This window comes from Papio anubis, chromosome 3, assembly GCF_008728515.1.
Source record: "Papio anubis isolate 15944 chromosome 3, Panubis1.0, whole genome shotgun sequence".
Classification (NCBI taxonomy): Eukaryota; Metazoa; Chordata; class Mammalia; order Primates; family Cercopithecidae; genus Papio; species Papio anubis.
In genome coordinates, this window is record NC_044978.1 from 121,478,757 (window position 1) to 121,600,652 (window position 121,896).

Genomic DNA, 121,896 nt, shown 5'->3' on the forward strand with positions numbered 1-121,896 from the left:
AGTTTATCCTCTAGTCAATGGAAAATGTCTAAAAAGTTTCCACCACAGGGAGTGACAAGATCCCATTTATGCCTTTAGGAAGATTGCTCTGACACCTGCAAGGGAGAGATTGGCAAGGACAAAGACTAGAAGCAAGATCAGCTGGTTTAGCTCAGCAGGTGTCATCTGTGTTCCTGCAAAAAGTAAAATTCTTAAGGAAAGAGTAAAAGGGAGAAGAAGAGATTTTTTCGAGGTAGAATTAAGAGGATTTGGTGACAGATAGTTAATGGGATTAATCAAAAAGCAAATGTAAATCACTTAGCTTAGGTGATGTAAATCACCAGCCCATAGTAGACATCCAATAAATATTCATTTCCCTGCCTCTTAAAAGTGCATATACTTTACAATGAGTGTGTTTTTCTGTTCTTTGGTTGCTGGAATAACTATGGTCCATATTCTTTTTTTAACTAAATAATATATTTTCATCTGGGGAACAAAAAAACTTAAATGCAATGAAAATTGGAACAACCACTTTGGAGAATTTTTGGTAATATTTGGCAAAAAGTGGCAGTTTGAGTAAAGTCAACGATACTCATACTTCAAGACCCTGCAAGTCCACTTGTGGCTATAACCCATACTGAAACTCTTACACGTATGAGAGTCTTATGCATAAGGATGCTCATTGCAGCATAATTCATAATTACAGAAAACTGGAACCAATGAAAACATCTATGAAAATGAAAATGAATAAATGAGCTGCAGAATATTCATATGTCATACTATACCACATTTACCAGCATGGATAAATCTCAATAACATATTAAGCAACACACACACGCACAAAAAAAGCTGCAGAGGGATATAGTATGATACCATTTAAATTAAGTTTAAAAACCTGTTAAAATACTATCTAATAAGGGAAAAGTGTATACAAGAGGGGTACATAGGAGGTCTTAATTGTATGTGACATTTAATTTCTATTTTTCCTTATTGAAACATTTTTATTGTGTTCTCTTGTTGGAAGGGGAAGATAGGAACAGGAAAGACGAATAGGATATGACATTGACATTTAATTTCTTTGAAGAAAAGTATGGAGTAATGTTAGGATTAATAGGGGTGCATTTTCTAGTGTTCATTACAAGATTATTCTTATTCATACATAAAACTTTTTACAATAAAATAAAAAGAATAATGCAGTAGAATAGTCAGATGTCTAGTCTCCTCTATGCTTCAGAATAATACTGTGCCCAGTATTTGCTAAAGGCTTCAGGGATAGACATTGGGTCACATCTTTAACCTTGAATTATCTCCATAGAAACAGCAACCACCTTGGTGCACTAGACAGAGAGTTCTGAGAAACGGGTGTGGGTGCTCTTTTTGGCTCTAACCTTGAGCAATTCAATAATTGTTTTTGTAACCTTGTGCAACTCGTTTCACTCTTGCCCTCAACTCCCTCAAATCCAGAAATCCAATCAATACAGCTAAGGTGACAGCCTGAATCTTACAGCAAATCTTAAAAATAATACTACGGGTAGCAACCATGTATCACTGCCCCAGAGACTCATGTAAGCATTTTCACTAGGAGGATTAAATGAGACAGTGTATTCATGTTCTGTTGTTCCTCATCTATACATCAGGAAACAGGCTTAAAGAAGTTAACTAACTTGCCAATGACACACAGATAGAGCAGGGATTTTAACCCAGATGTCACTTTCTGATTCCAAAGCCCATGCACGGTCTTAACCAGACCAGAGGACTCTTGCTAGGTCAGATCCTTACCGTTAGTGAGTATCCCTTTTAATGTTCTGAGTAGGATGGCCATGTAACTTATCCTGAAAACTGAGATACTTTGAGTGTAAAAGAGGGATCTAATAATTACTCCGGGACCACAGGCATAAACCAGGACTGTCCCAGGCTAACTAGAATACGTAGTCACCATAGTAATGAGACTCTGGCAAACACATTCCAGCAGTCTTTTCAGATATATCACACCAGCACAATGGTTTTCTAGCAGTAAACAAGCCGATTGATTTAGATTCCCAATCTAAGGTTCTGTTAGCAACAGAAGTCCTCTTAACCCAACTGGCAGAAATAGTCAGCCAAAGGAGTGCCTTCCAATGGCATCTGCACATAGCTGTTGCCTGCAGACGAACACAGCAGCTGCTCCAAAGTCTTTCCAGGGCTTAGCCCTTATCGCCCTATTCACATTCAGGAGCATGGAGCTTCTATTTCCTCCCTTGCTGAAGCATTTTTAAAAATCTGTCTGCAAAGAAGCATTCACTTCTGAAAAACTTTGATATAAGAATGGGACGATGTTGCCCTCTGGTGTTACCAAGAAGTGGCAAGCAGCTACACAGACTCGGTCAGGGCAAGGGTGAAGGCAAGGGAAAGCAGAACACTAGCCCTTACCAAGCAAGTGTATGAACACGTCTTCCTCCTTAATCCTTACAACAGCTTTGCAAAGTCCATTCTTATATTCCTCATTTTTATAGATAAGGAAACTGCTCAGAGAATGAGTACTGCATTCAAGTTCACACAGCGAGAAAATGTACTGAAATTTGAACCCATATCTATCAAGCATTAAAGTCCATGGTCTTTCCTTGTATCATTCTATAGGCCAATATAAAAACTGGGGGTCTTCAAATATTCAAAATATATTTATTGAACACCCATTAATGCCAGAAATTGAATATGAGGAAAGACTGATTTATTCCATAAAGAAATTTCAGGGTAGGCCAGGTGCGGTGGCTCACGCCTGTAATCCCAGCTCTTTGGGAGGCCGAGGCAGGCGGATCACCTGAGGTCGGGAGTTCGAGACCAGCCCAGCCAACATGGCAAAACGCTGTCTCTACTAAAAATACAAAAATTAGCCAGGCATGGTGGCACACACTTGTAATCCCAGCTTCCTGGGAGGCTGAGACATGAGAATCGCTTGAACCCTGGAGGCAGAGGTTGCACTGAGCAGAGATCATGCCACTGTACTCCAGCCTGGGCGACTCTGTCAAAAAAAAAAAAAAAAAAAAAAAGAAACCTCAGAGTATTTTAACATGAACGTGTATGAGGGATAGACTAGTCACTCAGTGCTTGTGATTATGTGATCACTTTCACTTGTAATGCCCTCCTACATCTTTGTAATATTTTCCTACATCCTTTGGAAACATTCACTGTTTTCTTCACCAGTCCTGGTCTCTCTCTTGTTTTTGATTCTCCTGTCACTTTCTCGGTAGCAGTTTTCTTAGTCACCTTGTATTAGAGTCATGGGTTTATCTAATTCCTCTGTTCATCACCCTTGTATTATATAATAAACTACCTGAGAGCTGAGACTGTGTCTCATGTTTTTAAATTTCAAACCTCCATAATACCCTCTCACAGTACTTCACTGAGAATAGACCCTCAAGGTGTTCGCAGAATTTGGACTGTATTAGATATCAGCCACTTGATATTTTAATTCCAAGAGGTTAATGATTTTTTTTTTTCCAACTTGGTAACATCCCATTGTGTCCTCTCATAGGGCCAATTAGCCATGTTAAACGTCTAATAGCCTGGCAGGATCAGAGCTCTCCCAGCTCACATCCCTATACTGGTGAAAGCATAAGACAACAAGCCCTGGAGCTGGGAAATGGGCTAGTGGTACAGTCTTTCTCTGCATCTCCAGAGTGGGGGCTGGAGGGGCAGTGTTCTGCTATGCTTGTTTCTGTCTCCTTTCATTCCCCTATTCCCCTCTATATTTGGTAGTTATTCTGTTCTACCCTAGCACTTTCTACCCTCTCATTCAACTGCTCCCTTAAATAGAACCTTTCTGCATTTTTCCTTTCCCTAAATGGCTTTCACTGATCCTGACTCTGGCGAGTCCTCTGTTTTCAGGGAAATGTGGCTAACCTCCTGACCTCTAATTCTGCTACAGAACAGCTGTCTTCCCACAGGCCATATATTAACCCTGTTTAAGCAACTCTTTAAATTCCTGACATGCTCAGTCAGCAGCAGCATTAGCAGCAGCACCATCTGCTAGGAGTTTAACCCTCTGGTTCCCTGGACTTGAATGGCGGAGGTAGATTAGAAACTCAAGCTTCCACATGTAGCTTGGCTTAAGTCACATGATACCTAAATGCTCCTCTATAATTCCACTAATTCCAAACATTAGCAAAGTAAGTTTTTATATTAAAAAGGAAAAATTCTAATACATTTATGTTTCAGTGATATATAACAGGAAAATATTAGAAACAAATATCCAATAAATACAAAATTAAGCCATGTAATAGCACAACCAAATCATTTTGAATGGCTTCATAATATTCTGTGATTTTGACATATATGTGTTAACCTGGAAAAATACTTAAGTGAGAAAAAACAGAATATAAGAATGAATTTACAAGTAGTAACCATCTTGATGTACTTTTATCCAACCATTTTTTTCCTACATATATATATTTTTTAAATGTAGGAAAACAACTGCTATTAGTTTAGAAAGCATTTTCAGATATTCATAGTAGTAACAAGTCAATGCCAATATAATACTCTGCTCCAGGTACAGAATGTTAACAACATAAACCCACAGCCAACGGGTAGCATAAACCATTTTATTGCTTCCACCAGCTCCTGTAACTCTTTCTTCTATTAGCAATTCTTCAACACCACCCCCACAAAAAATAAACCCTTTTATTTCCCTCTCTTCTGCCCTTTCTTCCCAAAGTCATCTCAGACTCTCTTCTTGGCACCTGTTTAAGTCACAAATAAGGGGAATAGAACAGCAGAATAGAGTAAATACTTCTCCAATTTTATCTTTTTACCAGGACTCTCCTCCTTATGTCCCTGAAAGGACACAGGTCACTGTCACTAAAGAAAAACTGGTGGCCCATGAGTACGCAATTCCATTGGGAGGTGACAGTCCCACCACTGTAGTTTCAGACAGGCAAGATCATAACTTTGTATAATAATTGCCTAATTCCAGAAAGTGGGCACAAAAATATTGTTTGCTTCCCAAAACCATAATGGAAGGTACTCTCAGGCCTTTGCCATATATGCTAAAAAATTTTCTTATTTCTTTTTCTGGCATTTATTTTCAGGATATGGTGATAGTTGCTGAGAGCCCATGTGACCTAACACTTGTCCCACCAGACAGCTGAGTATTTTTACTGATAGACAGTGGCATCTACTTGGAGGAGCCTCTTTAATATGTATTTAGGCAGCAGTTGTTCAAAACACAGTTCAGTCCTGTTATACAAAGAGCCATTTCCAGTCATTCCATTTGTATTCAGAATGCAATCAGATCAAGGAATAACTCTAGTTAATATTAGAGAAAACGGGAGGACAATTATAGGTTCATAACTCAGCCCATCCACTGTAGCTTGGAATTTGGGGAGGAAGAGTACAGAGGAGAGGTACAGATTCAATTAATTCCTTGATAAGTTTTCCATTTTTATGAGTTCCCACACTTGATTATATAGCAATACCCTATTCCCTTATAGCACAAAGACACATGTATACCACCATCTCACCATGGATTAAGTTCCTGAATATCTACAAGATGAAAGCAGTTGAATTTGGGAACCTTAACAGCCTAACACATAAACAGGAATGAGAGACTGAGTTTAGTGGTGAACTTAGGTAAGTTCTATAAAATTAATAAAACTATAAAAGAGCACAGTAAATAGACTGTTGATAGCCTTTTGTACAACTTAAATTAGTAATAATGGGTCTGTACTGAATAAAATGGAGAGTAGAAAGATAGGAGTTCTCAAGTCCTAGTGGTCTTGACTGATCTTTCGTTTCCTGGCTCCTCAAACTTTAAACTAGTCTTGACCGGAATCTGTTACTCACCCTACCTAAGAAACACAAGAGGAGGAACAAGACTAATGATGAACGATTCATTGAGTTTCAAAGATAGTGAAATTAGGTGTGCCCAAGAATTTCCCAAGAGGCAGTTAGAAATAGATAACTAAAAGAGATTAGGAGTGAAGACAGACATTAGGGAGTCATCTAAATAGGAATAATGGATGGAAAAAATGAAAAGGAAAGAAAGCAAGTAGGGCTGATGCTTGAAATAATTCAAGACCAGTGGACAGAGAAAATGAACAAGAAATAAATTATTTTTCCTTCATTATCTTCAAAGCTTCTGAAGTTTCACAGAAGCCAAGAGAACAGAGACTTTTCAAAAGAAATGGATGCTCATCATGGCTGAGTACTAAAGAAAGGTAGAGGAAAATAAGGACCAAGATCATTAATTTGATATCTGGGAATTGACAGTCCATCTCTGGTTTCTGGATTCATTACCCCACTAAAATGCTTCTCTCCAGGTAAAGAGGGTTTAAAGACTAAGTGTATGATGAGGGAAACAAAGGACAAGGGTAGACTCCTCCCTTTCCTTCACTATCAAACCATTTTGCTTATTTCAAGGTGAGAGGGTAATGGAATCAAACTTTCTGCAGAATAAAAGAGGCTAAATTACGTTAAGAGTTGAGCTGTTGTTCAGTTATGCCAAATAAGTAAATTGGTCCAGATAAGAAAATTAGAAGTTACATTCCTTCTAGTCCCAGTTTATTTATACATATCCTAGACATATTTGATAAAAACATTTTTTAAACATTAAAGCTTCAAAATAGAATTTCACAAACCTTCTGTCCATTACTTTTAAACCATCACTGGTCTAACTTTTTATTTTCCTTAATGCTATATTATGACCATTTTTCTTTGTCCATAAACACACATTATGCCTGCTTAGGTTTTCCAACATACAGGTGTGCCTTAACTTACTAAAACAGCCCTGGAGACAGGTCTGTCTCCAAATACCTTGAGTTATATTTTAACTCTTTGATACTCTGAAAACATTTTTGATTAATGAATACGAACATAAATATCTGGATGAAAATGAAAACTGAAGATTCTATAATTCTAAATGGCAGAGTTGGGAGGCCAATTAGTGGTCATCTAGCCTGATCATCGACAAAAAGCATATTTTCTTCTATGGTTGTCCAGAAGTAATAGCAAAAAAAATCTCTATATGGTCAATTTTTAAACAATTCCAATAATTTAGAAACTCTCCCATTTATTATTCTGTGTGACTTTAAGGGAATAAAAGTAAGAACAAAAAGTGGCTATTACAGAAAGACTTATTAATGCCTCTCCCATATAACAATTTTAAGTATTTGAAGGGCTGTCGTATTTGTCTCCTTTAATTAATTTAATAAACTTCTATTGAGCATTCTGTGCAAAGATGAACCAAAAAACTGCTCCACCCTCCAAAAATGGGTAGTTGCAAAAATCTTAAGTATCCTCTCACCTCCCTAACTTACCCGGTGAATTTCCCAATAGCTCTGTCTTTTTTTTTTTTGTACCCCCTTCTCCCCCAACAAAAAGTATGCCTAGAGACTGGCCTGCATTAGGATAGTAGATGAAAAATTCATCTTTTGCCTTATTCACATTTAATCTAGTATTCAGTGTCATATAGTTTGTAAGGGGTGAGTTTGCAGACTCCCATGTTTGCAGTAATTAACCGAAGACATCCCCTTAGTACCAATGGAAGACATCATCATGTAAGATGGAGAAACTGGTCATGTGGATATCATTCAAGACTCTTCAAAAACAACTGCTTGGTCACTTATGTTGGGGAGAAACCCAATCTGGAAGGTTAAAAGTAGCAGCACATTCTCATGCTGTCAGCCCCTCTAGCAAATCTTTCTTCCTTCCACTGGGAAAACAGTGGAAGATGTTCCAGGGATCATTGGATCAATGCCTGAATCTAACTTCCTGACCACAGGGTAGAGAATTCACATATTCAAAATATGAAGTCCTTTTTTTCCCCTTTAGGTGTGGTTATAGGATGTAAAATATCTAAACTCAAGCTTTCTGAATTTACCTGACTTTCCATAGGCACAGTTCAAAACTATTAAGGGGATAAATAAAAAGTTGGGCAAGTGCATTTTTGGTTTAAAATGGGACTCTTAAAGCAGAAGGGAGTTTCCTTCCCCCTCCCCCACAAAGAATATTTTATAGATGTGAAATACTAAGAGATTAAAGTTTCAGCAGAAATAAATATCTCAAAGGAGGCGCCATACTATTTCCTTTCCATATGTTTAGTACCTCATTTTCACACATCGTTTGTAGTCTCCTAAGTTTAGACAAATCATCTTGGCTATGTAGCTGCAAATCACTAAAGAGAGCCAAGCTCATAGAAGAGAAAATGTATGTTGTTCTTTGGGTTTCTGAATAAGGAAGGTACTTAGGTAGAATCTTATGTAAAAGCTTGCCGTTTTAAGTAATTTCATGCCTCTCATAAGATGGTACGTATAATAATTTCACCTATATACTGTGTAAAAAAATAGGTACTAGCCCTAATCAGAACTAATGCTAGAATTACACAAGATTTATCTGGCATTCATGCTGTTACAACATACATAATATATATGATATAGCCATATATTTGCAAGCTTCTCTGAAGCACCATATCATCTCTAGGACTCTATCCACAGCACATAGTGTGTACATAACTGAGAATGAGATGTGCTTCTTGTGCTGGTCATTTGCCTGCTTGTTCTCAGATTCATTCTCATCCTTGCCTAGTTCTCCTGTAGCTCAAGGTCTACATTTCTCAGGCTCCTTTGACAAGTGGCTTCTGATAGGTTTGGCAAATGGGAAGCTTTACTAGATTACTTGAAGACATACCCTGGAGGAGAGAAGCAGCCAGGGTATTTCTCCCTTTCTCTCTCTGCTTAGTGGCATCTCTGGCTGTAAGTGGTGGTGGTGGTGGTTGTTGTTGTTGTTTTGTTTTGTTTTTTGAGACAGAGTCTCACTCTGTCGCCCAGGCTGGAGTGCAGTGGTGTGATCTCGGCTCACTGCAAGCTTTGCCTCCCGGGTTCATGCCATTCGCCTGCCTCAGCCTCCCAAATAGCCGGGACTACAGGTGCCTACCACCAAGCCCGGCTAATTTTTTGCATTTTTAGTAAAGACGGGGTTTCACCGTGTTAGCCAGGATGGTCTCAATCTTCTGACCTCGTGATCTGCCTGCCTCGGCCTCCCAAAGTGCTGGGATTACAGGCGTGAGCCACTGTGCCCGGCCTAGTGACTTTTTCCCGTTAACACCAACTCCTTTAGGATAATTCTATGTATTTCCAGATCTCACAAGACAGCCACTGAGAAGTTCTGGCGCCTACTAGATGGTTCAGTTTCTGAGCTCTGAGAACACTATGTCCTCCCTTCTACCCCATCAGCCAAAATGGTGGTAGCACTTTCCTGCTTTTCCTAATTTCAGGATTCCTCAGTATCTTCTCATTTGGCTTCACAACTCTTCTATTACCTGTGCAACAAGTCCCCTGTACTAAAAGTCTTCTGTCTGCTATACGCAGAGTGATTTCTGGTTTTCTGAGGGGCTTTTTACTGATACTCCACATAGAAGTCTAACATTGTGTTGTCATTTTTGATCATGAATGCAGTGATGACCTCCTTATAGGCAAGAAATGGGACACTAGTAATTTGTGGTATGCGGTGATATCATACTTAAACTATAAGCTGTGGTTTCTCGAGGCATAGAACAAGTTGAAGGCAAGACTTTGGTCAAGTAACTATTGCATTTAACCATTATGATAGTAATAATAATTAACAAGAATTATTACATAGGATGGATGTTTCTGACTGCCCTGAAGAGTGTGCACAAAGAAAAAAGACAGGCCTAAGGCCTTAAATTTTTAACCCAAAAATCAAACTATATAGCCACATTCCATACCTCCATTACCATAAGGCAGAAGACTGAGTATCAGGCCCAACACTTGATAATGCATCATCAGTTACATGTATAGTCCTATCAGGTATTTTATGCTGAGGTAAAGGACCTGGTTGGGAAGGAGTGGTACCTGAGACTCAATGGGCAGACAGGGATGAGGTTCTGAATGCTGAATTGCCCTGAGCCTTCCTCTCCAGCAAAAGCAGCTCTCCTTTTGTCAGTTTTTCAATTTAACACCCAAACTGAGGCAAATAATCTTCACTTGCATAAAACCACTGCATGACTTCACTAGTGGCAGATGCCCTAGAAGAGGATTCTTATTCTCCCAGAGCCCATTCAAACCACCTATCATTATTTCTAATCTCATAACAAGAGTTTGATCCAACATAGCCCAGATGAAAGTATATGATCTGCTGCCATATGAAATAGCAAATACACCAAAGGAACTGCAAATGTTAATTTATGTTAAAAGAAATGTAGGGGACATGTATGAAAATATATTCTAAAGGACTATTCAAAAGGATGAAACAAAGGTTGGATCAGGGTGCATTTATTGAGATAGACACATATACCTGGATTCAGGATTTCCTGTGGTGGCTCAAGCATCAGCGGTGGTATCAATCACCTGCTAGTTTAGTAGAATAAGGCCAGTAAGATATGAAGTAGAGATGGCAGAACTTGCTTGACATACTGAAGAACAATGCTTTCAGACAAATAAAACACAAACCAGAAATGTAATTTTAAATTTTCTAGTACCCACATTTTAATGTTTTTAACAAATTATCTCAAGTGCTCAATAGCCATTAACCATGAGACTAGTGGCTATAATATTAGATAGCACAGTACAGGCAAAGGAGTTTGGAGAATCAGAAATTTGGAATGGACTCACAGCGTGCAAACTGCTTAACCACTGCCAACCGTACCCTTGCTTTGAAGGATCCATAGGACTCTCCTTTAACCAAGTTGTTAAGAAATGCATTGGTGAGGGAAGCATGCTCATATAGAGGACAGTTGCATCCCGTTATATAGCAGCATTAGCTTGTGGTTGTATCACAGTTTAAAATGGCTACAAGTGTGAGAATGGATGCTGAGTAGTAAAAACAGTGTATGTACTAATCATTTGCTTGCTTTGTCTTGCATGCATTCCCCACTGTTCCTCTCTTCTGAATGTGTGAAAGAAACAACATTTTCCAGGCTTCTTTACCCATCACTTACGGTTAAGTTCAGCCAGTGGGAGACCTGGTGGGAAACTGGAGGAAAGAGTGGAGGGAAAGCCAGGGAATTTCTTCTTCCCTTACTTCAGGTAGCATTTCCAGCAGAGCCTGAGCCTCCTCCGATCCCAGCCCTCAAAAGCCAGCCCCTCCTTCTGTGATACCACCTCCTATGGACAGCCCTTGCCATGATTCTAACTCCTGACAGGCAAACCACTTTTTTGTGTCTGTTAGTTTATTCAACCAAACTCTGTTTAATGCAATCTGTTATTATAGACACCTCTAATCCAGGGGAAGAGATCACAAATCCCCACAAATGGATCTACATTGATCTCTTAAATAAAGCCTATCTGTTTTCCCCTGATATGTTTTACAGTTTTAAGTATTCATTATATCCTTATGATACACACACAAACACACAACGTATATGCCAAGTATTACAGTTTTCCATGGCAAGATTTTCTATAATCTGGGAGCACTAATATTACCTGCCATGTCAAACCTGTTACTCCTTGCCACAGGATAGACGCTCCAGGAAACAGATTTTGAAGTAGAAACTAGCATTCAAGAAGTTCTTATGACAGTTGTCAGGATCAAACTTGGGAAGTGGAAAAAGCAATGTAGTCACAACAAAGGCCTTACACATGTGCATAAGGAGTTCTGGAGCTGCCATGTCCCTACAGAATAGCCAAATATTGATGTAAAGGGGCTAAGCTTTAAGAACCCCACCTTCACCAGTCATTGGCTGCAGACAGGAACCCTCCTCCCTGATGGGGCATGACCTTGGGCAAGACAGGGCTCCCTCCTCAGGAAAGACCTCAGCAGAAAGCCCCCACCTTCCTATATTGTTGAAAAAATATGAATATTTGAGTCCTGAAGATGGCAATCAGAGCAGTCACCATAGCTTCACCTTGGGCCACTCAGAGCCACTTGTTTTGTATAATACATTTCTTTCTTTTCTTTTCCTTCCTTCTTTCTCTTTTCTTTTCTCTTTTCTTTTCTTTTCTTTTCTTTTCTTTTCTTCTTTTCTTTTCTTCTCTTTCTCTTTCTCTTTCTCTTTCTCTTTCTTTCTTTCTGAGATGGAGTCTCACTCTTGCTGCCCAGGCTGGAGTGCAATGGTGTGATCTCGGCTCGCTGCAACCTCTGCCTCCTGGGTTCAAGCGAGTCTCCTCCTACCTCAGCCTCCCAAGTAGCTAGGATTGCAGGCCCCCGCCATTATGCCTGGCTAATTTTTGTGTTTTTGCAGAGATGGGGTTTCACCATCTTGGCCAGGCTGGTCATGAACTCCTGACCTCAAGTGATCTGCCTGCCTCGGGTTCCCAAAGTGCTAGGATTACAGGTGTGAGCCACCACACCCAGCCTGTATAATTTCTGAAAGCACCTCTTCCCTCTTCCTGTGCCCCTACATCCCCTAGGGATATGTAGAAGGGAAAGACTAGTGAGGTAACCTACAGCCTCTTCTGTTGTAGCTCTTCTGGGGCTAAAACTGATATTCATCATCTCCTTCTTCCATGACCGATTCACCTACGGCTTCTCTTCATCAATTAGCATCTCTGCTGGTCTTTTTGGTTGACCTAGTGGGCTAACCCAGAACCCAGTTACTGTGTTCTTTTCAAGCCATGATTCTTATCCTTGTCAATTTAACAACAAAATGGGACAAAAGAGTACCAAGAGTTGCCCACGCATACTCCTGGGTGCCAGATTTATTCCTCCCTGTCCCTGCTGTATAACAGCAGCTCAACCTCTAACGCCACAGGTCTGTAAGGTTCCATGGCCCAGTGGGAAGGGCTACTTTTCACTATAGTCTGGACATGCTGCAGAGCCCTTTCCCGTACCAACTCATGCCCAAGATTACATAGCTATTGAGTTACCAATCTTTCTGGGCCTCAGCTTCATCTGGAAAATTAAGAGAATTACAGTATATATTTTATTATGTTGTTGTGAGGACTAAATGAGTTTATATGAAGCGTATAAATGGTGCCCGACACATAAAAAACCTCACAACAGTAAATTCTACGTTTTATATTAATTTGCCATGGTCTACAAATAAGGAATACAAGTATATACAATATGCTTAGAAAACACAGAACTATGCATACATTTTTCTTCTGCTCTGTCACCCAGGCTGGAGTGCAATGGTGCGATCTTGACTCACTGCAACCTCCACCTCCCACGTTCAAAAAATTTTCCTGCCTCAGCCTCCCAGTTAGCTGGAACTACAGGCATGCACCACCACGCCTGGCTCATTTTTGTATTTTTAGTAGATGGGGTTTCGCCATGTTGGCCAGGCTAGTCTCGAACTCCTGACCTCAGGTGATCCATGCTCCTTGGCCTCCCAAAGTACTGGGATTATAGGTGTGAGCCATCATGCCCAGGCATTTAAATTTATTTCAATAAGAACTGTATCATTTGCAGTTAATTTTATGTCTATTCCCTGGATTTGCTTCAAATGAAGTTCAGAATCCTTCACCATTGTCATAAGAAAAGCTAACCTTGGATATGGGAGAGAGTTAACACCTAGGTAAGTGAACTTTGGCCAGTGGGGTATAGGAGCCACTGGATATTCTCCTCTTTTACTCCTCCAGTGGATATTCTGAGGTGCATTTTACATAGCTCCTCAGAAGGATCCTGCTAGGATCAAGCCTCAGTTGCCCACAGAGGTGATCAGCTCAATAACTCACTACTAAATTGGCCTTCCTTTCCTATTTGCCTCCTTGCAATCCATATTCTTGTTTCTGAAGATCACATCCCAAAATAAATTACCTACAGGGAAGATCTCTCAGGCTGTCCTCCAGAGGAACTTAGTCTAGAACAATTAGTACCAGAAGTAGCCCAAAGAAGCAAAGGCTGTAGATGAATTCTGGACCTGCATCACTCTCTAGTCATTGCTGGTTGGTGAAGTGACTAGAGAGTACACTAGTAAACTTTCCTTAGTAGTGGGTTTGAAGTGCACGTGGAAAGGCAACTGGCACTTAAGCTGTTGCGGGCAATAGTAAGTCTAAGGACTGTAAGGTTAACTGGTTTTCAAAATGGACTTTTAGACACCTTGAAAAAAAGGAAAATGACAGGCTCAAATTAGCTAACTATAACTCAAGGCACACTGTGAAAGTCAGAATGCATCCACGGCCGTGTTTATAGACTATCATTTCAGCAGCCATGGGGCAAACAGTGCCAAAGATCAGGCTCAGGATTTGCACAGTAGCAGAGCCACAAAGAATACATGCATCATCTTTGAGGTTGTGCATTCAAAGTGAGCCCTAAACCCTGGGCTGGGGACATTTGGGTAGAAAAGCTAGAGATTGAATCCCCAGATATTCTTAGCCCTCAGACCCCCCTTTCTTGCTAGAGGAAAGAAACCTCCCTTTGCCTGCATAACTAACAAAGTTCTCACATGTAGCAGGTGTCTCACAAGATGATGCTCAACCTCCATTAGATCCATTCCTGCCTCCTCTCCTTGATTGTGACCAGTAACTATCATCACATTACAGTCTGAGCAAGGAATACACCAGAAGAATATAGTGTACACACCCAAAGAATTCTAAGGTCTGGGCTAACATGACTAGGAACTGAAGAAACATGTAAAAGTAGATATTCAAAGTGCAAACCAGGGCACCAGAATAAGATTGCATTTTATTGACATGGTGGCACTCTTCAGTGGATCAAGCAAGGAGTCCTGGAGGCAGTCCTAATATACTGCTGGCATGCCTCCTTGGAGCTCAGTGTTGCAGGTGGACTTCTCTGGGAAGAGACTCAGATGGAGATTAGCATGCAGGAAACTTATCAGTGAGTGCTCTCAGAATCAAACCCTGTAAAACGGAAGGAAAGGAATTACGATTTGACTGAGAAGAGCTCAGGGGAACCATGCAGAAAGGAGCCTTGGGAACTTTGAAGATGGGAAGGCCCTTCAGAGTTGCTGAGGTGGGCTAAGACCCAGACTTTATATCCACCCACACCCAGGCACGGGAAATATATTGGCTGCCCCCAGAAAGGGGTCATTTTGGGCTCACAGTGCTGGCATACACAGACTCATATTGACGAGAAGGTGGGGTTGCTCCCACAATGGGAGGCAGAAAGAACCATGTCTGAAACCCAAGATTCACTGGGCATCTCTTGGTTCCTTTATGTCTATGAAAGCAACTGTCACCCAGCAAGTGTAACTATATCTTGTTGGGATGAAGGTCTGGGCACACCACCTCAGAGAAGCAACCTAGATCCACTAACAGGCTGCTGCAAAGCTGTGTAAAATCTGAAATGTGTAATAGAAGAGGGAAGATAAATATTAATCACAACCTCAGAACCAGCTGCAGCAGGGGACTATATTCTTTGTCCCACTACTCCTCATCTATTTCTTTTTATTGAGATTACAGCCTGCCACAATGTAGGCTATGATGAAATGGACTTGACCCTGGGCCCAAACAGATCTCAGTGATACAGTAACACTGTAGTGGATCCCTCTTATGCTTCACCTCACACCTCTCAGCTCACTTCCTTATTCTATTACCTTGGCAACCAGATGCACACCAGTGTAACTTGATACACTTTGCTGAGCCACACCAATTATTTCTCGCTTTCTGCACCCACCCTCCTCATCCCATTTCTCCATTATCACTATATGGGACACCTGCAGGAACTTGCTAAGTGAATTTGATACATGCACAAACATGGATGGGAAAAGGAATTAACACCCACGGAGTAATCTTTGCCTCATCCCATTCCTCATGAAGATAATTTTCAGGTGCCTTCTATTCAGCTCCACAGAGGGTCCTTGGCATGTTTATGCCCCAGTTGCCCAGAGAAGTAATCAATCAGCTCTCTGACGCATCCTTGACTTTCCAAATTCCTTCCCTATTTCATTCTTCCTTGTCTCCCATTCATTCTTGAGATCAATTACCCAAAGAAACTACCTCCATGCAAACCCTCGTCTTGGTTTCTGCTTTTGGGACAGCCACTTCATGAGATTTAGTTCATCTCCCCTTTACCATTGAGCCTACATTTTACCCAAGGTCACATGGTGAAATGAAAGGACACTTGGTGAATGTCTTCAATGCCTCATCACAAAGGTATCTTAACAAGGCACTTATCTTGAAAATCTGGACAACTTCAAGATTCACTTCATGTGAGAGTGATTCCACTTTTGGAGGACTTCCTAAAGGCTGGTGAACACAAAGGCTTCTGTGAAGACAAGGTCCTCAGGGTCAGTGACAGCCTCACATTGGATCCTTGGTAAAAACAAGTCAACAGGCCCTGAGCTGTCAATGTTGACAATCTGTTCCAAAATAATCTACCATTATCTTTTCCAAGTACTTACTAAGCTGCACAGCAGGTTTCTGTTTCACTAAAAATAACATTCTCCATTACACCTTAAAGTCATTTTTCAGCTGAATGGCTGTAAACATAGTTTGCAGAATTCCTATTTCACTATGTGCCTTCTCTTTTTCCCCAATATTCTACGATTTAAGATATCTTTCCTTTGACTAAAACACTGGAATATCTTCTGTGTCATAAAGAGTATTTGGAATATGAATTCTCGGAGGACAGGCATTCTAAAGATGTCTTTCATCTTAATATACCCACAGCACCTTGTTAATAGAAGACACCTGAATATTTGTTGAATGAAATTTATTTGAGATCTTAGCAGGTCCAGCTGTTGAGTTTCTTCAATATTGATAACTCAGCAATATCTGTCTGGTGGTTGTCAGTCAGGATGGACTAAATTAAGCCCTAATAACACAACTTTATTGTATTAACACACTGAGATTTAGCAGTTTTTTCTTACATTACATGTCCAAAGGACAGCAGGGGAGTTCTGTTCATCAAAGTCACTTAAGGATCTGGAATGAGAGATTTCATCTCAACATATGCTTCTATGATCACACAGGCAAGAAAAGGAAATATGGCTAATTAAAGACTGGCTCTTAAAGTTCCACTCCGAAGTGACATATACCCCTTTACTCTGGTTTCTTCAGGCAAAGCAAGTCATATAACTAGCTTCAGATTTTATTTTAAACAATGTACTTAGTAGTTTTCACTAGAAAAAAAAAATGTAGCATGAATTAGTAATTACGTATTTTGCCCTGAATTATCTCGGCTCTCTACTTCACTTTAGAAGAGACGTATCAACCTAAAAGCAGAGGTTTATACTGCACAAATAAAGAGTCAAAAACCAAGACAAAGGTATGCAGTTGCAAAATGGCCATTTATTGCCTACAGGGGAAGGAAAGGGAGGGAGAGAAGGGAAGTACACAGGTGCAAGGAAACAAGCATATATTTAGCCCTATACATCATGTGTGAGCAGTAACCAATCTCCAAAATGGAAAAAAATATTTTGTTATCTGACATAGTAGTTAAGGTTCTTAAGCACCTCCCTTCTGAGCTGCCACAAGATTTAAAAGGCAGGACTGCTTTTTTTTAAGTCAATGTTCACATTAATGAAAAAATACTACCAACCGTGTCCTTTTGCACGCACACTTTGTACAGTGTCTATTGTGAAAAACATCTCAGCTGAGCAGTTTTGGTCAAGATTCAGACCTCATCAACTGTTTAACTGTAATAAATAGAAAAATAAAGCAGCTGGTGATTTTGTCAAAGAGAATGTGTTCAGTAAGAGTAGAACCACTTTCTCCAGGGATGGCAGAGAGTGTTAAATGGTTAAAACACCTACAGAACCAGTCTATTAAACATGAAACACTAGCAAGCTACAATTACATGGCACTTCATTAAATATTCTAATTTTTAAAAAATCTTAGATTTTTAAACTGATTACTGAAACACAATAACAAGTTGATTTAGTCCTTGGCTTTTTCTTAGAACAAAAGCAAAGTAAATATACAACCTAGAACAGCAGAATTTGTTTTGGAATAGTATCAGTGGAAACTACCAAGTATTCAGGGAAAAAGTTACTAAAACACCTTGCTTGGTTTTATAGTCATGTGCTTTGCTTTCCAACCATTAGAATTAGATAGTTACAAAAACACTTTATAGGCCACAGAATGACTCAAATGTATGCAAAATAATGAATTCTTTAACTTAATGCCAGGTAATGAAAATAAGTGAACCTTTCCCTACTCAAACGATAAATTGAGTGGAAAAGTAGATTGTCCCATGGACAATTAGTTGGCACTTGTTATATAGTTGAAAAAAATCACAACAGAAGACATAAATTAATCCATGCTGAATTTGACCAACACACCCTGGCCCTTATAGAGAGAAAAAGTACATACACACTCTCTTTAAAAAAAAAAAAGTCCTCCATACTTCCCCACTCCAGAGACAACAAAGCCAAAGATGAAACATTCAACCTTCTCAAAATATTCTAAGTATTTCTATTGAACTCTGTATCTCAGCTTCTCCAAGATGAAAAAGTTGTTTGCATTTGGACAACTGTACGAATGCCCATAGTGCACATCTCAGTGCTGCTGGTGTTTAAGAAATGTGTCACCCATAACCCTGAACAATTCCAGATCCAGTGTGCAGTAACACAGCCATCCAAATCCCTCCCCCTGAAAAGTTGGCAGAGCACCGCTCAGGAATTTCACAGGTAAGGGAATATATTTTTAGCAAGTTAAGCACAGAGAAAGGACAGTACAGTTTCTAAGTAAATACAAACCCAGATACTGCATCACTTACTGCCTCAAGATTGAAACAAGCAGCAGGATACTAAGTCTGTTTGGTAAGAAGCAAAGCCATTGTTTGATATCAATGCTGAACCAATTTTGTGACTTCAGATAACTACAAACTAAATAAAATGTGGTACATATAACAATTGATAGCTTGAAAGAAAATATATCAGTAATTTGAAATTAATACGGAACTGAAATGAGCAAGAAAGGACCACTTCTGAGAGGGTTGCCATGATTCTTATGCCTTAGAGTTAAAAGTGACAGACATACAACTGGAAAATTATCTAAATTTTGAGATTGTCCTAACAAAAATAACTAGTAATAGGCACCAAACTAGAGCCTCCAAAAGATTCTGAAAGCTGAATGGACCATGCTACCACCATGCCAAAAGAGTCATATCACTTGGCATTTGTATATCATTTTCATAATGTGATTTGTTTCTGATGACATACTTCTAAATGCAGTTCAATGCTACCCAGTTTATACAATGTACCATAAAAATTAACATTTAATAAGCACAAATGTCCTTATTTCATATGCTTTGAAAGTGAAAGCTATTTTGCTTAAAAAATATTCCATTACTTCAATGTTCATGTCTGTTGAAAGAAGAACTCAACATGTTTATTTTCCTTTGGTTCCAAGAATAACCCAAGTCTAACCAAACGTATGCCACAAGACATTGCCAACTGGGTTCATAAAGCTTGGTTATTTTCCTGGTATCACCCTATTTCCTGGTGTAGGACCTGTGGTTTAACAGAGACATTTACATAAAAAAGGTATTTGGTTAAAACAAGAAATATGCATGCTCTTCCTTACCACCTTCCTGGAAAGAACTGCTTAGTTTCTTTCTGTGAATCTTGTTCAAGACATCATGTAGTATAGATATAAGGGCTGCTTCTTTTTTACCCTCAAGCTTTAAGGTGACACTTATAAAATAAAGGTGAGCATATCACTCTATAAAATGAAAGACGGTCTTGGCATCCTGTTCTTAAACAGATTAGAACTTTGGTAAATAAGACAGGTTAAAGATGTACTAAAATGTTTGAATTTAATTTTGGTGATTACGATGCTATTACAAAATTAGAATCGCCCAAAGCAACCATAGTATAAAAGTTCTCATCTGTCTACAAATTCAAAACTTTAGTTCAAGTTTCTGGCTTCCCTAGTTAATCTGTCTACCTATAATTCACACAGTTCTCCAAACATGATATGACTCAAAGGGAAAGGCGTAAATGAATCTGCTACATATTACAAAAGTGACCTTTTTTAAAGGGTAGGGCAGGTGCCAAAAAGAATATCTTACCAATGTGAGAATTCACATTTCTGTCAAAATGTAAGTATGTATGAGTGCTATTTTGAAAATGTGCCGTAAAGTCTTTGCTTGCTATAAAAACCATTATTTTCCAAAAACTGGTCAGCATATTTTGCAAAGCTATTAAAATACCTCAGAAACAGAATTTAAAAGGTTAGAATCAAATAAGCATTGGGACACAGTTTTATCATTAGAAAATCTAGCCATGTATTATGAATGACATAATGATATGGTTATATGCCTCTGGTTCTTCAAAGAACATATTTAGCCTATTCTTCCCTGTGCTTTCTATACTCTGCTGTTTCATACTAAAAGTATAGATGGCATTAGTGATTTTTAGAAACGCTTGGAAATGCAAATACAAACTTAAATTTTCACCCATTTAACAATATAAACTTAGAATTTTAAAATGGAACACTATATTTGCCCATGTTCCAGTTTTAATGTGCCACATCCTCAATGCTAATATAATCTACCATAGAATCAAGTGATATGAGCCTTAGATATCTTTCAACTTTCTCCCTTGCTTCTCTGTGATTTAATATATAACTTTAAGACACCAAAAAATACGGGCAAATAAGAAACGGAGCTTTTATATTTTTGCCAACTACACTAAAACACAGTGGCTTCTTTAATACATTCACACAGGATGCTAATTAGTAAAATTAAATATCTGCCTATGAATATCAGAAAAGTAATTTGAAAAGAAAGAGCTTGGAACAAGGCAAATGGGAGGGGAGGAAAAGCTGGTCTCAGAACCCATTGTGCCATACCTGACTTCAACATGTGATATTCAAACGAATGTTCACACGCCTTACATCAAAGAAATGAAACAAAAATATTCAGCTATGTTATTATACAAAATTTTTTTTTTTACATAAAACATCATAAATCTGGAACAGATTTACTATATCTGAATTCTAAAAAGTTGCCTATAGAATGGTGCTGGGATTCTGTTCTCTGCTTGCTTTTAGGCAGTGCTGTTGCTTAAAAGTTGACACCAGGCACAATATTTTAAAACAAAATCAACAAGCAAGGAGCAGTAGGTGGATCTGAGCCTTTCCCAGATGTCAGGCCTGAGGATGCTGCAATATTCCCCATCAAAATGTGTAAAGCTATGAGGCGGATACTGATGCCTGAGAGAGTGGGTGACTTGACATGCACTTGTATGACTGTAATAATGGCAAACAGTACAGTTTTCTCTTCCTCAAACAATACTGTTTTAGTAAATTTAAAGAACATTCCAGTTCCTAGACAAATATCGAAATATTTAAGTTTTAGAAAAACATGTATCACATTCTGAAAATGCCCAGATTTTTTTATCTTCTGATTAAAATATGCAGCAGCCCAATGGCATAACGCTTAACTCATTCTGATAACTAGAAAGTATATGAGAATATATATTTTACTTTCATTGAATATATATATGTCATTCACCTCTTCCTTTTGGCTTCTCACTGCCAAAGTTCCAAATGGCATGCGTTTTAACAAGACAATGCTGAGGAAAGCAGCATTTCTGATCATCTGAATTGGCAGCTCAAAACAGATACCACTCCTTTTACAAAGGGAACAGAGGGTGAAGGGTATGTGAAATTTGGGCAGTGGGCTAAAGGGAAACCGTGCACATGAAATTTGGGTTACCATGCCCCAAGTGTGTACCACCCAAAACATAACACAATTACCTACTTCAACAGAGCTACTACCAACATTTACTAAAACCACATTAAAAATACACAGGATAATGAATGGTTTGAAAGAGCGCATTTGAAGCAGAGAGAACCCAATTACACACCTTCCTGCAACAGAGTGCCTCGATCATACACAAAATAAACTTAAGCTGTTTACAACGTTTCCCATTTTTTTTATTTTTTCCCTCTACATTTAACTATTAAAAAAGTTTTTTATTAATAAATGGGCTCCTCTGTGGTTCATATACAATCATAAGTGAACTTTAAATTCCATTTTATACAAACATCTCAAAAAATATTGGGAGTGAAGTATGGTAGGAAATATTGCTCACATTGCTAATTAACATGCGTATATGAAAGGAGGAAAATGTTTTGTTAGTGCATATACCTCCAGAGCAGAAAACCCACCCAAAACAAAAGATCTAAAATAAAACATACAGTAGCTGATTACAAAAAAAGGTAATGTCCACAAAATTAAGTTTTTCATGCTATTCTACTTTCCAGTACTATGCTTCAGGTAATCAATTTGCATGGCTAGATGTTGGATACTTGAGGTATATAAGAAGGGAAACCTGCATGTTGAGGAAAATCTGTCATCTTAAGGGTTGTTTCTTTTTGTTTATTCTGGTACTTTAACATTTTTAAAAGAATATTTTATTTACATCAAAATTCACTGAACTACAATGACATTCCAATTATAACAGATGACAAACAACGCCTCTATCACTAGGCACTTTTAAAAGGGAGTTTAGGCTTTACAGAACCCTTCTGATGCAATCCCATGTATGATATGACATCATCCCACCACCCTCGTCCCACTAAAATTACCCTTCTGGGGAAATATTATCTTATATAGCCTGATTAATTTACTATGGAAGAAATTAGCATAAAATGACCAAAGTAAATGTATCATTTAAGACCAATAAAACAGTCTAAGATGTCAGGTTTGAAAGAGGAGACAAATTGTGTACATTTAAAACTAATTAAATAATTTAAATTTGACCTGTACTTTATATATTAGTGAGACACAAATATAGGCTATTGTCTTTTAAAATTTCATTCGCATAATGGAAAATTTCTTGTTTAATAAAAATATCACATTTTGAGACTAGAAACAGTAAAGTGCATGAAAAGTTTAAAATATAAATTTCAGAAAACTCTTATAGCAGCAAAAAAGCAGAATAAAGAAAAACTTAAAAACACAGACACAACCTTTTCCTGTTACTGTGCCATAATTAACATCAAGTAGCCAACCAATTATTCCCCAGAAAACAGTATTCTGTTCACTGCCTCTTGAGTCACAGATTTTCAACTGGCCCCTCCTAGGCAAAAAAAAAGATTCCAACATACCTAAAGGCATCAACAATTGGGAATAAACCAGTAGCTTCTTAATTCAACCCTGACAGACAAAGGAAACAAAGATTAAAAGCATATGATGGCCATTTGGCAGCTAGAGTCAGGACAATGGCCCAAGGTTTTCAACTACTGCCCCAAATGTGTTCCCTCTCTCCCAAATCCTTTGCACTGTCATCTCAAAAAAACCAACAGCCCCATAATCTATGTTGGAAACACATAAAGTATCTGTATGATTTTCCCTATCTGAAACTTTGATCAAGGTCCTTTTATTCAGATTTTAACGTTTGACTATAATGGCAAAAATGATATAGGTCATATAACATCTGTTTTCCTGGCACAACCGAACAGAAAGAAGGTTGGATTGGAATAAGGAAAAATTCATTCTGTGGGCATCCTAAATGTACCGCATTCTATTTTCAAGGTATGTGGCAATATAGATTACTTACTCTTTCTCTATAAATAAACTTGAGAGACAGGCTTAGAATTAATACTTCCAACAAGGTTATATAGAGAGGACAAAAAAACCCCAAACTAGCATTTGGCCAACAAATTGTCCTGTGGTGTTACATGCTTGATTATGAAAGCATATTGTACAACCATCTTTAATTTTTCAAATTCTCTTACAACGTGTAGAGGCTATCTTAGTTTATGTATAGAACGAGCAAATTTAAGTACTCTGTTAATGTGCAAATGACTTGGGAATCCAAAAATCAGTTATAATGGAAAAATTCAAGGTTTTCCCTGGAAGGCATATCATCATTCAGTTTAAAATACTGTATTTATAGTTTTTAAAAATTGCCTTTTATAAAACGGTTGGCTCACTGAAACCACTCAAAAGAAAGTATTTGTTTTGGAAAAACAAATACACTGTTGTTGGGCCTCAAATTGGTAATTTATCAATTTTGAATGCTGGCTCTTAATACAATATAAAGAAGGAGGTCCAATTTAAAAACATGTTAAATTAAAATTTTGGAAAGAGAGTAATACTTTGGTTCCAGCCCTACTGCCAAATGATACCAATATGCACAAAAATGTACAAAGTCTTACAGCAAACACATAATGAAAGAAACCTGAAGAAGCAGCTTAAGGATGGCCATACTTCACTCCTACATACTTTGATTTACAACTGTACAGGTCCATAGCAACAGATCCCCGTCTTGGCGGGGCAGTACTCCACTACCTCCGATTAGGCAAGTGAACACCATTGACAAGAGGCAGGAGTGGAGGGTGGAGTTCAAGTTGTGTTAACAGTGAGAAGTGGTCTGAAGGGATGTGAGGGTGTGGACACCCAGTGATGTTGTTCTCAACCAGCCATTGAGGATCTAAAGGCCCCAGGACACCAAGCACGTTCATATGAGTCTTGGAATAGAAAATGTAGTCAATCACGCCCTGGAAAGAGATTGGGGATAGGAAGAAAAGAAAAATTCAGGATATATAAAGAACAATCCATAACTTATAAAAAACAAAAAACTGAGTATCTTTTCTTTTGGTACCTGTTGTCTTGATAGTGGGTCAAGTAAGACTCAAATCTTCAATGGGTATTACATGAAATAAAGGTGGCTCAATAGGGAAACACAGCATGCTACTGGAATTATAAATCCTTCCATTTGTGTGTAAGTGATAATTTGAGAAGCTAAACACATTAAATTATGTCCAGTTATCTTTAGAATTGGCCTGCTTGGTTTAGTGAAATCTAACATATCAGTATAAATATAATGGAACCTGTACTAATCCTATTGGCTATAATAAGTAGAAAATAAGAATATTTATATAAGCACATACATAGTTAATGGTATTATTTTCAATTATTTGCATATCGAGATATCCAAACACACCTGGCTGAAGGTGTAGTAAACCATGTTTATGAATTTGCTAATCCTAGTTTAGCTTTCCCAGATTTGCTACATACATACAAAACACTACACAGTTAACTGTCCTATTCTTAATTTAAAATACTCATTTTCACAAATACTAGAATATGTGTAAATTCTGGATTTCCTTCCTGCATAAGGATAACTCAGCAAAAATCATTCAGCAGGAAGCCATACATAGCAATTTTATCTCTCAGAGCTAAATGACTTGATTAGTCTGATCAGTAAGTCTCAAAACCAGGGGGCTTTTATTATCCCAGGTTGTGTATGCAAGAGAGCAAAATCAAATTTCTTCCTATCTAGTTCCTATTCATATCAGGACAGCCTGAGCCCAAGGAGGGAGAAATATTTCTACACCTGTAAAAACCTATTTACAAATACATGAGTTCCAGCCAATACTTTAAAAAGTATTATAATGAAACGGGCTACTTAAAACACAAGAACTTTTAATGAAAACTAATTTTTATATTGTGAGATTTTGGACACAATCATTTCAGTTTGTTGATTTTCATTTGACCAATATCAAAACACCAAAACTGCTCCTCTCCTAAGAGAAGATTCAGGTGCAGTGTCTCATGCCTATAATCCAACCCTTTGGGAGGCGGGGGCAAGAGGATGACTTAAGCCCAGGACTTCAAGACCAGCCTGGTTAAACATAATGAGACCCGGGTTTTTACGAAAAATTCAAACATTAGCCAGGTGTGGCGGCATGCACCTATAGTCCCAGCTACTTGGGAGGCTGAGGCAGGAGGCTCACTTGAGTCCAGGAGTTGGAGGCTACTTATAATTGTCCCACCGCTTTCCAACCTGGCTGACAACAAGACTCTGTCTCTTAAAAAATAAAAAGAAAAGAAGCCCTTATCCAACCCTACTTTACCACAAATTAAGGAACTTACATGAGTCCAGGGGACTCCAAGTTTAAATGGTCAAAAAATGATAGGATCATAAGGTATTATCCCTTCATTTTGGTTATATGCCTAGTTTTACAGTTTTACAGTGATATTTCAGAAAATGAGTTAACAAGGATCAGGGTAATTTTATTTCTCCTTATGAGACAACTTTTTGCTTCAATTCTAAAATAAAACACATGAAATAATCTCAATTACTTATGTGGAATAAAACCTCCTATAAGGCCGGGCACAGTGGCTCATGCCTGATTCCTGTAATCCCAGCACTTTCAGAGGCCGAGGCGGGCAGCTCACTTGAGGCCAGGAGTTCATTACCAGCCTGGCCAACATGGTGAAACCCCATCTCTACTAAAAATACAAAAAAAATAGCTGGGTCTGGGGGCATGCACCTGTAGTCCCAGCTCCTAGGGAGGTCAAGGCAAAAGAATTGCTTGAACCTGGGAGGCAGAGGTTGCAGTTAACTGAGAATACACCACTGCACTCCAGCCTGGGCAACAAACCCTCCTATATCTTACAACCTTATTAGAGTGCCATCATGCACATCAACTGCTAGAATTCTTTGCAAAGGTAGGCCCCAAGAAAAAAATGTTAAACACTCCAGGAAGTAAGATGTTTTTAATTGAACGCATCACTTGTAACCATTCTCTTGGTTTGAAATATCCGGAGTAAAAACTCTTACCAAAACCCTTAGCCAGGTTATGTCTGAATTCACCCAACGTATTTGTACATATACACCTATGAGGAGGATCCCTAACTTTGATCATAGGCACAAAGGAGGTTACAGACTAATGATTTTTAACCCTTTTGAGTCAGTTTCTTTTTTAAAAGATATAATACTAATAATGTGGGAAAATGCACTCTTTATATTAGTAAGGACTATTGTATAAGTCTATAGAACTGTATTTGGAAAAAAGTCAAAACACAACGAAAATATTAATAGTCTGAGTTACCATTATGCTAAGCTTTGTTTTTTAAAAGAATGCCAGAAAATTACAATACCAATTTCATAATGTAACAGAAAAGTTTACTATTTGCTATAAAATAAAAGCTGCCCTTCCTTTTATTAAATGATTCAGGCACACCCTCAGATTAGAGGATAAGCGTGGGGTGAGGATCCGCAGCAGGTTTGAATTAAGCTGTTTATTAAACTTACCTGGTCTGAAAGTAATGTTGAAAAAGGAGTAATTCTTCTAATTGTTTACTCTTCAGTTCATTCCAAATCAGTTTGCAATTAAATGAATCTGAGCTCTAAATACCTCTTTTCTACATTTCTATTTTGTTCAAGGACCAAGAAAGTAAACAAATACTAAGCCAAGAAACAAAATTTAACACCTCTCTGATACAATGGCTCCTCACTAATACAAATGGATCTGTATTCGATGCTGATCACAAGGTATTTTACATTTGATGTTACCTATCTTCTTTTACTGATAGATTTCAATATTGGGATAGCATTACAAAATATATGTATAAAACTGAAAAGTTTATTTTCTGTTGGACTAAGAGCTCAATTCTCTCTACTCATGTGTGCCCTTAGTTTAGTCTCTAGCCATCTTTCCTTCAAATACTATTCTATCCTCTCATCCCATCTATCTATCCAGCCAGCCTATTTATCTTCCCATATACTACTCTCTCCCACCAACTTATACCTTTATCCTTCTCTCTGATTCTATCTTATACATCCAAACATCAAACACTCTCTGAGCCAGACATTTCTAGTTCTTTAGCTGTACTTATTTGAACAACGTAAATGGCTCAATAGGATTTTTTATTCAATTATTAACACAAGATCTTTTGAAGGACTGTCAATAAATAATTTAAACCAATTCAGATGACTAAGGAAGGTAGATTAATGTCCCAAATTGTGTTTCTCTGATTTTTTTATTTACAAACAAGGAAGAAATAAGCTTTTCAAAAGTCTAGGCTGGGCACAGTGGCTCACACCTGTAATCCCAGTACTTTGGGAAGCTGAGGTGGACAGACTGCTTGAGCCCAGGAGTTCAAGACCAGCCTGGGCAACATGGTGAAACCCTGTCTCTACCAAAACCAAAAAACCCTCAAATTACAAAAATTACCCCAAGACCAGCCTGGGCAACATGGCGAAACCCTGTCTCTACCAAAATAAAAAGCCCTCAAAAATACAAAACTTAGCCAGGCATGGTGGCACATACCTGTAGTCCTAGCTACTCAAGAGGCTGAGGTGGGAGGATTGCCTAAGCCCAGGAGGGTGAAGCTGCAGTGAGTCATGATTGTGCCACTCCAGGTGACAGAGCGAGATCCTGTCTCAAAAAAAAAAAAAGTCTAGGCTGGGTGCGGTGGCTCACACCTGTAATCCCAGCACTTTGGGAGGCTGAGGTAGGCAGATGGCTTGAACCCAAGAGTTTGAGACCAGCATGGGCAACATTGCAAAACTTTGTCTCTACTAAAAATACAAAAAATTAGCCGGGCGTGGTGGTGTGTACCTGTAGTCCCAGCTACCTGGGAGGCAGAGGTAGGAGGATGTCTTGAGCACAGAAGTTTGAGGCTGCAGTGAGCAAAGATCCTGCCACTGCACTCCAGCCTGGGCGACAAACTGAGACCCTATCTCAAAAAAAAAAAAAGTCTATGTGAAAAAGAAAAAAAATTTTTTCTTTTTACCTACACACATACCTAAATAATAATGATAGTTGCAGAATTACTAAACACTTATTTTCAGGAACTTTATCACAGGTTTTCTGGGTTACGCTGGCAGATATATATCACTATAGTTACAAGGATAGGATTTAAGCTGCGGTAAACTGTGTACCATTAAAAGGTGTTCCTTTAAGCTTACATAAAAGCAATGATGTGCTAGAGTCAGCTAGTACTAGCTTTTCTAGCACCTCTTCCCAACTCTGTGTTCAATGGTATCGTGTTGGGAGACTGGATTCTGCTACAGTACAAGTACTTAAACCACAGAAATCGGCAAACACCACAAATCAGAGCTTTTTCCCAAAAAGCTCATTATTAAATATTTACCAGCACATAACTACATATGAGTGGCTGGACCAAAATGAACTATCGCTGGATTGAATTATCTTTTCTAATAGCAAAAATACTAAATTAGATTCAATTTCTAAGCACTTTTTTTTCCACTTCATGATTATGAAAGCTGATTAGTAACAACACATGAATTCCTTTTCTTCCTCCTCCTATTTGTTTCTTGGAAAGGAGCTAACCCACACAAAAACAGAAAAAGGTTATTGGAGATGTAAGGGAGGCCATTTGTAAATTTCCTTTGGCATTTTATTAAATTCCTGCTAGGCTTCTTATACCAAACTGCTTTCTAACACTTGGATTTTTCCAGATAGTGTAAGATTCTACTATAGATGCCTGAAATGCCAGAAAGTCAAAGAGAGGTACAATAGCAGAGTTACAGGTACACAGAGTGATCAGAAAACTAGCACTGGAAAAGAGATTACATAAAGCCACCACAATCTGTCTTTCTAAAGAAGAGCTGGTCCTGTACAATCGGCCTTTCCTTTTTTTTTTTGTATTTGTCAAAAAATGTCTTTTTCTTCAGAGTGTTCCACTGCCTAGGAATATATTAGTACAAATACATGGATATAAAATAGAACCAAAGTACAATCTTTTCTAACCCCATTCCCAAAAGAAACCTGAAAAATTTAAAGATACTAAGACATCAATGGAAGGTAGAAAGAAAATCTTGAGAAAATACTACATAAATTCATTCAAAGTGAGTTTTGCTATATTCAGTGCTTTTCTGTCAGGGGCAGGAGGGAGGTTACTGCTGAAAGTTAGGGATGGTTTGAGCAGGTGAGGGTTAACTATATTGATATATACAAAGTGTTTTGACAAGTGCCTCGTACCTAGTGAGCATTTCAAAGTTTTTGTTATTATATTATTTAAAATCTAAACAAACGAGAGAGCAAAAAGAATTTAAGACAATAGCCACAAAACCCAATGAACCTACTTATATCTAGGTGCATACTTAGCCTAGACATTTTAAGAATCTAAAAATTCCTGAAGATTATACAATTAATCATAAAGAATTTACACCTTTCTTGTTACATGCTTGTATCTGAAATAATTTCTACACCTGCCCAAAGGCTGCCACTCACTTTGAAATCAAAGGTGTAATTGGTGTAAGGCATCAAGTTATTTTCATAGGCGCTCTTAAGTTGGAAGCCATGTGTGATTCTCCCTTCTGAGCTTCCATTCTTTCCATTGCAGCTGAAGTTCATAAGACACTCATTGTACCTTAGTTCCTTGAAGTCTTTATGGTTGTCAGCTACTCCTCCATTGCTTAAGTATTCCACAACACCTGGTAGAATAAAGAAGAAAGAGACACTCCCATTTAGCATTTAGACCTTACACAAGGCTTCACAGCCAAGACTTGTTACCAGGTTAATCCACCAGGCTCAGAATGGTTTTCTTAGATTGAACCACATAAAACTGCCTTATGTCATTATTTAAAAATAAAAAATCAAATACCAGCCATTTCATACGATTCAATCAATTGAATCAAAGGATGTTTGCCTATTTCAGAACAAAATATATCAGGAACACTCAAAGATATCCTTAGTTTTCTTGGTGGTTCTTCAGGCCAAAAATTTCCAGGACCTAGGATGGCATTCACCAAGAAGGCATTAACCCTAAATGTTTTCGGAAAATTATTCCAAACCACTATCTCTTTAGCATTTTCCCATTCTAAGCAACAACTCTGCAAATATATAAGTAGAACATATTAATAAAAAACGTTTACAACAAAAACAGATTTTGCATCTTTAACATTTCAATGTCTAGTGTCAGCTAGACAATATCATTCTTTATTTTGAGCTACAGTGAGTTTTCTCAGTCTGACACTATAAAGAATATTATATGCCAGAAATATACCACTTGGCTAAAAATACAAGGCTGAAGAGAAGAATAGCATTCAGAAAAGTGCACTGCTTCCACTGAATTAGCAAACATGAAAACAGTATCAAAACCCTTATGATGACTAGTGCATTATTAGAGTCATCTTTCTATTTGTAATAAGGATTGATAGTAAGATATAATGAATGTGTGATAAGCACAATTATCAGTATTGTAAATAGCTCAGAAGGCACTATTATTTACCTAGTATTTGCTACATGCCAGGCACTGTTCTAAGTGCTTTATTCATGTAAATCTCACAAACAATTCTATGAAGTAGATAACATGATTCCCCCCTTGTTAAAAATGAAGAACTAGGCCGGGTGCGGTGGCTCACGCCTGTAAACTCCCAACACTTTCAGAGGCCGAGGTGGGCGGATCATCTGAGGTCAGGAGTTCGAGACCAGCCTGGCCAACATGGTTAAAGCCTATCTCTACTAAAAATACAAAAATTAGCTGGGCGTGGTGGCATGCATCAGTAATCCCAGCTACTGGGAGGCTGAGGCAGGAGAATCGCTTGAACCCGGGAGGCAGAGGTCGCCGTGAGTCGAGACTGCACCATTGCACTCCAACCTAGGCAACAAGAGCGCAACTCTGTCTCAAAACAAAAAAATAAAAGGAAAAATGAGGAACTTAGTCACAGATTGCATAGTTCATAAGTAGCAGAATCAGGATCCAACCATGATAGTCTGGCACCAAAGACATTTCACTGCGTTGTGTTGCCAAATGCCAGCTAACTGGCTTTAACAAATCAAATACAATGGGAGAAAAACTTGCACTTGAGAGTAATTCAACTTAAGAAAGGATTAAGAAAGGAGCATGTGGTTAAAGTGCCAATCAGGCTAGGGGTTAAAGACAGATATTTATTAACAATGATTTCAGCATTATTTGCTAAGAAGAAAAAGATGTTTTCACGTTCAGTGACTTTTTTAATATTCCAAGTGGAGGCATTTAGGTTATCTTATAGTAACCTTATTGTTACTTACTTAAATAACTTAAAATAGCCTAGTAGTGATAATATACAAAATTTAACACATGCTTTGGTATTAGCAAAAGAGTAATAGTTTAATGTTTTCTATTTGCAGAAATTATTTTTATAAAAAGTAAAATGATATAAGTTCAGACATAAAGTAGTTTAGAGGAGCTCAAGAAGTAATATGAAGTCCTACGATAATTTTAATCATTCTTCTGTACCTACTAACAGTATCCAAATATCACTTAATGAATTCACTTAAAAGTTGCTAACATTATTAAACTAGATAGCTACCTGTAATGAATATTTTCTGGCTGCCCCTTCAGATCACCCTTCTGCAGTACACTCTATGCCTCAGGAAGCTGATCTTTACTGCATCAACTGCAAATCCCTCCCCCCTCTAGCTTCTGGTTGGATTTGATCAATGGGCAGCCTGGCAGGAGATCAGAGGACAGAAGCAGAGTGAGGTAAGAATATATATTCCCCTGGTACCCTTCTTGTTGGTTTGCCAGGGATTGACTACTTCATGCAATTCAAAGCCATCACTCCTATTATGTGGCCCTTTCCTACAACTATTTTTTCCAAGTTCTGATGACAGACAGCTCCCACTACTTTCCCTTTTAGGCACAGGAGTGGTAAAGAGATCTATTACTAAATCCCCTAGTGGCAGAGTACTGCATCATTTATTGCTTTGTTTCCCTTAAACCAGCCAACACCTTTGGAAATAGCTTCTTTATTAAACTCTTTTCTATTACCCTGTGTCCCATCCATGGGATTCTTACTGATACATTCCCTAATTTAGAAGAGAAATTATCTATTCAAAATTTAGGAGCTAGCTGGCCTCTGAACCCAAGAGTAAAAGTGAAATTGAAAGCAGTGAGGAAATGATGTTATAAATACCTGAATCTGGCAATGAGTTAAGATCTGCACATAGCACCAGCGGGATGGAATTAGGATCTGCAGTTGGGCTGCCAGGCCTACTAGAGGCTTTCTCCAGAATGTTTTTAACCTCTGAGACAAACATCATGGTCTGGATAAGCTTCACATCAGAATACTCTGGGTCCCAATGCATGTGGGCATTTGCCACTATAAGCAGCTGTTTGTCTGCAGCATGAATAGGCTTCATACCTAAATTTACACATTACAAAAAGAAGACACAGTTATGCTTTATGTCTGAAGAAATGTGGCATCCTCAGGTTTTCTCAGTATGATCCACAGCTACTTCTTTACTCTTTTCCATGAATTTATAATTTCTCTTTTATCTGATAAAGTAATTCTTAGAAGCTAAAGGGCTGAGATTCTGGTAATCCTACTATGGGAGTTACTCTCCTAGATCAAGTTGGCAAACTGTAGTCCATGGGCTAAATCTGGCCCACAAATTTGGTACAGCCCTTTAAATATCTGTCATTTAAATAGCACAATAATGTAGTAAGGCAGGTTTTCAGTTGAGTTACCTAAACCTCAATCTAAATTCTTACTACTGTCTAGTACTCATTCACCTTGCATTTCCCAAGCACAACACAGCACAACTGTGATAGGTCAGTAGTAAAAGGCAGTAAATTATATTAACCTATATAAGATAAAACAAGCAAGTGATTTGCTACCTGAACAAATTCACACCATATACCCAAATAACATTATTTTAAAAACCAGAATTATAGAGTAGTGTGCTATAAAAGTCTGGACACCTGGGTTTTAGACTTGGCTTTCTTACTAATTGTTTTATGTAGTCTTGGGTCAGTAATTTAACCAGATTCTTTCAGGAAATGAAATATTCCACTAGAATATCTCTAAGGTTTTTTCTTTTATTCCTATAATTTTATGTTTTTTAATTCTGTTAAAATAAACATTAACATCGCACTTTCCAAAATGGTGGATGGAATACATTAAGATTTTTGAAAATTAAACATAGTTAACATTTACTGACAGATGTCCATAAAATATTCAAGATATAAAACTATTAATATACATACTCACATTCTGTATGTTAGTACCTCTATAGAGAAATCAACAAGAGCTATTTCTAGAGTATGAATGACAGGAGGGATCTCTCACTTTTTACTTTACATACCTTTAAACCATTGGACTATCCGTAAACATACACATTTAATTTTTCTTTTATAATTTCTATAAAAGTATCTCAAATTTTTCTATTGGAATATAAGCTTTGGGGAAAAAGACCTAATTTTCTAAGTCTACTAGTTTGGTAAAGTTTCTTTCCAGTCTTACCAAGCTATAATTATCTTCAGTGTTGAGAAAACAAGGAATTGAAGTATCTGTTATATCTGACATAGTCACATTTAAAGCAATTTGATCATAAGATAAATACCTGTAGCCAAATCTTCTAAGCTATCTTCTTTTCCTAGAAGTTTTATAATGTCACTTTTAGCTATAGATTAAGTATTCACAATATTAAAAATTTTCCCCTTCAAGGGAGCCATAAGCACTATATTACTAAATTCCCCTTCTAGGAGCACAACAGGTATGTATTTCAGAACGTGAAAGTGTCTACTATTTAAAATTACTCATCTGCAAATTAAAAGGGGAGTAAAACTACAAAAGAAATTCTCCACAATATCAGAAAAAAAAAGTACCAAACTTTGGGAAGAATAAGATTGCAAAGGACATAAAAGTAGATGAAAACGGAGGGGCTAAGAAAAGTTAAAAGTTCAAAATTTCACGATCAAAGATTATCTTTGATAATGAATAAATTGAAGTATGGTGAGAAAAGAAGGTCTGACATATATGCATGGTCTGAACAATTCAAATCAATACTCAAGGCAGAAATAATCTTTTCCTCTACAAAAAGTACAAGGGAAAAAAATCCCTGACGTGGTCTCACTCCTTTCTTGCTTAAAATGTACTAGTAAAACAATGAAATGCTCAAAGGCAGGCAGTAGGAAGGATAAAAAAGGTCTGTTGTGTGTAAAGTACATAATGAGATTCTGACTCTGAAGGAAGCTATAAATAATCTAAAATGCTAAAGAAAGTACCATGTAGATAAAAGATCCTGCTCTTACCCTGAAAATGACTGAGATATAGCAAAGAAATTAGAGAAAATGTGCCAAGTCCTTAACCTTAAAGACAAAAGAATCACACTCAAGAAGCTAAAAACATGAATCAAAAAGAGGACTAAGTCATCATAATTTCTAAATTCAGCCTAATCAAAATACTCCCTGTTTCAAAGAACTGCTTGGGATTAATGGCATATTTAAAAAGATTTTATTACATATATTATCTGGTAAGTAAAAAAGACTGTGATAGAGAGCACAATATCCCAACAAATATAAGATGCTTTACACAATGGTGCTATTTTCCTGCCCATCTCCCTTAACTTTCCTCAAAAGAAAATAACTTTGCAATAAATAACAGCAAAATTCTATTCACTTGTTTTGAGATGGAAAAACTTGGGATGGTGTTTATTTTTAGTAAGAATATTTTACATTGTACTCACCTGCTCCAAATAGTTCTTTGTGGACCTCTAATACCACAGCAACACCAATATTATCTTTTGTCATCACTCTGTTCAGCATAGCTTCGGATCCATCTGAATTAGCCATCGCCACTTGGTTAAATTCCACTGTATGCTTCTGCACCAATGTAAATCTAAAAGGTACATTATTATAATAATTTTAGGTACTCAGACTATCATGCTGAAAGACATTAAATGAAAGAAACATGACATTATGCATTGTCTCCCTTGTCATTTTCTAGCTGCAAGTGGCCATGTGATACAGTTCTGGCCACTAAGACACAAGAAGTCTGACTATTGTGAAAAGTTTCTCAGAGGCCCCACCTAACAAAGATGGCATATATATCCCTTCATGCTTTTATATCTTGCCCCTTACAGCTAGTGCTCGGAGAAATAATAACCATCTTGTGACCATGAAGTAAGAAGCAGGAAGGCAAAAGCCAACCTTCTAAAAATGGGGAAGCAGCTGAACCAGTTCTGGACTGCCTATTTCTGGAGTTCTTGTGTTAGAAAACCACCCTTCCCTCATTTAAGCCACTGCTAGAATTTTCTGGTATTTAAAAGTGCACACAATCTCAACTAAGTTAATGATAAAAACATAAAAAGAATACAATCCACCTACCCTGTTTGTAGTTTTATTTCTACCACATCAAGGTATCTGTCAACAAAATGCAGGGGCACACCTTTATCTCAGCTAAGGAGTAACTGATTTTTCCATCTGGCTTTTACTAGAAAACTGCAATGGGGTATAAGTATTCTGAGAAACAGATTCTGCAAGATGAAGAAATGACCCTCTCTGTGATTACAGCTTCTACACTAATAATATTTTCTTTCCTTCATTAATGTCAAGTTATTAAGTATTGTAGAGTTGTAGGATTTAATATAATTAGTTTAGTGCTGCCATTTAATCGCAGTGGGATCTTGGTCAAGTCCTTTAACCGTTTTTAGCCTAATCGTATTAATTTGTGAAATATTTATGAGTAATCAAACCCTACTAAATACATTACTTGCACTAGGTGTTCAGTGGTGAGAAGACATACTTAGTCTCATAACAGATCCCCTCCCCACTTTCAAGCTTTGAAAACAGAAACTAGTTTCTGTTTCTTCAAAAATATTGACTTACTATGCCACAGGATGCTGTACTAAATGAAGCAATATTCCCTTCCCTGCTCCAATTCTGAATGCGTCAGATGGGCTGACAAGTGTAAAGGGTCAGTTTATGTGCCTATTTCTAACCCACAGTGCTTAAAGTGACTATAGTTTCTACCCTCTAAAGAGGTAATCTATAAGCTTAAATATGAAAGATGAAAGTTACTAAGGTGAGGAATGGGGTTAAGAGCATCCCAGGTAGAAGATGTGAAAGGTCCTGAGACAGCAAAAAGCTTTGCAAGTTCATGTGTTAGAAAAGAATGGAAGGGTATGAAATGGTGCTGAAGAGGAGAGATAAAAGTTCTAAGCCAGGACATGATATCATTTGATTTACATTTTTTAAGATCACTTTAGCTGCTCAATTAAAGAACTGTTAACTAGGAGGCAGATTAGAAAGTTTGTAAGGTTATCTGAAAGAGAAATGATGGTGGCTTGAACAAAGGCAAGAGAAATCAAGAGGAGTGAGCAGATCCAAAATGTGTCCTATAGACAGGATTGACCATTGTCCATATCAGATTTCTTCAAACAATTTTAAGCTGTGAAATACCTTTTACAGTTTCTGGTGAGATTCCCACAGATAAAACAGATAAAAGCAGCATTATGTTAGAATAAATCAACCACTGGAAACAAGCAACCTATTTTGATGAATACAAAAATTTGAAATCAGAGGACAGAGATGATACAGTTTTACATTAGTCTCAGTGTCCAATTAATTTTTGTATTTTGTTTTGATTACAGAGTATTATTAAAAATCCTGATTCACACAGCTACAAATGGTAAATAACTGGCCCTATTACTCAGAAAAAAGAAGCAGGCATGAAGAAATTTGATTCAGAGGTCTGCATCAAAAACAAGTTAACTAAGCAGCACTTTATGAACATGTTAATGATTTCCAAAATGTTAAAACTTGTATTTGAAACATGTGAGTGAACATGTTATTGTCAAATTACGGTTCAATTATTCATATTTAATTTTTGAGATACCTTCTAAATATTCACAGAACTTCTATAGTATACTTACAGGAACCTAGGATTCTGTATAAAAGTCTTAAAATTCTGTTAATTATAATATTTTTAGAACTGGAATAATTTTACTTCTACCAAAGCCAGGTCATTCTTTGCGGGGTGGGGGTAGGGGAACACAGGACTCTAATTAAAAGAACTATCTTAGCTAAAATTTGCTTTCCTGTATTCTTCTCCCATTTTTTCCATTAAACCTAGATCTAGATCTTTTCTTTAAAAGAATATACATTAAATCTAATTTATCTTCCAAATGACACCACTTTAAATATCTGACAATAGATGTCAATGCTCTCCCACCCTCCATGTCTTCTCCGGAAAAGAAATGATCAGTTATTTATAAGATATGTGATGTTGTTCATCTGAACAATTTGTTTAAATTTGCTCAACAAATTTAAATTGAACTGACAACTAGGTCTGTCTTTTTGAAAAGTTCATTTGAACAACTCAAGTTTACCCAAAGGTGCAGTACCTATAACTGGGCATAAATGAACTACAGCCTTCTTCATTTTTTAACTGTATTTTTGTTAATAAAGACTAAAACTTCACTTTGGGGACAGCCATATTAATTATAAGCCAAACAGGAACTGATACATATCTGAAACGTTCTGATCTTTTTGTTTTTAAAACAGGTCTTGTCAGTCCCTGCATTTATAGGTGTTTCAAAACAAAAACGTGGAAAAAATGATTACATTAAATATGTTTATTGTAGAGATATGAGAACGAAGAAAACTAAGTCACTTATAACTCAATACCTCCATTTAAAAGTTAATATACTTCCCCAGACTTTTCTCTACACACATACACACACACACATATTTTTACGCAATTAGAACAATACTATTCTATCAGGGACATTTCCTATAACATTTAACATTCTTCCAAATCAATTTTGATGACTGAATTATAGTCCACTATACAGATTCGCCATAATTTATTTAACCTGTGTTGGACATTTAAGTTAACTTCTCACATATTTTAACTAATGCCGTAATGAACATTGCTACATATATTTTTCTGCAGTCTCAGCTGATTCTTGTCCCTCCCTCTTTTTATTCCTTCCATTAATAATCTAAGAGCAGCAATCATTACCTCAGTTAAGTATGACTTCATGAACTTCCGCTCATTAGTTCACCTATTTGGATATTAAGTGCTCTGAAACTTCATCCTATTTAATTTTAAATTTTTTACAGATATATAAGATAGTTGTACAAATTTATGGCACATAATTCTATTTTTCTATTGGACGTAATTCTATTTTTCTAACAGATTAAATATCCCTGCCAGCTTTTGAACATTTAGAAATGTTATGAGCATGTATTCTCTTCTCTCAAAATAATTAAATTTCTCAATAGGACATTATAATAAAAATAACAATAAAAAAGCTACCATTATTGAGGATCTATCCAGTCTCAATATTTGTGTTAAGCACCTCATATATGTTAGTCCTAAAATTTGCACATGGAGATATACTGCTCAGATTCCTCATCAGTCCTTCAGGGATTGCTTCAGTTGCAGAAAGCTGCCTACTCATGGTCACATACTTCTAGGAGCATCACCATCCAATTAGAAATCAAAAGCAAAAGGTCCAGGGATTTGGGCCCCTGGTGATTTAACTCTCACAGGCCATATAAGCTCTAAAACTCCCTGCTGAGTCACCTGAGGCAGTCAGGCCTGCAACACTTCACTTTTCTCCGTATGTCCAATTCTGCTTCCTCCCCTTTCTTTCCACAAGTGTTGATTTCTAACAACCTCCTGAACACTGAACTATCTCCGAGTCTTCTTTCTGGAGAACCCAAATTGCAGTAGGAGGTATTACTACTGCCATTACAAAGATGAAGAAAACTGAGGCTGGGCAAGTCTGTCTTTTTGAAAAGTTTGATAGTTCATCCATCCCCCAAATCCTAGAATTTCTCTACTCCAATATTTGTAACAGATTACCTTTGTCAGTTCTCTAACCACACTTCTGTAAGATCTTTAATACCATAAGATATAATTATCTTCATTTGAAAACCTAACTAGTTAGTGCAGTTTAGTGACTCTCCTGGCTTACCAATCTCACCTTCGTGGTTTGCCATTCTCCTTTTTACCTGGTCTTAAGTGTTTCTAGTTTGAGGAAAATTCTTCTCAATAGAAATCATGAAAGCAAAACATAAACTGTATATAGCTGTTTTTTGTTGATCATCAATTACTGATTATACAGTCTGCAGTGGGTCCATTCCTTCCTTGTTATTTACAGTGCATAATATTAGTTAAAATATCCTCCTCATTGCCTTAGCACTTTCACCCAGCCTTTTCTTTTCCTTAAGTTTCTTGGTAATGATCATAGGTTCATAAAACTTTTTAAAAAATACATGACTGATTTTTTTCATTTAAATAACAATTCTTTAAACATAAATCTTGAGCAACTGCTGGGTTATTAGACGCTTGCAACTACCCTTCCAACCTTCTTTCTCATTGGTATATACTGTCATACTTTTGACTTTTAAAACTTCTCAACCTTTTAAAGGTATCTTCTTTTTAGTGTCTTTGCTTTCAAAAGTCGAGAAAAGCAAAACTAGTCTTCCTAAACAGGATGCATCTGTCATTATAATACTCCCGTCCACTGACACTGAGAAACTTCAGCGCACACATTCTCACTCAAGTTTTATCACTACAGCTTCACCAAGGGTTGAAAAACCAGAGAGAGAGTTGAAAACTAGTTGAAGCAAATAAAGTTCCTTCTTTCTAGTAAATAAAGAGTATTGATATGTTTCTTGAACTTTAAGACTTTCTCAGGTATTCTGCTTTTAAAAGAATGAGATTTCTAGCATTAGTGCTGATGGCTGTAATCGTCTACAATTTAGCTTGTTTACTTGTTTATAATTGTAACAAATTTATAATATAGTAAGATATAATTACCCATATTCTATCCCTACTACCTTAACAATGCTACTTCTGACATTCCCTTCCCATACAAACCAAATGTACTCTACTCTGCATGTACTGTCTGTCTCACAGATTTCCACACAGGTAACATTTTGAAATATAGAGGTTTTCTGCCATTCTTTCTATTATTAGATGTTTCTTTTTAATTAGACATATTGGTTTACAGTTACTTTCCAGTCATTGTTCCAAGTCATACAGCCTTGGTAATACGGAAAAACTTAAATTTGTCCCTCTTGATACATTAGTTTACTACTCATACTCTGTGACTGGTACACAGATGCTAAAAGCATTACTCCTGGTGATATTTTATTCTAAGAATTCTTCTGTATATTCACATTTTTGGAAAAAAAAAACTAGACAAAAGGTCAAATGGAAAAAGAAAGAACATATATTAATTTAATAAAGACTACTATGACCAAAAAAATCCCCTTATATGATTTGAGAAGTATTATTAGGTTGGATGTTTCATGTGCAAAAAGAACACGTCCAGAGCAGTCCTTCAAATAAAGACATAACTCAATTTCTTACCAACTTGTAGTCTAAAAATAACTTTGTGGGCTGTGATGTAATTAATTAATGCTAGAGAGAGGACAGTGACTGCCAACTATAAGAAACTAAAGCAATCTATAGGATTTAAGTAACATTCCCTCCCTGAATTCAATTACAGGTAAAAAGGGACAATGTAATACACAGTCAAGACAATAGTATAATCACAAAAAGTTAACTCTGACCCCTTCTGGATCACATCCCAACACTGTTAAAACCAAACCAAATAGAAGTTCTTACTATAATCAGTATAAAATGCTATAAGATGTGTTCTTGGTCCCTTTAAGTAATCATGGGAGTGTCGGAAGGTAACTAACTGGAAAAGGTAAGCTGAGAGACTAGGTTAAATAAGGAAGTAGATAAACAACATCCTATATTTGTACAGCCTTTTTTTTTTTTTTTTTTTTGAGATGGAGTCTTGCTCTGTCACCCAGGCTGGAGTGCAATGGCACGATCTTGGCTTACTGCAACCTCTGCCTCCCGGGTTCAAGCAATTCTCTGCTAATTTTTCTATTTTTCAGTTGCTTTTTCAGGAATGTTTCTAATACAAAGGGTAAGTCCACTGGATTCAATAGTAAATTATTCGCCTGGCGTGGTTGCTCACCCCTGTAATCCCAGCGCTTTGGGTGGCTGAGGTGGGTGGATAACCTGAGGTCGGGAGTTCGAGACCAGCCTGACCAACATGGAGAAACCCTGCCTCTACTAAAAATACAAAATTAGCCGGGCGTGGTGACGCATGCCTGTAATCCCAGCTACTCAGGAGGCTGAGGCAGGAGAATTGCTTGAACCCGGGAGGCGGACGTTGCAGTAAGCCAAGATCATGCCATTGCACTCCAGCCTGGGCAACAAGAGCGAAACTCCGTCTCAAAAAAAAAAAAAAAAATGTATTTACAACTCAGTTTCTACATATACATTATATACATATAAAAAACATATGCATATGTATGAATGTATTTTATAAAATGCTTTGGAATGTAAATAATATTTGTTAAAAGACAAAGCAAAAGCTGAGATCTGGCATTTTATAACTCAAAGTTCTATTTTCTAGTATCTTTATGCATGTAACTCCCAAAAAATATTCGTAATGATGACCAAACAGGTGCTGCCAAATCCAGAAGTAGATTCTGAATCCCCCAAAACTAAACTAGAATAATATGATTTAAAGAATATTGTATTACATTCTAATTATCTGAATATTGGTAACTTGTGTCCTAGCCTTTACTAAACAATACTCTATCCTTTCATCATGATGGATTAGAGATTTTTATTATAGTATTTTGCTATAAATGGTAATTATGATAGTTTCCATTTATTGTTGTGTATTCTGTAACAGTTTTTCATGTACGATTAAACAGTCATCAATGAAGATGAGGAATTATCAGATAATCTGATTACAGAAGAAAGAGACTGAGAATAAGTACAGTGTCGAACTACTCTCCCCGCAGTTATCCTTGTTAGTTTTGTAACCTCTACAAAAATGATCTTACAAGAATACACAAATGAAGAAACAGGTCCAGACATGGTAAGTCTTTCAAAATTATATAGCTAAATAAATAGAAGAAGCACCTGACTTCAAAACTCAGTCTTTTTTTGCTCTATGTTATATTTCCAATCTGAAGAAAGAATACAGGCAGGGTAGAATACTTTAAATTCCAAATAGTTGGCACTGAATAGATAGCTAATAAGACATGGATAAATATTTGGTACTGGGACAGAAGGTGGTTTTGTTCTACTATAGGAGGTATATAGTCCTGTCATTCCAGGAAAGAAGTTGAAAAGAGGTACAATGCACTGATGTATCACACTCAAAGTCTTAATCTGTTGCCAGATCCATGTTACCATTCAGGAAAAAAGAGTTGAGGAAGAAAAGAAAAACAGGTGATGCATGCATCTAAGTATTTCCTGTGTGCTCATTACTTAACTAGTTCACAGCATTTTTAATAATTCAAGAACCGATTTGTAAATACCCAGATAACAGTTCTAATTGTTATTTCAAAGCCTTAACTACCTCTAGTAAATTGTTAAGGAATTTTAGATTTTTCCTCTCAAAACTGTGAGAGTAACAAGAAAAACCTTCCATATTATCTTGAAAGAAACTATAGCAAATAGAAAAATAGCCTGATGTTAGATGTCTCAAGTTTACTGGTGCATTTTTTTTAAGTTACGGTGTTTCAAGGAAATTTGTGTATGAACATAGGTAACAAATACTGTCAAGCACGGTGGCTTACGCCTGTAATCCCAGCACTGTAGGAGGCTGAGGCAGGTGGATTGCTTGGGCCCAGGAGTTCAAGACCAGCCTAGGGCAACACAGCAAGACCCCATCGCTACAAAAAATACAAAAATTAGTCAGCCGTGGTGGCATGCACATGTAGTCTGAGCTACTCAGGGTGCTGAGGTGACAGAATCACCCGAGCTTGGGGAGGTTGAGGCTGCAGTGAGCCATGACTGCCACTGCACTCCAGCCTGGGTGACAAAGTAAGACCCTGAGACCCTGTCTAAAAAACAAAAACAAATGTCAAATTCAGGGCAATTTTTCTAAATGAGTTAATCTTATAAGAGATATTACTGATATCAAAAGCTCAAACAAGAAGCCTCAAGATTACAGTAGTTGTAAGTATGGACTATGAAATCAGACTACTGTGTAACTTGAGCAAGTTATTGAACTTGTTTGTACCTTGGTCTCCTCATCTATAAAAACAAGGAAATAGCTGTATAGCTGCCTGTAAGGGCTGCTTTAAAATTTGAACAAGACAATTAATATAAACAATTAGAAAAGGCCTGACAGATGGCAAACACTCTGAAGTATGGTCATATAACATATAACAAGATTTCAGTCTGCGAGGGACTACATGCCGACGGTAGTCCCATAAGACTATAATGGAGCTGAAAAATTCCTATTACCTAGTGATGCTGTAGCTGTCTTAACATCACAGCACATTACCTTTTTTATGTCTAGATATGTTTAGACTCAAATGTCATTGTGTTACAATTGTCTATTTACTACAGTAACATGCTGTACAGGTTTCTAGCCTGGGAACAACAGGCTATACCTTATAGCCTAGGTGTAAAGTAGGCTGTACCATCTAGGTTTGTGTAAGTACACTCTACGATGTTCCCACAACAAAAAAATCAGCTAATGATGCATTTCTCAGAACATATTCCCGTAGTTAAGATACGTAATTTTAATAGAATTATTCTAAAATGCAAAAAAAATTACCAAACCATTAGAAGAATTTAGTATATTCTGACCTCAAATACTACAAGGTTTTTTACTAGTCATTAACCAAAATAAGAATATCTCTACTACAAATTCATGGAAAAGACAGGAAAGTAGGCATAGATAATGGGAAGTGAACCAAATATCTTTCAAATTCACTGAGTTTGTTTACTTAAAATAGCATGTCATGCTGATAATGTGCCTGAATCAATAAAAATAGATTGGCTTTGATAAAATAGATGTAAAACGGGGAAATACTGGAAAATAGCTGTAAGCATGTATATGCTTATCCTGTAAGTAGATGATTCCCTAACGTATCAAATCCAAATTATTAACCATGGGATTCAACCTCTACAGATGTCACGTTTCATTTTCAATTGCCCTGACTCAGTCAACCCTTTTAACTCTCTACCTCCATACGCTCTGTGCCTGCCTCTCTTATCTATCCATGCATATCTCTATCTTATATATACACCATATGATATTGTAATTGTCTTACATGCCTAGCTTTCCCTACTGGATTTGAGCTTTCAGTGAGATTAGGAACTATGTCTTGACTATCTTTGTGTCTGTTGTGTCTAGCACAGGACTTATCACAAAGCAAATGTTCAGTACACATTTAGTGAATAAATGATTAAACAATTGTATGAAATGTTAATTGTAAAAGATAAAAGATTGGTAAAATGAATGATTCTCAAAAATCAACTATTAAAAAAATCACAGAAAAGAATCCCAGACCACTTAGGGCTAACCTTAAAAGGTACCACTTTCTTTTTTTTACAAAAAAACTAATATTTTACTTCATGAAAATATGTTCTGAAATATGAGACCATTCGAGTCTGTATCTCTTAAAATGTTTAGTGTTATTTGATAATAAAAGCATAAGAAGTAATACAATAAATATCCTTATTCCAAATATACAGCCTGAGAAATGAAACATTAACAACACTTTTAAGTTGTGTAATACTTTTTTCTAGCTTTCTGTTTATTTTACAGGGCCAAACTAAAGACAATTTTAAAGTGTAAGAATTTAAATAAATAAAAGTACACCATTGTGCTTTGTTCCCTTAACTTACTTTTCTGTTTTGAAGAATATTGCACAACCATCTACATGCTTTCTCTCCTGCTCAGACATGATTTTGGCACGTGACTTTGGAGAAAAAAATCCATCATATCCACGCTCCTTCAATGCTGGCAGAAAGAGAGTGAAGTATTGCTCTGTTTCCACTTCCTGAGATGAAAGAAAAGTTATCATCTATATGACAGAGGGAAAATGCTGATTAAGATATAAAAATGTTCAGCATTATAAGTAAGATGTAACTTAATAAAAATAATTCACATAGCAAATATTATCTTACTATCTTACCTGATTGCTAGCAGCTGCTACTTGACAATGGTAGCTTTTTAAACATGAAAGAACCAGAAAGGTGACATGATTTTCTCATGCTCACACAGATAGTAACAGGAGTAGGACTACATCCCAAGGTCTCTTGATGCCCAATTTACAGTTCATTCCATTATACTTTACTTCCTCAAGACTGGCAACTAAACAAAGCAAGTTGGGTATATGATAGATTCTGTGATAGGGAATAGTATATTTTATATATAAAAAGGTAATTTAAAAAATTGCTTATCCTTCTGAACTATGGTGGAAAGAAATGATACCCAAGAGTGAGAAACATAAAATCTATTCACAAAAAATTCTACCTTAAGAAATTTTTAAGTACCTAAAATCACAATCATCCAATGGCCTCTATTAATTTGATAATTATTAGCCTATTTTATTCTTTGACTCACAAAATATTTTAACAGGTCTTTCTAAATGAAATAAATATGAAGATAATTTATGTATGCAGATGTTGCTAACAGCATGAGTTTACGACAGCAAAAATCCATAAACAACTAAATGTACAATGGTAGGGGAAAAGCTTAATCAATATACGTTCATATAACTAATTAGTTTTGAAGAATTTTAGTAACATGGAAAATCTATTAAGTATAATAAATAAGAAACAAAATGTATCTGTAAATATATTTTATTTAATGTGTAGAAGAAAAATACTCCAGAAGTTTTAACACAACAACTATCTTATGACATTAAATTAGGTATTTCCCTCCATCATGCTTTGCATTTTTTCAAAATTTCCAACTTCTTTAGAATGATCTCTTTTTAATACAGTATAGTATTATAGCATCACTTTTATAAGACAATTTTCTTGAATTATGATGTTTTATCCTTCAAACTGCTACATTTAAGAGGGTGTGAGGCTGTTATCACTACAAATACTAAACCAAGAGGTAGACAAGAAACTAAAATAGCCAATTTTGTTTACCTCCTCCTCTCCCCAATTCTCTGTTAGTCTCAGGGTTTAGAAGAAATTTTATTTTAATTTTAAAAGATTTTTATATTTTCCCAAGCAACATAAAAATAAATTATCAAGCTACTCTGTTACATAAAAAATTTTTAAATAATTTTCCCTCTCAGGCTATAATGAAAAGAATGTGTGAAATTATAACACACTTTTTTTTTCTTTTTGAGACAGAGTCTCGCTCTGCCGTCCAGACTGGAGTGCAGTGGTGTGATCTCTGCTTACTGCAACCTCTGCCTCCTGGGTTCAAGAGATTCTCATGCCTCAGCCTCCCAAGTAGTTGGGATTACAGGTGCACGCCACCTCGCCTGGCTAATTTTTGCATTTTTAGTAGATACGGGGTTTCACCACGTTGGCCAGGCTGGTCTCAAACTCCTGACCTCAAGTGATCCACCTGCATTGGCCTCCCAAAGTGCTGGGATTATAGGCGTGAGCCACCACGCCTGGCCTGTAACACATTTTTAAACACCTTTAAGAAATAGTAAGCTTTTGAGTTGATGAACATGTTAATTAGCCTCATTTGATCATTTTAAAAAAATATATGTATCAAAACATCACAGTGTACCCCATAAACATATACATTTGTCAATTAAAAATGTTTAAACCTTTAAGCACTTAATATGTTTTGAAAGTTGCTAAGAAAAAAGTTACTAAAAAATATTCAAACATCTTTTTGGCTAATCATTAGCTAAATTTTGAAGCAATAAAACACATTTCATGAAAAGATTCTGCTTCTTCAGTAAAGTTCAATTAATAAAGTGCTATAAAACAGAAGAATCTAAATTTCAGAGATGGTTTATAAAGTAAGGTAAGGCAAATAACGCATGATTTATAGTATAATATTTTAAAATATGTCTGTTTAAGGAATAACTGTGGGCAAGCTTTTTTTTTTTTAAAACAGACCCCAATATAAGTTAAATTTATATTCCTAAAAGACTGGCAATCTTCTGTGGTTTTCTCTTTCAGCAATACCAATGATCATGAGGTGAATATTAACATGAATAATGGGTAAGATTATTTCCACTTAAGTGAATAGTAAATAAATGTAAGTAGATGGTTGTATTCAGTCAGCAAAATAGTTTCACTATGGAAATGTCTTAAATGCTTATTTAAATTGTCCATTTTTTTTAAGAGGAGGAGAGAAAACAATTCTTTTTGAGCTTTGGCTCTAAACACAGGATCTCTCCCAATGGTCAGATCTTCTCTTATGTTTAAGTTCACCTTTTAAGTTAAAGACAGTTTAATTTCTATGGTGTTACCTGAAGACTAATGATATCTGCGTCACAGTTAACAATTTCTTCCATAATTCCCTTTTTCCTGTATTCCCAGTTTAATGCCCAGGATGGGCAATAGCCATATAGCTGCCGGGTAGCGTATTTATCACATAACACATTGTAACACATAACCGTGAATGATGCTAAGAAGTGGGAGAAAAAACAACAGACAAACGGGAGAAAATTAGGCAACTTTTTCTAAAGCAATATCATGTGTACACCTGCACAAGCACACAGCACACACACATACGCCACATATCATCATTGTAAAATGCCTAGGCAAGATTAAGATTGCTAATCTGCTAAAACATCACTGGAGTCCATCATACAAAATTTATTTTACTAAATCTAGAATTAGACTAACAGCTCATATTTGAGAGTTTTGAGGAAATTTAATAAAAATTTAAAATTTTAAATCTGCTAATTTTTTGCTTATAACGTGCTGAAGAAAGCTTCTTTAAATGAGTGGGACAAAATTAAACTGTAGTTGCATTTTAATTAAAGAGCTCTAATCTCATTACTTCTTATTAACAAAATATCTATAGTTAGCATTTTTTTGGGGCCTCCTACTGCTATCATTACTTTGAGGCAGAAGAGTATGGACTAACAAAATTTAGTTGTAAGAGAATCCTTTTTGTCAATCAAAGGTGCGTTTCTGAAATAAAATGCTCATTTTTAAATGTCCTTTAACTATAAAAAGACTGTGAGCAAACTAATAGGAGAAGATGGTTTGCATCCTTGCTACTTGTGTGCATACTTGCTAAGTGTGCTGTGAAGACCAGCAGCATCAGTAATCAATCACCTGGGAATTTAGAAATACAGCATCTGTGGCCCCATAAACACCTCTTTTGGACAGGATGTGCAGTTCAACAAAATCCTCAGGTAATTCATATGCAATTGCATGTTAAAGTCTCAAAAGCCCTGATTTTTATCAGTAATTCTCCATCTTGGCTGCCTAGTAGAATCACTTTGTAGATCTTTAAAAGAAAAATGCTGAAGTAAGGATCTGACTCCAGACTAATTAAGTTGGAATATTAAGAGTCTAGCTATTCGTATTTTTAAAAAGCATCCCAGCATCCCAGGTGATTATAATGAACAGACATGGGTGAGAATCACTTATTTAAATAAGACATGAGGAATTCAAAGTGAAGTGACACTTGATTGAAGTTGGTTCTGTTTCAGATGATGGAAAAAGTATTAAGAGAAACTCAGTTCAGTCCCCTGAGGGTCTGACTGGTGACCATTTTGTGTACTGGGAGCAAAATTTCAATTTGAGTTGACTTGTATTTTCTGAGTATTTATCTTGGAAATGACCCAGCATCATTTCCAAACCACTACACTGTGAAGTAAGCACCCTGAATTTACCTTACTATGCTTCTCAGGATTTGAAATGTCATTTGGAAGTAAGGTGAAAGAGGTAGACTGCCATTTGCTTCATTCAGTTTTTTCCTAAGACTTTGTAAAATGAGATTTCATTAAAAAGATCAGAGATTGCAATTTTTATAATATAGCCAAAACTCTTTATATCCCTGCCAGTGCCTGAGAATGAACCAGCAATTTTTAAACAGAAGTAAAAACTACCTAAGTGTTATTATCACTCATCTCTCATACTCTGTTTCTATTTGGGACCTTTTTCATTATCTAGGCTTGATTCCCATATAGTTTATCATTATTATTATTTTTTTTTAGCAATAAATCACCCTTAGCCACCACAAGGTATTATATACATCCCTCTATGCATCAGAAGTAAAATGCATTTTTAACAGTAACTTTTTTTTAGCACTCAGCTCCTACTCAGGGAAGCACCATACCTCAAAAGAAAAGTCCACACTACTTTTTCAATGAAGAAAACTCAAGAACAGATTACTTTGAGAATTCAGCAATTAATGAAAATTTGTTTCTATTGTTCCTTTTCTTAATGGAAATGTAGCTATGCAATATTAGAAAATCTTTTCTTCAAGATTATGTTCACTTATATTCAAAAGAATTAGAAAATGGTGTTTTTAACATCAGAAGGGAATAATTAATTATACACCAGGAAAGGCCAACTATAAAATAAATCTATCTAGCTTTAAGTTTTGTAGAAAACATTAGGTACTCCTTTCACTTAAACCACCAATATGCAACCTTATAGTAAAAATGTTATTCATAACATTGACACAGTGCCTCTTAAAACAAGCTGATATTGCAGCTCTAGAGTGTGGTGGTTTTAAAATTATTACCTCTGAAAGACACAAAAATGTACTGCATATTATAATATTTTGTAGTGTTATTAAAATGCAAATAGAACCATGAAGAGGCTATATATCCCACATTTCCAAATACTTAAAAAAAGACTTGTTCTGAATTCTCTTAACTTAAAAAAGCCCAAAACTCACCAACAAAAGGCCTTTACATTGCTCAAAAAATATATAAAGTCTAATTGTGATTTACCCTTTAACAATTAATTATCTTGTTTTTTTGAGACAGGGTCTTGCTCTGTCTCCTAGGCTAGAGTGCGATGGCACAATCTTGGCTCACTGTATGTGAACTCAGCATCCCAGGTTCAAGCGATTCTCATGCCTCAGCCTCCTGAGAAACTGGGATTACAGGAGTGCACTACCACGACCTGGCTAATTTTTGCGTTTTTAGTAGAGACAGGGTTTCACCATGTTGGCCAAACTAATCTTGAACTCCTGGCCTCAAGTGATCTGCCCGCCTTGGCCTCCCATTGTGCTGGGATTACAGGCATGAGCCACAGTGCCCAGCCAAAATTTATTAATGTAGTACTATTCTGTAACTGGTTTAATCTTCATACTGAAACGCTTGCAATTTTCATTTAATTTTAAAATGAAATTAGATATCATGAAAATTATTACTTTTGTGATTAAAAAAAAAAGACATTTGGAAAAACAGTAATTCATAACTTATTTTAAGTAGAATTCCCAAGCCTAAAATACCAAATATGAAGAAGAATTTATAAACGTCAAACCATTATCGGTCCCTGCAAAAAGATAAATGCTTATGTTTTCTACATTACTTCAGTTCTAGAAATGCTAGATTATATACCTATATTGCTCAAATACCATGTATTATTTCTACACCCCTGGGCTGGTATTATACTTTGTTGCCAATACAGTAAATATATGCCCAGTCTACGTTATTCTTCCATAAATGTTATCTACCTCTCAAGAAAGATCAAGTACTTCTCAGTAGTTTAAAATTTTTCACAAGAAAAACCATTGTTATTCATTTTTCTTACATCACCCAATACTCTCTGTGAAGATGCCATGTGGAAAGCTGTATTATAGAAATAATTTTAAAACCAAGGGCTGCATTACTGTGAAACATATAAGACACTTATTGACAGGTCTATCTTAATGTGGACTTTTTAAAAGTTTATTCATCAGTATTTTTAAACGCATCTACCCATGAGAGGTAAAAATGAAGTCTTATTTATTACAGATCATGAAGCCCAAATAACATTTTAAGTATTTCTGGGAAAAAAGGAAGAATGAGAAAAACTATTTACCTGATGGCAGAATTTGGTCTCGTTCTTTTAATGTAATCCATGGCCTCGGAGGAAGCTGCTCTGGATGAACTGGAAAAAAAATTTTTGTAAATATAGGTTAATTTCACGTGTTTCTGAATTCTGACGTGTTTATAATGTCAAAACCACCTCTGTTTTCCATTCTGCTGTAACGGCCTGCAAACTGGCTTAATCTAATGCTGAAATTTAATGAAGATTTAGTAGCCAAAGGAAATTTAAGAAAAGCTATGCAGAGAACACAGAACTAATACAAGAAAATAACATTAGGAAACTCATTAATGGCATTTTCACTTACATGGTATTTACGAAAAGTGCCTATTTAAAACCCTACATAAAATCTTAGGTCTTTAATTATATATGTAAAGTGTATTGACTTAGCCTTGTGGGAAATCAAAGCCATCTGAAATTCCAACCCTGATGAATTAAAAGAGTCAAACATCTTTAAAATAGAAAAAAGTACCTATGAATGTATTAAAGTTAGTGAATTTTCTAGTGCGGCCTTCATTTCCTGATTATACTCTCTCTCTTTTATAATGTCAACACAAAACAAGAGATAAGGATAGAACTACATTATGCAGAAAAAAGGAAGGCACTTGTTAAACACTAATTGCTCAGATATGGTTATCAATACTATGGAACCAAATGCTACCTAACTACCAGATGAGTTAAGATTTAACTACCCCCTTTTCTTTTCCTTTCAAAATCTTTCAAATTACAGGACAACTTGATTCAAGTTTGCAGATTTGCCCATGGTAGTAATGGCTGAGAAATGTATTGCTTTAAAACAAAAAACTCTCCATCTTTATCTAGCCACTTTGGTCAAAACCAAAGTAGCCCAGATATTTAAAACTGTCACTTTACTAACAGTTTTGGTGTTCTGAAAGTCTACCTATATAGTACTGTGTTTTAGCAGCCATACTCTTCACAGAGTAGAATGAACACCATTTCATATATTCCATATCTTCCTAGGAAAGAAAAGAAGGTTATAAGGTAATAGACAAATCATCCAGCTTGTTCAACATACTGAATCCCAGAAAACAATCTTCTGGCTATGTGAGTGCCATAGAATCACAGCAAGTGTCTCAAAAATGAAAAATCTAATATAGAAACAGAAAAAGTAAACAAAAAAATTTCTAGCTATTGGGATCCTTATCAGCAAAATCTACCTAAGTTGGCTTGCTTAAAAATTCAGAAATCCAGAAACTTCTAGAATAAAACAGGTAATATAATATCAACATTCTAGTGCTTCCAAATCTTAACTAGTGTATGACTATGTAGCAGTTTAAGTATAATGCACAGTAATCAGCAATATCCAAAGAGCCAAAAACATAATATGAGCGAATACTCTATCTCACTACTAACCAGGAAAATTAAAAAGATGAGATAGCATATTTGTTACCCAAGTTCATGCAAAATTTTTAAGTGCAATAACATCCAGGACTGGTGATGGCGACAAACAGCATGTACAGCTGGTAGGAATATAAATTAGTACAGCTATCTTGAGAATAAACTGGCATCTTTTAAAATTTAAAACATCCATGTCCCTATGACAGAGCAAAATTCTATGTCCTGGGATCAGCCCTATCTTCTTTAAGCAGCATTCAAAAAGATATCCATTACACCATTGTTTATATTAACAAAAACAATAGTAAATGGCTAAATAATATCCTAAATTTTAAGAAAGACTATGCTATAGTTTAAAAAGAAAAAAGATAAATATGTGTTCAAGTGGAAACATACCCATGGAATACTGTTGAGTAAAAAGAAGTAGGAAAAAAAAACCAGAATAATAAAATGTGATATATTTTATTTAAAAATGTTTAAACCACACATTAAAAGTAATAGTATAAAATTTCTGCTGGTATAATTTTTGTATGTAAATGCTCACCAGAAAGTAAAAGGATATACACCCAACTTACAAGTGTGATTACCTGCATGGAAGGGACTGTGATTAAAAGTAATGATTAAAAGAAATTTTAATCATAACAGGAATTTTAACTTTTTTTACAAAAGGATAATATATTCATATGAGACAAGCATTTAAAATCAGGTTTTTTTAAAGATGAAACTACATGGCCAATGATATGACAAAACAAAGAAATAAAGAGTTATATGGGCTACTATCACATAAAATAAATAAATATATTGGTGACTCAATCTTCAACAGAGCTCAAGAGAGCCATCCTTCCTCCCCACACCTAACATTGACTGGCAGCACTAGGCCTGATCTGCCGGCAGTGCAGGTGTCAGCTGAACCTGAAGAGACAACCAAATCTACATGCTAAACCTAAACAGGGTAACTGCCTGCTGAAATCAGAGATTTAAAAAGCATCAGAAGTCTCCTAACATAATATCCAAAATATTCAGGGTACAAATAAAAATCACTGGTCACACCAAGAACCAGGAAAATCACAACTTAAGTGTTAAAAGACCAACAGACACCAACACTGAGCTCAATCAGATGTTGAAATTACCTGACAGATTTTAGAAGAGCCATCATAAAACTGCTTGAACAAGTAATTACAAATATTCTTGAAAAGAATAGAAAAATCCAGCAAATAGAGAAATTATTATTTTAAAAGTATCAAATAGATATAATCCAACTGAAAAATACAATAACCAAAATTTTAAAACTCATTGGAAAGGCACAATAACAGATGCCAAAAGATAAAAATCAGTGAACTTGAGAATGAATCAGGACAACTTAGTCTGAAAAACAAAAAGAAAACTGACTGAAACAAATGAACAGGGCCTGAAAAAACCTGTGGAACCATAATTTTTTAAAAATCTAGATTTGTATTACCAGAGTTACAGAAGGACAGGAGAAAGGATGTGAAGCTAAAAAAGTATTCTCAGAGAGAACAGGTGAAAATTTCCAAATTTATGTGAAATACTTACACCTAACAAATTTAAGAAGGTGAGCAAATTCAAATATGAAGAGCCCAAAGAAATCCATGCCAAGACAGATCATAACTAAACTTCTGAAAACTAAAGAAAGAACCTTAAAAACATCATATAGAAATAGCGTATTACCTATAGGACACCAACTCAAATGACACTAGATTTCTTTTAAGAAACCATGAAAGCCTAAGGAAGTGGTACAATATTTTTCAAGGACTGAAAGAAAAGAACTGTCAACTGGAAATTCTGTATCCAGAAAAAGTATCCTTCAGAAATCAAGGGGAAATAAAGATGTTAACAGACGAAGGAAAACACTTCCGTTGCTAGCAGACCTGCCCTCAAAAAATAGCTAAATGGGGGCGGGATGCAGTGGCTTACACGTATAATCCCAGCACCTTGGAAGGCTGAGATGGGAGGATCACTTGAGGCCAGGAGTTCAAGACCAACTTGGCCAACACAGTGAGATACCATCTCTACAAAAATTTTAAAAAATTAGCTAGACATGGTGACATGGGCCTGTAGTCCCTAGCTACTTGGGAGGCTGAGATAGAAGGATCACTTCAGCCCAGGAGTTGGAGGCTGCAGTGAGCTAAGGAAATTCTAAACATCAAGGAAAATAGAAATGGAACATCAAAAAAGGAAAGAACAAGGAATCAGTAAAGTAAATGTGCAGCAAGACAGAAAGTTGAATAGCTATGAATATAAAACACATGAAAATATACCCTAAGTATATGTAATAGAAAGGCTGAAATAACTACAAGAAGACAGACAAACGTACCATTTTGACATGGATTTATTGGTAATGAACAAAACCAAAGTAATCATTGAGTACATCTAACACATTCAAACAATATAATTAACAAACAAACTAATATATAGGATACTGCATCTAATGAGAAGAGACATTATTTTCAAGTGTGTACTTAATTACAAAAATTAATCATCTGCAGAGGTAATAAATAACATATTTTTAAAATTTAAATTAATCAGGATATGTTCTCTAATCACCATGGAATTAAGCTAGGAACCTAAGACAAAGAAAACTAGAAGAACTCTGAAAATAAAGAAACAAGTTTCTAAATGACTCACAGGCCAAGGAAGAAATAAAGGCTATTAGAAAACATGCTGAACTGAATGATAATGAAAATAATACAAACTAAAGCTTGTGAGATACACCTAAAAGCCACTTTAGAGGAATATTTATACATAAATAAATATATAAAAATATTTGAGGAAAAAAAGACTGGAAATTAAGGCATGTGTACCTTAAGCTAGAAAAAGAATAGCAAATGAAACCAGAAGAAAGGAAGAGATAAATAAATTAATAATATTGAAAACATACAATAAAGAAGACCAATGAAGCTAAAAGTTGGTTCTTCTTTTCAAAGAAAATATTAATAAATGCCTGGGCAAGACTTTGCATAAACTAATATCCGAAATGCAAAAAAGACATCACTATACAACCTACGGATACTAAGACATCATAAAATATTCTGAACAACTTACGGCTCATAAATTTGAAGATTTAGATAAAATGGGCTAATTTCCAGAAAACACAACTTTCAGAAACTCATAGAAAGAGAAATGGAAATCAGAATAGTACTATAGTTATTAAAGAAATTAAATCAGTAATGTAAAATTTCCTACCAGAAAAAAAAAAAAACCCAGAAAGAAAAAAAAAAAAATCAACCTTAAACAAATTCTTCCAAACAACAGAAAATAAGGGAGTACTTAAACAAATTTTCAAAGCCAGTATAACTTCAATATCACAAGTTGACAAGGACATTGAAGGAAAAGAAGTACTGACCAATCTTATGCATAAACACAGATGCAAAAAATCCTATATAGGCTGAGCATGCTGGCTCACACCTGTAACCCGAACACTTTGGGAAGCCAAGGCAGGCAGACTGCTCAAGGTCAGGAGTTCGACCAGCCTGGCCAACATGACGAAACCCTGTTTCTACTAAAAATATAAAAATCAGCTAGGCGTGGTGGTGGTGTGCCTGTAATCCCAGCTACTCAGGAGGCTGAGGCAGGAGAAGCACTTGAACCTGGCAGGTGGAGATTGCAGTGAGTTGAGATTGCGCCACTGCACTCCAGCCTGGACGACAGAGCGTAACTCTGTCTCATAAAAATAAATAAATAAATAAATAAACAAACAAACCCTAAATAAAATATTAGCAAACTGAATCTAAGGTATAAAAGGATAATAATTTATCATAACCTTGTTGGCTTTATTCTAGGAATACCAAAGGTGGTATAACATACAAAAAAAACCATCAATATAATTACCATATTAAAGAATAAAAATAATCTACTCATCTTAATAAAGAAGCATTTGATAAAATTCAAAATCTAGTCATATTTAAAAAAAAAAAACTTGCCTAGCAAATTAGGAATAGAAAAAAACTTCCTTCATCTGATGTTTATCTATATAAAAACTACAGTGAATATGACACTTAATCAAAAATTATGAAATTAGACAAGGATGCCCATTATCACCACTTTTAGCTAACTAGTGCAATAAGTGTAGGTTGGCAAGAAAATTAAAAGGATTAGAAATGGAGTAACACAACTCTCATTACTTGCAAATGACATAATTGTATACATTAAAATTAAAAATGCATTAGCATTAAAAACTATTTAGCAAAGTGGCTGAATATGTTCTTTAGCAAGGCATTTAGTAACTGTTTAGGAAGATGATCAAATACCAAAAAATATACAAAACTCAATTGTATTCCATTAATCAGTAACAACCATTAAGAGAGTAAGACATATCTTTAAAATGATTATTTTTAAGAGAATTAAGAAGTTAATATTTAGAATAAATGTAATACAGTATGGGCAAGCCCACTACACAGAAACCTAAAACTCAATATTGAGAGAAATTATAAAAAGCATAACAAATACAAGGATCCACTGTTGTAAACATATCAATTATTTCCAAAGCCATCTATATAGATTCAATATAATCCCAAATAAAATCTCTACATTTTGGAGAGGGGAGAGATTTTAAAACCTCATTCTAAAAATTTTAATTAAAATACAAGATAAAAGAACACAGAGGCCAGAACTAGCCAAGATTCTTCACAATAGGTCAAGGGGAAAGACTTACTCTACTGGATCACTTTACTGGATCTCAAGACTTTTTATAAAGCTGTCCATAATTAAACACTGTTACATTGCTATAAAGATGCATGGAAGAGAATAAAGAATCCAGAAACAGACCTACACATACCTTGACACCTGATTTATGACAAAGATGACATTAAAAAACAATAGTGAAAGGACAACCTAATCAATAAAAGGCTCAGAGTTAATATAAAATACATATGGAAAAGTCATAAAACCTAATTCTAAACATTAGAAGTAAAAAAACAAAAAAAAAAAACGGTTTCTAGATAATGTCATAGGAGAATATATTCATGATCCTATGGTATGAAAAAATTCTTAAAAAGGATAAAAGCAGTACTGTAACAGAAAATATCAACAAATTGGACGGGAGTACATTAAAATTTTTCTGTATGTCAAAAAACAAATTAAGAGAATGAAAAAGTTAATAATAGCATGGGAGCAGATATTTGCAACATATTACCAACAAAAGGCTTACATCTAAAACATACAAGAACTCCTTACAAATGACACACACACAGCACACACATATGGCTGGATTGACTGGCTACATCTACAGAAAGAAGAGTTTTTTTTTTTGTTTGTTTTGTTTTTTTTTTTGAGACAGAGTCTCACTCTGTCACCCAGGCTGGAGTGCAGTGGCGCGATCTCGGCTCACTGCAACCTTCACCTCCCAGGTTCAAGCGATTCTCCTGCCTCAGCCTCCCGATTGGCTGGGACTACGGGCACGTACCACCACACCCGGCTGCTTTTTTGTATTTTTAGTAGAGATGGGGTTTCACCGTGTAAGGCAGGATGGTCTCGATCTCCTGACCTTGTGATCCGCCCACCTTGGCCTCCCAAAGTGCTGGGATTACAGACGTGAGCCACCAAGCCCGGCCAAGATATTTAATTTTAAAGTAAGTTAGAAACAGCATACGTATGCTATGTATACAGCTTAAATTGTCACATATTCCTAATTATTTACTAAGAAGGCTTCTATAATAAATTTGCTCATTTGTACTGATGAACTTTTAGTCTTTTTAGCCATAAACTTTTCAGATAATATTTAGTTTTACCATATTATAAACCTTACTTTATGTGAAGGAGTGGGGAAGAAGGGCGTCTTACGATGAAGAGAATTTTAAAAGAATATAGCGAACATGTGATGGTGGCCACTATGCTGGAACTTACGATTTCTCTAGCTGTTTCAGAATTCTGTATTTTATAGAAAGACATCATGCTAAGAAAAATATTTGTATACAGTAGTATCTCCATACTTTTACCCATATTTTCAGAGCTTAAGCAAAAAAAAAAAAAAAAAAAAAAAACACAAAAACCAAAAAAACCACACAACAGTTTTAAATCAAATACCTAATAGTCTTCTTTTTTTGTTTTTAATATATATATATTTTGAGACAGAGTCTCGCTCTGTCACCAAGGCTGGAGTGCAGTGGCGTGATCTCAGCTCACTGCAGCCTCTGCTTCCCCGGTTCAAGCGATTCTCCTGTCTCAGCCTCCGGAGTAGCTTGAGTTACAGGTACACACCACCACGCCTGGCTAATTTTTGTATTTTTAGTAGAGACGTTTCACCATGGTTTCACCATGTTGGCCAGGTTGGTCTCCAACTCCTGACCTCAGGTGATCCGCCTTCCTTGGCCACACAAAGTGCTGAGCCACCACGTCCAGCGTGGTCTTCTTACAGAAGAAAATTTCCATTTGGAATACAACGACTTTAAATTGTATTTAAATAAATCTGGTGTTCTTAATTTAAAACCTGGTTGCAAAATTTCCACAAATGTGTGGTGAATCAAACTAGTCACTTCATTCATTAAAAATGTGTAACATGTGAGAGTTCCAAGTAATTTGCACCAAATTCAAACAACTAATAAACTGTGTATCTTTGTGATTAAGAGCAAGATAATCTTAGATTCACAGCTCTGGCACTGATTAGCTATGTATAAATAAATTAGTCTCTGAATCACAAAATTTACATCTCTAAACTGTGAGTTAAAGTTCCTATGTCCTAGGTTCTTAAACAAAATAATGCAACTAATCTAACATATTGCTTGGTAAATAGGAAACATTCAGTATACGAAAAGAAGAATGTTCCACTAACATAGGATACATAATGGAAGGAACTCCAAACCCACAAGCAATTATAAAAAAGTCAGATGCTCTTGAGCAACATATGATATATTAGCTGGTTAATAATATCTGTAGAATTTATTTTACAGCTCTGTCACTAACAGTTACCTGCGAGATTGTCAAGCATGAAGTTCAGTAGCTTTCGGGTTCCATCTGGGTCCTGGTATAAGTTGAGAATATCCTGTGATAAAGGATTGCCTAAAGCAGAAGACAAAAATAAAACCTATAAAACATAACTGCAAGGCAAGACAGAAATGTATACTACAAAATAAAATACTAATTTCTTAAATTGAATTCTACTGTATTTAATCTATTATATACATTTTAAAAATACATGTGTAAATAAATATTCACAGTCATAAAGAAAAACTTCAAAATCTTTAAACTCTAAAATTTGGGCTTGTCCAAAACATATATACACAGATACATAAAAGCATATATATTAATCTTAGTTCTGAAGTAATATCACAACCTGGCACCTTGAAGTAATCCTATAGGTTCTATGTAAATCTTCGAAAACCTGCATTTATCTTTTAAGACCACAGACAAACTCAAAGACAGCCCTATAGAAGAAAGAATGAGTGATATCTTAAAGAAGAAGGGGTCTTCTTAGAATATTTATATCACATATAGGAAAAACAAATATATTTCAAGTAAGAAGAAAATGTGTTACCAAGATATGTTAGTGACATGTGACAAGAGAACAATTTTGTTATAACAGTAATTAGGAACGTGTGAGTACCAAGAGTACAGATTCATCATATATCAAAGAACACACTATTGGTAACAGACTATAGTCCCTTAAGAAATAAAGGAGGTATTCATTAAGACAAGCAAGCAACAACAGTCTAGCATTCAAATTTGAATAAAAACCACAGAACTTCCAAAACTGAAGGTTCTGTTAATAACAAATCAATCAAACCTTCAATGCAACACATACCCACCAGCACAGCTACAAATTTTTTTGAGACAGTCTCACTCTGTTGCCCAGGCTGGAGTGCACTGGCACAATCTGGGCTCACTGCAACCTCCAGCTTCCAGGTTCAAGGGATTCTCATGCCTCAGCCTCCCAGGCAGCTGGGGACTACAAGCGCCCACCATCACGCCACTAGTTTTTGTATTTTTAGTAGAGACAGGGTTTCATCATGTTGGCCAGGCTGCTCTTGAATTCCTGGCCTCAATTGATCCGCCCGCCTTGGCCTCCCAAAGAGCTGGAATTACAGGCATGAGCCACTGTGTCTGGCCTAAACAAATTTTTTTAATGACCAACCAAATGTTACAAAGAATGCAGAATACCTTGAACTCTTCTACTTCAATTCAATTACTGGTAAATGGTATGAATACTTTGGAAGTCTGGTTGGTAGTTCCTAATTGACTTGCAAGTGGGAAAAGGGAACTTCCTAGGGTGATGGAAATACTCCACATCTTGATTTAGGTGCTGGCTATTAAGGTGTATACCTTTGTCAAAATTAGTGAAGCTGGATTTTACATATGTGGATATTTTACTGAATGTAATTATAACTCCAAGTACTCTTGATGAATGAGTTAGGCAGTAGATTAGACACAGCTGAAAAGAAAATCAGTCATCAAGAAAAACAGATTCAAAGAACATTATCCAAAATGCATCACTAAGAGTCACAAAGATAGAAAACATAAGACAGGAAAAGATATGGAAGTTAGAATAAGATATGAAATTGGAGTTCTAGAAAGAAGAACAAGACTTAAGTTCTGATCCAACATATAAAGATTTTAAAAGCTGTCATTCCTGTCCTCACAATTGAGGTTATAGGACAAACTGCTGTCCCAAACACAAAAAAGCAAATATAGAGAATCACAACTTACTGGCAGCAGAAGTCCACAGCTAGAACTAGAACACTTTAAACTGTAACTGACAAATTGCTGGAGGCTCCATGTAGATTAGCTTGAGAGTTAAAAACTCCAGCCTAGTCTTAGGGCATTCCCACACTTTCCTAAATTTTACTTCCAGGAGTCTTACCAGGCTCTCACTATAAAGACTGGACAAAAATCTCCTCATTCTTCCAAAAGGGGACAGGAGAAAGTAATGTTCTCCTTAATAAGTACTATATTCAAAGGAAACTATTTTACCAGAATCTAAGTTTTCCCAAAGCTTAACAGACCAAGAGTAAGAAAAATGCCCTCTCTAGCCTTTAACATCAAGTAGGAGAATAGTCAACTCTGGCTCACTAAAGCAGACCCAATTACAGGACTATAGGGCACTTCCTCTCCCTCCACACCTTACCACTGCATCAACACCTGCAGCAAACAGTAAACAGTTAACTCCTAGCCAGAAAGAGAGATTACAGAGAGAAGTGAGAAAAGGCAGTATCTGAAGAGGAAAGGCTGCAAATTTTCAAAAACCAGTTTTTTAAATAAATGAACTGATACAGGATGCACAATATATACACAGAAGTTTATGAAAGGATTTCATTTAAAAATAGATTATCGTGCAAACTAGAAAATGACAAACAGAAGACTTTAAAACGAGATGGGCTGTGGCTGGGCGCGGTGGCGCACGCCTGTAATCCCAGCACTTTGGGAGGCTGAGGCGGGCGGATCATGAGGTCAGGAGATCGAAACCAACCTGGCTAACACAGTGAAACCCCATCTCTACTAAAAACACAAAAAATTAGCCGGGCATGGTGGCAGGCGCCTGTAGTCCCAGCTACTCAGGAGGCTGAGGCAGGAAAGTGGTATGAACCCAGGAGGCAGAGCTTGCAGTAAGCCGAGATTGCATCACTGCACTCCAGCCTGGGCGACAGAGTGAGACTCCACCTCAAAAAAAGAAAACAAAAAACAAAAAACAAAACAACGAGATTTGTTGAAAGAACCAATCCTATCAAAAGAATAAACAGGAGAATGACAAGTGTCAACAGCGACTACAGGAGCTAGAATACAATAAAATAATATCTGCAAAGAGTTACACGAATTGTAATTGAGACTTCAAACACTCCTATGGTTATTGACAGAAAAAAGCACACAAAAAAATTAGTAAGGATGAAGAACAGAACACTATCAACCAACTTGGCCTATTATTTACACAATACTCCACTCACAAACCGAAAATAAGCATTCTTTCCAAGTGCACATGAACATTCACCAAGTGAGACCATATTCTGGGCCAGAAAACAAACTGTAACAGATTAAAAAGGAAATAAAATCATACAAAACATACAGTCATGGTCGAACAAAATAAAACTAGATACCAACAGACAAATACCCAGAAAGTTCCCAAATATTCTGAAATTAAACATCACACTTCTAAATAATCCATGAGCCAAAAAGGATGTCACAAGGAGATTTTTTTAACGTTTTAATTGGTCTGGGCATGGTGTTTCACACCTGTAATCCAAGTGCTTTGGGAGGCCAAAGTGGGAGAACTCCATGAGACCAAGAGTTCAAGACCGGCCTGGGCAACATGGTGAGACCCCATCTCTACAAAAAAAAAAAATTTATTTAGCTGGGCATGGTGGTGTGCACCTATAGTCTCAGCTACTCACGAGGCTGAACAGGATTGCTTGGGTGCAGGAGTTAGAGGCTACAGTGAGCTATGATAAGACCACTGCACTCTAGCCTGCGTGACAGACTGAGACCCGGTCTCAAAAAATAAAAGTATAATTAAATGTTTTGAGTTAAAATGAAAACATGACATTATCAACATTTGTAGGATAAGGAAAAATCATTTTTTAGAGGGAAACTTACAGCTTGAAATGCTGACATTAGAAACAAAAAGTTCTAAATTCAATGGTAAGAACAAATGAAACCCAAAGCAGGCGAAACTAAGAGCAGAAATCAATAAAATTTTTTTTTAAAATTGCCAAATTCAAAAGGTGGCACACTCTAAAAAAGAGGCAATAAAATTGATAAACTTCTCTTTGACAGAATGAAAAGACACAAATTATAAATATTAACAATGAAGGGATAGCCATAAAGACAGTAAAAGGAAAGAAATTTTTTTTTTTTTTCTTTTAATGAGATGGAGTCTTGCTCTGTCTCCCAGACTGGAGTGCAGTGGCGCAATCTAGGCTCACTGCAAGCTCTGCCTCCTGAGTTCATGCCATCCTCCTGCCTCAGTCTCCCGAGTAGCTGGGACTACAGGTGCCCGCCACCACGTCTGGCTAACTTTTTTTTTATTTTTGTATTTACTATTTAGTAGAGACAGGGTTTCATCATGTTAGCCAGGATGGTCTCAATCTCCTGACCTTGTGATCCACCCACCTTGGCCTTCCAAAGTGCTGGGATTACAGGCATGAGCCACTGCACCCAGCCAGAAGGAAAGATTATTTATCCTGAAAGGATATCTACCAGAAACCTACAGTTAATATTAATGGTGAAAGATAATGCATTTTCCCTAAAATCAAGAACAAGGTAAGGATATGCACCATTGTCACTTCTAGTCAATATAGTACTAGAGGTCCTAGCCAATGTGATAAAGCAAGAAAAATGAAATTAAAAATATGTATCAGAAAGGAAGAAATGAAACTCTGTGTTCACAGATCAAGAGTTGGTAAAAAGCTCCAAGAAAAAGTAAATTTACAAACTTCACAAGAGATAAGGCCAATACAACTAAAAATCAATTGTATTTAATTCTATACAATGAATAACTGAAAATTTAAAAAGCAGTACCATTTGCAATAGCATAAAAAATCAAGTAAGTAGATATAAATCTAGCAAAATATTTACAAGATCTATACCCTGAAAACTGCAAAACTTTATAAGAAACTAAAGCAAAGATCTGTGTAAATGAAGAGCTATACTGGAGTGAACGACTCAATATTAAGTCTCAAGATTAAGGTATTGATTATCCGCAAACTGATCTGTATATTCAACATAATCCCCTGACAAATTCCAGCAGCATATTTTGCACAAATCATAAGTTCATTCTAAAATGTATATGAAAATGCAAAGCATCTACAAATATCAATGCAACTTTGAAAACTATGAACAAAGTTTGGAAACTCATAATCCCTGTATCATAGCTGATCACAGAGCTACAATTAAACATTTTGGTATTAGCACAGAACAATGGGACAGAATAGTGTGTTTAGCAGTAGATCCACACATATTTGGACAACTTAATTTTGACAAAGTTGCAAGGAAAATTCCCTGTAGAAAGTATAATCTTTTCAACAAATAATACTACAATAACTAGGTATGTATACGCAAAAGAATAAACTTTGTGCCATACATAAAAATTAAAACAAACCATCAACCTAAAGGTAAAATCCAAAACTATAAAATTTCAAAAAAGCATATTTTCCTTCATTTCTACTGTTAAGTAATATTCCATTATATGGATGTGCCACAGGTTTTATACACACAACATGAATGAACCTCAAACACGTTATGCTAAACCAAAGAATCCAGACTTAAAAGGCGACATACTGTATTTTCCAATATATGACATTCTGGAAAAGTAGTTGTCAAGGGCTGAGAGAAGAAGGCATTGACTTCAGTAGGCATAAATGAATTTTGGAGAGTGATGGAACTGTTCTTGACTGTGGTGCTGGTTATGCAACTACATGTCTGTCAACATTCACTGAACTAGACACCAATTCTTACTAAAGAGGTAAGAATTTCACTATATATAAATAGCAGGTCAATTTTTAAAGTTACTTTAAAATTAATCTTTTAAAAACTATATTCAAGGTACCATCTCAAGAATGAACACAAGGAGTCTAGAAACAGAACAGAGCAATTTCAAACAAAGAGAAAGTAAACAGAAAGAAAAATATGGAAAAGAAACCCTACTTTTAGAAGGGCAAGGAAGCAGAAAAAAATTACACACAGTGGAATCAAAAGGTAGGACAGCAATAACAAAAATATCAATAATTTTACGTGAGGCAACTGGTCTGAACCCACATTAAAAACAAAGAGTAGAATGGATTAAAAACAAAGTCCAGCTATATACTACTTATAAGAGCTATACCTAAATGTAAGCACACAAAAGGTTGAAAGTAAATGGATAAGATATACTAGACAAACATTAACGAAAAGAAAATTGGCATAGCTATATTAGAAATACAGACTATAAGACAAAATCCTAATAAGAAAGAAGCTCAGTACCTAGTATTGGGTTCAATTCACCAAAAGACATTATCATCATAAGATTATAATAGTATTAAGTGGGTACTACTTAATAAAATAAACCCAAGATATGTAAAGCAAAAACTGACTGAAGTACATAATAAACAATTTCATTTTAATGGAAATTTTAACAAAAATACTGAAAAAGCCAACAGTCAAAAATTTCTAAAGACATAGGAAATCTGAGAAATACAACTAACAAACTGAAATAATGGACAAATAAATAAATCCTGTGCCCAAGACGATTAAAGAATCCTGTACTCTAGAGAAAGTAGAGAAAAAAAATTCTTTTCAGATACAGGTTAAACATTTACAAAAACCAATCATATACTATGCTATAGGGCAAGAATCAACAAATGTCACAGAACTGGTTCATTAGCCTATAATGCAATTAAGTTTTAAAGCTAACAATAAAAATAACTAAATTTAAAATCAGATACATGGAAATTTTAAATAATATTTTAAACAACCGACAAGTCAAGAAAGATATTATAACCCATATTAAAAATACTTAGACCAAAACAGTAATGTAACACTTCCTATCAAAACAGTGTATGCAACAAAAAAGTAGCCAAACAGGCAAAGCGGTAGCCTTAAATGCTTATATTTGAAAGTACAATCCAGTATAGGTACACATTTATCTCAACTTCCAGAACCAAACAATGCATAGTCGCCACCAACATATACTGAAGCATTCCCTTTAAAACTGGAAACAACAGAAGTACGCCCAGTATTAATGCTTCTACTCAACATCATATGAATTATCCTAGAGTCAGTGCATTAAAATAAGAAAAAAGAAATTAAATATGTAAGAATTGGAAAAAAAAAAAAAAACAAACAAAGCATTATTTCAGATGAAATGATTACTGAATGTAAAACTCCAAAAAATTTGCAGGTAAGTTTTTAGAAGAATGAGATTTTAGCCAAGAAGGCTTACTATAAGATTAATTTTAAAACAAATAGAAAACCAATTGTATTTCTATGTCCAACAGCAAATAGGAAATGGGCGAGAAAAGAAAAAAAGAGAAAGAAAAACCTTAAAAAATAAAACAGTTGGCCAGGTACGGTGGCTCATACCTGTAATCCCAGCACTTTGGTAGGCAATGGAGGATAGATCACTTGACGTCAGGAATGTGAGACCAGTCTGGCCAACATGGTGAAACTCTGTCTCTAGTAAAAACACAAAAATTACCTGGGTGTAGTGGCAGGAGCCTATAATCCCAGCTACTCAGGAAGCTGAGGCGGGAGAATCGTTTGAACCCGGGAGGCAGTGGTTGCAGTGAGCCAAGACTGCGCCACTGCACTCCAGCCTGGGTAACAGAGTGAAACTCCGTCGCCAAAAAAAAAAAAAGTAAAAAAGACAGTTGTGGTTTACAATAAAAACAAAAAAAGTATAAAGTACCTAGAAATAAGTTTAACAGATGTACTTGATTGGTGTAGAAAGCTATAAAATTTTACTAGAAGATATTAAATAAATGGACAAAGAGCCCAAATTCATGAATAGGATGATTCAATACAATTAAGATGTCAATTCTTCCTAAATTGATCCAGACAGTCAATGCAATTCCAGAGTTCAAACAGAGTTTTTCATGAAACTTAACAAGCTGTTTCTTATGTATGAGGAAGAGCCATGGTGCCCAAATTGTCAAGACACTGCTAAAGAAAAATGTGAGGGGACTTTCAAAACCAAATACCAAGTTTTAATATAAAGCCATAATAAGTAAGATAATATGCTAATTGGGACAAGGTTAGACAAATTGACTACTGGAAAGAAATAGAAATTCCCAAAATAGACCTAGACATAGTTAATATATAAGAAAAGTGACTTTACTGGTCAATGAGAAAAGGAAAAACTATTCACTAATGATGTCAAGACAACTGGTTACTCAAGGGGAAAAAAACAAAATTAAATTCCTCCCTAAATTAGACCCCTCAATACTATATTTAAAAATCAATTACAAGAGCCACGCACGGTGGCTCACATCTGTAATTCCAACACTTTGGGAGGCTGAGGCAGGTAGATCACCTAAGGTCAGGAGTTCGAGACCAGCCTGACCAAGATGGTGAAACCCCGTCTCTACTAAAAATACAAAAACTAGCTGGGCGTGGTGGCGGGAGCCTGTAATCCCAGCTTCTCAGGAGGATGAGGCAGGAGAATTGCTTGAACCCAGGAGGCAGAGGTTGTAGTGAGCAGAGATCGCACCATTGTACTCCAGCCCGGGCAACAGAGTGAGACTTTGTCCCCCGCCCCCCCAAAAAAAAATCAATTACAAATGAATTAAAGAATTAACTGCAAAGAGCAAAACCTCAAAACTTTTAAAAGATGATACAAGAAAATATATTTCTGATTTAGGAAGGGTAAGATTTCTGTTATTAACAAGACACAAATGTACTAAAAACAAGAGAAAAGATTTCAAAACTCAACTACATTAAAAATACCAGATCTGGCCGGGCATGGTGGCTCACACCTGTAATCCCAGCACTTTGGGAGGCTGAGGTGGGAGGATCACCTGAGGTTAGGAGTTCGAGACTAGCCTGGCCAGCATGGTGAAACCCCGTCTCTACTAAAAATACAAAAATTAGCCAGGCATAGTGATGCATGCCTGTAAATCCCAGCTACTTGGGAAGCTGAGGTAGGAGAATCGCTTGAACCCAGGGGGTAGAGGTTGCAGTGGCCGAGATTGTGCCACTGCACCCCAGCCTGGGTAACAGAGCGAGACTCTGTCTAATATATATATATATATATATATTAGAAATCCATTCATTAAAAAGATACAAGAAAACAAAAGGAAAAGCCATGGAGTGGGAGAAGACACTTATAATGCAAAATAGAAAAAAGAACTCCCCCAATTCAGTAAGAAACCATCGAATAGAAAATAGGCAAAAACATCATTAGTAATTTCAAAGAAATATAATGGCCAACAGACACATGAAAAAATGCAAAATCTTATCAGCAATTAGAAAAATGTCAATTAAGAGTACAGTTAGAAACTATTTCATACTCAATAACTGGCAAAACTTAAAAATCTGACAATATCAAGTATTGGAGAAAAGACTGAAAATGAAAACTGTATTAATTTTAAGTAGTATCTTTCAGTACAACTACTTTGTAAAACATTATGGCATTGCCTAAAAAACCTAAGGATGTACAGATCTCTACATCCCAATTCCACTCCTATGAAGTATATCAGAAGACATGTATGAGAATGTTCATGGCTGTACTGCTGATAGTAGCCAAAAAGAAAAATGGAAGCAACCTAAATATCTACAGCAGAATGAATGAATTATAGTATATTCACATATCAGAATACAATACAGCAGTAAAACAATGAATTGTCATTAGATGTACGCATCAACATGGCTGAATCATAAAAACATAATGCTGAATAAAAACCAAGTCATAGGCTGGGTGCGGTGGCTCACGCCTGTAATCCCAGCACTTTGGGAGGCTGAGACGGGTGGATCATGAGGTCAGGAGATCGAGACCATCCTGGTTAACATGGTGAAACTCCCTCTCTACTAAAAATACAAAAAAATTAGCCGGGTGTGGTGACAGGTGCCTGTTGTCTCAGCTACTCAGGAGGCTGAGGCAGGAGAACGGTGTGAAACCGGGAGGCGGAGCTTGTAGTGAGCCGAGGTCACACCACTGCACTCTAGCCTGGGCAACAGAGTGAGACTCCATCTCAAAAAAAAAAACAACAAAAACAAAACAAAACAAAAAAAAACAAAACAAGTCATGGAAAATTACATTCAGTAGGATTCCATTCATAAAAAGGTTAAAACACCTTTAACAGATGCATACACAACCCCAATACCTAAATTCAGGATAGTAGTAACATCTGGGAGAAAGACGTAATCGTGAAAGAAAACGCAGGAAACATAAAAGGTATAGGGTATCTATAATGACAAGGTATGATTGTGGCTATTTCCCCATAATCTCACCAACAGGGCTATTTTGTCAAATTTTTCAAATTCTCCCAATCTGATAGGTGAAAAATGATAATTGAATATAATTTCAATTTGTACTATTATTATGCATAAGGCTGATCAGGTCCAATTTTAGACCTCTTTGTATATCATCTGGTATGAACTATTAATATGTTCTCTACTAGACTGTTCTTTTTCTTATTGATTTTTAGAAGCTCACATACAACACAATAAATAAAATAAGTATTTTGTCTCCTATATAAATGACAATTATATTTTCCTAGTGCATTTTTTTAAAAAAGGTATTTAAAATATTGGCTAATAGGAGAACAGCTATTCATTTAATTATTTTCTTTAAAATGTATGTTAATTACTCTTTTATATTATACTTCAAGAATAAAACAGATTTACAAAGTAAGTCTTCCACTGACATGGTCCATAAACGGACCAAATAATTCTTGGAAGAAAGCTAGAAATTTTCAAAATTAGTGAGGTCCTACATATTTTTATGACCTGGGACATCAATTTTTATTGCTCAAGGACAACTTGTTGGCCCACATGTAGGATAAAGTATTGCCTTACACCTTAGGACATGAATTCTAAATTCTTTTACAATAACTATGAGAATTGCTTTTACTTATGCCTTTTCTTCATAAAATTAATACATTTTTATTTTTCTAAGTGACTTCACAGAACACTTCCAACTTACTAGATTGGCCATGTCTGTGTCTATAGTTTTAAAATTGGCCTTCTTATCCTAATTCCTCAAATAACCTACTCTCCACACTCTCCTCAAATCTCAAAATAAAATTTCTAAAAATTAGCTTGTTGAGCCAGCATGACCCAAATCATTACTAAAATTTCAGTATCTGAGTTTCAAAAGAAGAAAAGGAAATAGAGAAAAAAAAAATCTTCCAGTTTCAAGACAAAATGTCTCAGAAGCAGTTCATTCTCATTGTTTCTTTTAACCATATCACAGTGCTATTTCAAATGTTCCATTCCATTTTTTTTGACATAAAGTGCCATAATATGGTAAGTCTGACTTTGAAATTATTTCAAATTTTACCTTCCTAAGAATATAAAACTACCATTCATTAGCAACACTGTATCCCTTCAATTGCTTCAAAAGCTACTCTTGCTATTACCATCTTAAACTTTTTTAAAGGAAGAGATCTGGCTTTCTGGATCATCTTGGAAAGTGGCACTGACAAAAAACTAAATAGACTCTCAAAGAAGTTTAGAAAAGCGCTATGTATAGGTACTTACCATATAACAAATTGAAATTTAATAAAAAAGAATTTATCCACAGGCATAAACAAAGCTAAGTTACAGTTGGTGAAGCAGAGCTGGTGTCTGACTTGATAGATTTCAAAGAATGTAAATCAGTAGACAAAAGGCCACTAGAATCGAAGGCCAGTCAAAGACAATTGTTTGGAAAACTATCATTTCAACTAGAAAAACTGAATGAAGGACTAAGAAGATAATATTCAAAATTACTCATTCAGTTGATACTTAGTACAAATTTTCTGGAAACATGCTTGTACTTGAGATAATATGAAACAGAGTCATGAAAGAGTAAGAAATACTAACAGTTGCTTTTTCAGGAATGTTTCTAATACAAAGGGTAAGTCCACTGGATTCAACAGCAAATTACTTGCCTGGCGTGGTGGCTCACGCCTGTAATCCCAGCACTTTGGGAGACCGAGGTGGGCGGACCACCTGAGGTCGGGAGTTGGAGATCAGCCTGACCAACATGGAGAAAGCCCCGTCTCTACTAAAAAACACAAAAAATTAGCCGGGCATGGTGGCGCATGCCTGTAATCCCAGTTACTTGGGAGGCTGGGGCAGGAGAATCATTTGAACGTGGGAGACAGAGGTTGCGGGGAGGTGGAGGTTGCGGTGAGCCGAGATCGTGCCATTGCACTCCAGCCTGAGCAACAAAGTGAAACTCCATCTCAAAAAAAAAAAAAAGTAAATTATTCATTTGTCATTGATATGCTTTCTATCAATATCAGGAAGAAGAAAATAGCTACTAGTGAGGAATAGACTTGCCCCTACTCCAACTCTAGCTGAATGGCTATCTCAACTATATAATGAGATTGAGCATAAAGAAAATGAGGCGAAATGTCTCAACAGTACAATTTCAAATGCCTTGGGTTAATCCTCAATCCTCAGGAAATATTTTAGATATAAGTATTCTCCCTCTCTACTTTATATGTGATTTTAAAAAATCAATAAAATCTTACAGAGAAACTATAAACACAAGATTCAAACCATTCATATAATTGTCTAATTTATGAAACTGAATAAGGAAACCTAATTGTCATATGATATTTCAACCAATAATATCATCATTCTTTCTATTCTTATTCAAACTTCATTCTTAATGATCCATTATATGACATAAGCAAATGCAGGCAGAACATTATCATGGAAACTAAAATAGTCTTTTAAGAAGGAAAATAAAATCTATGAAAGTGTATACTTTACAAGGCTTTGACTGATGTTTATTCCTCATGAGCACAGGAGAAAATGTTTAATACAGAATATTTGTACTTGGTCCTATTAATTCATAAACTCTCATATGCTATGCCAAAGAGAAAACTATACAAATTTCAATGTTTCTATGAATTCAGTGTGCCTTTCATCCCAAATTGACTGAGAAAGATAGTCAGAGAAGTATGTATTTTGGACTAACACACGTTACTTAGAATAATTTACTTAACAGGTATAGCTAATTTTACTATTATAACGTTTTCTCTCCTATAATCACATCAATGCTATTTTATTTAGTCAAAAGCTAAACATGAGGCATTCTGGCTGAGGTTTAGACTATTATTATGTAAAGTAATTCCTTTTTTTTTTTTTTTTGAGACAAAGTTTTGCTCTTGTTGCCCAGGCTGGAACGCAATGGCGCGATCTTGGCTCCCCGCAACCTCCGCCTCCTGGGTTCAAGTGATTTTCCTGACTCCCAAGTAGCTGGGATTACAGGCATGCACCACTACACCCGGCTAATTTTGTATTTTTAGTAGAGACTTTAGTAGGTTTCTCCATGTTGGTCAGGCTGGTCTCAAATTCCCGACCTCAGATGATCCGCCCGCCTCGGCCTCCCAAAGTGTTGGGATTACAGGCATGAGCCATCACACCCGGCCTAGCATTCACTTTTTTTTTTTTTTAAGTGTTAATTTAAATTATCTCTTCTAAGAAATTTCAGTTTTACAGAAAATTAAAGGTAAGATATAAAAACCAAAAAATTTTCCCCTTACAAGTTTGTTAAAATGATGGCACATATTGAAATCTTCAAGTTCAATTTGATACATAAAGAACTACTTTTCTTTCAAGAGAAAGTACACGTAGTCACATTCTCAAAATCATACTAAAACTTAACCTTTTTAAAGACCAAAATGCTCTTTCAAAGGATCAGAATACCTGAAAACTGTTTAAAAGTGACTTACCTTTCAAACCTAGAGTTTGTAGCTGGAAGAGCCGACCAAGTTCATAAGGCAAAACCCGTAACAGATTGTTATTTAAAAGCAATTCCCTGTTTAAAAAAAAAAAAAAAATTGTTTAATATACTAAGTTTTATTAACATCTGTATTTGCCATTAATGCTCCTTCTAACATACTATAAGTGATTGTTTATATTCAAGGCACATCTCTATGTGCTCATCCAAAAACACTGTACAATATAAAAGTACTATGAAATGTGTAATTGCCACTACTATTAACAATGTTTCTATTTCTATGATTTACTCATTCTCTAGCTCACATTAAAGTTGGAGGTGTAGGAACTGCATATCATTCTCAGGCTAAATCTACCCCCTTTTCTCTCACCAAAAATGCCTGTCAAATGCAAATGTGACAGATATCCTTAGTATCTAACCAACAGATATCCTTGAACCCCATCTAATCAATAGAAAAAAGTACAAATTTTTACACAAACTTCAGGAATAAACTGTAATTAGTAGCCAATCACCTATACCTTAAGTAACTGAATACTAATCATATCAAAATACTAAGAAAACAAACCAAAAAATTAATAAAAAGATTAATAAGAAACAGGTGAAGTATATTAAAGAAGACAAAAGAAAATGTGAAAAGATGAAAAAAACACTATGATCAACAATTACTGACATGAAACATAAATATTAAAATAAAGCATAGATAGTACAGACAAGAATAGGACAGCATAAGTAAGATCTAACTTTATGACTGTGAAATTTTGAGCAGACTATAGCAAAAAAATAGCACCCTCATTAGTGGATGACCGAAAGTAAAAAAAGCAAGTAAAGGAAAGTGAAGAACAAGATTTTAAAACAATGTTTAAGTTTAAACATGTGACGGCAATTTTTAAAAATTATTACTCAACAGATAATCACTGGAAACATTTAGATAAGATCTTAAGATTTCCTACAAAGTTTTTTTAGGATTTCTTTAGGGAATTTTTAAAGAATCCCTAAAAATTAGAAATAAATCCATTTCATCAGGTTTTAAGGTTTCCTTAAGGAGTTGTATTATGAAATATAAATATACTTTGACTCAAATAACAGAGCTATGTTCTTATCAGTTGTATTCATCAGCAAAACTTCATTTTTCAAGTATTTCTGATCAGTCTTATCACATTGGATAATGAGACTTACTATTTTAGCCTCACCCCACCTCAAGTTTGTCAAGGAAACTGGTAATATAAGCACACTCTAATTCAGGACCCTCCAAATTTAAAGAAAGGAAAAGAAATGAATAACGGAGGCCAACTCAAGCACTATGCTTAGACAGTTTATATAATTTGATAGTTACAACACACAAAAATCCTACTATAATTGAGTAACATCCCTAATTTTCTTAAATTTAGAATTTTATATAATGAGTCATGTCTGTATTACTTCCTCACCTGAGAGACACCATGTTTCCTAGTTCTGCTGGTAAACTTCTGAGTTTATTGGATGACAGATCCAGGTAAACCAGATTATGAAGCTTGGCAATATCAGGTGGAATGCGACTAAGGTAATTGTCATTTAGGTGCAGCGCTGTCAAGTGTGTCAATGACCAAAGTGATGTACTTAGGCTCCGCACTCTACCTAAAAGGCAAAATACTGAAGTGTAAAACCCCAGGCCCAAGATGACACCTAAACTACAAGGACTAAAAAGTGGTAAGAGAGGCTGCAAATACACATGGATATTGTATCTCTGACATTTTAGTTTTTCATTTAATGCATTTGATTGCTTCCAAACACGCCTGGCCCTCCTTTACGTTCATGCCACTTTCACATGACAACCACTCTTTCTCATGAACCTTCCATGTATTAAATGAGAAGTGGCAAAATGTGGAAACCCTTGGAGTTTAACTGAGTAGTTCTCAATCAGAGGCAATTTGGTTTCCTCAAAGGATTTGGAATGCCTGGAGACATTTTTGGTTGCCACAACTGAAGGAGTACTACTGCTATCTAGTGAGTAGAAGCCAGGAATGCTACTAAGTATCCTACAGTGCACACAACAGCCCTCCACTATTATTCAGCTCAGTGTCAGTAGTGCCAAGGTTAAGAAACCCTAGATTAACTTAGTAAGATCGGCTCATATTCATTCTTTTGACTACCAATCATCCATCCACCCAGTTACCTTTTAGCTAAATGTGCAAGTAATTCTTGCTATTGACATTACAATGTAGGGTTTAACTCTTCCAAATGAATGCCTATTGGGGAAAAAATGGCATTTTATATATAATCTGTATTATACCAATTCATAAAAGAAAAATAATACTTATATTTTTAATAAACTTTAAATTTTGTAGTAATTTTAGATTCACAGAAAAGTTACCAAGATAACACAGAGAGTTCCTATATATCCCTCCTTCAGCTTCCCTAACATTAGAATCTGCATCATCACCATGGTACATTTGTCGAAACTAGGAAACCAACACTGGTGCATTACTACTAACTAAACTCTAGACTTTATTTGGATTTCACCAGTTTTTATACCTTTTTATTCCAGATTCAATGCAGGCTACCATTTTGCATTTAGTTACATCTCCTTAGTATCCTCTGGTCTATGACAGTTTCAGCCTTTACTTGTTTTACACGACAATGACAATTTTGAGTATTAATCAAGCTAGGTATTTTGCACAAGGTCCTTTAGCTTGAGTTTGTCTGATGTTTTTCTCATTATTAGACTGGAATTATGAGTTTTTAGGAATCACATTTTATTTTACCCAATCCCAAACAGGTAGTAAGGTCCTGTAACATAGTTATTATAATTTATTAGAATAAATAGATAGCTTCCAGGTTTTCTCCTTTGCCGACACTGAGATAGGAGGATGGCAAAGATTTCAATTTGCAAAAATAATTACTCTGAAATAGCCTAAATGAAATCTATTATATCAAAGAACCTGGTTTTACTTAGAAACTAAACTCCCAATATCCTCAATTCCAGATGCCTGCTCAATGTAATTAATCTCAAAGAATAGAAACAAAGATATTCAGTCACACATAAAACAGATATATTAAACACCAGTATCTCAACATCTTGTAGCTTTTCAACTAGTCTGTCTAATTAAAAATGTACAACAAAAAATATAGCAATACTCAACTTTTTTATTACCACTATTACATGCCAGATTAAATGCTTCAGATTCCACTCACCCGAGATTTCTAATTCTGCCCAGTGAGATTTTTTCCCATTGGCTACCTCCTCTGCTGACATGATGGTATAAATTCTGCGAGGATCTGGAGGATCATATTTTTCCTTTGGCATCCCTATTAGTCTGTTTAAAAAAAGAAAAAAAAAAAGGAGATCAACAATTATTATAGTCTTACTTTAAAAAAAGAGAAAATAAGATAGGGTAAACTCCTTTTCTCTCCCCATTACCAGTCTAGTAAGTCATTTTATACCACAAATTCTCACTTGCAGAAAAAGAAAACACACACATTATCTGCAGTATGCTAGGATCTTGCAGGAACTTATTATCAGATGCCTCAGGGAAAATGCAAATAAGCAACAGCACTGGACTTTGCAATGAACATCATGGTTGCTTCCTAACCCCTTCCCTTCATTTAGCTGTACTGCTTTCCCAAGTAGTAGTTTCCAGAATGGACTCTGACTAGTCTAATAGAATCAGTAATTCTATTCTCCTTTCCTCAGTGATATTCAGATATCCCATGCCTAAGACAATCAGCACATGATATTCCCCTTGCCACAGAGATTTAGTTCAGGAGTATCTAATAATCACAAAACCGCAGAACTCTTTCTATGTTTATAGGAAAAGCAAGCTTCTCTCTCCTGCTGGTCATAAACAAAGAAGAATACAGCCCAAATTGCTGTTGGCAGCCATGCAACAACAATAAGGAAAGTCAGCCATGGAAGGCAGAGTCTGGAAAACAGAAAAACAAAGGCAGAGTCCTCACTGAATCACACCTGTAGCACACCCAAATGCTGGCCTTTTCTGATACACAAGCCCATATAGTTCCCTTACTGTTTAAGCTAGTTTGAATTGTGTTTTCTGTTACTACTAATCAAAAGTGTCCTAATTATAATTAGTATGAGTACATATCTTAGTTTGCCTGGGTCAGTCTTGGTTTATATCTGTTGTTCTGAAGCAATTATTATTATCATCCCTTTTCATGCTCAAAAGAGTCCAATTTGGATGAGTTACATGGTCACCCTAATCAAAACTAGTATACTCATGTGTCGTTTAACAAAGATATGTTCTGAGAAATGCATTATTAGGCAATTCAAACATTGTTATGCAGCACAGGACTATACTGTGCCATCTTCCTGCTGTAACTGCCAAAATAATCACTGAACAATTATCAATGATGACTAGATAGACATAAAACTCATCAAATGTGCTATGTATGAAGTAGATGACAAATGGCTCTAAAAGTAACCTTATTCAACATAAGAAGTACTGCTTGGTAGTAGGCAGAAAATAAAATCCAGTTCATATCTAACAAGAATAGCAAATGACACAACGTCCTGAGCCTAAATTAAACACCTGCATGCTTTCAATAAATTGCCACATAGTATTTATATTGGGTTCTTTGCTCATATTTTAACATATATACATACACCCCAAACAAAACCAAGCGTCTGAATCGGGAACTGTTTGCAAGTAAAGTTTAGACCTTATATCCCAAATTGAAGAGTTGCTTTCAGGTCATCTGAAATTTGTTACATGTAGAGATTAATGAAATTTGTTACATATAGAGATTAAAGAAAAAAGAGATATTCTATCATGTAACAAGAAATCAAAACGCTAGTTTATAAGACTGCAATCAAAGTTTCCCATATTATCATTTTCTCTCACATTTCTAAAGGGAAAATAGTCATTCCTTTCCACTTACTTAAAGGAGCAGAGAGAAAGTTTTCCATATCTCTTCATATGTTAACAGTAATTAGTTTCCAACTTTCCAGGTTAAGCTCTTCAACTCTAATCTTATCATACAATTTGGGCGATGCTAAGCCGTATTTTATTTTCCATAAATGTCTCAGAACTCCATATAGCACAAAGAATATGATCATTTTCTGCAGGAGAAGAAATTTGATTTCTACCATATTCAGCCTATATATAATACTTCTGAAAATAAAGTTTTTAGGTAACAAGGTTTTCAGAATTTCTGCTGTACACCATAAGGCACATGTGTCTCTTTGGGTACTTTTGTGTAATAATGTAAGAGTCTACAAAAAAAATACAAGATTAAGCAAAGCCAAATCAAACAGTTGTAGATCCAAAGACGCACTACGTAATCCATTACCTACAATGAAAATGGGTAAAACACCCTAAATTTGCAAAAACATATAGGTTTCACTAATTTTAGATTTTTTTTTTTTTTTTGGAGACTGAGTTTTGCTATGTCGCCCAGGCTGGAGTGCAATGGCGCGATCTCAACTCACTGCAAACTCCGCCTCCCAGGTTCACGCGATTCTCCTGCCTCAGCCTCCTGAGTAGCTGGGGTTACAGGCGTGTGTCACCACGCCTAGCTAATTTTTGTATTTTTAATAGAGATGGGGATTTCACCATGTTGGTCAAACTGCTCTCGAACTCCTGACCTCGTGATCCACCCACCTTGGCCTCTCAAAGTGCTGGGATTACAGGTGTGAGCCACCACACCCGGCCCAATTTTAGATCATTTTTATAAAATACAGGGCATAGGATTAGAAGGCAATTTAATCTGTTTTAATCACAGCTCCCACTAGATGGGATGTTCCTTAAGGGGACTATGTTTCTGTGTGGAGACATATCCTTTTTATATCTCTATACAGTTCCCGCCACATAGGAAGCACTTAACATGTATTTGTGGAATGATCAATGATCATATGCTTTATAATCCTAAAATCTGCCGCCTTCCTCCCTCCCTACTCATCTCACAGCCAATTAACACCCAATGCTTTTCTAAAAATTGATACAAAGAAATGGTAATTCATCCACATGTTCAATTTTCCCAGATATTTTAAAAATCTAGATAGAAGATTAATAATTACCATCTTTTCTGGTGCTCCAATTCTAATCTCTAAAACAGATACTATATGGAACTACATTTCTGTTTTTTAATTCTGCATGTTTCAATCTTTGTAAGTCTATTAAAATTACAAAATCTCTTCCTTTAAAAAAAAAAAAAAGCACTATAAAATGTTTACCAGTATCTATAATATGTAAAAACCAAAGTAAGATCAATACTCATATTAGGGGTCAGAGGTCTCTTTTGGATTTGATTAGGACGTCAATAAAAATGACTGAAGCTAAAACATTTCTCATTTGAGTTTACTAAATAATTTAGTATAGTTCTGGTCACGATTGCCCCCAAAATCAGGTTTTTATTGTGCTATTAAAAACACGCAACTTGGCCTGGCAAGGTGGCTCCCGCTGGTAATTCCAGCACTTTGGGAGGCCAAGGTGGGCGGATCACTTGAGGTCAGTAGTGAGGTCAGGAGTTTTAGACCACCCTAGCCAAAATGGTGAAACCCTGTTTCTACTAAAACTACAAAAATTAGCTGGGTGTGGTGGCCCATGTCTGTAAATCACAACTACATGGGAGGCTGAGGCATAGGAATCACTTAAACCCGGGTGTCGCAGGCTGCAGTGAGCCGAGACTACCCCACTGCACTACAGCCTGGGCAACAGAGTGAAATCCTGTATCAATCAATCAATAACAGAGAACTCAATTTCAGGAAATTAACATTATTAAATCCTTCCGTTCAGCTTTATTTTCCCCTCGCAGGTCTCAGCATCAACTTTCCACCTTGTAGGCATACCACAAAAATCTATTTCAAAATATCTTCAAATTATGAAATAAATTATTCAAATGTAACTTCAATCTCTAAATGTGACACTGATCATGTGGCTTCAAATAGTCTCATATACAGCTCAGTGCAAGACTTAAATACTGAGTGATTAACATTTTTCACTCAAGAAAGAGAAATGTTTTATTTGGGAAAACGTACTGCAATTAATTTCTTTCTTTTTTTTTTTTTTTTTTTGAGACAGAGTCTTGCTTGTCGCCCAGGCTGGAGTGCAGTGGCCGGATCTCAGCTCACTGCAAGCTCCGCCTCCCGGGTTTACGTCATTCTCCTGCCTCAGCCTCCAAGTAGCTGGGATTACAGGCACCCGCCACCTCGCCCAGCTAGTTTTTTGTATTTTTTAGTAGAGACGGGGTCTCACCGGGTTAGCCAGGATGGTCTCGATCTCCTGACCTTGTGATCCACCCATCTCGGCCTCCCAAAGTGCTGGGATTACAGGCTTGAGCCACCGCGCCCGGCCAGCAGTGCAATTAATTTCTTATCTTTAATTTCAAACTAATGAAGAGGCAGGTTTTTAAATTAGTTTTTCCAAGAGTTTCTAATTTCTACAACAATTTACATAGATTCTCAAAAGATCTTCCCATTACATCAACCAAATTTATACTGGGAATCCCGATTACATAACAAAGCCTGTTAGCAACACCTTTCCAACCTCGCCATCTAACTTCATTTCAACACTATGTAAAATACTCCACTTAGTTCCCCAAATACTACACAAGCTGTTTTTGAGTCTGCCATTCATTCACTCTTTATTTCTTTATTTCTTAGCGTGTCTCCTACAAAGGCCTCAGAGACTCTGAGTAAAATTTCTGAGAGTAACCATCAGTCCTAGATAAGGAACCTGATTTTCTCCTACGTCTTATATACTCCTTACATTAAAAACTTTTAATCTCCATCACCAAAGGCTGATTAAACACTACCACAGAGTGAAGACTTTAATAAATTTGTCTTTGGTTCTATTAAACAAAAACTTCAGATAACTCTGTAAAATACTGACTTCATAGAAAATGTATTTCAAAGCTGGGCACAGCAGTACACTCCTCCGGTCCCACCTAGTTGGGTGGCTGAGGTGGAGGGATCGCTTGCAGCTAGGAGTTCAAGGCCATTGTGCACTATAACCACACCTCTGAATAGCCACTGCACTCTAGCCTGGGCAACATAGCATTAAAAAACATTAAAAAATATGCAGCCTTAAAAAAAGAGTGAGTTCACGTCCTTTGCAGGGACATGGATGAAGCTGGAAGCCATCATTCCCAGCAAACTAACACAGGAACAGAAAACCAAACACTGCATGTTCTCACTTCTAAGTGGGAGGTGAACAATGAGAACACATGGGCACAGGGAGGGGAACATCACACACAGGGGCCTGTCGGGGGGTGGGTGGCAAGGGGAGGGAGAGCATTAGGACAAATACCTAATGGATGCAGGGGTTAAAACCTAGATGAGGGGTTGATAGATACAGCAAACCACCATGGTACATGCATACCTATGTAACAAACCTGCATGTTCTGTACATGTATCCCAGAACTTAAAGTAAAATTTTAAAACACATTAAAAATAAAAAAATGTTTAATGTATTTTAGGGGGGGTTGTATTTTAGTTTTTAAATTTATAAGCAATATTATATGTAACGCTAGGTCTGCTTTGCACAGAAAAATTTAAATTTAGAGTTTCCAAAACTGCAAATAAATCTACATAACATGCTATTTCAATGAAAGGTATATTTTAAAAATACATATGAAATACATCCAAATATACTACCCCAAATCTCAAGTTTTATATGTAGCACTAGGAAAATAAACCAGCATAACTCTCCTTGAAAAAAACAAGCTGGCCAAATCAAGGCAAACTGGTAAAAGCTAGAACTAAGCTTCTGTAAATACTGGTCTTCTAGAGTAGCTTACAAAAAAACAGAAGCCTCTATAGCGTATGTAAAGATGTAAGTCCTATAGCGTTACATTACAGTTTCTCTCTTACCACCCTAAGTGTAAGGTCATTTTATCTCAGTCTATAGTTTGGCACAATTAGTGTTATTTCATTTAGGATTCAGACTAAAAATCCTACAAGCACCGGAGTGCTTCATAATGAATCAGACTGCTAACTCAATGAAATCTAACCCAAAATACAAATCACTAATCATCTCAACAATAGTTTGCAAAATCAGTCATACGCAGAGATACAGATGCTGGCAGAGTTCCTAAAATTGAAAGAACACAAAAATAAGCCTATATGAGGCTTAATTTACAGCTCAGAGTAAATATCAATAACTTATTCCATTTTACACATTCTCAGATAAATCTGTCTTATATTGGCATTTATTCCCAAAAGTTACAGACGGGAAAACATGTTTTTGTGTGTGTGTGATTTACTACATACTCATCTTAATAAATAACTATCCTTCCCATCTGGTCTTAACCACTATAAGCTCCCTTCCTGAGAAAATGTGTCTGTGTTTATCTTGCTTAACAAAGCAAATAACTCTTGCACTGTGCCATTTTTTAAGTTTCTATTTCCTTATCAATATCTTTTTTGTTGTTGTTGTTGTTTTTAGACAGGGTCTCACTCTGTCACCTAGGCTGGAGGACAGTGGTACAATCATAGCTCATTGCAAGCTTGAAGTCCTATGATCAAGTGATCTTCCCTCCTCAGTCTCCCCAGTAGCTGGGACTACAGGCACATGTTATGACACCCAACTAATTTTATTTTATTTTATTTTTATTAGAGACGAGGTTTCACTATGTTGCCCAAGCTGGTCTTGAACTCCTGTCCTCAAGAGATCCTCCTGCCTTGGCCTCCCAGTGCTAGCAGGATTACAGGCATGAGCCACAGGGCCTAGCCTTTTTTTTTTTTTTAAGAGACAGTGTCTACCTATGTTGCCCAGCCTGACCTCAAACTCCTGGGGTCAAGCAATCCTCCTGCCTCAGCCTTCCAAGTAGCTAGGACTACTGGTGTCCCCACTACACCCAACTATAATATTTACTTTTAACGATACGCAACTATTAATCATTACAACTGTCATACTAAATTTGTACTTCACCTGAATGAGATAAGCAGCTGACACTACAAAAACTGCCCCTAGCAAACTACACTGCATATAGTAAGATCATATTGACAAAAGTGAAGATTGATGGCAATCCCAAGAGCTTAAATGACGTCCTGGGATAAAGAACAATTTCATTAGCAATCCCATTCCATTTCCATACCAAGGGCCTGTGGATGGCATTTGTCTTTCTTTAATTATATATTCAACTAAAGTTCATAGATTATAAAATAATGCAAACATGTTTTAAAAAAAAGACTTAATTCCAAGTGTTCATGACATCTCCAGCTCTGTGACCACTCTAAAAAAAAAACTTACGTTTTATAATGGCAAAGTCACTCATCATTATTGAAAAAAATAACCTTCAAACTTTTGAGGTCTAATGTTTCTGACCAGTTTAACATTTATTCAAGAAATATTTACTGCATGCCTATTGCTCACTACTGACACTTACTGTACCAAGCACTAGGGTGCTTCAATAGTGAACAAGATGTACATTGTCCTCACCCTCATGGAGCATATACTGTTTCCACAGCACTACTTGAAAAAGAAAAGCTATACAGTATTTTGCTTTTCAATAATTCTGCAAGGAATTTGGCATTTCTTGTTACTACTTTCTTTTTCTCCCTCATCGGGTAGCTGCATTGTTCTCTATTGTCACTACTCTAAAATAAGCAGAACAACTAAAGGGAAAATAAAACATTCTTATCACAAAGGAGGAGGGTGATGAATAATTGATAACCTCTGGCATGGTCAAGAATAGGTGGAGAGAACAGAGTTCCCAGGATAAGAATGGCAAGTTTTAAATGGCCTAATATTGGGGAATGTGACTGAAGATAACGGGTTAAACACATACTAGTACATTTAACTTAAGATGATAGCAACTGGTTTCCTGAATCAGTGATATTATTATTTTCTACAACCCTTGCTAGCAAACCAAATAATTAGACAACCCAAGGAACAAGGAAATACTTGGACTCAATATGTCTTATTTCTAGTCAGTTTATTCTTGGGGCTCTATTTATTAAATATATCTCAAGTCAAACATTAGTTATCTATGCAAATAAAATGCATAGGCATATGTGGCAATAAAGCCCCTAGATGAATATGAGAAAATGTTATTGGTTTTTATACATCTTTCCAAAGGTAATTCAAAGATAACTTTACGGCAATCCAGAGATAACTTACAGGAAGCTTCTGGCTCTGGAAAGCGATGAGGGCATAGTCTACTTGTCAGTTATAGTAATACCAGGAGGAAATAAAGGAGAAAGAATTAGAATACAATTCCTTTTCTGCATATTTAGAAACTGTCTCCCATATTTGAGATACAAGACAACAGCAGCAGCAACAACATGAAACATAAATAAATACTAAAATAAAAAAACAGAGACCAGACTTGGGGTTATAAATCTATCAATCACTTCAAATTTTCAAAAATAATGCTACTATAGACATGTTTCATTTTATTTCATTATCAATATGGACAATTTAAGCTTATGATTTTCCTCCCAGAATTCCAAATTAAGTCTTAGTCTCCACCTAACTTAACAATTACAATGCTTTAATGCCTTGCATTTAATGCCTCCCACTCATCTAAAGATACTGAATATAATCTAATTTTTTTTTTTTTTTTGAGACTAGGTCTCACTTTATCACCCAGGCTGGAGTGTAGTGTGGTGCAACCTCAGCTCACTGCAGCCTCAACCTCCTGGGTTCAAGTGATCCTCTCACCCCAGTCTCCTGAGTACCGAGGACTACAGGTGCACGCCACCACCATCTAGCTAATCTTCGTATTTTTTTGTAGAGATGGGTTTCACCATGTTGCCCAGGCTGGTCTTGAACTACTGGGCCCAAGTGATCTGCCCACCTCAGCCTCCCAAAGTGCTGGAATTACAGGTATGAGCCACTGCACCCAAACTTCTTTTCACTTTTTTGATTTAGTTTGTGTTTTCTGTCCCCTCTGATATGTACATTTGCCTCTTTTTTTAATGGGTATCAACTTTCTTCTCATCATTCTTGGCTTAAGTCATCTTTCACTTCTTCTTCTGTATATTTCCCCATGCAGAAATCAAGTTACTTCTAAAATTTATATGGAAAGACAATCTAAAATAGCCAGTACACTTCTGAAAAAGATATAAACATAGATGTGCATGGTATCTGATTTTTCAAGACTTACTAAAACTACAGTAATCCAGAGAGTTTGGTATTTATGAAAGAATAGACATACACAGTTCAATGGAACAGAACTGAGAAACTAGAAATAGACCCATATACATGATCAATAGATTTACAACAAAAAGATAACCATAGAGAAAGCACAGATTTTTCAACAAATGGTGCTAGAACAATGGTATATCCATATGGAAAAATAAATTAATAAACATCAATCCATACCTTGCATTACAAAGTAAACTTACAAGGACCATGAGCTTAAATATAAAACCAATAACTATAAAACATTAGAAGAAAACATGAGAGAAAACTCTTTGTGACCTTGAATTAGGCAAAGATTACTTAGACATAACATAAAAAGTATGATCCATAAAAGAAAAAATACTGATAAACTAACTTTCAAGAAAAATTAAGACTTCTGCTCTTTGAAAGCTGAAGGAAAAGACATGTCAGGGTTTAAGAATAAATATCTGCAAAACATGTATCTGAAAAAAAAAAAAACTCCAGAATATATAAAGAATGCTCAAAACAAAATAAATAAAGCAATCTTATTTTTTAAATTAACAAAATATTTGAACAGATACTTCAAAGAAGATACACGGACAGCAAATAAGCACGTGAAAAGATGCACAACATTAGGCATCAGAGAAATACTAAAAACCACAATGAGATATCACTACACATTAGAAGGATTAAATTTAATAACTGACAATATCTAGTGCTGACCAAGATTTGGTCTGCATGCACACGCACAAAACAAGCGGGATTAAAAGAAAACTTGTCTCAAAGTGTCACAGTGCTGAAGTAGAAGAGATGATGCAAGACTTCCACGAGCAGGTGACACTAAGCTGAAGAACAGGAATCAGTATTCCCCTCAAGGAAAGGGGTTGTAGGTATGGCAGGGACAGACAAAGCAAAAATAAAAGCATAAGCAAAGACTCATAAATAAGAAATAACATGGCCGGGCGTGGTGGCTCATGCCTGTAATCCCAGCACTTAGGGAGGCCAAGGACAGTGGATCACCTGAAGTCCGGAGTTCAAGACCAGCCTGACCAACATAGTGAAACCCCATCTCTACTAAAAATGCAAAACTTAGCTGGACGTGGTGGCAGGCACCTGTAATTCCAGCTACTGGGGAAGCTGACACAGGGGAATCACTTGAACCCAGGAGGCAGAGGGTGCAGTAAGCTGGCATCACACCATTGCACTCCAGCTGGGGCAACAGAGCGGAAGGGAGGGAAGGAAGGAGGGAGGGAGGGAAGGAAGGAGGGAGGGAGGGAGGGAAGGAAGGAAGGAAGGAAGGAGGGAGGGAGGGAAGGAAGGAAGGAGGGAGGGAGGGAGGGAAGGAAGGAGGGAGGAAGGGAGGGAAGGAAGGAGGGAGAGAGGGAGGGAAGGAAGGAAGGAAGGGAGGGTAGATAGGAAGGAAGGAAGGAAGGAAGGGAGGGAGGGAGGGAAATAACATGAGAACGCTGAGCAGAGTGGCTCACACCTGTAATCCCAGCACTTTGGGAGGCTGAGGTGGAAGGATCATGCTGAAGTCCAAGAGTTCAAGACCAGCCTGGTGACACAGTGAGACCCTGTTTGTATTGCTAAAGAAAATAAAAGTAAATTCTTTTAAAAAATTGTTTTTGAGACAGGGTCTTACTGTGTCACTTGGGCTGGAGTGCAATGGTGTATGATCATGGTTCAGTGGAGTCTTGACCTCCTGGGCGTAAGTGATCCTCCCATCTTAGCCTCCCAAGTAGCTGGGACCACATGTGCATACCACCCCACGCCTGGCTAATTTTTGTATTTTTTGTAGAAGCAGGATTTCACCATGTTCCCCAGGCTGGTCTTGAACTCCTGAGCTCAAGTGATCTGCTCACCTTGGCCTCCTAAAGTGCTGTGATTACAGGTGTCAGCCTAAAATTTTTTGTTAAAAAAGAAACAATATGAGGAGAGAGGCTGTTCACAGGAGTTGCTGAAAAATATCACCAGAGTCATGGAGAGATGGCATTCTATATGTAAAGATAGAAAGCTTCAAAAATCTGCTTGTTTTAACTGAGTCTTTCCTATAAATCATTTTCCTCACGTAAAGAATTTGCCATCCCTAAGAGTCTAATAATAAATGAGGCCAGGCGCGGTGGCTCACACCTGTAATCCCAGCACTTCGGGAGGCCAAGGCGGGCTGATCCTCTGGTTTAAGACCAACCTGGCTAACACGGTGAAACCTCGTCTCTACTAAAAATACAAAAAACAGCTGGGTGTGGTGGCGGGTGCCTGTAATCCAGCTACTCAGGAGGCTGAGGCAGGAGAATCACCTGAACCTGGGAGGTGGAGACTGCAGTGAGCCAAGATCGTGCCACTGCCCTCCAGTCTGGGCAACAAAGCGAGACTCTGTCTCAAAAAATAATAACAACAATAATAATAATAAATGAAACTACCAATCCTAGTTGCCTCTTTCCTTCATTCCCTTTTATTTTCCTCTACTCAACAACATTGCTTCTAGTTACACATCTGAGTGGGCTTATATCCTCTACTGATTTAGCTATCACATTCTTAAAGACATTACAAATGCCCTAAAATCCCTGTACTTAACATTAAATACAAAATACTCTTGTCACTTGCCATCATAAAAGCAAACTATAGCATGGCATTTGACTGTCATTACACTTACCCCCAGTTTCTCAGCATACACAATTATAATCACTAGTGTAGTGAAGAGATTCATTCAGTTAGAAAGAGACTCAAATCTAAAATATGTACTCAAACTCTTCTTTGAAACTCAGAGAATCCACTTAAAGGAGACTACACTATCTATTTGTAAATTTGGGATTCTTTAGGGGCAGCAAATGATGATGACAATAATCACCATCACTGCAACTACCAACTACTAGCTACTACATATAAGTTATTTACCTAACTTTATTTCACTTAATTCATTTCTACCAACAATCTTGTAAGCAGGTATTACTATTTCAATTCTAGCATTCAGAAAACTGTAATCTAAAGAGGTTTAGAAGCTTGCTGGCAAGGAGCAGGACTGGAATTCAAATCCAATTCCACTACATTGATCTGCCTCAGATATATGCCTTCAGTAAATCCTTTATCTTTAAAGTTTGAAAACTCTCAAAATGATCTCCCATACTAGTATCATAAATCTGAAAATCTATTTTCTTTGACCAAACTTCTTTTTTGTTCCAATATTAGTGGGAAATCTATATTCCACAATTTGGCAAAAAATAAGTTAAAATAGCTCCATCACATTCCAAGATTTAATGAATATATTCAGGATTTAACTTTTTTGCATACTAAGGTAAAATGTAAGCGAACAGTTTTTTAAAAACTTGGGAGTGGAAAAGATCTCTTCAGGCAGGAATCCAAAAATAGAAACATAAAAAGACGTATTTATATGATTATCTAAAAATTCAAACCTCCTATACATTATGTAAGACAAAATGAAAAGCAAGTAAAATAGGGAAGATATGTATGACATGCATGATAAGGTTAACAGTTTTAAATACACTAAGAGATTGCATAATACCTTTCAAATGAGAAAGAACATATAATAATAATAGGCAATTCGGCTGGGCACGATGGCTCACACCTGTAATCCCAGCACTTTGGGAAGCCAAGGCGGGCAGACTGCCTGAGCTCAGGAGTTCAAGACCAGCTTGAGCAATACAGCGAAACCCCATCACCGCTAAAATATAAAAAAATAGCCGGGCGTGGTGGCATGTGCCTGCAGTCCCAGCTACTCGGAAGGCTGAGGCAAAAGAATTGCTTGAACCTGGGAGGCAGCTGTTGCAGTGAGCCAAGAACATGCCACTGCACTCCAGCATGGGCAAAAGAGCAAGACTCTGTCTCAAAAAAATAGTAATAATAAATAATAATAATAGGCAATTGATGAAACAAGTACAAATGTATAATACATATATAAAAAATTAACTTCATTCTAAATGGAAAAAACAAACACAAGACAATAAAATATGATGCCACTTTCAGGAATTTAACCTAAGCCTAAAGACAAGAGTTTATGCTCAACAATAAGGTAGTTAAAGAAAATACAGCCATATCTATATGACAGTAAAAGTCGCCTTTCTCTTTTTTCATAAGTAAACCAATTGATTTAAATTTTCCACTAACTCCCCTTCCACACATCACCAGTATTTCACTACAATGAAGATAATGTTTTCAATTTTTAAATTTTAAGCAGCTAAAACTGGTATGCTTGAATGGGATGGATTTTAGGCCAAAACAGAATAAGGTCAACACAGAATGATTCAATGCAGAGCTGTCTCCCAAACTGTACATTATTTAGCTAATCATATAGCTTTTAGTCAAACCCAAAGTGATAGTAAACCCTCTAACTGCTTGTTTTCAAGGAAAAACTTAAGGTATCCTACAAACTGACTGAGTACACAGCCTATCCCCCTCCGACTCCCCATCCTGCCACCCCGCCCCAATGCAACCATTCAGTCAACTCAATTTTCTCATTAACGAAATATTCAGATACAATGCAAGGAACTTTTAGCCAAAGGGGAAAAAAAAGTCAGTTTTTTTTTGTTTAGTACATTGGGAGGCCGAGGTGGGAGGACTGTTTGAGGCCAATAGTTCAAGACCACCCTGGGCAACATGGCAAGACCCTGTCTCTACAAAACATAAAATTAGCTGGGGTGGTGGTGCATGCCTATAATCCCAGCTAATCAGGAAGATTCCTTGAGCCCAGGAGGTTAAGGCTGCAGTGAGCCATGATCATGCCACGGCACTCCAGCCTGGGAGACGGAAGGAAACCCTGTCTCAAAAAAAAAAAGCCAAGCATGATGGCTTATGCCTGTAATCCCAGCACTTTGGGAGGCCAAGGTGGGCAGATGGCATGAGCTCAGGAGTTTGAGACCAGCCTGGGCAACATGGCAAAACCCTGTCTCTACAAAAAATACAAAAATTACCTGGGCATTGTGACATGTGCCTATGTTCTCAGCTACTTGGGAAGCTGAGGTGGGGGGATTGCTTGAGTCCAAGAAGTGGAAGCTGCAGTGAGTGGTGATTGTGCCACTGCAGCCTAAGTGACAAAGCAAGACATTGTCTCCAAAAAAAAAAAAAAAATCATTCCCATATGCTAAACACAACATACAAATTTTTAAATATAAAGAATGTCCTAAAAATCTTCTGTGCTCTGCCTATTTATCATTGTCTCTCTCCCTTCCCCTGGTAATCACTCCTCTTTTTGCTGCCTCCATAGTTTTGCCTTTTCCAGAGTGTCATTTAGTTGGACTCATACAGTGTGTAGTCTTTTCAGACTGGGTTCTTTCATTTAGCATTATGCATTTTAAGTTTCCTCCATGTCTTTTCATAGCTTGATAGCTCATTTCTTTTTAGCACTGAATAACACATCACTGTCTGGATGTACCACAGTTTATCTATCCACTCACCTACTGAAGGACATCTTGGTTGCTTCCAAGTTTGGACAATTATGAATAAAGCTGCTATAAACATTCACATGCAGGTTTTTGTGTAGATGTAAGTTTTTTACTCATTTGGGTAAATACCAAAGAGCATGATGGCTGGATCATATGGTAAGAGTATGCTTAGTTTTGTAAGAAACTGCCAAACTATCTTCCAGATTAGCTATATTATTTTGCATTCTTATCAGCAATGAATTCCAATTGCTCCACATCCTCCTCGGCATTTGGTGTTGTCAGTGTTCTGGATTTGGCCATTCTAAAAGGCACGCTAGTATCTCATTGTTGTTTACAAAGGGCTTTAATTAAAAAATAAAAAGGCATTTGACTATTATTTGAAGATACGCATAAAACTTTCCTTTTTTTATTTTAGTTTATTTTATTTAGAGACGGATTCTTGCTCTGTCGCCCAGGCTAGAGTTATCCTGCCTCAGCTTCCCAAGTAGCCAGAATTACAGGTGTCCACCACCACGCCTGGCTAATTTTTTTTTTTTTTTTTTTTTTGTATTTTTAGTCAAGACAGGGTTTCTCCATCTTGGCCAGGCTGGTCTTGAACACTGCTGACCTCGTGATCTACCGACCTTGGCATTCCAAAGTGCTGGGATTATAGGCATGAGCCACTAAGCCCGGCCAAAACTTTCACATTTTAAAAAATAATCTTTGCAGCCGGGTGCGGTGGCTCACACCTGTAATCCCAGCACTTTGGGAGGCTGAGGCAGGCGGATCACTTGAGGTCAGGAGTTCCAGACCAGACTGGCCAACATCGTGAAACACAGTCTATACTGAAAATACAAAAATTAGCCAGGCGTGATGGCGCACACTTGTAATCCCAGCTACTTGGGAAGCTGAGGCGGGAAAATTACGAACCGGGAAGTGGGGGGCTGCAATGCGCCAAGATTGCGCCACTGCGCTCAGCCAAGATTGCGCCACTGCACTTCAGCCTGAGCAACAGAGCGAGGCTCTGTCTCCAAATAACAATCATCATCATCTTCAGCATCATCTTTGTCTATTTCTGATAGCCTAGCATGTTATCAACATTGAGAAAGCTATATATTACCTAAAGATATCTGCAGACTATCAAGATAAGTAACAAATGTGAATGGTTTTAAAAAAAAAAAAAAAGGAAAGATTAATAAAATGAGAAAACACTGCCAAGTAGAGGAGGTAGTTTAAGAATAATTACAGATTCACAAAATAAATGGGTGTGGGTATGTAAAAAGGTCAGTGTCCATTTAAACATCCATATTTTCTTTGATCAAAAGCAGAACATTTATGGTTTTTGTAAAATGTTTTGTTATTATAAGCCTAATACTAATAGCATATAATTTCTCTAAGGCTCATTCTTCTGTTGCGCCCATGATATTTTTCTAAGTTTTTTTTCATATTCTGATTGAGAAAAATTAATCTGATTTTGCTTTGGTATTATTTAAACAATAAATGGTAGGTATTTTTGACTATAAATCACTCACATACCCATAATATTTTAAAAACCATTTGGTATTATGAAAAATATTCCAATAAGGAAAACCTTGCATCTAAAGGAAACACTGCATGTTCTTATAGATTCAAGACCATATTCCTCCCAGAGAATATATATATGTACGTATATATACACTTGAAGCATAAATATCATATTCAAAAGCACGTTTAAAAACAAGGATACTTTACACTGTATTTATTCATCAGCTGTTCAAAATTTTAAATTCAAATAAAATTACCCAGAGTTACTTTACTTTGTTTAGAAGCGCCTAAAGGTCATTTATAAATGCCCATGGATAACAGATTATCCCCAAGCAGTAATATCCTGTCTTGAGATAGAAAATACTTGTTTTCCCAACGATCTCTAGGCATAACATAAGAAGTACAATCATCAGTAAGCTATGTCTCTTCTTTTTGAAACTAAAATGCAATGACATATAAAAAAGTTTAGATTTGGGTGCTGTTAACCACGAAAACTTCCCTAGGTACCTACATCCATGGCAACTATAGAGGCAAAAAATTATATACTTTAAGCCATCAGTTTGAACAATCAGCAAATTAAAAAAAAAAAAAAAACAGATGCCCTTATTCACCAATCCCAGTGGCAGCAACTAAACCAAATAGCTATGCTAAACTGAAAATATGAGAAAAATATATTAACTAAAATTAACAGGCCAGGCAGTGGTTCACACCTGTAATCCCAGCACTTTGGGAGGCCGAGGCGGGCAGATCACCTGAGGTCAGCAGTTCAAGACCAGCCTGGCCAACATGGTGAAATCCCGTCTCTACCAAAAATACAAAAATTAGCTGGGCACGGCAGCATGCTCCTGTCATTCCAGCTACTTGGGGGGGCTGAGACAAGAGAATCGCTTGAACCCAGGAGACGGAGGTTGCAGTAAGCTGAGATCGCGCCATTGCACTCCAGCCTGGGCAACAAAGTGAGACTCTGTCTCAAAAAAAAAAAAAGAAAAAAAAATGACAGTCTAGAAAATAAGTATTGATTAGTAACTGTCATGGCTCTCTCCAAGAAATACTAAAATAAGAGATCACAGTCTTCTATGGCGGCACATACTAAAGTCCCCTCTAAAAAAGTGACTCTCAACCAGATGTGATTCGGCAATGTTTAGAGATGATTTTGGTTAACACAATTTGAGTGGGTTGGCAGGGGTGCTACTGGAGACATTCGGTGCTACAGGAGACATTCGGCAATGTTTAGAGATGATTTTGGTTAACACAATTTGAGTGGGTTGGCAGGGGTGCTACTGGAATCTAGTAGATAGAGGTCACAGATGCTGCTAAACACCTACAGTACTCAGGACAGACCCCACAATGAGAAATATTTTGCCCCAAATGCCAGTGGTGCTCAGGTCAAGAATCCCTGCACAAATATGACCTAAGCATGAGTCCTGAGTACAGTATCTGTTGAAAAAAGCATTTAGAAAATCAAGTACCATGCAAAGAAATCATTATGTCAGAGAGAAACAAAAAAGCCAGAGGTTTATGAGTTAAATTTATTTCCAAATTCTTGGTAAAAGGTGATGATATTCTAGCCATCAAAATTGTCTCTAGATGCTGAGAAGCAGATAGCTAATCCACCAAGGGCTGAACATCCCAGTAATTTCCAAATGAAGACAAATAATAGGATATAACTATCATTCAATGAGCACTAACCATGTGACAAACACTATCCATAGTGTTTTATGCTTAATCACAACAACTTTTAAGTTGGAGGTGTTTTAATTATCTTAATTTAGAGTGGCATGGGGGCATTCTGAAATTTGCCTTTGGTCACATGGTTAGTGGGTGGCACAGTGGGATTTAACCCAGGCAGTCTGGCTCTACAGTCCCAGCAGCAGAGACTATATCATGCTGCCCCCGTCTCGTATGATGGACTTGGAAAACTCTGAGGACAGAGCAGGAGAACAGAAAAGAACTTGACAGGAATTCTGGGCATTTCCCTGAGTACTTAGCAGCAGCCACTGATTTCTGAGTGTTGGGTACGGGAGCTGAGAAAGACATGGCCAACACGATTACTATAGAAACTGCTCAAGATTAGAAGACAGATAAGCTTTCTATAGGGTAAGAGTGTACAGGTATATGCGTTATAAATTTTACTAATATGTCTCCCATGAAACTTAAAAACTGTGAAACAATTTTTGTAAATTCTATATAGCCAGCCGGGAGCAGTGGCTCACACCTGTAATCCAGCACTGTGGAAAGTTGAGGCGGGTAGATCAACTGAGGCCATCAGGAGTTCGAGACCAGCCTGGCTAACACAGTAAAACCCCATCTCTACTAAAAATACAAAAAATTAGCCAGGCATGGTGGCTGGCGCCTGTAATCCCAGTTACTCGGGAAGGTGAGGCAAGGAGAATCGCTTGAACCCGGGAGTCAGAGGTTGCAGTGAGCTGAGATCATGCCACTGCACTCAAGCCTGGCAACAGTAAGACTCCGTCTCAAAAACAAAAACAACAACAACAAAAAAGATTTTAGAAATAGAAGGAAAGAGAGATTACAGTCTGGTAGTTCTCAACTTCGGTTAGCCTTTATGGAAGAATCAATACCAATTCCACACAAACTCTTCCATAAAGTTGAGGCAAATATTACCCTAATACCAAATGAGACAATCAGAATGCAAGAAAACTATGGACTTCATGAACATAAATGTAAATAAAGGGTTTTTTTTTTTTTTGAAGTTTAGCAAATCAAATCCAGCAATATAAAAAAAGAGTGATCCATTATTATACCAAGTGGTGATTACCCCAGTAATGCAAGCAAGGTTGATTTAATGTTCAAAATAATAATAACCACCTATTAAGAGACCTAAATGAATACACATGATCATCTCAATAAATGCATAAAAAGCATCTGAAAAATCCAACAGCCATTCCTATTTAAAAATAAAAACCTTCTTTTAAAAAATAAAAGGGAATTTACTTAGCCTGGTAAATGGCATCAATGAAAAATCTATAGCTAACATTAATGGTGAAATTCTGAATGCTTTCCTCCTAAGATCAGAAACAGGGCAAGGACGTTAGCTCTCACTTCTATTCACGTTTACACCAGAAGTTCTAGCCCATGCAATTAAGCAAGAGAGAAAATAGAAAAGTCATGGAGACTGGAAGAAAGAATTAAACTCATCTTTATTCACAAACAATAAATTATATATATGTAAAAAATCCTACGGAATCTACAAAAACATCTACCAGAACTAATGAATAAGTTTAACAGGTGGCACAATATAAGATGAATATGCCCCTTGCAAAAAAATCAAGTGTATTCATTTCTACATACAGGTAACAAGCAAAAGTAAAAAAGACAGAGTTTCCCTCTTGTTGCCCAGGCTGGAGTGCAATGGCACCATCTTGGCTCACTGCAACCTCTGCCTCCCGGGTTCAAGCGATTCTCCTGCCTCAGCCTCATGAGTAGCTGAGATTACAGGCATGCGCCACCACGGCTGGCTAATTTTGTATTTTTAGTAGAGATGAGGTTTCTCCATGTTGGTCAGGCTGGTCTCGAGCTCCCAACCTCAGGTGATCCACTCACCTCAGCCTCCCAAAGTGCTGAGATTACAGGTATGAGTCACCGCACCCGGCGAGTAAAATTTTTTAAAGTATCATTTACAATAACATAAAAAAAATAGAGATTAATATAAAAAACAGATGTGCAAACAAACCAGTTGACACGGTTTGGCTCTGTGTCCACACCCAAATCTCATGTCCAGTTGCGGTTCCTAGTGTTGGAGGAGGGGCCTGGTGGGAGGTGACTGAATCATGGGGACAGACTTCTCCCTTGCTGTTCTCATGACAAAGTTCTTAAGAGAGCTGGTTATTTGAAAAGTGTGAGGCACTTCCCCCTTCACTCCTGTTCTCTCTCTGTCTCTCTCTCTCTCTCTCTCTCTCCTGCAGGCCTTGTAAGGATGTGCCTGCTTCCTCTTCACCTTCCACTATGATTGTAAGTCTTCTGAGGCCTCCCCAGAAGCAGAAGTAAGTACAGGGCCCACAGAACCATGAGCTGATTAAGCCTCTTCTCTTTATAAATTACCCAGTCTCAGGTATGTTTTTATAGCAGTGTGAGAATGGACTAATACACCAGTACACTGGAAACTATAACACATTACTGAGAAAAATTAAAAGAACTAAATAAATGAAGACATACATTATATTCGTGGGTCAGAAGAATCAATATTAAGATGTTATTCTTCCCAAACTGATCTACAAATTTAACACAATCCCAGTGAAATACCTAAGGTGGGTTCTTTTTAATTCATTGAAAGTGATCTTTTTTCTTTCCTTTTATCTTTAATAATTTCAGCTTTTATTTTAGATTCAGGGAGTACACATGCAGGCTTGTTACATGGGTATATTGCGTGATGCTGGGGTTTAGGGTCACCCAGGTAGTAACTAAACTACCTAATAGGTAGTTTTTCAGCCCTGCTCCCCCCATGATGCATTTTTTATAGAAATTAACATGCTTATTCTAAAATATATATGGAAATACAAATGGCCTAGAAAAGCTAACACTGAAACAACTTTGAAAAAGAAAAGTAAAATTGGAGGATTTACACCATTGATATGATCTGGCTCTGGGTCCCCACTCAAATCTCATCTCAAATTGTAATCTCCACGTGTTGGGGGAGGTGCTTCGTGGGAAGTGATTGAATCATGGGGGAGGACTTCTCCCTTGCTTTTTCTTGTGATAGTGAGTTTTCAGGAGAGATGGTTGTCTGAGGGGGATGTGTGGCACTTCCCCCTTCACTCTCTCTCCCCACTGCTCTGCCATGCTAAGACATGCTTGCTTCCCCTTCACCTTCTGCCATGATTGTAAGTTTCCTGAGGCCTCCCAATCATGCTTCTTGCCTGCGAACCAGGAGTCAATTAAACTTCTTTTCTTCATAAACTACCCAGTTTCAGCTATTTCTTTATAGCAGTGTGAGAACAGACTAACACAACTATGTAATTTCAAGAGTTATTACAAAGCTTCAGTAATCATGTCAATAAGGTACTGACAAAGATAAACATCAAGAGAACAGAGTCTAGAAGCAAACATAAACATATATGGTCAATTAATTTTCAACAAAACTGCCAAGGACACAGGTGTGGTGGCTTATGCCTGTAATCCCACCACTTTGGGGGGCCGAGGAAGGCAGATTGCCTGAGCTCAGGAGTTCGAGACCAGCCTGGACAACATGGCAAAACCCCATGTCTAACAGAGAAATACAAAAGATTAGCTGGGCATGGTGGTGTCCCTGTGGTCCTAACTACTTGGGAGGCTGGGGAGAGAGGATCACTTGAGCCTGGGAGGTCCAGGCTGCAATGAGCCATGATGGTGCCGCTGCACTGAGCCATGATGGTGCCACTGCACTCCAGCCTGACAGAGAAAGTCCTTATTTAAAAAAAAAAAAAAAAAAAACCTGCCAAGGATATTCAGTGGGGAGGATAATCTTTAACTAATAGTGCTGGAGCAATTAGATTATCATATTTTAAACAAATGAACCTCAAACTTTACCTCATACTATATATATATTAAAAAAAAAAAACAGTAGCCCCCCCATTCCCATCCCTTATCTACAGTTTCACTGCAGTTTGTAACCTGTAGCCAACTGGGTCAGAAGATATTAAATGGAAAATTCGAGAAATAAACAATTCACAAGTTTTAAATTGTGTGCCAGTCTGCGTAGTGTGATGAAATCCCATGCTGTCTCGTTCAGTCCTGCTTGGACATGATTCATCCCTTTGTCCAGCATATTCACACTGTTTAGTATACCTGCCCATTAGTCAATCAGTATCTGTCTCAGTTATCAGACTGTCAGTCTCACAGTGTGTTTAAGAAACCCTTATTTTACTTAATAATGGCCCCAAAGCACGAGTAGTGATGCTGGAAATTCAGATATGCCAAAGAGAAACCATAAGAGGCTTCCTTTTTAAGTGAAAAGGTGAAAACTTTCAATTTAATAAGAGAAGAAAAAAATCGTATAGTGAGGCTGCCAAGATCTATGGTAAGAATTAATCTTCTACCCATAACATTGTGAAGAAGGAAACAGAAATTCATGTGGTAACTGCAGTTTTAGGCATCCACTGAGGGTCTTGGAATATATATCCCCCACAAATAAGGGTGGGACAACTCTATGCTCAACATGGATCACAGAGCCAAAATTATAAAATATCTAGAAGAAAACACAGAAGAAAACCTTGGTGACTATGACTTTGGCAAGGATTTCTTCAACACCAAAACAAAAGCATGATCTATAAAACAAAAAAATGATAAGTCAGACTTCATCAAAATCAAGAACTTTTGCTCTTTGAAAAACATTATTAAGAAAATAGGCTAGGCATAATGGCTCCTGTCTGTAATCCCAATACTTTGGGAGGCCAAGGAAGGAGGAGCACTGGAGACCAGGAGTTCAAGACCAGCCTGGGCAAATACAGCCAGACCCCATCTTCACAAAACTAATACAAAATCAGCCAGGTGCCTACAGTCCTAGCTACTCAGGAGGCTGAGGCAGGACGACTGCTTGAGCCCAGAGGCTGCAGTGAGCTATGATCATGCCATTGCACTCCAGCCTTGGCAACAGATTGAAATCTTGTCTCTAAAATATATAAACGATTTTTTTTAAAAAAGAAAATAACCCACACACTGGGAAAAAATATTTACAAATCATGTATATGATAAAGAATGTATGTCCAACATAAAGAACTGTCAAAATTCAGCAATAAAAAAATTTCTAATGGGCAAAGCATTTTAATAGACACTTCAAAGAAGATATATTGATGGTTAAAAAGTACGTAAGATGCTTTAGTCATTAGAGAAGTGAAAATTAAACCACAATGAGATTCTACTCTATACTTTGGCCTATTAGAATGGCTACGTTTTTTAAAAATCGAGCAAGAAAACAACCGAAACTTTCACACACTACAGATGAGAATGCAAAATTCTCCAACTTTGGGGAAAAGTTTGAAGGTTTCTTAAAAAGGTAAACAGGCCAGGCACAGTGGCTCACACGTATAATCCCAACACTTTGGGAGGCCGAGGTGGAAGGACTGCTTGAGTCAGGAGTTCAGCATGAGCCTGGGCAACATAGTAAGACCCCATTTCAATTAAAAAAAAAAAAAAAAAAGCCAGGCATGGTGGTGTGCACCTGTGATTCCAGCTACTAAGGCAGCCAAGGTAGAAGGATTGCTTGAGCCTGGGAGGTCAAGGCTACAATGTGCCATGATCACACAACTGCACTGCAGCCTGAGTGAAGGAGCAAGACCCTATCTCAAAAAAAGAAAAAAGTTAAATATGCAGCTACCGGCCGGGCGCGGTGGCTCAAGCCTGTAGTCCCAGCACTTTGGGAGGCCAAGATGGGCAGATCACGAGGTCAGGAGATCGAGACCATCCTGGCTGACACAGTGAAACCCCGTCTCTACTAAAAAATACAAAAAACTAGCCGGGCGAGGTGGTGGGCGCCTGTAGTCCCAGCTACTCAGGAGGCTGAGGCAGGAGAATGGCGTGAACCCAGGAGGCGGAGCTTGCAGTGAGCTGAGATCCGGCCACTGCACTCCAGCCTGGGCGACAGAGCGAGACTCCGTCTCAAAAAAAAAAAAAAAAAAAATGCAGCTACCATATGATCCAGGCATTCCACTCCTAGGTATTTACCCAAGAAAAATGAAAACATTTGTTCACCCAAAGACTCAACTGAACTCAAATATTCTTATAGCTTTACTTATAATAGCCCCAAGCTGGAAATTGTTAAACAGGCCAAGCACAGTGGCTCATGACTGTAATCCCAACACTTTGGGAGGACAAGGTGAGAGGATTATTTCAGGCCAGTAGTTCAAGACCAGCCTGGGCAACATACCAAGTTCCTGTCTCTACAAAAAAACAAAGTTTGCTGGGCACGGTGGCATGCACCTGTAGTCCTAGCTACTCAGGAAGATTACTTGAGCCCAGGAGGTTGAGGCTGCAGTGAGCCATGCTCATGCCACTGTACTCCAGCCTAGGCTAGTATAAACAAGGTCAAAAGTAGTATGTTCAGGACGGGTGTGTTAGCTCACGCCTGTAATCCCAGCACTTTCGGAGACCGAGGCAGGTGGATCACCTGAGGTCAAGAGTTCAAGACCAGCCTTGCCAACATGGTGAAACTCTGTCTCTACTAAAAATACAGAAAGTAGCTGGGCATGGTGGTGGGCGCCTGTAATCCCGGTTACTCAGAAGGTGAGATAGGACAGGAGAGTTGCCTGAACTCAGGAGGCGGAGGTTGCAGTGAGCTGAGATCGTGCCACTGCACTGCAGCCTGGGTGAGGGGAGTGAAACTATGTATTTAAAAAAAAAAAAAAAAGGAACACATTCAGACCCAAACTAAGATGTTGCAAGGGTACCTGTACAAAAGGATCACATATCATCTATTTTAAACCAAGTGTATAAGAGATCTTTCATTCCAAGTAACAAATCCTCTAGAAAAAGTAGATTTAGTCAATGCTTTAATGTGAAAAAAACTTAAGTAACATTCTAACACTTCATATAAAATCCTTCATCTTTTTCCCTTTCCTATCTTCCAATTTCGGGCTCTGCCTCTCTGGTGGTATATGGCAAATCCAAGAACTGAGTATTTTTTCACAAATGTAATATCTGTTTGTTTATATAAACAATCACCTGTATATAAACTAAGAATGTTGTACTCCATCAAAAAAAAAAAAAAAACTAATTCTAGAAATTGGTTTTAATTACTAGAAAACTGAACTTGATAGTATCAAAAACTGAACTAATGAATCCTTTTCATAAAGCTAATTACTTTAGCTTTTCTATTTCTTCAGGAAAATATTTTAAATTAAGTCTTATACAAAGGCAGGTGTTATGGCTCACACCTATAATTCCAGCACTTTGGGAGGCCAAGGTGGGAGGACTGCTTGAGCCCAAGCATTCAAGGCCAGCCTGGGTAACACAGTGAGACCCTACCTCTACCCAAAAAAAATTTTTTTGTTTTTAAAGTAGCCAGGCACAGTAGCATGTGACTGTGAGTGAGCACTAGCTTCTTGGGAGGCTTAGGTAGGAGGATTACTTGAGCCCAGGAGGTCAATGAGCTTATAATCATGCCACTGCACTCCGGCTTGAGCAACAAGGCAAGACTCTGTCTCTTAAAAAAAAAAAAAAAGTCTTGTATACAAAGTTTTGAACAATATGAAAGTCTGAGAATAGATGTAACAGCCATCCCATACTTTTGATCTGAACCAAATTATACAATATTTTAATGTCAGATAAACATAAAAGATGCATAAAGACGTGTTAAAACTAGTATGACTATCCTGAGAACCAGGGTTTAGAATGTGTATAAGCCATATCTAAAATCTACAAGTCTCCATTAAAAACAGTAGAGTAAGACAGAAAAATCTTAGTAACCCAACTGTCTGAGATAAAACTTGATAAAGAAAAGCTCCATCCAGGAAAGGGTTCCAAGGTACCAACATCTTAATTACAGAAGGATTTAAAAGAAAGGTAAGGCCAATGCTGACTCACATTGATCCAAAACAACTAGCATTAAACAAAGAGCTAACCCTTAACTTTTTGGCATGAATAAAATGCCTATAAAAGTATCCACTCTACTCATACAAATGACTGCCAAGAAGGTGGTGCTTTGTATTGAGCGAAAAGGTTAGAAGGGAAGGGGTGTCAACTTTAAAATAGCTCCGAAAATAGTTGATTAGAAGGATAAAGAACAAGAGAACTTACAATGGCTTTGAGTCAAGCTTGGTTCCAGGAAAAGGATACTCTGACCCTATGTGAAAGCAAAAACCAGCCACTGAAAAATATAGACACCCAGATTTTGCCAGCAGAAGGAAGAGTATTGTTCATTTCCCATGAAGGTAGCAGAGCCTTTAACTTCAATTCCTAGGTTTTCTTGGCAAAAAGATACTCTGCAAAAGCAACAAAGCAAACTAAATATAATGCTCTTCACAATTTCAATCCTGCACTCAAAACGCCAGCTTCACAAACTCATCAAAGGTCACAGAGGAGCTAATTTCCTGTTTTGTTACTTAAAACTCATTACCTTCCTCCTGAGCTAACCAATATGGAATAATTTCCTTCTTCTTGTTTTGAAGCTGACAAAATAATGACAGTATACATACAACATACTAAAAAAATTTTTTAGATAGTTACTAAGAGTCAAGGAATAGAATTTGATATCATTTTCTGAAACCAAATTGCAGAGAATCCATGTCTAATATTATTCCACTAGAGGAGGATTTATTTATTTTTCTTAACAAATCTTAAAACCTTTATTTCGAAGTTATTTTATCAGAAGACAAAAGGCGGGGGGGGGGGGAATGTAACATTTTATGAATATTTATCAAAAACCCAGGATAAGTCATGCACCTTGCATGTGCCTGTAGTCCTGGCTACTCAGAGGCTTAGGCAGGAGGATTGCTTGAAGTCAGGAGCCCAAGGCTATAGTGAACTATGGTTGCATCTGCGAATAGCCACTGTATTCCAGCCTGGGCAATATAGCAAAAACTATGTCCCCCTACCCTAAAATCCTTATAGTTCACGAAACAAGATGACAAAAATGTAAACAATGACTACCATATTGTAAACATTTATGTCCCGTTTCTTTCTAAAATGTATTTAAACTTGCTTTCCACAAAAGAAATATAACAATATTTACGCATAATTTCAATTTACTGAAGAATATGTGTAAATTCCATTAAAGTCCATTATAAAGCTACTAAGAAGATTCCAATGGAGCTAAATCATCTGTTCTAAAACAGATGATTGTGAGGTGTGTTACAAATACAGTAATTTGTAACTATTAATAGCAAAAATTACCTAAATTTATATACAACTTATACATACAATATAAATATACTGTATGTCAGCATTGATTCTCTATCCTCTTACCAGTATTCCAACAAGAAGAAAAGAGTAGAGTTACAACTATTTCTCCCAAATATTACAAATCATGACGAATACATGTTGCATATGCACATATCCTTTATGTATGTTATATAGGTTTTAGTCTTCTTTGTATTAAAATATGCCTCTTATGCTACTAAAATATGTTTTCATTAAACATAAATGACTTCCTAATTACTAAATGAATTTTCAATCTCCTTTTCAACCAGCACTCATCCCACATGGTTTCTCTGGCTTCGAAAACTAAGGATATTATTTCTTGAAACTTTCCCCTCCCTTATCTTCTGGACCAGATTTTAATTAGACTGATAGAGTTTACGAATGAGAGAGAAAAGAAAAAATGCACTGAACACCCTGTATGTGCCCAGATGGTATGCTAGAGAATTTGAATTACTGCATTTAACTTCACCAAAAGTATAGACCCCAACTATCAACTATCATTTTACAGATGAGGAAGCTGAGATACAGAGAAGTTGTGCAGACATCTAACATCTCACAGCTAGTAAGTGGCTAGACAGGAATTTTAACATAGTTAAGACCAAATACAAAATCCAAGCTTCTACAAAATCATGCCAAATTTCAGACATTCCCAGAAGAAAATGTGGAGAAAATATTTTATAATCTTTGGGTGCAGAAAACTTATTCTAAGCAAGGCAAAGGCCTTTTATAAGGAATGATAAACAGTATTTTAAAACTTTAATGTCTATAAGGCAAAGAGCAAAGTCATAAACAAAATCAAAATATAAACAAGAAACTGGAACAAAGTCTCTGCAATATTGATAATGAGCAATAAGGTAATGTTTCTAAAATGTAAATAGCTATTAACAAAGCAATAAGAAAAAAATACAGACACCCAATAGAAAAATTTAGGGTAAAGGTCATGATCAGGCAAATCACAAAAGAATGCATGGCCAAAAAAAAAAAATTACCTCCACTATAATTAACACATTCCAAAATTTAAAATATGTATGACTTTTTGTTATCAAAATGACAAAAATTAATAATGTGAGTATGAGTTTGGGAAAATAAGCATACATTACACAATTGTTGGGAGTAAATTTTATAAAACATTTCTAAAGGGCAATCTGACAAGATGTATCAAATCTTAAATGTGTAATTACTCTGATCCAGCAATTTCTTTCCTAAAAATTTGCACTTTAAAAAAGTGTGCAAAGGTGTTTATACAAGTTTTTTCATTACATTAGTATTGATAACCCTCAAAAATACAGAAATAAATAGTCAATCAACAGGGGATTGAATGATAGGACATCAATAAAATGAATTACAATGAAGCCGTTAAAAAGCATGAGGTAGGGCCAGGTGCGGTTGCTCATGCCTATAATCTCATCACTTTGGGAGGCTGAGGCAGGCGGATCATCTGAGGTTGGGAGTTCAAGACCAGCCTGACCAACATGGAGAAATCCCATCTCCACTAAAAATACAAAATTAGCCGGGAGTGGTGGCACATGCCTGTAATCCCAGCTACTCAGGAGGCTGAGGCAGGAGAAACGCTTGAATCCAGGAGGCCAGGCTTCAGTGAGCCAAGATAGCGACATTGCACTCCAGCCTGTCAACAAGAGCGACACTCCATTTCAAAAAAAAAAAAAAAAAAACACGAGGTGTGGAAATGTAAAATGGCACTGCTGCTTTGGAAAAGCCTGTCAATTCCTCAAAAAGTTAAAACACAGAAATACATATGACCCAGCAATTCCACTTCTAGGTATACACCCAAGAGAAATGAAAACATACATCTTCACAAAACCATATACATGAATTATTTATAATAACTATGTATAATAATATATTGCTCACTCATAAAAAGGAATGAAATATTGGCCGGGCACAGTGGCTCATGCCTGTAATCTCAGCACTTTGGCCAGCACTTAAGGAGGCCGAAGTAGGCGGATCACCTGAAGTCAGGAGTTCGAGACCAGCCTGGCCAACATGGTAAAACCCCGTCTCTACTAAAAATACAAAAAATGAGCCAGGCGCGGTGGCGGGCTCCTGTAATCCCAGCTACTCGGGAGGCTGAGGCAGGAGAATTGCTTGACCTGGGAGGCGGAGGTTGTAGTGAACCGATATAGCGCGCCACTGCACTCCAGCCTGGGTGATGCAGCAAGACCCCATCTCAAAAAAAAAAGGAATGAAATACTGTTACATGCGACAACATGAATTAATCTTGAAAATATTATGCTAAGTGAAAAAAGCAGACACAGTCACATATTATATGATTCTACTTATATTAAATGCCTAGAAGAAGCAAATCCATAGAGACAGAAAGTAGAGTAGAAATTGTCAATGGATGGGGGAACTGGAACTAACTGATATTAAATATAAGGTTTCTTTTGTGGGTGATGGAAACCATCTGGAATTTGCCAGTAGTGGTGGTTCGCAACACAGTGAATGTACTAAAACCACTGAAATATACACTTCAAAATGGTGAATATTTGTGTTATATAATACATATCTCAATTTTTATCCAGTTTTAAAGCATGAGGTGTATTTATTAATGAAAAAAGATATTTTCAAATAAAAAAGCAAATTAAAAACAGTATACACAATATGAATCTATTTCAGTTATGTTTTTGTAGTTATGGAAGTATACATTGACCAAAAACAGATAACAGTACTACTGCTTAGCCTTGAACAACATGGGTTTGAACTGCACAGGTTCACTCATGTGAGGATTTTTTTTTAACCAACCACAGATGGAAAATATAGCACTCGTGAGATGAGAAACCCATGTACACAGAGGGCCAATTTTTCATACACATGGCAGGACCTGAGTACGTATGCATGGATTTAGGCATACACAGGGTCATGAAACCAATCCTCTCTATACCAATAGACTACTGTATATATTATACTACTAACAAGCTTGATCGCCATGAAGCAGGATAACCAGAAAATTATGCGTTTTATTATCATTTGAATTTTTTTTTCAAAGAACACATATTACTTCCCAAAACAGACATGATGCAATAAAAATACTACCATCTGCAAAGAAAACTACATTACTATGACAAAAATACATAGAAGAGGGTAAAACAGGAGACAATACAGACAAAGATAATAAACCTGGGTTCCATAAATCTCAGGAAACCTGCAAATTTATATAGAAAAAAATTACATCGCCATTTTCACTAATCTCTAAAATTTTCATGCAAACCTAAATAATCTACCATAATAGTATTAGCAGTACCTGTGATTTTTGTCACTAACAGAAGTACATTTTCATTTCATATTATAGTTGTTACAGAAATCTCAAAGTATATGTACCAGTACTCCAAAATTATGGTAGTTATTAGACTCATTGCAAGATGTTACCTAACCGTATTAATAGAGAAGTATATATATTACTATATCATATTTTGGTATTTCAATGTAACAAGTTCCTTTTAAGTCCTATTTATTTTATTTCACTCATTTAAAATTATTATTCTACAATGGATTCACTGCCTTCTTCAGACTGAAAAAAGGTCCACAGCACTAAAGATTAAGAATCCATGCATTAGTGGCAGGAAGGGAAACCAATCACGAGGATATTCTAATCATTCAAGCATAAAGTAAGCAGAGCCCAAATTCACGCAACAATAGAAATCACTCCAATAGAATTCACAGCAATCTATTTAACACAAAATACACAATTTTCTTCCTTGACCTGCCTCTTCAGTTTTTCTTATTCATCTCTGACTTCCTCATAGTCAATCATTATGTAGATCTATTTCTTGACTTACCACTTTATATTTTAACTTTTTTTAAAAAGGCCTCCTTCTTTCCAGTCCCATCTCCTCAGCTGATTGTGAATACCTCAATTAGATTAATCTTCTTAAAAAATTAACTTCAGGTCGGGCACAGTGGCTCACGCCTATAATCCCAGCACTTTGGGAGGCCAAGGCGGGCAGATCAACTGAGGTCTGGAGTTCGAGATCAGCCTGACCAACATGGAGAAACCCCATCTCTACTAAAAATACAAAATTAGCTGGGCATGGTGGTGCATGCCTGTAATCCCAGGTACTGGGAAGGCTGAGTCAGGAGAATCATTTGAACGCGGGAGGCGGAGGTTGCAGGGAACCGAGATCGCGCCATTGCACTCCAGCCTAGGCAACAAGAGCAAAACTCCGTCTCAAAAAAAAAACAAAAAAATTAATTTCAAACTGCCACCAACCTGCTCAAAATCATTCCATGGCTCCCAATGTCTTTAATAGTAGTACTGATAATTATGATATTCTAGAGCTACATCTTGCAGTATCTATTAATCAAAACAATTGCGTAGGTAAATGAATGTTCTACAAAACATCTAAAACAGTATTACAACATACAATTTGTGCATTAAGAGAACCGAGGTTACGGATTTAAAAACCACCTGCGCTCTAGAGTTGAAATCTTTGTATCAATGACTCCAGAACAAAATTAAAATTCCTTACCAAGATATTCAAGCCCCTCCATGATCATGCTCCAATTTGCCTTATTAATCTCATGTTTCCACTCAAGCCCTAGAAGTTAACCAGAAATTTGCTTACTTTCCCACTTACCACCACCCTTGAACCTGGACTCATTTTTCTGAAACTATAGATCTGTTGATATGATTTCCATGTCTGTAATGCCATTTAATTACTCATTCATTTAATAAACACTTTCCAATTCCTTACTATATGCCAAACTCTGTATTAAGCCCCTACTATGTATCAAACACTTGAGCTACAAAGGTGAGGCATATATCATCTGTGCCCTTAAAAATCTCACAATCTTTTGTATTTTCAGTAGAGATGGGATTTCACCATATTGGCCAGGATGGTCTCCATCTTCTGACCTGGTGATCCACCCGCCTCGGTTAACTGGGCGTGGTGGTGCGTGCCTGCAATCCCAGCTACTCCCGAGGCTGAGGCAAAAGAATCGCTTGAACCAGGGAGTCAGAGGTTGCAGTGAGCTGAGATCACGCCACTGCACTCCAGCATGGCGACAGAGCAAGACTCCATCTCAAAAAAAAAAAAAAAAATCCTACAATCTAAGGCTACAGGGGGAGGATCTGTTGAGCTCAGGAATGCAAGGCCAGCCTGGGCAACATAGCCAGATCTCCATCTCTTAAAAAAAAAAAACTCACAGTCTAATGCAAAACAGAGACATAAACCCAAGTCAAACACAAGGCAATGTAGTAAGTGTTATCAATGAAGAATGCACAGAATGCTAGAAGAGCACAGAAAAAGTTCATAAAGCAGGACTGGAAGTACCAAGTGAGGTTTCCCAGAGTAGACAGTACCAGAGGTAGATTATTAAATAAATCAATGAGGTGATAAAGTTTATAAGGTATTGTAGGCATATATAAAGCACAGACCAGGCTGTAAGTCACTCACTACAGAATATGTGAGAGAGAGGAGTAACAAATACAAAAACTAGAAAAGTAAGCAAAGACAAGATCATCATGGCCCTTACATATAATGCTAAGAAATCTGCATCTTATTTAAAAGTAACAAGAAGCAGCAAGACATCCTAGAGAGTACACAAGTTTAGGTATTCCAGTGGCCTCAATCTATCACTTACTTGACCTTCATCAAATCTGCCTCTCTAAGCTTCAATTTCCTCAACTGTAAAGTAGAAATTAATAATATCAACTTTACCAGGATTGTTACAAAAAGAAATGAGTTCACGTAAATCTCCTTGCATAGGGTCAGTCAATAAACTGCATCCAGACTGATTTGGCAGCAAAGAATGGCTTTTACATTCTTAAAGGATTGTTAAAAAAGAATTACAACAACAAAAATTAAAGGATTGTTAAAAAACAAAAAATTACAGCAAAAAAGAATATGCAACAGAGATCTTACATGACCCAAAAAGCCAAAATATTTACATCTGTCCCTTCACAGAAAAAAGCTTGCTAGGCCTGGCGTGGTGGCTCATGTCTGTAATCCCAAAACTTTGGGAGGCTGAGGCGGGATCATTTGAGGTCAGGAGTTCGAGACCAGCCTGGCCAACATGGTGAAACCCCATCTCCAGTAAAAATACAAAAATTAGTGAGGTGTGGTGTGGTGGTGTGCGCCTGCCACCCCAGCTTCTCGGGAGGCTGAGGCAGAAGAATTGCTTGAACCTGGGAGGCAGAGGTTGCAGCGAGCTGAGATCATGCCACTGCACCCCAGCCTGGGTGAGAGTGGGACTCTACCATTTAAAAAAAAAAAAAAAAAAGGAAGGAAAGAGAAGACAAAAGAGGAAAGAAGAGAAGCTTGTTGTCTCCTACCCTAGCCCCATAGTAGGTAACCAGAAAACACTAACTATTATTAGTAAAGGATTACAAGTAGAGAATGTAAGCAATGTGGGATGAATTTTACAAGGATTTCCCTAGTGACAATGTATATAAAGGAAAAGATGTTAAATGAGATATAATGGAAGTTGTAGACTAGCAAGGAAGATACTGCAGTTGTCTATTAATTTTTTCTCTGCCTTTCTTCTCATCATAAAGGCAAGAGCAACATTTATCTCCTCTCTTACTTATGCCTGTAGTTTAAAATCCATATGTACTCTGTATGTCATAGCACTTAATATTAGTTACTTAGCATATTCTGCCTTCACTTGTTTACTAGATCCAAACTTAAACGTCCTATAAGTGTAAGCATTATACTATAAGAGTGTTTTAAATTCAAATAGATCTGGTTGTAATCTTGGGCATGTTAATTAACTTCTTTCCTAATAGGAAACAGTAATAGTGTACGTGTATTGATTTTTACTTTGGTTTTTTACTACAGATGTGCCAGGTAGTGTCCTAAATACTTTACAGTACATCATTTAATCCTCATAAAACTCTACAAGATAAGGAATATTATCGCCCTATGACAGATGAGAAAACTGAAGCATGGAGAGGTTAAATGAGTTTCTGTAGAGCTAGAAAGTGGATGATCCAAGGCTCACTTTCTTAACCAGCTTTAGAATGAGAATCATACTGCCTCTCTCATAGGATTTTCAAGAAGAATAATTTAGATTACACATTTAAAGGGAAGGAGGGGAGTGGCTTTTCACATTCCTTGGTACTCAGTAGTCAAATAAATATTAGTTTCACTCCCTGGTAGAAAGATTATTCTGCATTTCTTTTTATTCCCCAGAACCCTGAATACAATAGTCTATAACAAATAGAAGCTTAATAAATATTAATTAACAGGTTATACTTTTGGTGATTCAAATTCTTACAGTGTTTCAAGGCTACCATTCTGTATATAACTCACATTATGTTGTTCCACAAAATTATATGTAGATATTACAGAAGATTGTACTAAATATGAACCTATAGAAGAACATACCCTGTAAGTAATTTCTGGGTTTTGCTTTGTTAAATATAATAAACATTATGATCAGAAAGCAATGGATATGAGATTCCAACAAAGTCTTTGTATAGAGAGACATTAAAGTTGGGATATACTAAATTTAGTTCTATTCTTTTAGCAGTATTTGTAGCTGGTATTATATAACTCTAATTTATGTTACTCATTTCGGAAATCTATTTAAGTAATATGGGAAAGAGAAAAATAGAGTTTAAACTTTAAGATTAGAGAGGGAGGTTCTCTCTGCAAAAGATGACTATAAGGAACATAAAGTGTTTTAATCTCTATTTTGTGTCACCAATTTCAATTGTTAATAAATGAAAACAATATTTGAAAGCCCCAAATTACCAGGCATCTATTCAGTACAAATAATGAGTTTCTCATAGAGCAACACAAACTACTTATTTTTTAAAAAATAATTATAAATTTTATCTGTACCAAAATTTTAAAGTGGACTAAAAAGAATTAATGAAAATAATCCTGCTACAAAAAAAAATACAAAATAAAAATTCTATTACCACTTTCCAATTTCACCTGTTAACAGGAATATTCTTAGCTAAACTCAAAGTTAACTTCTCAGAGCTATACATGAAAGACAAAAATAAAAATTTTTAAAAATATTTATCTAATCAGAAAATGGCTGCATGGGAACACAATTAAAATTTCAAAAAGTAAACAAAGGGTAATCACCACATCAAAGGGAAACACAACTTTACCTTACTAAGCAAAGTTTCCTATGAAATTTGTTAAATTAGAAAATTATAAAGAAAACTTATAAAAACAAAGCCATTGATGCTGAAATGTTTAGGGTGGGAGAATGTCAGCTGACAGCTAGATTCAAAGTACATTAAACTAAACATAAAATTTTTTATTAACCATAGCCCCAATATGGCAAATGTTTGCTTACTTTTTAAATTTTTTTAATTGGCATTTAATTGTATATATGTACGGGGTACACAGTGATGTTTCCATACATACAATGTGTAGCAATCAGATCAAGGCAATTAGCATATCCATTATCTCAAACACTTATCATTTCTTTGCATTTGGAACATTCAGTATTTTCCTTCTGGCTATTTGAAACTACATAATAATATTGTTAACTATAGTCATCCTACAGTGCTACAGAACACCAGAACTTACTCCCCCATCTAGCTATAATTTTGTGCCCTTTAACAATCTCTCTCCCTAGCCCTCTTCCCCCTACCCTTCCCAGCCTCTAGAATCCTCTTTTCTACTTTTTACTTCCACGAGATCGACTTTTCTTGGCTTCCACCTAGAAGTGAGAATACGTGGTGTTTTTACCTTTCTGTTCCTGGCTTATTCCACTTAACACAGTGTCCTTTAGTTCCATCCAAGTTGCCAAGAATGACAGGATTTCATTCTTTTTGAAGATGGATTTCATTCTTTATGGCTAAAGAATTCCATTGTGTTCACTTCTTTTTAAGTCCATGGCTGGCACTTCATTTATGATTTAGTATCTCCTCTGATGCCCTCCAAACCTAGCTATCAAGCTACTCAGTAAGAAATTCTCCACATGCTTTTTAGTATTTTTCAACAGAAACGATACTTTCCACTGCTCAAAAAATCTTAATTATTCAGATCAGTAAAAGATTAAGCCATCTCCAAATGTGTATGTGTACTGATATGAAGATGATTAAAGATCAAGAAAGGGCCGGGCGCGGTGGCTCACGCCTGTAATCCCAGCACTTTGGGAGGATGAGGCGGGCAGATCACAAGGTCAGGAGTTCAAGACCAGCCTGGCCAACATAGTGAAACCCCGTCTCTACTAAAAATACAAAAATTAGCCTATAGTCCCAGCTTCTCAGGAGACTGAGGCAGGAGAATCACTTGAACCTGGGAGGCAGAGGTTGCAGTGAGCTGAGATCAGGCCACTGCTCTCCAGCCTGGGCGACAGAGCAATACTCCGTCTCAAAAAAACAAAAACAAAAACAAGAAAGGAATGGGGCAGAAAGGGACAGGGAAAAGGAGGAAAAGCTAGCCCCTCTTCCTCCAGCAAGTTAAGCATTATTATCTGCCCCTTATTACCTGACATAGCATCTTTACTTTTCTAATCCACATTTCACACTTCCCTCAAAACTCAATCCTAACACTCTCTCACAAACACACACACGCACACACACACTCAACAATCTAGGAAATGAACTTTCTCAACCTGATAAAGGCTATTCATGAAAAATTTATAGCTCACTACTTTCTGCACACTGCCTGCCTATGGGCTAGCCCTTCTCCACAAGGAGCAGTTTAAAAAACAAACAAACAAAAAAAACCACACAGCTAACATCATACTTAAGAAGATGGAATGTTTTCCCCCTAAGATTGGGAGCAAGACAAGGATTTGCTGCAAGTCAAGTGACTTCTCTTGATGTTTCTTTTCAATTATGTTCTGCAGGTTCTATCCAGGGCAATGAAGCAAGAAAATAAACTAAAATGCATCCATATTGGAAAAGCAGAATTGAAACATCATTTGTTTGAAGGTGACATGATATTCGTATGTAGAAAATCATATGGAATCCACTTAAAAACTATTAAAACTGGCCGGGTGCACTGGCTCACACCTGTAATCCCAGCACTTTGAGAGGCCAAGGCTGGTGGATCACGAGGTCAGCAGTTCAAGACCAGCCTGGCCAAGACAGTGAAACCCCATACCTACTAAAAATACAAAAATTAGCCAGGCATGGTGGTGGGCGCCTGTAATCCCAGCTGCTCGGGAGGCTGAGGCAAGAGAATCACTTGAACCCGGGAGGCAGAGGTTTCAGTGAGCCAAGAACACGCCATTGCACTCCAGCCTGGGTGACAGAGTGAGACTCCGTCTCAAACAAACAAACAAACAAACAAACAAAAACTAATGAAACTAAGAAATTCAGCAAGGTTGCAGGATATGAGATCAACAAACATAAATCAAGTGTATTTTTATACACTTGCCATGCAAAAAACCCCCAATTTTTTTTAAATTCCATTTACAATATCTGGAAGAATAAAATATTTGGGAAGAAATGCAGCGACAGAAGTATGAAACTTATATTCTGAAAACTATGAAACACTGTTGACAAAGAAGATCTAAATAAATAGAAAAACATCCCATGTTCATGGACAGGAAGCCCTAATATTGAGATGGCAGTGGTCCCAAAATTGATGCACAGATTTAACACAATCTCCATCAAAATTCCAGCTGACTTCTTTGCAGAAACTGACAAGCTGATCCTATAATTGATATGGAAATACAAGAGGTTCAAATAGCCAAAACAATCTTGAAAAAGAAAAAAAGAGTTTTTCTTTTTTTCTTCTCAAAAGGAAAAAGTTTGAGAGGTTTGAGGAATCAGAACTCTCAATTACAAAGCTGCAATAGTTGAGACCATATTAGTGTAAGGATAAACATATAAATCAATGAAATAGAATTAAAAGTCCAGAAATAAATTCTCACACAGTTAGTTAATTTTGGACAAGGGTGATGACACAATTCAATGGAGAAAGAATAATCTTTTCAATAAATGGTACTGGGGCAACTGAGTATCCACATGCAAAGAAATATTAGACCTCTATAACAGATCATGTACAGAAATTAATTCGAAATGGATCAAAGATCTAAATGTAAGAGTTAAGACTGTAAAACTCTCAGGACAAAACACAGAAGTAAATCTCTGTGGCCTTAGATTAGGCAATGATTTCTTAGATACGACACCAAAAGCTCAGCAAAATAATAACAATAATTTCACTTCATCAAGCTGAAAACGTTTGTGCCTCAAACGACACCATCAGGAAAATGAAAAGACAACTTACAAAATGGAGGAAAATACTTGCAAATCATATATAAGGGACACATCTAGAGTATATAAAAGACTCTTACAACTCAGTAATTAAAAAAAAAAACTCATTATAAAAATGGGCAAAGATTTTGAGTCTTTTCACACACTTCTCTCCAAAGAGGATATACAAACGGCCAATAGCACATAAAAAGCATCATTAGGCATCAGGGAAATGCAAATCAAAACCAGGATCAAATCACACCCGCTAGGAGAGCTATGATGAAAAAAGGAGATAATAACAATTGTTGGCACAAAGTGGATAAATTAGAGCTCTCATACACTGCTGGTGGAAACGTAAAATACTGCAACTGCTTTGGAAAACTGTCTACAAGTTCCTCAAAAGTTTAAACACAAAGTGGTATATGTTTCAGCAATTCCACTCTCAGGTACATATCCAAAAGAATTCAAAACATACATACATACATAAGAACTTGTACATGAATGCTCACGGCGGCATGATTTATAATAGCCAAAAAGTGAATGTCCATCAGCTCATGAATAGATAAATGTGGTGTATTCTTACACTGACTTACTATTCACCCATTACAAGAATGAAGTACTTGCTATGACACGGATGAACCGTGAAAACATGGTAAGTGAAAGGTGCTTATCATAAAAGACCATATGTTAAGATTGCATTTGTACAAAGTGTCCAAAATTGGCCAAATCTATAGAGAAAGGAAGCAGTAATTGCCCAGAACTAGGGGCATAAGAGAATGAAGGGTGACTCTTGAAAGATACAAGATTTATATTTTAGGTAATGAAAATGTTCTAAAAGTAACTATAGTGATGGTTGCACAATTGTTAATATACTAAAAACTGTTGAGCTGTACACTTTAAATGCATTACTTCTAAGCTATCTAAATTATACCTCATAAAAGGTGCCCAAAAGAAATCAACCATTTAAGTAATTCCTGACCCAACTGACATTCCATTTTATGTCTCAGAATGTCTATAGTTTATATCGTATTGACTTGCACTAGTTCATTTGTTTTGAAGTAACTAAATTATATGCTTTATCTCCTTTACTCACAAACTATAAGCCTTGCAAGAGTCTCTTCTACATCTTTCATACTTCTCTTTAGAACTGGGTACAATAATGGGTACAGACTGGGTCCTCAGATTAGGTTTTCAATTTTCAAGATGCAAGATATTAGAGAAGTATTTACCATGGAGAAGTCAACCAGACTACTCCAAAATCTTCCTTTTAGGAAATAAAGAGATTATATATAACTCCCCAGAGATCCCTAACCAAACTGTTAGAATAAAAGATAAGTAAAGGTGACCCAGAGCTGAGGTTTCACATTATAATAACCCTGGGCAATGATAGAATAAATTGTGATTCAATCAAAATTAAAGTTGTTCAGTGACAAAATACCATTTACTGTATTAGAGATCCAGTGTCAGTGCAGTTAGTAAAAGAAAGTTGTAGTATTTTCATCATGAAGCATGAGCACAAATTAATAATTAAGCCTCTGTTGTTTACTTGATGATTTTATTGTTCTTTCTGGGTTAAGGCTCATATGTATTAATTTTAATAACTTTAGAATTATAAAAACTGCAGCAACAAACAAGAGAATATGGTAAGGTCCACCTAAATGAGATTTCCCTCAAAGTAAAAGTAATAATCATCATCTATCCCAATAACAGAGGAAGAAAATTTAAAAAATGTGTTTCCTATGAAACTATACCCAGAAACTGAAATTCAGAGTTTTGTCCTACTGATCTGAACTGATTTCAAAATACAGAGAGAAATAACTCAAACTGCCAGAACTCATTAAAGCACAATGACAATCAATAACTGGATAGTACAGGAGAGACCCACTAAAGGTTACAGGATCCAACTGTAATGCTCTCTGAAAAATGTATGTCTTTAAATAGCTACAGAAACTCACTTGTCATTTAAGCCCCTCAATGATGAGAGCTTCACCATCCCACTCCTATGACTCTTCTTTCTCCTCTCCCCACCACTCTCCACTCACATACAATTTTACTTTTTTAAGATGGAAAGCAATTCTTAACTACCATAATTCACCTTTTGGATGTAATTTCATAAATATATGCTAACATCTACAATAACACCATGAAATGCCCCTTGTAGCAGAGATGGCCAAGCTTTCCACCAGCCAGGGACATTTCCCACTCCCCTTGCATTCAAATAAGACTCTGTGACAAATCTTGCCAATAAAATTTGGAGGAACGTTTGTCATTTAAGTCCAGAGTTTCTTAAGAAATGGTCTTCAGGTAATAAGGAGCACTTCAAGGCCCTAAGAAATGGTGGAGTCACAAGATATAAGTTGTATGAGTTCCTAAACTACAACATAGAGGAAAGCCACAAGAAATCTGCTAACCAGGAGCACCTGCACTGGAACTGTCATGAAAGCAAGTAGAACTGTCATGAAAGCAAGTAAACATCTGCACTGAACTGTCATGAAAGCAAGTAAACTTCTCTGAAATTTTGGAATGTATTTATTACTCTAATTAGCATTACCCAAAGTAATACACACAGAAATTCCTAAGTATTCCAGTTCTCCCTAAAGACATTAATAACAGATATTTTGGAAAGATTGCTTAAAAACCCATTTAAGTAACATTAAATTTTAAAATCTAAACAAGTTTCCACTTTGATTTTGTTGTAACATAATTCCTTTAGTTTAAATAGCCTTAGTACTTCCACTTCATATCCAAATATCTTTATAGTTCAATATCATCTGTTTTCATGATTACTACAGAAACGTTCTCACCAATTCTTCCAAATTAAAAAAAAATTATGAAGTCTTTGAAAATAATTAATAAAGTCCAATGAAAATTACTTTATCAAATACTAAATAAGAGCAAATTCATTTCTATTTCATTGTTTCTAAGGTATTAAAAAGTATCATTTAGAGTTTTAAGGTAAGAATTATTCCTTTAAATATAACCATATGGCAGAATATTCTGTTCAGTGTAAATACACACTCCATACACACTTCAAGAAAATCATATTTTGCATTCTAATAGTTGCCCCTAGTTATTTACAAAAATTCAAGCCCCTCAATGAGCGCTTCCCCCGCCCCATCCTGTGACTCTTAGCTTCACAGAAATTTTTATATTAAAAAAATGCATAAAAGTTATACTGAATGTATTGAAATTTTAGTTTGAATCTTAGAAAATAAGATTTTTTACAGCTTATTATTTATTGATACAAATAAATTACGTAAGTCTTACAGGGAAACCTGGCATTTGTAAATAGGGCCATGACAAATTTAAACCAAACTCCCACATTTTCTTTGTCCCGTCTTTACTCAAAACAAAAAGAAAACAATATATTAACTTTTCTGTTATCTTTACCTTAAATTCCATACCTCTCCATGATATTATTTTTTCCACACAGCACAGTTAAAATTTAAGAACACGTTTCCTACTCCAGACAAAATAATAAAAATGGAAAGTTATTGAAAGTTAAGTTGACCCAGGATTTTACCTTACATTCAGAGAAATATTCTAAGAGGTTTTGTTTACCAAAATCAGTCAACATGAGCTAGCATTTTTCATAGTATTTAAACTTTAGGGATCTATATAAATTTTGGTTCCTTGATCCTTTTTAACGTTTAACTGTATTGAAACATATATGTGCTATATAGTGGTTGCAAATTTTTTTCCAGGGCTACAAAACAAAAATCATAAAGAATAATGAAACTGAGAGATGGTCTATTTGAAAATATGAAAAAAATATTAAGTATAACTATTTTTATAAATGACTAGGCTATTTTAATGACCATTTTTATTATTAGAAAAATGACTTCTCATATACACTAAAGTCATTTATATATATATACCTTTTGTACATTGAAGGGTTCTGAAAGATTCCATTGTCTTTTTTATGTTATAGTTACTTAATATTGCTCTAAATAATTAATCATATTTGTGCTTGCAAAGGTTCTTCAATGCCCATAGTCAGGGCTGCAGGAGGCAGAACTAAAATTTAACTAAGCATCTACTGTAAGCCAAACATATGTTTTGTCATTCTATTCTCAAAACGACCTTACTATAAAGGTATTAGCTCTCTGTGACTGATAAAACTCTGGTTTATAGATACTAGGTATGTTGCCTAAGGTCAAACAGCTAAGAAAAATCACACAGCTGGGATGCTAACTGAAGTCTGTAAAACAAGTCCTTTTCCCACTAACTGCGTGTGTTAAATTATTTTTCCAGTAGTGGTAATAGAGAACAGCTCTTCGCCCCTCCTTCTCTTCCCTCCACTTCCCCGTGAACAGCATACACTATTTCTTTGTGAGACCAGGTGCAAAGAGCAATCTCTGGCCATGACACAGAGTACGGCCTACAAGGATCGAATCTGTATTATGATTTTATCCATAGTAGGGTTCTAGCTAAATGATCTAACTACATACAAATGTAATGAGGTTGGAGTAGAAAAGCACATTAGCAAATAATTATCCAAATGCCATTTGTACTTGGCTCTGAAATGTACTGTACACCTACTGGCAGCAGGTTTATCTTTACAATTGAGTTTTGCTTAGACTAGTCTCAATATAGCTTTCCAGCAGCACATGCTGAGTAGACGACAGAGGCTGCTTGATTTAGTTTTTGGAGACTGAGGAAAACGTGTTTGTTGAGCCTATCTTCATTGACAAGATAACTAGAGGCAATACGGTAAAATGTAACACTGTGCTTCCAATGTGTACAAACGGCTCAGCTAAACTCCCTGAACACAATCCACCTAAACAGTGTAAGCTCAATAGCCGGCCGAGTTAAGGAGGATGACAGCTCCAGTAACTTCCTCTTCCTCACCCAGCTCCTCAGCTCGGCGGCGCGTACACGCCTCTCCCCCTAGGAGGCAGGATAAAACAACTTCAAATGCACAAAATCCACCCAGTCCCACCAATACCACTGGCCAGGGAAGCCAGTTTCCCTTTCTTCCTCAACCCTTCCAAGAAAATGTTTGTCTAATTAAAAAAAAAAAAAAAAAAAAACTTACCAACGGCAAAGTATTTGCAACAAAAATCCAAAATATTTACTCAGTCCCTCCACACAGCCTTAGGGGAAGGATGAAAAGAAGGGAACACGACACCGCGGATTCCCAACTGTTCTGATTCACTTTCCCTCGAGTCCCACAGCCGGCCGGGCGAAGGCTTGCAGTTGGAACGCCAAAATAAGCCTTCGCCTCTCAGGAGACGCGGAGGCGGCCACGGCGACGGCAATCGGCGCGTCCCGCCTCCGACCCTCACCTGCCCAGGCCCGAAGCAGCGCCGTGGGCTCGCGCGGGCTCGGCGTCCCGGGAGGCGTCCAGGGAGGCGGGCGGGCGCCCAGGCGGTTAGGCCGCGCTGCAGGCCGGCGCGCTTCCTGCCGCGGCCGGGGAACGGCGGCGCGGCACCGACCCGCAGCTCTCCCAGCCCCGCTGCCGCGCGTGTGCCGCACTCACTCAGCCCTCCCCGGCCGGCCCCCGAGGAGCAGCTCTCACCTGCGAGGCTCGGGAGCCTCAGCCACAAAACAGGAGGGACACGCCACTCTGGGGTCCCGGCCCCGGGCCACCCCCGACACACACACACACACCCCGGAACCTTCGCCCGCCTCTGAAGAGACGCGGGTCAGCCCCGCCGCCCCCTCCAGTCACCCGACACACACCCACTCGCCGTGGGTCCTCGGGCCGCCCCCCTACCCGCCAAAGTCCCAACTCGCACACCCACACGCACATTTGTCTCTCTCCCACCTCATTTCCCCGGGGACGCGCTCCTCTTCCCAACACTCTCGATCCTACTCGGAGGCACAAGAACACTCTACCTCATTCTCTTCCTCTGGCCCAGAAGAAGCAACAGCAGCCATTTCCCCGCGGCAGGGGAAACACACACACAAACACGCGCGCGCGCGCGCACCAGGCCCCCACAGATGCTTCCCCTCCAGAGCCGCGGCCGCAGACGCAAACACAAACACCCACGGCGGGCCTCGCTCCCGCCCGCCCCGAGGGGAAGCCGCGGCGGCAAACCGGGCCCAGACCTGGGACTCGCGGGCGGGCGCGCAGGGAACCCGGGCCCGGGGTCTCGGGGGGCCCGCGCCCCCTCCTCACCTGCATTCAGCGCGCCGGGGTCCGGGCGGCGGCGGCGGCGGCGGCGACGGGGCGGCTGGTGCTGGTGCTGCGGCGGCGGGGGAGGCGGCGGCGGCGGTGGCGGCGGGGCTGAGGGCAGCAAAGACATGCAGGCAGCCCGCCGGGGGGAGAGGCACCGGCCGGAGGGGATGCGGGGCGGGCGGGCCGGGCCGGGCCGCCTGACGAACGGCAGAGGCGGCGGCGCGGAGGGCGGCTGAAGGGAGCGAGAAGGAGACAGACCGGGGGACGGGAAGGGGGACGAGGGCCGCGCAGCCGGGCTTCGAGGACAGTGACCCCAGGCGCGCAGGAGAGGCCCCGGGGCCGCGGCCGCCGGCGCGAAGGCCCCAGCCGAAGGAAGCTGCGCCCCCGCAGGGCCGGAGCCGCGGCTATTGCTCCGAGAGCCACGCAGAGCCTGGCCTTGGCCTTGGCCTCCTGGTGCTTGGGCTGCCGCCGCTGCGGGGGTTGCTGCTGCGCCGGGTGCTGCTGGGGCCGCGGTTGAACAGAGACGCCAGCTTTCGGTGCCTTCGCTTCCGCTCACACACGTTCACACCCCCGAGGGCCGGGGGAGAGACGTCCGGGCGATATCGGTATTGAGATTAATAACAAGGTGCAGAGAGTGCGAGAAGGAGGAGGGTTGATTGACGTGGAGGGGCTGGCGGGAGTCAGTCACTCCACAGCGCGGAGGATTGGGGTGAGGGGAAGGAGGCGGGGCGGTGACGGGGCGGAGCTTCTACGCCGCGCTTTGGCCCCGCCCCCCGTGCGCCGCGTTTTGTCGCGGTGCGCGCGCGGAGGCCGGGGCTTCTTGTTGGTTTTCTCTTTTGCCCTGACTATTTTCTCACTGTCTTTCCCTGGTCTGAGCGAGGAGCGGGGCTGAGAAGAGTGGCAGGGTTTCAAAAACCCACATCCACAGAGCCTTGGCGGAAGAGACGGAAAACCGCCTCACCCCGGGTTCTTGTGTGGGCGCTGTTTACTGCACCCTCCTCGCCCGAGGCGACCTGACGGCGAAGCGGAGCGTAGGTTTAGGTGGCGGAGACGCCAGGTGAGGTGAAGTGACCGAAGGAAATGTTTCCTGACATCTTCGGTCGATTTTTTTTTAAAACGTGTAACATCTGTAAGTTGTGTCGTGAAGGGTAAATAAAAGAACCTGTGACGCTTAGCGATAACCTGGTCCTATTTTCTAATTCTCCCTTCTTGTTGTAGACTTTAGTTTGTTGTTTGGTAGTTTATCCATCCATCTACAGAATGAAAACATCCTAATGTAAACTAGAAATAGTAATGTTTACTTGGTGAACGTGGCTCTGATACTTTAAGTTTCTGGGGTTTGTTTTTGTTTTTGTGGGCCAGCTTCAGCTTTTAACCGCCAGCAGTCCGAAAAGCAAATTACACCGGCTGTAGAGGCAGAGTACTGCTGTTGCAGTTTTGCACAATTTTAATCTCTTTCTCAATGCATGCCCGGACTGGTGTATTTACCAGTGTTGGTCAAGGGTATATTAGCAATGTTCAGTATTTTTCCCCCCCATAGGAGTGTTTAGCACACTAAGCACGTTGCGTTAGTTGCAGTTCATCTTAGGCCTTATTACTGAATGTAAAATGCCTTCCTCTCTTGGGGGAAAAGGTGCGGTAAAAATGCAAATCATCATTTAGCTAAAACTGAACAGCTGTTACAAGAGTCCACAATTGCAGAACTATTGCACCACTTTCATCTTGGCACCAAGAAGAGTGAATGAGTGAGTAAAAAAGCCCCTCAGTTCACAAGACCACAGACTACTTTCTTTTCTACCTATGTTAATTTTCCATTTCCCTCCCTAGCAACACCAGCCCCACACCATCTTCTGTAAAACATGTCAAAACGTCCTTAAGCCTGGAAGAAGTCTCACTCTTTCTCAACTAAGAGTCTAGGCTGACATAAAATGAATACTTATCTTTGACTTTGTAAGCAGAAAAGCCAAGCAAGTCACTTCAGGAGTCCAAATAGTGGACCTGCCTCAGTGGCATCTTGCCACAGTATTTCTCCTTGGCACACAAACACTCTCTCCCAAGGAGAAATACTACCAAATATGGAAGGAAAGAGGAAAATAAATACCTGAAAAAATACAAATCAGATAATGTGATAACCTCACAGATTTAAGCATCTTTAACGATAAAT

The 121,896-nt window shown here is 37.2% G+C and overlaps 1 protein-coding gene across 8 annotated transcripts; it reads right to left on the minus strand.

Moving 5' to 3' along the window:
- Positions 1-17,077: 17,077 nt before the first annotated feature.
- CNOT6L (CCR4-NOT transcription complex subunit 6 like) lies at positions 17,078-120,437 on the minus strand. 8 transcript variants are annotated; one of them, XM_009206889.3, is made up of 12 exons: positions 119,733-120,437; positions 75,855-75,976; positions 74,111-74,297; positions 72,676-72,761; positions 59,297-59,386; positions 51,011-51,079; positions 47,485-47,642; positions 44,933-45,111; positions 34,980-35,131; positions 32,426-32,653; positions 29,757-29,959; positions 17,078-24,266 (listed from the first exon to the last, which is right to left on the minus strand). In XM_009206889.3, the coding sequence occupies exons 2-12, from the start codon at positions 75,964-75,966 to the stop codon at positions 24,054-24,056; spliced, it is 1,677 nt and encodes a 558-aa protein (XP_009205153.1). In that variant the 5' UTR covers positions 75,967-75,976; positions 119,733-120,437; the 3' UTR covers positions 17,078-24,053. The 8 variants fall into 8 exon arrangements, with proteins under 8 accessions (XP_009205153.1, XP_009205154.1, XP_003898770.1 ...); XM_009206890.4 differs by lacking the exon at positions 119,733-120,437 and adding an exon at positions 119,450-119,578 and having other exon boundaries at positions 74,111-74,293; XM_003898721.5 differs by lacking the exon at positions 119,733-120,437 and adding an exon at positions 119,450-119,578 and having other exon boundaries at positions 44,933-45,087.
- Positions 120,438-121,896: the final 1,459 nt, after the last annotated feature.

Bases quoted from the DNA above. Each gene is read 5' to 3' on its own strand.
- CNOT6L (XM_009206885.4), bottom strand. From the start codon at position 77,593: ATGAAGAGATATGGAAAACTTTCTCTCTGCTCCTTTAA. The intron at 74,298-75,854 runs GTGAGTGGAATC...TTTGCCTTTTAG, and splicing joins GGCAGAATTAGAAATCTCGG to GTAGAGTGCGGAGCCTAAGT. The intron at 24,267-29,756 runs GTGAGTGGCAGC...ATCTCTTTCCAG, and splicing joins ATTACACCTTTGATTTCAAA to GGCGTGATTGACTACATTTT.